We start from the raw sequence: 144,179 nt of genomic DNA on the forward strand, positions 1-144,179 counted from the left end.
TGAAGAGCCTGAAACTGTGTGAAATATATGAAGAGCTTCAAAAGGTATCAAAAATATGAGGAGCATGAAAAGTTCTAAAATATAGGAGGAGCATGAAGCGGTGTTGAAAAACATGAAGAGCCTGAAACTGTGTGAAATATATGAAGAGCTTCAAAAGGTATCAAAAATATGAGGAGCATGAAAAGTTCTAAAATATAGGAGGAGCATGAAGCGGTGTTGAAAAACATGAAGAGCCTGAAAAGGTGTGAAATATATGAAGAGCTTCAAAAGGTGTGAAAAATATGAGGAGCATTAAACGGTCTGAAAAATACGAGGAGAATGAAGCGGTGTTGAAAAACATGAAGAGCCTGAAAAGGTGTGAAAAATATGAAGAGCTTCAAAAGTTGTCACAAATAGGAGGAGCATGAAACGGTGTTCAAAAACATGAAGAGCCTGAAAAGGTGTGAAAAATATGAAGAGCTTCAAAGGGTGTGAAAAATATGAAGAGTTTCAAAAGGTGAGAAAAATATGAAGAGCTTCAAAAGGTGTCAAAAATTAGAGGAGCAAGAAACAGTCTGAAAAATAGGAGGATCATGAAGTGGTGTTGAAAAACATGAAGAGCCTGAAAAAGTGTGAAATATATGAAAATCTCCAAAAGGTGTCAAAAATATGAGGAGCTTGAAACGGTCTGAAAAATAGGAGGAGCATGAAACGATGTTGAAAAAAATGAAGAGCCTGAAAAGGTGTGAAAAATATGAAGAGCTTCAAAAGGTGTCAAAAATATGAGGATCATGAAACGGTCTGAAATATAGGAGGAGTATGAAACGGTGTTGAAAAACATAAAGAGCATGAAAAGGTGTGAAAAATATGAAGAGCTTCAAAAGGTTTCAAAATTATTAGTCGCATGAAACGGGTAAAAAAAATAGGAGGAGCATGAGACGGTGTTGAAAAACATGAAGATCCTGAAAAGGTGTGAAATATATGAAGAGCTTCAAAAGTTGTCACAAATAGGAGGAGCATGAAACGGTGTTCAAAAACATGAAGAGCCTGAAAAGGTGTGAAAAATATGAAGAGCTTCAAAGGGTGTGAAAAATATGAAGAGTTTCAAAAGGTGAGAAAAATATGAAGAGCTTCAAAAGGTGTCAAAAATTAGAGGAGCAAGAAACGGTCTGAAAAATAGGAGGATCATGAAGTGGTGTTGAAAAACATGAAGAGCCTGAAAAAGTGTGAAATATATGAAAATCTCCAAAAGGTGTCAAAAATTTGAGGAGCTTGAAACGGTCTGAAAAATAGGAGGAGCATGAAACGATGTTGAAAAAAATGAAGAGCCTGAAAAGGTGTGAAAAATATGAAGAGCTTCAAAAGGTGTCAAAAATATGAGGATCATGAAACTGTCTGAAATATAGGAGGAGTATGAAACGGTGTTGAAAAACATAAAGAGCATGAAAAGGTGTGAAAAATATGAAGAGCTTCAAAAGGTTTCAAAATTATTAGTCGCATGAAACGGGTAAAAAAAATAGGAGGAGCATGAGACGGTGTTGAAAAACATGAAGATCCTGAAAAGGTGTGAAATATATGAAGAGCTTCAAAAGTTTTCAAAAAAAGGAGGAGCATGAGACGCTGTTGAAAAACATGAAGAGCATGAAAAGGTGTGAAAAATATGAAGAGGTTCAAAAGTTATCAAAAATATGAGGAGCATGAAAGGGACTGAAAATAGGAGGAGCATGAAACTTTGTATGTATACATGAAGAGCATCAAAAGGTGTGAAAAATTTGAAGAGCTGCAAAAGGTGTCAAAAATATGAGGAGCATGTAACGGTGTTGAAAAACATGAAGAGGATTAAAAGTGTGAAAAATATGAAGAGTTTCAAAAGGTGTCAAAAATATGAGGAGCATGGAACGGTCTCAAAAATAGTACGAGCATGAGATGGTGTTGAAAAACATGAAGAACCTGAAAAGGCTGGAAATATATGAAGAGCTTTCAAGGTGTCAAAAATATGAGGAGCATGAAACGGTCTGAAAAATAGGAGGAGCATGAAACGGTGTTGAAAAACATGAAGAGCATGATAAGTGTTAAAAATATAAAGAGCTTCAAAAGGTGCCAAAATGTGAGGAGCATGAAACGTTCTGAAAAATAGGAGGAGCATGAAACGGTCTGAAAAATAGGAGGAGCATGAAACCATGTTGAAAAACATGAAGAGCCTAAAAATGTGTGAGAAATATGAATAGCTTCAAAAAGTGTCAAAAATATTAGGAGCATGAAACGGTCTGAAATATAGGAGGAGCATGAAGCGGTATTCAAATACATGAAGAGCATGAAAAGGTGTGCAAAATATTAAGAGCTTCAAAAGGAGTCAAATATACGTGGAACATGAAACGGTGTTAAAAAACATAAAAACAATTAAAAGTGTGAAAAATATAAAGAGCTTCAAAGGCTGTCAAAATTATGAGGAGCAAGAAACGGTCTGAAAAATAGAAGGAGCATGAAACGGTGTTGAAAACATGAAGAGAATGAAAAGGTGTGAAAAATATGAAGAGCTTCAAAAGGTGTCAAAAATATGAGGAGAATGAAACGGTCTGAAAAACACGAGGAGCATGAAAACGTGTTGAAAAATATGAACAGCATGAAAAGGTGTGAAAAATATGAAAAGCTTCAAAAGGTGTCAAAAAAAAGAGGAGCATGAAACTGTCTGAAAAATAGGAACAGCATGAAACGGTGGTGAAAAACATGAAGAGCATGAAAAGGTGTGAAAAATATGAAGAGCTTCAAAAGGTGTCAAAAATATGAGAAGCATGCAACTGTCTGAAAAATAGGAGGAGCATTAAACAGTGTTTAAACATGAAGAGCCTGAAAAGGTGTGAAATATATCAAGAGTTCAAAAGGTGTCAAAAATATGAAGAGCATGAAACGGTGTTCAAAATCATGAAAAGCCTGAAAAGGTGAAAAATATGAAGAGCTTCAAAAGGTGTCAAATATATGAGGAGCATGAAACGGTGTTGAAAGACATGAGGAGCATTAAAAGTGTGAAAAATATAAACAGCTTCAAAAGCTGTCAAAAATATGAGGAGCAAGAAACGGTCTGAAAAATAGGAGGAGCATGAAATGTTGTTCAAAAACATGAAGGGCTTGAAATGATGTGAAAAATATGAAGACTTTCAAAAGGTGTCAAAATTATGAGGGGCATGAAAAGGTCTGAAAAATAGGACGAGCATCAAACGGTGTTGAAAAATATGAAGAGCCTGAATAGGTGTGAAAAATATGAAGAGCTTCAAAAGTGTCACAAATAGGAGGAGCATGAAACGGTGTTCAAAAACATGAAGAGCCAGTAACGGTGTGAAAAATATGAATAGCTTCCAAATGTGACAAAAATAAGATGAGCATGAAACGGTCTGAAAAATAGGAGGAGCATGAAGCGGTGTTGAAAAACATGAAGAGCCTGAAAAGGTGTGAAATATATGAAGAGGTTCAAAAGGTGTCAAAAATGCGAGGAGCATGAAACAACTGAAATATAGGAGGAGCATGAACTGGTGTTGAAAAACATTAATAGCCTGAAAAGGTGTGAAATATATGAAGAGTTTCAAAAGGTGTGTAAAATATGAAGAGCTTCAATAGGTTGAAAAATATGAAGAGCTTAAAAAGATGTGAAACACATGAAGAGCTTCAAAAGGTGTCAAAAATGAGAGGAGCATGAAACGGTCTGAAAAAAAGGAGGAGCATGAAGTGGTGTTGAAAATCATGAAGAGCCTGAAAATGTGTAAAAAATATGAAGAGCTTGAAAAGGTGTCAAAAATATGAGGAGCATGAAACGGTCTAAAAAATAAATGGAGCATGAAACGGTGTTAAAAAACATCAAGAGCCTGAAAACGTGTGAAAAATATGAAGAGCTTCAAAAGGTGTGTAAAATATGAAGAGCTTCAATAGGTTGAAAAATATGAAGAGCTTCAAAAGATGTGAAAAACATGAAGAGCTTCAAAAGGTGTCAAAAATGAGAGGAGCATGAAAAGGTGTTAAAAAACATGAAGAGCCTGAAAAGGGGTGAAAAATATGAAGAGCTTCAAAAGGTGTCAAAAGTACGAGGAGCATGAAATGGTCAGAAAAATAAGAGGAGCATGAAGCGGTGTTGAAAAACATGAAGAGCCTGAAACTGTGTGAAATATATGAAGAGCTTCAAAAGGTATCAAAAATATGAGGAGCATGAAAAGTTCTAAAATATAGGAGGAGCATGAAGCGGTGTTGAAAAACATGAAGAGCCTGAAACTGTGTGAAATATATGAAGAGCTTCAAAAGGTATCAAAAATATGAGGAGCATGAAAAGTTCTAAAATATAGGAGGAGCATGAAGCGGAGTTGAAAAACATGAAGAGCCTGAAACTGTGTGAAATATATGAAGAGCTTCAAAAGGTATCAAAAATATGAGGAGCATGAAAAGTTCTAAAATATAGGAGGAGCATGAAGCGGTGTTGAAATATATGAAGAGCCTGAAACTGTGTGAAATATATGAAGAGCTTCAAAAGGTATCAAAAATATGAGGAGCATGAAAAGTTCTAAAATATAGGAGGAGCATGAAGCGGTGTTGAAAAACATGAAGAGCCTGAAAAGGTGTGAAATATATGAAGAGCTTCAAAAGGTGTGAAAAATATGAGGAGCATTAAACGGTCTGAAAAATACGAGGAGCATGAAGCGGTGTTGAAAAACATGAAGAGCCTGAAAAGCTGTGAAAAATATGAAGAGCTTCAAAAGTTGTCACAAATAGGAGGAGCATGAAACGGTGTTCAAAAACATGAAGAGTCTGAAAAGGTGTGAAAAATATGAAGAGCTTCAAAGGGTGTGAAAAATATGAAGAGTTTCAAAAGGTGAGAAAAATATGAAGAGCTTCAAAAGGTGTCAAAAATTAGAGGAGCAAGAAACGGTCTGAAAAATAGGAGGATCATGAAGTGGTGTTGAAAAACATGAAGAGCCTGAAAAAGTGTGAAATATATGAAAATCTCCAAAAGGTGTCAAAAATATGAGGAGCATGAAACGGTCTGAAAAATAGGAGGAGCATGAAACGATGTTGAAAAAAATGAAGAGCCTGAAAAGGTGTGAAAAATATGAAGAGCTTCAAAAGGTGTCAAAAATATGAGGATCATGAAATGGTCTGAAATATAGGAGGAGTATGAAACGGTGTTGAAAAACATAAAGTGCATGAAAAGGTGTGAAAAATATGAAGAGCTTCAAAAGGTTTCAAAATTATTAGTCGCATGAAACGGGTAAAAAAAATAGAGGGAGCATGAGACGGTGTTGAAAAACATGAAGATCCTGAAAAGGTGTGAAATATATGAAGAGCTTCAAAAGTTTTCAAAAAAAGGAAGAGCATGAGACGCTGTTGAAAAACATGAAGAGCATGAAAAGGTGTGAAAAATATGAAGAGGTTCAAAAGTTATCAAAAATTTGAGGAGCATGAAAGGGACTGAAAATAGGAGGAGCATGAAACTTTGTATGTATACATGAAGAGCATGAAAAGGTGTGAAATATTTGAAGAGCTGCAAAAGGTGTCAAAAATATGAGGAGCATGTAACGGTGTTGAAAAACATGAAGAGGATTAAAAGTGTGAAAAATATGAAGAGTTTCAAAAGGTGTCAAAAATATGAGGAGCATGGAACGGTCTCAAAAATAGTACGAGCATGAGATGGTGTTGAAAAACATGAAGAACCTGAAAAGGCTGGAAATATATGAAGAGCTTTCAAGGTGTCAAAAATATGAGGAGCATGAAACGGTCTGAAAAATAGGAGGAGCATGAAACGGTGTTGAAAAACATGAAGAGCATGATAAGTGTTAAAAATATAAAGAGCTTCAAAAGGTGCCAAAATGTGAGGAGCATGAAACGTTCTGAAAAATAGGAGGAGCATGAAACGGTCTGAAAAATAGGAGGAGCATGAAACCATGTTGAAAAACATGAAGAGCCTAAAAATGTGTGAGAAATATGAATAGCTTCAAAAAGTGTCAAAAATATTAGGAGCATGAAACGGTCTGAAATATAGGAGGAGCATGAAGCGGTATTCAAATACATGAAGAGCATGAAAAGGTGTGCAAAATATTAAGAGCTTCAAAAGGAGTCAAATATACGCGGAACATGAAACGGTGTTAAAAAACATAAAAACAATTAAAAGTGTGAAAAATATAAAGAGCTTCAAAAGCTGTCAAAATTATGAGGAGCAAGAAACGGTCTGAAAAATAGAAGGAGCATGAAACGGTGTTGAAAAACATGAAGAGAATGAAAAGGTGTGAAAAATATGAAGAGCTTCAAAAGGTGTCAAAAATATGAGGAGCATGAAACGGTCTGAAAAACACGAGGAGCATGAAAACGTGTTGAAAAATATGAACAGCATGAAAAGGTGTGAAAAATATGAAAAGCTTCAAAAGGTGTCAAAAAAAAGAGGAGCATGAAACTGTCTGAAAAATAGGAACAGCATGAAACGGTGGTGAAAAACATGAAGAGCATGAAAAGGTGTGAAAAATATGAAGAGCTTCAAAAGGTGTCAAAAATATGAGGAGCATGCAACTGTCTGAAAAATAGGAGGAGCATTAAACAGTGTTTAAACATGAAGAGCCTGAAAAGGTGTGAAATATATCAAGAGTTCAAAAGGTGTCAAAAATATGAGGAGCATGAAACGGTGTTCAAAATCATGAAAAGCCTGAAAAGGTGAAAAATATGAAGAGCTTCAAAAGGTGTCAAATATATGAGGAGCATGAAACGGTGTTGAAAAACATGAGGAGCATTAAAAGTGTGAAAAATATAAACAGCTTCAAAAGCTGTCAAAAATATGAGGAGCAAGAAACGGTCTGAAAAATAGGAAGAGCATGAAATGTTGTTCAAAAACATGAAGGGCTTGAAATGATGTGAAAAATATGAAGACTTTCAAAAGGTGTCAAAATTATGAGGGGCATGAAAAGGTCTGAAAAATAGGACGAGCATCAAACGGTGTTGAAAAATATGAAGAGCCTGAATAGGTGTGAAAAATATGAAGAGCTTCAAAAGTGTCACAAATAGGAGGAGCATGAAACGGTATTCAAAAACATGAAGAGCCAGTAAAGGTGTGAAAAATATGAATAGCTTCCAAATGTGACAAAAATAAGATGAGCATGAAACGGTCTGAAAAATAGGAGGAGCATGAAGCGGTGTTGAAAAACATGAAGAGCCTGAAAAGGTGTGAAATATATGAAGAGGTTCAAAATGTGTCAAAAATGCGAGGAGCATGAAACGACTGAAATATAGGAGGAGCATGAACTGGTGTTGAAAAACATTAATAGCCTGAAAAGGTGTGAAATATATGAAGAGTTTCAAAAGGTGTGTAAAATATGAAGAGCTTCAATAGGTTGAAAAATATGAAGAGCTTAAAAAGATGTGAAACACATGAAGAGCTTCAAAAGGTGTCAAAAATGAGAGGAGCATGAAACGGTCTGAAAAAAAGGAGGAGCATGAAGTGGTGTTGAAAATCATGAAGTGCCTGAAAATGTGTAAAAAATATGAAGAGCTTGAAAAGGTGTCAAAAATATGAGGAGCATGAAACGGTCTAAAAAATAAATGGAGCATGAAACGGTGTTAAAAAACATCAAGAGCCTGAAAACGTGTGAAAAATATGAAGAGCTTCAAAAGGTGTGTAAAATATGAAGAGCTTCAATAGGTTGAAAAATATGAAGAGCTTCAAAAGATGTGAAAAACATGAAGAGCTTCAAAAGGTGTCAAAAATGAGAGGAGCATGAAAAGGTGTTAAAAAACATGAAGAGCTTGAAAAGGGGTGAAAAATATGAAGAGCTTCAAAAGGTGTCAAAAGTACGAGGAGCATGAAATGGTCAGAAAAATAAGAGGAGCATGAAGCGGTGTTGAAAAACATGAAGAGCCTGAAACTGTGTGAAATATATGAAGAGCTTCAAAAGGTATCAAAAATATGAGGAGCATGAAAAGTTCTAAAATATAGGAGGAGCATGAAGCGGTGTTGAAAAACATGAAGAGCCTGAAACTGTGTGAAATATATGAAGAGCTTCAAAAGGTATCAAAAATATGAGGAGCATGAAAAGTTCTAAAATAGAGGAGGAGCATGAAGCGGTGTTGAAAAACATGAAGAGCCTGAAAAGGGGTGAAAAATATGAAGAGCTTCAAAAGGTGTCAAAAGTACGAGGAGCATGAAATGATCAGAAAAATAAGAGGAGCATGAAGCGGTGTTGAAAAACATGAAGAGCCTGAAACTGTGTGAAATATATGAAGAGCTTCAAAAGGTATCAAAAATATGAGGAGCATGAAAAGTTCTAAAATATAGGAGGAGCATGAAGCGGTGTTGAAAAACATGAAGAGCCTGAAACTGTGTGAAATATATGAAGAGCTTCAAAAGGTATCAAAAATATGAGGAGCATGAAAAGTTCTAAAATAGAGGAGGAGCATGAAGCGGTGTTGAAAAACATGAAGAGCCTGAAACTGTGTGAAATATATGAAGAGCTTCAAAAGGTATCAAAAATATGAGGAGCATGAAAAGTTCTAAAATATAGGAGGAGCATGAAGCGGTGTTGAAAAACATGAAGAGCCTGAAACTGTGTGAAATATATGAAGAGCTTCAAAAGGTATCAAAAATATGAGGAGCATGAAAAGTTCTAAAATATAGGAGGAGCATGAAGCGGTGTTGAAAAACATGAAGAGCCTGAAAAGGTGTGAAATATATGAAGAGCTTCAAAAGGTGTGAAAAATATGAGGAGCATTAAACGGTCTGAAAAATACGAGGAGAATGAAGCGGTGTTGAAAAACATGAAGAGCCTGAAAAGGTGTGAAAAATATGAAGAGCTTCAAAAGTTGTCACAAATAGGAGGAGCATGAAACGGTGTTCAAAAACATGAAGAGCCTGAAAAGGTGTGAAAAATATGAAGAGCTTCAAAGGGTGTGAAAAATATGAAGAGTTTCAAAAGGTGAGAAAAATATGAAGAGCTTCAAAAGGTGTCAAAAATTAGAGGAGCAAGAAACGGTCTGAAAAATAGGAGGATCATGAAGTGGTGTTGAAAAACATGAAGAGCCTGAAAAAGTGTGAAATATATGAAAATCTCCGAAAGGTGTCAAAAATATGAGGAGCATGAAACGGTCTGAAAAATAGGAGGAGCATGAAACAATGTTGAAAAAAATGAAGAGCCTGAAAAGGTGTGAAAAATATGAAGAGCTTCAAAAGGTGTCAAAAATATGAGGATCATTAAACGGTCTGAAATATAGGAGGAGTATGAAACGGTGTTGAAAAATATAAAGAGCATGAAAAGGTGTGAAAAATATGAAGAGCTTCAAAAGGTTTCAAAATTATTAGTCGCATGAAACGGGTAAAAAAAATAGAGGGAGCATGAGACGGTGTTGAAAAACATGAAGATCCTGAAAAGGTGTGAAATATATGAAGAGCTTCAAAAGTTTTCAAAAAAAGGAGGAGCATGAGACGCTGTTGAAAAACATGAAGAGCATGAAAAGGTGTGAAAAATATGAAGAGGTTCAAAAGTTATCAAAAATATGAGGAGCATGAAAGGGACTGAAAATAGGAGGAGCATGAAACTTTGTATGTATACATGAAGAGCATGAAAAGGTGTGAAAAATTTGAAGAGCGGCAAAAGGTGTCAAAAATATGAGGAGCATGGAACGGTCTCAAAAATAGTAGGAGCATGAGATGGTGTTGAAAAACATGAAGAACCTGAAAAGGCTGGAAATATATGAAGAGCTTTCAAGGTGTCAAAAATATGAGGAGCATGAAACGGTCTGAAAAATAGGAGGAGCATGAAACGGTGTTGAAAAACATGAAGAGCATGATAAGTGTTAAAAATATAAAGAGCTTCAAAAGGTGCCAAAATTTGAGGAGCATGAAACGTTCTGAAAAATAGGAGGAGCATGAAACGGTCTGAAAAATAGGAGGAGCATGAAACCATGTTGAAAAACATGAAGAGCCTAAAAATGTGTGAGAAATATGAATAGCTTCAAAAAGTGTCAAAAATATTAGGAGCATGAAACGGTCTGAAATATAGGAGGAGCATGAAGCGGTATTCAAATACATGAAGAGCATGAAAAGGTGTGCAAAATATTAAGAGCTTCAAAAGGAGTCAAATATACGCGGAACATGAAACGGTGTTAAAAAACATAAAAACAATTAAAAGTGTGAAAAATATAAAGAGCTTCCAAAGCTGTCAAAATTATGAGGAGCAAGAAACGGTCTGAAAAATAGAAGGAGCATGAAACGGTGTTGAAAAACATGAAGAGAATGAAAAGGTGTGAAAAATATGAAGAGCTTCAAAAGGTGTCAAAAATATGAGGAGCATGAAACGGTCTGAAAAACACGAGGAGCATGAAAACGTGTTGAAAAATATGAACAGCATGAAAAGGTGTGAAAAATATGAAAAGCTTCAAAAGGTGTCAAAAAAAAGAGGAGCATGAAACTGTCTGAAAAATAGGAACAGCATGAAACGGTGGTGAAAAACATGAAGAGCATGAAAAGGTGTGAAAAATATGAAGAGCTTCAAAAGGTGTCAAAAATATGAGGAGCATGCAACTGTCTGAAAAATAGGAGGAGCATTAAACAGTGTTTAAACATGAAGAGCCTGAAAAGGTGTGAAATATATCAAGAGTTCAAAAGGTGTCAAAAATATGAGGAGCATGAAACGGTGTTCAAAATCATGAAAAGCCTGAAAAGGTGAAAAATATGAAGAGCTTCAAAAGGTGTCAAATATATGAGGAGCATGAAACGGTGTTGAAAAACATGAGGAGCATTAAAAGTGTGAAAAATATAAACAGCTTCAAAAGCTGTCAAAAATATGAGGAGCAAGAAACGGTCTGAAAAATAGGAAGAGCATGAAATGTTGTTCAAAAACATGAAGGGCTTGAAATGATGTGAAAAATATGAAGACTTTCAAAAGGTGTCAAAATTATGAGGGGCATGAAAAGGTCTGAAAAATAGGACGAGCATCAAACGGTGTTGAAAAATATGAAGAGCCTGAATAGGTGTGAAAAATATGAAGAGCTTCAAAAGTGTCACAAATAGGAGGAGCATGAAACGGTGTTCAAAAACATGAAGAGCCAGTAACGGTGTGAAAAATATGAATAGCTTCCAAATGTGACAAAAATAAGATGAGCATGAAACGGTCTGAAAAATAGGAGGAGCATGAAGCGGTGTTGAAAAACATGAAGAGCCTGAAAAGGTGTGAAATATATGAAGAGGTTCAAAAGGTGTCAAAAATGCGAGGAGCATGAAACGACTGAAATATAGGAGGAGCATGAACTGGTGTTGAAAAACATTAATAGCCTGAAAAGGTGTGAAATATATGAAGAGTTTCAAAAGGTGTGTAAAATATGAAGAGCTTCAATAGGTTGAAAAATATGAAGAGCTTAAAAAGATGTGAAACACATGAAGAGCTTCAAAAGGTGTCAAAAATGAGAGGAGCATGAAACGGTCTGAAAAAAAGGAGGAGCATGAAGTGGTGTTGAAAATCATGAAGTGCCTGAAAATGTGTAAAAAATATGAAGAGCTTGAAAAGGTGTCAAAAATATGAGGAGCATGAAACGGTCTAAAAAATAAATGGAGCATGAAACGGTGTTAAAAAACATCAAGAGCCTGAAAACGTGTGAAAAATATGAAGAGCTTCAAAAGGTGTGTAAAATATGAAGAGCTTCAATAGGTTGAAAAATATGAAGAGCTTCAAAAGATGTGAAAAACATGAAGAGCTTCAAAAGGTGTCAAAAATGAGAGGAGCATGAAAAGGTGTTAAAAAACATGAAGAGCCTGAAAAGGGGTGAAAAATATGAAGAGCTTCAAAAGGTGTCAAAAGTACGAGGAGCATGAAATGGTCAGAAAAATAAGAGGAGCATGAAGCGGTGTTGAAAAACATGAAGAGCCTGAAACTGTGTGAAATATATGAAGAGCTTCAAAAGGTATCAAAAATATGAGGAGCATGAAAAGTTCTAAAATATAGGAGGAGCATGAAGCGGTGTTGAAAAACATGAAGAGCCTGAAACTGTGTGAAATATATGAAGAGCTTCAAAAGGTATCAAAAATATGAGGAGCATGAAAAGTTCTAAAATAGAGGAGGAGCATGAAGCGGTGTTGAAAAACATGAAGAGCCTGAAACTGTGTGAAATATATGAAGAGCTTCAAAAGGTATCAAAAATATGAGGAGCATGAAAAGTTCTAAAATATAGGAGGAGCATGAAGCGGTGTTGAAAAACATGAAGAGCCTGAAACTGTGTGAAATATATGAAGAGCTTCAAAAGGTATCAAAAATATGAGGAGCATGAAAAGTTCTAAAATATAGGAGGAGCATGAAGCGGTGTTGAAAAACATGAAGAGCCTGAAAAGGTGTGAAATATATGAAGAGCTTCAAAAGGTGTGAAAAATATGAGGAGCATTAAACGGTCTGAAAAATACGAGGAGCATGAAGCGGTGTTGAAAAACATGAAGAGCCTGAAAAGGTGTGAAAAATATGAAGAGCTTCAAAAGTTGTCACAAATAGGAGGAGCATGAAACGGTGTTCAAAAACATGAAGAGCCTGAAAAGGTGTGAAAAATATGAAGAGCTTCAAAGGGTGTGAAAAATATGAAGAGTTTCAAAAGGTGAGAAATATATGAAGAGCTTCAAAAGGTGTCAAAAATTAGAGGAGCAAGAATCGGTCTGAAAAATAGGAGGATCATGAAGTGGTGTTGAAAAACATGAAGAGCCTGAAAAAGTGTGAAATATATGAAAATCTCCAAAAGGTGTCAAAAATATGAGGAGCATGACACGGTCTGAAAAATAGGAGGAGCATGAAACGATGTTGAAAAAAATGAAGAGCCTGAAAAGGTGTGAAAAATATGAAGAGCTTCAAAAGGTGTCAAAAATATGAGGATCATGAAATGGTCTGAAATATAGGAGGAGTATGAAACGGTGTTGAAAAACATAAAGAGCATGAAAAGGTGTGAAAAATATGAAGAGCTTCAAAAGGTTTCAAAATTATTAGTCGCATGAAACGGGTAAAAAAAATAGGAGGAGCATGAGACGGTGTTGAAAAACATGAAGATCCTGAAAAGGTGTGAAATATATTAAGAGCTTCAAAAGTTTTCAAAAAAAGGAGGAGCATGAGACGCTGTTGAAAAACATGAAGAGCATGAAAAGGTGTGAAAAATATGAAGAGGTTCAAAAGGTATCAAAAATATGAGGAGCATGAAAGGGACTGAAAATAGGAGGAGCATGAAACTTTGTATGTATACATGAAGAGCATGAAAAGGTGTGAAAAATTTGAAGAGCGGCAAAAGGTGTCAAAAATATGAGGAGCATGTAACGGTGTTGAAAAACATGAAGAGGATTAAAAGTGTGAAAAATATGAAGAGTTTCAAAAGGTGTCAAAAATATGAGGAGCATGGAACGGTCTCAAAAATAGTAGGAGCATGAGATGGTGTTGAAAAACATGAAGAACCTGAAAAGGCTGGAAATATATGAAGAGCTTTCAAGGTGTCAAAAATATGAGGAGCATGAAACGGTCTGAAAAATAGGAGGAGCATGAAACGGTGTTGAAAAACATGAAGAGCATGATAAGTGTTAAAAATATAAAGAGCTTCAAAAGGTGCCAAAATTTGAGGAGCATGAAACGTTCTGAAAAATAGGAGGAGCATGAAACGGTCTGAAAAATAGGAGGAGCATGAAACCATGTTGAAAAACATGAAGAGCCTAAAAATGTGTGAGAAATATGAATAGCTTCAAAAAGTGTCAAAAATATTAGGAGCATGAAACGGTCTGAAATATAGGAGGAGCATGAAGCGGTATTCAAATACATGAAGAGCATGAAAAGGTGTGCAAAATATTAAGAGCTTCAAAAGGAGTCAAATATACGCGGAACATGAAACGGTGTTAAAAAACATAAAAACAATTAAAAGTGTGAAAAATATAAAGAGCTTCAAAAGCTGTCAAAATTATGAGGAGCAAGAAACGGTCTGAAAAATAGAAGGAGCATGAAAGAGTGTTGAAAAACATGAAGAGAATGAAAAGGTGTGAAAAATACGAAGAGCTTCAAAAGGTGTCAAAAATATGAGGAGCATGAAACGGTCTGAAAAACACGAGGAGCATGAAAACGTGTTGAAAAATATGAACAGCATGAAAAGGTGTGACAAATATGAAAAGCTTCAAAAGGTGTCAAAAAAAAGAGGAGCATGAAACTGTCTGAAAAATAGGAACAGCATGAAACGGTGGTGAAAAACATGAAGAGCATGAAAATGTGTGAAAAATATGAAGAGCTTCAAAAGGTGTCAAAAATATGAGGAGCATGCAACTGTCTGAAAAATAGGAGGAGCATTAAACAGTGTTTAAACATGAAGAGCCTGAAAAGGTGTGAAATATATCAAGAGTTCAAAAGGTGTCAAAAATATGAGGAGCATGAAACGGTGTTCAAAATCATGAAAAGCCTGAAAAGGTGAAAAATATGAAGAGCTTCAAAAGGTGTCAAATATATGAGGAGCATGAAACGGTGTTGAAAAACATGAGGAGCATTAAAAGTGTGAAAAATATAAACAGCTTCAAAAGCTGTCAAAAATATGAGGAGCAAGAAACGGTCCTGAAAATGGGAGGAGCATGAAACGGTGTTGAAAAACATGAAGAGAATGAAAAGGTGTGAAAAATATGAAGAGCTTCAAAAGGTGTCAAAAATATGAGGAGCATGAAACGGTCTTAAATATAGGAGAAGCATGAGACGGTGTAAAAACATGAAGAACCTGAAAACGTTGGAAAAATAAGAAGAGCTTCAAAGGTGTCAAAAATATGAGGAACATGAAACTGTCAGAAAAATATGAGGACCATGAAACGGTCTTAAAAATAGGACGAGCATGAAACAGTGTTGAAAAACATGAAGAGCTTCAAAAGGTGTCAAAAATATGAGGAGCCTGAAACCATCTGAAAAATAGGAGGAGCATGAAACGGTGTTGAAAATCATGAAGAGCCTGAAAAGCTGTGAACAATAAGAAGAGTTTCAGAAGGTGTCAATAATATGAGGAGCATGAAAGGGTCTGAAAAATAGGAGGAGCATAAAATGGTGTTGAACACATGAATTGCTTGAAGAGGTCTGAAAAATATGAAGAGCTTCAAAAGATGTTAAAAATATGAGGAGCATGAAAGGGTCATAAACATTGGAGGAGCATGAAACGGTGTGGAAAAACATGAAGAGCTTCAAAAAGTGTGAAAAATATGAAGAGCTTCAAAAGCTGTCATAAATAAGAGGAGCATGAGACGGTCTGAAAAATATGAGGAGCATGAAATGGTCTGAAAAATGGGAGGAGCATGAAACGTTGTATGAAAACATGAAGAGCATGAAAAGGTGTGAAACATATGAAGAGTTTCAAAATTTGTCAACAATATGAGGAGCATGAAACGGTCTGAAAAATAGAGGGAACATGAAGCGGTGTTGAAATACTTGAAGAGCCTGAAAAGGTGTGAAAAATATGAAGAGCCTGAAAAGAGTGAAATATATGAAGAGCTTCAAAAGCTGTCAAAAATATGAGGAGCATGAAACGATCTGAAAAATAGGTGGGTCATGAAGCGGTGTTGAAAAACTTGAAGAGCCTGAAAAGGTGTTAAAAATATTAGGAGCATGAAACGGTCTTAAAAATAGGTGGAGCATGAAGCGGTTGTGAAAAACATGAAGAGCCTGAAAAGGTGTGAAATATAGGAAGAGCTTCAAAACGTGTAAAAAAATATGAGGAGCATGAAACGGTATTCAAAAACATGAAGAGCCTGAAAAGATGTGAAAAATATGAAGAGCTACAAAATGTTTCAAAAAGATGAGGAGCATGAAACGGTCTGAAAAATAGGAGGAGCATCAAATGGTGTTGAAGAACATGAAGATCCTGAAAAGTTGTGAAAAATATGAAGAGCGTCAAAAGGTGTCAAAATTATGAGGGGCATGAAACGGTCTGAAAAATAGGAGGAGCAAGAAGCGGTGTTGAAAAACCTGAAGAGCCTGAAACGGTGTGAAATATATGAAGAGCTTCAAAAGGTGTCAAAAATATGAGAAGCATGAAACAATCTGAAAAATAGGAGGAGCATGAAGTGGTGTTCAAAAACAAGAATTGCCTGAAAAGGTGTGAAAAATATGAAGAGATTCAAAAGGTGTCTAATATTTGAGGAGCATGAAACGGTCTGAAAAATAGGAGGAGCATGAAGCGGTTTTGAAAAACATGAAGAGCCTGAAAAAGTGTGAAATATATGAAGAGCTTAAAAAGGCGTGAAATGTATAAGGAACCTGAAACGCTCTGAGAAACAGGAGGAGAATGAAGCGGTGTTGAAAAATATGAAGAGCCTGAAAAGTTGTGAAATATATGAAGAGCTTCAAAAGGTGTCAAAAATTTTAGGAGCATGAAACGGTCTGAAAAATTGGAGGAGCATGAAGCGGTGTTGAAAAATATGAAGAGCTTGAAAAGGTGTGAAATATATGAAGAGCTTAAAAAGGCGGGAAATATATGAGGAACCTGAAACGCTCTGAGAAACAGGAGGAGAATGAATCGGTGTTGAAAAATATGAAGAGCCTGAAAAGGTGTGAAATATATGACGAGCTTAAAAAGGCGTGAAATATATGAGGAACCTGAAACGCTCTGAGAAACAGTAGGAGAATGAAGCGGTGTTGAAGAATATGAAGAGCCTGAAAAGGTGTTAACAATATTAGGAGCCTGAAACGGTCTGAAAAATAGGAGGCACATGAAGCGGTGTTGAAAAACTTGAAAAGCCTGAAAACGTGTAAAAAACATGAAGAGCTTCAAAAAGTGTCAAAAATATGAGGAGCATGAAACGGTCTGAAAAATAGGAGGAGCATGAAACGGTGTTGAAAAACATGAAGAGCCTGAAAAGAGTGAAATATATGAAGAGCTTCAAAAGGTCTCAAAAATATGAGGAACATGAAACGGTCTGAAAAATAGGAGGAGCATGAGGCGGGGTTGAAAAACATGAAGAGCCTGAAAAGTTGTGTAATATATGAAGAGCTTCAAAAGGTGTCAAAAATATGAGGAGCATGAAACGGTCTGAACAATAGGAGGAGCATGAAGCAATGTTGAAAAACATGAAGAGCCTGAAAATGTGTGAAAAATATGAGGAGCATGAAACGGCCTGAAAAATAGGAGGAGCATGTATCCGTGTTGAAAACTTGAAGAGCCTGAAAAGGTATGAAAATTATGAAGTGCCTGAAAAGGTGGGAAAAATATGAGGAGCATGAAACGGTCTGAAAAACAAGAGGAGCATGAAGCAGTGTTGAAAAACATGAAGAGCCTGAAAAGGTGTGAAAAATATATAGAGCTTCAAAAAGTGTCAAAAATATGAGAAGCATGAAAAAGTCTGAAAAATAGGAGGAGCATGAAACGGTGTTGAAAAACATGAAGAGCCTGAAAAGGTGTGAAAAATATGAAGAGCTTCAAAAGGTGTCAAAAAAATGAGGAGCATGACAGTCTGAAAAATAGGAGGAGCATGAAGCGGTGTTGAAAAACATGAAGAGCCTGAAAAGGTGTGAAAATTATGAAGAGCTTCAAAAGGTGTCAAAAATTTGAAGAGAATGAAACAGTCTGATAAATAGGAGCAGCATGAAGCGGTGTTGAAAAACATGAAGAGCCTGAAAAGGTGTTAAAAATATTAGGAGCATGAAACGGTCTTAAAAATAGGTGGAGCATGAAGCGGTTGTGAAAAACATGAAGAGCCTGAAAAGGTGTGAAATATATGAAGAGCTTCAACACGTGTAAAAAATATGAGGAGCATGAAACGGTATTCAAAAACATGAAGAGCCTGAAAAAATGTGAAAAATATGAAGAGCTACAAAAGGTGTCAAAAAGATGAGGAGCATGAAACGGTCTGAAAAATAGGAGGAGCATCAAATGGTATTGAAGAACATGAAGATCCTGAAAAGTTGTGAAAAATATGAAGAGCGTCAAAAGGTGTCAAAATTATGAGGAGCATGTAACGGTCTCAAAAATAGGAGGAGCAAGAAGCGGTGTTGAAAAACCTGAAGAGCCTGAAAAGGTATGAAATATATGAAGAGCTTAAAAAGGAGTGAAATATATAAGGAACCTGAAACGCTCTGAAAAACAGGAGGAGAATGAAGCGAGGTTGAAAAATATGAAGAGCCTGAAAAGTTGTGAAATATATGAAGAGCTTCAAAAGGTGTCAAAAATTTTAGGAGCATGAAACGGTCTGAAAAATTGGAGGAGCATGAAGCGGTGTTGAAAAATATGAAGAGCCTGAAAAGGTGTGAAATATATGAAGAGCTTAAAAAGGCGGGAAATATATGAGGAACCTGAAACGCTCTGAGAAACAGGAGGAGAATGAATCGGTGTTGAAAAATATGAAGAGCCTGAAAAGGTGTGAAATATATGACGAGCTTAAAAAGGCGTGAAATATATGAGGAACCTGAAACGCTCTGAGAAACAGTAGGAGAATGAAGCGGTGTTGAAGAATATGAAGAGCCTGAAAAGGTGTTAACAATATTAGGAGCCTGAAACGGTCTGAAAAATAGGAGGCGCATAAAGCAGTGTTGAAAAACTTGAAAAGCCTGAAAAGGTGTGAAAAACATGAAGAGGTTCAAGAAGTGTCAAAAATATGAGGAGCATGAAACGGTCTGAAAAATAGGAGGAGCATGAAACGGTGTTGAAAAACATGAAGAACATGAAAAGAGTGAAATATATGAAGAGCTTCAAAAGGTGTCAAAAATATGAGGAACATGAAACGGTCTGAAAAAGAGGAGGAGCATGAAGCGGGGTTGAAAAACATGAAGAGCCTGAAAAGGTGTTAAAAATATTAGGAGCATGAAACGGTCTGAAAAATAGGTGGAGCATGAAGCGGTGCTGAAAAACATGACGAGACTGAAAAAGTGTGAAATATATGAAGAGCTTCAAAAGGTGTTAAAATTTGAGGAGCATGATACGGTCTGAAAGATAGGAGGATCATAAAGCGGTGTTGAAAAACATGAAGAGCCTGAAAAGGTGTTAAAAATATTAGGAGCATGAAACGGTTTGAAAAATAGGTGGAGCATGAAGTGGTGTTGAAAAACTTGAAGAGCCTGAAAAGGTGTTAGCAATATTAGGAGCCTGAAACGGTCTGAAAAATAGGAGGCGCATAAAGCGGTGTTGAAAAACTTGAAAAGCCTGAAAAGGTGTGAAAAACATGAAGAGCTTCAAAAAGTGTCAAAAATATGAGGAGCATGAAACGGTCTGAAAAATAGGAGAAGCATGAAACGGTGTTGAAAAACATGAAGGCCTGAAAAGAGTGAAATATATGAAGAGCTTCAAAAGGTGTCAAAAATATGAGGAACATGAAACGGTCTGAAAAATAGGAGGAGCATGAAGCGGGGTTGAAAAACATGAAGAGCCTGAAAAGTTGTGTAATATATGAAGAGCTTCAAAAGATGTGAAAAATATGAGGAGAATGATACGGGCAGAAAAGAAGGAGGAGCATGAAGCGGTGTTGAAAAACATGAACAGCCTGAAAAGTTGTGAAAAACATGAAGAGCTTCAAAAGGTGTCAAAAATATGAGGAGCATGAAACGGCAAGAAAAATAGGAGGAGCATGAAGCGGTGTTCAGAAATATGAAGCGCCTGAAAAGGTGGGAAAAATATGAGGAGCATGAAACGGTTTGAAAAATAGGTGGAGCATGAAGTGGTGTTGAAAAACTTGAAGACCTGAAAAGGTGTTAACAATATTAGGAGCCTGAAACAGTCTGAAAAATAGGAGGCGCATAAAGCGGTGTTGAAAATCTTGAAAAGCCTGAAAAGGTGTGAAAAACATGAAGAGCTTCAAGAAGTGTCAAAAATATGAGGAGCATGAAACGGTCTGAAAAATAGGAGGAGCATGAAACGGTGTTGAAAAACATGAAGAGCCTGAAAAGAGTGAAATATATGAAGAGCTTCAAAAGGTGTCAAAAATATGAGGAACATGAAACGGTCTGAAAAATAGGAGGAGCATGAAGCGGGGTTGAAAACATGAAGAGCCTGAAAAGTTGTGTAATATATGAAGACCTTCAAAAGATGTGAAAAATATGAGGAGAATGATACGGGCTGAAAAGAAGGAGGAGCATGAAGCGGTGTTGAAAAACATGAACAGCCTGAAACGGTGTGAAAAACATGAAGAGCTTCAAAAGGTGTCAAAAATATGAGGAGCATGAAACGGCCAGAAAAATAGGAGGAGCATGAAGCAGTGTTCAGAAATATGAAGCGCCTGAAAAGGTGGGAAAAATATGAGGAGCATGATACGGTCTGAAAAATAGGTGGAGCATGAAGCGGTGTTCACATGAAGAGCCTGAAAAGGTGTGAAAAATATGAAGAGCTTAAAAAAGTGTCAAAAATATGAGGAGCATTAAACGGTGTTGAAAAACATGAAGAGCCTGAAAAGAGTGAAATAAATGAAGAGCTTCAAAAGGTGTCAAAAATATGAGGAGCATGAAACGGTCTGAAAAATAGGTGGAGCATGAAGGGTGATGAAAAACATGAAGAGCCTGAAAAAGTGTGAAATACATGAAGAGCTTCAAAGGTGTTAAAATTTGAGGAGCATGATACGGTCTGAAAAATAAGAGGAGCATGAAGCGGTGTTGAAAAACATGAAGACTCTGAAAAGGTGTGAAAAATATGAAGAGCTTCAAAAAGTGTCAAAAATATGAGGAGCATGAAACGGTCTGAAAAATAGGTGGAGCATGAAGGGTGATGAAAAACATGAAGAGCCTGAAAAAGTGTGAAATACATGAAGAGCTTCAAAGGTGTTAAAATTTGAGAAGCATGAAACGGTCTGAAAAATAGGAGGAGCAAGAAGCGGTGTTGAAAAACCTGAAGAGCCTGAAAAGGTGTGAAATATATGAAGAGCTTAAAAAGGCGTGAAATGTATAAGGATCCTGAAACGCTCTGAAAAACAGGAGGAGAATGAAGCGGTGTTGAAAAATATGAAGAGCCTGAAAAGTTGTGAAATATATGAAGAGCTTCAAAAGGTGTCAAAAAATTTAGGAGCATAAAACTGCCTGAAAAATTGGAGGATCATAAAGCGGTGTTGATAAATATGAAGAGCCTGAAAAGGTGTGAAATATATGAAGAGCTTAAAAAGGCGGGAAATATATGAGGAACCTGAAACGCTCTGAGAAACAGGAGGAGAATGAATCGGTGTTGAAAAATATGAAGAGCCTGAAAAGGTGTGAAATATATGACGAGCTTAAAAAGGCGTGAAATATATGAGGAACCTGAAACGCTCTGAGAAACAGTAGGAGAATGAAGCGGTGTTGAAGAATATGAAGAGCCTGAAAAGGTGTTAACAATATTAGGAGCCTGAAAAGGTCTGAAAAATAGGAGGCGCATAAAGCAGTGTTGAAAAAATTGAAAAGCCTGAAAAGGTGTGAAAAACATGAAGAGCTTCAAGAAGTGTCAAAAATATGAGGAGCATGAAAAGGTCTGAAAAATAGGAGGAGCATGAAACGGTGTTCAAAAATATGAAGAGCATGAAAAGCTGTGAAAAATATGAAGAGCTTCAAAACGTGTCAAAAATATGAGGAGCAAGAAGCGATCTGAAAAATAGGAGGAGTATGAAACCGTGTTGAAAACATGAAGAGCCTGTAAATGTGTGAAAAATATGAACCGCTTCAGAAGGTGTGAAAAATATGAGGAGCATGAAACGGTCTGAAAAACAAGAGGAGCATGAAGCAGTGTTGAAAAACATGAAGAGCCTGAAAAGGTGTGAAAAATATGAAGAGCTTCAAAAAGTGTCAAAAATATGAGAAGCATGAAAAAGTCTGAAAAATAGAAGGAGCATGAAACGGTGTTGAAAAACATGAAGAGCCTGAAAAGGTGTGAAAAATATGAAGAGCTTCAAAAGGTGTCAAAAAAATGAGGAGCATGACAGTCTGAAAAATAGGAGGAGCATGAAGCGTTGTTGAAAAACATGAAGAGCGTGAAAAGGTGTGAAAATTATGAAGAGCTTCAAAAGATGTCAAAAATTTGAAGAGAATGAAACAGTCTGATAAATAGGAGCAGCATGAAGCGGTGTTGAAAAACATGAAGAGCCTGAAAATGTGTTAATAATATTAGGAGCATGAAACGGTCTTAAAAATAGGTGGAGCATGAAGCGGTTGTGAAAAACATGAAGAGCCTGAAAAGGTGTGAAATATATGAAGAGCTTCAAAACGTGTAAAAAATATGAGGAGCATGAAACGGTATTCAAAAACATGAAGAGCCTGAAAAGATGTGAAAAATATGAAGAGCTACAAAAGGTGTCAAAAAGATGAGGAGCATGAAACGGTCTGAAAAATAGGAGGAGCATCAAATGGTATTGAAGAACATGAAGATCCTGAAAAGTTGAGAAAAATATGAAGAGCGTCAAAAGGTGTCAAAATTATGAGGAGCATGAAACGGTCTGAAAAATAGGGGGAGCAAGAAGCGGTGTTGAAAAACCTGAAGAGCCTGAAAAGGTGTGAAATATATGAAGAGCTTAAAAAGGCGTGAAATATATAAGGATCCTGAAACGCTCTGAAAAACAGGAGGACAATGAAGCGGTGTTCAAAAATATGAAGAGCCTGAAAAGTTGTGAAATATATGAAGAGCTTCAAAAGGTGTCAAAAATTTTAGGAGCATGAAACGGTCTGAAAAATTGGAGGAGCATGAAGCGGTGTTGAAAAATATGAAGAGCCTGAAAAGGTGTGAAATATATGAAGAGCTTAAAAAGGCGGGAAATATATGAGGAACCTGAAACGCTCTGAGAAACAGGAGGAGAATGAATCGGTGTTGAAAAATATGAAGAGCCTGAAAAGGTGTGAAATATATGACGAGCTTAAAAAGGCGTGAAATATATGAGGAACCTGAAACGCTCTGAGAAACAGTAGGAGAATGAAGCGGTGTTGAAGAATATGAAGAGCCTGACAAGGTGTTAACAATATTAGGAGCCTGAAACGGTCTGAAAAATAGGAGGCACATGAAGCGGTGTTGAAAAACTTGAAAAGCCTTAAAACGTGTAAAAAACATGAAGAGATTCAAAAAGTGTCAAAAATATGAGGAGCATGAAATGGTCTGAAAAATAGGAGGAGCATGAAACGGTGTTGAAAAACATGAAAAGCCTGAAAAGAGTGAAATATATGAAGAGCTTCAAAAGGTCTCAAAAATATGAGGAACATGAAACGGTCTGAAAAATAGGAGGAGCATGAGGCGGGGTTGAAAAACATGAAGAGCCTGAAAAGTTGTGTAATATATGAAGAGCTTCAAAAGGTGTCAAAAATATGAGGAGCATGAAACGGTCTGAACTATAGGAGGAGCATGAAGCAATGTTGAAAAACATGAAGAACCTGAAAATGTGTGAAAAATATGAGGAGCATGAAACGGCCTGAAAAATAGGAGGAGCATGTATCCGTGTTGAAAACTTGAAGAGCCTGAAAAGGTATGAAAATTATGAAGTGCCTGAAAAGGAGGGAAAAATATGAGGAGCATGAAACGGTCTGAAGAATAGGACGAGCATCAAACGGTGTTCAAAAACATGAAGAGCATGAAAAGCTGTGAAAAATACGAAGAGCTTCAAAACGTGTCAAAAATATGAGGAGCATGAAGCGATCTGAAAAATAGGAGGAGTATGAAACGGTGTTGAAAACATGAAGAGCCTGTAAATGTGTGAAAAATATGAACCGCTTCAGAAGGTGTGAAAAATATGAGGAGCATGAAACGGTCTGAAAAACAAGAGGAGCATGAAGCAGTGGTGAAAAACATGAAGAGCCTGAAAAGGTGTGAAAAATATGAAGAGCTTCAAAAAGTGTCAAAAATATGAGAAGCATGAAAAAGTCTGAAAAATAGGAGGAGCATGAAACGGTGTTGAAAAACATGAAGAGCCTGAAAAGGTGTGAAAAATATGAAGAGCTTCAAAAGGTGTCAAAAAAATGAGGAGCATGACAGTCTGAAAAATAGGAGGAGCATGAAGCGTTGTTGAAAAACATGAAGAGCCTGAAAAGGTGTGAAAATTATGAAGAGCTTCAAAAGGTGTCAAAAATTTGAAGAGAATGAAACAGTCTGATAAATAGGAGCAGCATGAAGCGGTGTTGAAAAACATGAAGAGCCTGAAAAGGTGTTAAAAATATTAGGAGCATGAAACGTTCTTAAAAATAGGTGGAGCACGAAGCGGTTGTGAAAAACATGAAGAGCCTGAAAAGGTGTGAAATATAGGAAGAGCTTCAAAACGTGTAAAAAATATGAGGAGCATGAAACGGTATTCAAAAACATGAAGAGCCTGAAAAAATGTGAAAAATATGAAGAGCTACAAAAGGTGTCAAAAAGATGAGGAGCATGAAACGGTCTGAAAAATAGGAGGAGCATCAAATGGTATTGAAGAACATGAAGATCCTGAAAAGTTGTGAAAAATATGAAGAGCGTCAAAAGGTGTCAAAATTATGAGGAGCATGTAACGGTCTCAAAAATAGGAGGAGCAAGAAGCGGTGTTGAAAAACCTGAAGAGCCTGAAAAGGTATGAAATATATGAAGAGCTTAAAAAGGAGTGAAATATATAAGGAACCTGAAACGCTCTGAAAAACAGGAGGAGAATGAAGCGAGGTTGAAAAATATGAAGAGCCTGAAAAGTTGTGAAATATATGAAGAGCTTCAAAAGGTGTCAAAAATTTTAGGAGCATGAAACGGTCTGAAAAATTGGAGGAGCATGAAGCGGTGTTGAAAAATATGAAGAGCCTGAAAAGGTGTGAAATATATGAAGAGCTTAAAAAGGCGGGAAATATATGAGGAACCTGAAACGCTCTGAGAAACAGGAGGAGAATGAATCGGTGTTGAAAAATATGAAGAGCCTGAAAAGGTGTGAAATATATGACGAGCTTAAAAAGGCGTGAAATATATGAGGAACCTGAAACGCTCTGAGAAACAGTAGGAGAATGAAGCGGTGTTGAAGAATATGAAGAGCCTGAAAAGGTGTTAACAATATTAGGAGCCTGAAACGGTCTGAAAAATAGGAGGCGCATAAAGCAGTGTTGAAAAACTTGAAAAGCCTGAAAAGGTGTGAAAAACATGAAGAGCTTCAAGAAGTGTCAAAAATATGAGGAGCATGAAACGGTCTGAAAAATAGGAGGAGCATGAAACGGTGTTGAAAAACATGAAGAGCCTGAAAAGAGTGAAATATATGAAGAGCTTCAAAAGGTGTCAAAAATATGAGGAACATGAAACGGTCTGAAAAAGAGGAGGAGCATGAAGCGGGGTTGAAGAACATGAAGAGCCTGAAAAGCTGTGTAATATATGAAGAGCTTCAAAAGATGTGAAAAATATGAGGAGAATGATACGGGCTGAAAAGAAGGAGGAGCATGAAGCGGTGTTGAAAAACATGAACAGCCTGAAACGGTGTGAAATACATGAAGAGCTTCAAAAGGTGTCAAAAATATGAGGAGCTTGAAACGGCCAGAAAAATAGGAGGAGCATGAAGCGGTGTTCAGAAATATGAAGCGCCTGAAAAGGTGGGAAAAATATGAGGAGCATGATACGGTCTGAAAAATAGGTGGAGCATGACACGGTGTTCACAGGAAGAGCCTGAAATGGTGTGAAAAATATGAAGAGCTTAAAAAAGTGTCAAAAATATGAGGAGCATGAAACGGTGTTGAAAAACATGAAGAGCCTGAAAAGAGTGAAATAAATGAAGAGCTTCAAAAGGTGTCAAAAATATGAGGAGCATGAAACGGTCTGAAAAATAGGTGGAGCATGAAGGGTGATGAAAAACATGAAGAGCCTGAAAAAGTGTGAAATACATGAAGAGCTTCAAAGGTGTTAAAATTTGAGGAGCATGATACGGTCTGAAAAATAGGAGGAGCATGAAGCGGTGTTGAAAAACATGAAGAGTCTGAAAAGGTGTGAAAAATATGAAGAGCTTCAAAAAGTGTCAAAAATATGAGGAGCATGAAACGGTCTGAAAAATAGGAGGAGCATGAAGAGGTGTTCAAAAACATGAAGAGCCTGAAAAGGTGTGAAACATATGAAGAGTTTCAAAATTTGTCAAAAATATGAGGAGCATGAAACGGTCTGAAAAATAGGAGGCACATGAAGCGGTGTTGAAAAACTTGAAAAGCCTTAAAACGTGTAAAAAACATGAAGAGATTCAAAAAGTGTCAAAAATATGAGGAGCATGAAATGGTCTGAAAAATAGGAGGAGCATGAAACGGTGTTGAAAAACATGAAAAGCCTGAAAAGAGTGAAATATATGAAGAGCTTCAAAAGGTCTCAAAAATATGAGGAACATGAAACGGTCTGAAAAATAGGAGGAGCATGAGGCGGGGTTGAAAAACATGAAGAGCCTGAAAAGTTGTGTAATATATGAAGAGCTTCAAAAGGTGTCAAAAATATGAGGAGCATGAAACGGTCTGAACTATAGGAGGAGCATGAAGCAATGTTGAAAAACATGAAGAACCTGAAAATGTGTGAAAAATATGAGGAGCATGAAACGGCCTGAAAAATAGGAGGAGCATGTATCCGTGTTGAAAACTTGAAGAGCCTGAAAAGGTATGAAAATTATGAAGTGCCTGAAAAGGAGGGAAAAATATGAGGAGCATGAAACGGTCTGAAGAATAGGACGAGCATCAAACGGTGTTCAAAAACATGAAGAGCATGAAAAGCTGTGAAAAATACGAAGAGCTTCAAAACGTGTCAAAAATATGAGGAGCATGAAGCGATCTGAAAAATAGGAGGAGTATGAAACGGTGTTGAAAACATGAAGAGCCTGTAAATGTGTGAAAAATATGAACCGCTTCAGAAGGTGTGAAAAATATGAGGAGCATGAAACGGTCTGAAAAACAAGAGGAGCATGAAGCAGTGGTGAAAAACATGAAGAGCCTGAAAAGGTGTGAAAAATATGAAGAGCTTCAAAAAGTGTCAAAAATATGAGAAGCATGAAAAAGTCTGAAAAATAGGAGGAGCATGAAACGGTGTTGAAAAACATGAAGAGCCTGAAAAGGTGTGAAAAATATGAAGAGCTTCAAAAGGTGTCAAAAAAATGAGGAGCATGACAGTCTGAAAAATAGGAGGAGCATGAAGCGTTGTTGAAAAACATGAAGAGCCTGAAAAGGTGTGAAAATTATGAAGAGCTTCAAAAGGTGTCAAAAATTTGAAGAGAATGAAACAGTCTGATAAATAGGAGCAGCATGAAGCGGTGTTGAAAAACATGAAGAGCCTGAAAAGGTGTTAAAAATATTAGGAGCATGAAACGTTCTTAAAAATAGGTGGAGCACGAAGCGGTTGTGAAAAACATGAAGAGCCTGAAAAGGTGTGAAATATAGGAAGAGCTTCAAAACGTGTAAAAAATATGAGGAGCATGAAACGGTATTCAAAAACATGAAGAGCCTGAAAAAATGTGAAAAATATGAAGAGCTACAAAAGGTGTCAAAAAGATGAGGAGCATGAAACGGTCTGAAAAATAGGAGGAGCATCAAATGGTATTGAAGAACATGAAGATCCTGAAAAGTTGTGAAAAATATGAAGAGCGTCAAAAGGTGTCAAAATTATGAGGAGCATGTAATGGTCTCAAAAATAGGAGGAGCAAGAAGCGGTGTTGAAAAACCTGAAGAGCCTGAAAAGGTATGAAATATATGAAGAGCTTAAAAAGGAGTGAAATATATAAGGAACCTGAAACGCTCTGAAAAACAGGAGGAGAATGAAGCGAGGTTGAAAAATATGAAGAGCCTGAAAAGTTGTGAAATATATGAAGAGCTTCAAAAGGTGTCAAAAATTTTAGGAGCATGAAACGGTCTGAAAAATTGGAGGAGCATGAAGCGGTGTTGAAAAATATGAAGAGCCTGAAAAGGTGTGAAATATATGAAGAGCTTAAAAAGGCGGGAAATATATGAGGAACCTGAAACGCTCTGAGAAACAGGAGGAGAATGAATCGGTGTTGAAAAATATGAAGAGCCTGAAAAGGTGTGAAATATATGACGAGCTTAAAAAGGCGTGAAATATATGAGGAACCTGAAACGCTCTGAGAAACAGTAGGAGAATGAAGCGGTGTTGAAGAATATGAAGAGCCTGAAAAGGTGTTAACAATATTAGGAGCCTGAAACGGTCTGAAAAATAGGAGGCGCATAAAGCAGTGTTGAAAAACTTGAAAAGCCTGAAAAGGTGTGAAAAACATGAAGAGCTTCAAGAAGTGTCAAAAATATGAGGAGCATGAAACGGTCTGAAAAATAGGAGGAGCATGAAACGGTGTTGAAAAACATGAAGAGCCTGAAAAGAGTGAAATATATGAAGAGCTTCAAAAGGTGTCAAAAATATGAGGAACATGAAACGGTCTGAAAAAGAGGAGGAGCATGAAGCGGGGTTGAAGAACATGAAGAGCCTGAAAAGCTGTGTAATATATGAAGAGCTTCAAAAGATGTGAAAAATATGAGGAGAATGATACGGGCTGAAAAGAAGGAGGAGCATGAAGCGGTGTTGAAAAACATGAACAGCCTGAAACGGTGTGAAATACATGAAGAGCTTCAAAAGGTGTCAAAAATATGAGGAGCTTGAAACGGCCAGAAAAATAGGAGGAGCATGAAGCGGTGTTCAGAAATATGAAGCGCCTGAAAAGGTGGGAAAAATATGAGGAGCATGATACGGTCTGAAAAATAGGTGGAGCATGACACGGTGTTCACAGGAAGAGCCTGAAATGGTGTGAAAAATATGAAGAGCTTAAAAAAGTGTCAAAAATATGAGGAGCATGAAACGGTGTTGAAAAACATGAAGAGCCTGAAAAGAGTGAAATAAATGAAGAGCTTCAAAAGGTGTCAAAAATATGAGGAGCATGAAACGGTCTGAAAAATAGGTGGAGCATGAAGGGTGATGAAAAACATGAAGAGCCTGAAAAAGTGTGAAATACATGAAGAGCTTCAAAGGTGTTAAAATTTGAGGAGCATGATACGGTCTGAAAAATAGGAGGAGCATGAAGCGGTGTTGAAAAACATGAAGAGTCTGAAAAGGTGTGAAAAATATGAAGAGCTTCAAAAAGTGTCAAAAATATGAGGAGCATGAAACGGTCTGAAAAATAGGAGGAGCATGAAGAGGTGTTCAAAAACATGAAGAGCCTGAAAAGGTGTGAAACATATGAAGAGTTTCAAAATTTGTCAAAAATATGAGGAGCATGAAACGGTCTGAAAAATAGAGGGAACATGAAGAGGTGTTCAAAAACATGAAGAGCCTGAAAAGGTGTGAAACATATGAAGAGTTTCAAAATTTGTCAAAAATATGAGGAGCATGATACGGTCTGAAAAATAGGAGGCGCATAAAGCAGTGTTGAAATACTTGAAGAGCCTGAAAAGGTGTGAAAAATATGAAGAGCCTAAAAGAGTGAAATATATGAAGAGCTTCAAAAGGTGTCAAAAATATGAGGAGCATGAAACGATCTGAAAAATAGGTGGGTCATGAAGCGGTGTTGAAAAACTTGAAGAGCCTGAAAAGGTGTTAAAAATATTAGGAGCATGAAACGGTCTGAAAAATAGGTGGAGCATGAAGCGGTGCTGAAAAACATGACGAGACTGAAAAAGTGTGAAATATATGAAGAGCTTCAAAAGGTGTTAAAATTTGAGGAGCATGATACGGTCTGAAAGATAGGAGGATCATGAAGCGGTGTTGAAAAACATGAAGAGCCTGAAAAGGTGTTAAAAATATTAGGAGCATGAAACGGTTTGAAAAATAGGTGGAGCATGAAGTGGTGTTGAAAAACTTGAAGAGCCTGAAAAGGTGTTAGCAATATTAGGAGCCTGAAACGGTCTGAAAAATAGGAGGTGCATAAAGCGGTGTTGAAAAACTTGAAAAGCCTGAAAAGGTGTGAAAAACATGAAGAGCTTCAAAAAGTGTCAAAAATATGAGGAGCATGAAACGGTCTGAAAAATAGGAGGAGCATGAAACGGTGTTGAAAAACATGAAGAGCCTGAAAAGGTGTGAAAAATATGAAGAGCTTCAAAAGGTGTCAAAAAAATGAGGAGCATGACAGTCTGAAAAATAGGAGGAGCATGAAGCGTTGTTGAAAAACATGAAGAGCGTGAAAATGTGTGAAAATTATGAAGAGCTTCAAAAGGTGTCAAAAATTTGAAGAGAATGAAACAGTCTGATAAATAGGAGCAGCATGAAGCGGTGTTGAAAAACATGAAGAGCCTGAAAAGGTGTTAAAAATATTAGGAGCATGAAACGGTCTTAAAAATAGGTGGAGCATGAAGCGGTTGTGAAAAACATGAAGAGCCTGAAAAGGTGTGAAATATATGAAGAGCTTCAAAACGTGTAAAAAATATGAGGAGCATGAAACGGTATTCAAAAACATGAAGAGCCTGAAAAGATGTGAAAAATATGAAGAGCTACAAAAGGTGTCAAAAAGATGAGGAGCATGAAACGGTCTGAAAAATAGGAGGAGCATCAAATGGTATTGAAGAACATGAAGATCCTGAAAAGTTGAGAAAAATATGAAGAGCGTCAAAAGGTGTCAAAATTATGAGGAGCATGGAACGGTCTGAAAAATAGGAGGAGCAAGAAGCGGTGTTGAAAAACCTGAAGAGCCTGAAAAGGTGTGAAATATATGAAGAGCTTAAAAAGGCGTGAAATATATAAGGATCCTGAAACGCTCTGAAAAACAGGAGGAGAATGAAGCGGTGTTCAAAAATATGAAGAGCCTGAAAAGTTGTGAAATATATGAAGAGCTTCAAAAGGTGTCAAAAATTTTAGGAGCATGAAACGGTCTGAAACATTGGAGGAGCATGAAGCGGTGTTGAAAAATATGACGAGCCTGAAAAGGTGTGAAATATATGAAGAGCTTAAAAAGGCGGGAAATATATGAGGAACCTGAAACGCTCTGAGAAACAGGAGGAGAATGAATCGGTGTTGAAAAATATGAAGAGCCTGAAAAGGTGTGAAATATATGACGAGCTTAAAAAGGCGTGAAATATATGAGGAACCTGAAACGCTCTGAGAAACAGTAGGAGAATGAAGCGGTGTTGAAGGATATGAAGAGCCTGACAAGGTGTTAGCAATATTAGGAGCCTGAAACGGTCTGAAAAATAGGAGGCACATGAAGAGGTGTTGAAAAACTTGAAAAGCCTTAAAACGTGTAAAAAACATGAAGAGATTCAAAAAGTGTCAAAAATATGAGGAGCATGAAATGGTCTGAAAAATAGGAGGAGCATGAAACGGTGTTGAAAAACATGAAAAGCCTGAAAAGAGTGAAATATATGAAGAGCTTCAAAAGGTCTCAAAAATATGAGGAACATGAAACGGTCTGAAAAATAGGAGGAGCATGAGGCGGGGTTGAAAAACATGAAGAGCCTGAAAAGTTGTGTAATATATGAAGAGCTTCAAAAGGTGTCAAAAATATGAGGAGCATGAAACGGTCTGAACAATAGGAGGAGCATGAAGCAATGTTGAAAAACATGAAGAGCCTGAAAATGTGTGAAAAATATGAGGAGCATGAAACGGCCTGAAAAATAGGAGGAGCATGTATCCGTGTTGAAAACTTGAAGAGCCTGAAAAGGTATGAAAATTATGAAGTGCCTGAAAAGGTGGGAAAAATATGAGGAGCATGAAACGGTCTGAAGAATAGGAGGAGCATCAAACGGTGTTCAAAAACATGAAGAGCATGAAAAGCTGTGAAAAATATGAAGAGCTTCAAAACGTGTCAAAAATATGAGGAGCATGAAGCGATCTGAAAAATAGGAGGAGTATGAAACGGTGTTGAAAACATGAAGAGCCTGTAAATGTGTGAAAAATATGAACCGCTTCAGAAGGTGTGAAAAATATGAGGAGCATGAAACGGTCTGAAAAACAAGAGGAGCATGAAGCAGTGTTGAAAAACATGAAGAGCCTGAAAAGGTGTGAAAAATATGAAGAGCTTCAAAAAGTGTCAAAAATATGAGAAGCATGAAATGGCCAGAAAAATAGGAGGAGCATGAAGCGGTGTTCAGAAATATGAAGCACCTGAAAAGGTGGGGAAAATATGAGGAGCATGAAACGGTTTGAATATTTGGAGGAGCATGAAGCAATGTTGAAAAACATGAAGAGCCTGAAAATGTGTGAAAAATATGAGGAGCATGAAACGGTTTGAATATTTGGAGGAGCATGAAGCGGTCTTGAAAGACATGAATACCCTGACATGGTGTCAAAAATTTAAGAGCTTCAAAAGATGTCAAAAATATGAGGAGCATGAAACAGTCTGAAAAACTCGAGGACCAAGAATCGGTCTTGAAAGACATTAATTCCCTGAAAAAGTGTGAAAAACATGAAGAGCTTCAAAAGGTGTCAAAAATATGAGGAGCCTGAAACTGTCTGAAAAATAGTAGGATGATGAAGCTGTGTTGAAAAATATGAAGAGCCTGAGAAGGTGTGAAAAATATGAAGAGCTTCAAAAGGTGTCAAAATATGAGGAGCATGAAACGGTCTGAAAAAAAGGAGGAGCATGAAACGGTGTGCCAAAACATGAAGAGCCTGAAAAGGTGTGAAAAATATGAAGAGCTTCAAAAAGTGTCAAAAATATGAGAAGCATGAAAAAGTCTGAAAAATAGGAGGAGCATGAAACGGTGTTGAAAAACATGAAGAGCCTGAAAAGGTGTGAAAAATATGAAGAGCTTCAAAAGGTGTCAAAAAAATGAGGAGCATGACAGTCTGAAAAATAGGAGGAGCATGAAGCGGTGTTGAAAAACATGAAGAGCCAGAAAAGGTGTGAAAATTATGAAGAGCTTCAAAAGGTGTCAAAAATTTGAAGAGAATGAAACAGTCTGATAAATAGGAGCAGCATGAAGCGGTGTTGAAAAACATGAAGAGCCTGAAAAGGTGTTAAAAATATTAGGAGCATTAAACGGTCTTAAAAATAGGTGGAGCATGAAGCGGTTGTGAAAAACATGAAGAGCCTGAAAAGGTGTGAAATATATGAAGAGCTTCAAAACGTGTAAAAAATATGAGGAGCATGAAACGGTATTCAAAAACACTAAGAGCCTGAAAAGATGTGAAAAATATGAAGAGCTACAAAAGGTGTCAAAAAGATGAGGAGCATGAAACGGTATGAAAAATAGGAGCATCAAATGGTGTTGAAGAACATGAAGATCCTGAAAAGTTGTGAAAAATATGAAGAGCGTCAAAAGGTGTCAAAATTATGAGGAGCATGAAACGGTCTGAAAAATAGGAGGAGCAAGAAGCGGTGTTGAAAAACCTGAAGAGCCTGAAACGGTGTGAAATATATGAAGAGCTTCAAAAGGTGTCAAAAATATGAGAAGCATGAAACAATCTGAAAAATAGGAGGAGAATGAAGTGGTGTTCAAAAAAAGAATTGCCTGAAAAGGTGTGAAAAATATGAAGAGATTCAAAAGGTGTCTAATATTTGAGAAGCATGAAACGGTCTGAAAAATAGGAGGAGCATGAAGCGGTGTTGAAAAATATGAAGAGCCTTAAAAGGTGTGAAATATATGAAGAGCTTAAAAAGGCATGAAATGTATAAGGAACCTGAAACGCTCTGAAAAACAGGAGGAGAATAAAGCGGTGTTGAAAAATATGAAGAGCCTGAAAAGTTGTGAAATATATGAAGAGCTTCAAAAGGTGTCAAAAAATTTAGGAGCATGAAACGATCTGAAAAATTGGAGGAGCATGAAGCGGTATTGAAAAATATGGAGAGCCTGAAAAGGTGTGAAATATATGAAGAGGTTAAAAAGGCGGGAAATATATGAGGAACCTGAAACGCTCTGAGAAACAGGAGGAGAATGAATCCGTGTTGAAAAATATGAAGAGCCTGAAAAGGTGTGAAATACAGGACGAGCTTAAAAAGGCGTGAAATATATGAGGAACCTGAAACGCTCTGAGAAACAGTAGGAGAATGAAGCGGTGTTGAAGAATATGAAGAGCCTGAAAAGGTGTTGACAATATTAGGAGCCTGAAACGGTCTGAAAAATAGGAGGCACATGAAGCGGTGTTGAAAAACTTGAAAAGCCTGAAAAGGTGTGAAAAACATGAAGAGCTTCAAAAAGTGTCAAAAATATGAGGAGCATGAAACGGTCTGAAAAATAGGAGGAGCATGAAACGGTGTTGAAAAACATGAAGAGCCTGAAAAGAGTGAAATATATGAAGAGCTTCAAAAAGTGTCAAAAATATGAGGAACATGAAACGGTCTGAAAAATAGGAGGAGCATGAGGCGGGGTTGAAAAACATGAAGAGCCTGAAAAGTTGTGTAATATATGAAGAGCTTCAAAAGGTGTCAAAAATATGAGGAGCATGAAACGGTCTGAACAATAGGAGGAGCATGAAGCAATGTTGAAAAACATGAAGAGCCTGAAAATGTGTGAAAAATATGAGGAGCATGAAACGGCCTGAAAAATAGGAGGAGCATGTATCCGTGTTGAAAACTTGAAGAGCCTGAAAAGGTATGAAAATTATGAAGTGCCTGAAAAGGTGGGAAAAATATGAGGAGCATGAAACGGTCTGAAGAATAGGAGGAGCATCAAACGGTGTTCAAAAACATGAAGAGCATGAAAAGCTGTGAAAAATATGAAGAGCTTCAGAACGTGTCAAAAATATGAGGAGCATGAAGCGATCTGAAAAATAGGAGGAGTATGAAACGGTGTTGAAAACATGAAGAGCCTGTAAATGTGTGAAAAATATGAACCGCTTCAGAAGGTGTGAAAAATATGAGGAGCATGAAACGGTCTGAAAAACAAGAGGAGCATGAAGCAGTGTTGAAAAACATGAAGAGCCTGAAAAGGTGTGAAAAATATGAAGAGCTTCAAAAAATGTCAAAAATATGAGAAGCATGAAAAAGTCTGAAAAATAGGAGGAGCATGAAACGGTGTTGAAAAACATGAAGAGCCTGAAAAGGTGTGAAAATTATGAAGAGCTTCAAAAGGTGTCAAAAATTTGAAGAGAATGAAACAGTCTGATAAATAGGAGCAGCATGAAGCGGTGTTGAAAAACATGAAGAGCGTGAAAAGGTGTTAAAAATATTAGGAGCATGAAACGGTCTCAAAAATAGGTGGAACATGAAGCGGTTGTGAAAAACATGAAGAGCCTGAAAAGGTGTGAAATATATGAAGAGCTTCAAAACGTGTAAAAAATATGAGGAGCATGAAACGGTATTCAAAAACATGAAGAGCCTGAAAAGATGTGAAAAACATGAAGAGTCTGAAAAGGTGTCAAATATATGAAGAGCTTCAAAAGGTTTGAAAAATATGAGGAGCATGATACGGTCTGAAAAATAGAGGAGCAAGAAGCAGTGTTGAAAAACATGAAGAGCCTGAAAAGGTTTGAAAAACATGAAGAGCTTCAAAATGTATCAAAAATATGAGCAGCATGAAGCGCTGTTGAAAATCATGAAGAGCCTGAAAAGTTGTGAAATATATGAAGAGCTTCAAAAGGTGTCAAAAATATGAGGAGCATGAAACGGTCTGAAAATTTGGAGGAGCATGAAGCGGTCTTGAAAGACATGAATACCCTGAAATGGTGTCAAAAATATGAAGAGCTTCAAAAGATGTCAAAATTATGAGGAGCATGAAACAGTCTGAAAAACTGGAGGACAATGAATCAGTCTTGAAAGACATTAATTCCCTGAAAAAGTGTGAAAAATATGAAGAGCTTCAAAAGGTGTCAAAAATATGAGGAGCATGAAACGGTCTGAAAAAAAGGAGGAGAATGAAACGGTGTGCAAAAACATGAAGAGCCTGAAAAGGTGTGAAAAATATGAAGAGCTTCAAAACGTGTCAAAAATATGAGAAGCATGAAAAAGTCTGAAAAATAGGAGGAGCATGAAACGGTGTTGAAAAACATGAAGAGCCTGAAAAGGTGTGAAAAATATGAAGAGCTTCAAAAGGTGTCAAAAAAATGAGGAGCATGACACTCTGAAAAATAGGAGGAGCATGAAGCGGTGTTGAAAAACGTGAAGAGCCTGAAAAGGTGTGAAAATTATGAAGAGCTTCAAACGGTGTCAAAAATTTGAAGAGAATGAAACAGTCTGATAAATAGGAGCAGCATGAAGCGGTGTTGAAAAACATGAAGAGCCTGAAAAGGTGTTAAAAATATTAGGAGCATGAAACGGTTTTAAAAATAGGTGGAGCATGAAGCGGTTGTGAAAAACATGAAGAGCCTGAAAAGGTATGAAATATATGAAGAGCTTCAAAAGGTGTCAAAAAATGAGGAGCATGAAATGGTCTGAAAAATAGGACTAGCATGAAACGGTGTTCAAAAACATGAAGAGCCTGAAAAAGTGTGAAAAACATGAAGAGCTTCAAAAAGTGTCAAAAATATGAGGAGCATGAAACGGTCTGAAAAATAGGAGGAGCAAGAAGCGGTGTTGAAAAACCTGAAGAGACTGAAAAGGTGTGAAATATATGAAGAGCTTCAAAAGGTGTCAAAAATATGAGGAGCATGAAACGATCTGAAAAATAGGAGGAGCAGAAAGCGGTGTTCAAAAACAAGAATTGCCTGAAAAGGTGTGAAAAATATAAAGAGATTCAAAAGGTGTCTAATATTTGAGGAGCATGAAACGGTCTGAAAAATAGGAGGAGCAAGAAGCGGTGTTGAAAAACCTGAAGAGACTGAAACGGTGTGAAATATATGAAGAGCTTCAAAAGGTGTCAAAAATTTTAGGAGCATGAAACGTTCTGAAAAATTGGAGGAGCATGAAGCGGTGTTGAAAAATATGAAGAGCCTGAAAAGTGTGAAATATATGAAGAGCTTAAAAAGGCGGGAAATATATGAGGAACCTGAAACGCTCTGAGAAACAGGAGGAGAATGAATTGGTGTTGAAACATATGAAGAGCCTGAAAAGGTGTGAAATATATGACGAGCTTAAAAAGGCGTTAAATATATGAGGAACCTGAAACTCTCTGAGAAACAAGAGGAAAATGAAGCGGTGTTGCAGAATATGAAGAGCCTGAAAAGGTGTTAACAATATTAGGAGCCTGAAACGGCCTGAAAAATAGGAGGGGCATGAAGCGGTGTTGAAAAACTTGAAAAGCCTGAAAAAGTGTGAAAAATATTAAGAGCATTAAACGGTCTGAAAAAGAGGTGGAGCATGAAGCACTGTTGAAAAACATGAAGAGCCTGAAAAGGTGTGAAATATATGAAGAGCTTCAAAAGGTGTCAAAAAATTTAGGGGCATGAAACGCTCTGAAACATAGGAGGAGCATGAAGCGGTGTTGAAAAGCATGAAGAGCCTGAAACGGTGTGAAATATATGAAGAGCTGCAAAAGCTGTCAAAAATATGAGGAGCATGAAACGGTCTGAAAAATTGGAGGAGCATGAAGCGGTCTTGAAAGACATGAAGACCCTGAAAAGGTGTGAAAAATATGAATAGCTTCAAAATGTGTCAAAAATATGAGGAGCATGAAACAGTCTGAAAACAAGGAGGAGCATGAAGCAGTGTTGAAAAACATGAGACCTGAAAATGTGTGAAATATATGAAGAGCTTCAAAAGGTGTCAAAAATTTTAGGAGCATAAAACGGTCTGAAAAATTGGAGGAGCATGAAGCGGTGTTGAAAAAGATGAAGAGCCTGAAAAGGAGTGAAAAATATGAAGAGTTCAAAAGGTGTGAAAAATATGAGGAGAATGAATCGGTCTGAAAAATAGAAGTAGCATGAAGCGGTGCTGAAAAACATGACGAGACTGAAAAGGTGTTAAAAATATTAGGAGCATGAAACGGTTGGAAAAATAGGTGGAGCATGAAGCGGTGTTGAAAAACATGAAGAGCCTGAAAAGGTGTGAAATATATGAAGAGCTTCAAAACGTGTCAAAAAAGTTAGGAGTATGGAACGTTCTGAAAAATAGGAGGAGCATGAAGCGCTGTTGAAAAGCATGAAGAGCCTGAAAGGTTGTGAAATATATGAAGAGCTTCAAAAGGTGTCAAAAATATGAGGAGCATGAAACGTTCTGAAAATTTGAAGGAGCATGAAGCGGTCTTGAAAGACATGAATACCCTGACATGGTGTCAAAAATATGAAGAGCTTCAAAAGATGTCAAAAATATGAGGAGCATGAAAAAGTCTGAAAAACTGGAGGACCATGAATCGGTCTTGAAAGACATTAATTCCCTGAAAAAGTGTGAAAAACATGAAGAGCTTCAAAAGGTGTCAAAAATATGAGGAGCCTGAAACGGTCTGAAAAATAGTAGGATGATGAAGCTGTGTTGAAAAATATGAAGAGCCTGAGAAGGTGTGAAAAATATGAAGAGCTTCAAAAGGTGTCAAAATATGAGGAGCATGAAACGGTCTGAAAAAAAGGAGGAGCATGAAACGGTGTGCCAAAACATGAAGAGCCTGAAAAGGTGTGAAAAATATGAAGAGCTTCAAAAAGTGTCAAAAATATGAGAAGCATGAAAAAGTCTGAAAAATAGGAGGAGCATGAAACGGTGTTGAAAAACATGAAGAGCCTGAAAAGGTGTGAAAAATATGAAGAGCTTCAAAAGGTGTCAAAAAAATGAGGAGCATGACAGTCTGAAAAATAGGAGGAGCATGAAGCGGTGTTGAAAAACATGAAGAGCCTGAAAAGGTGTTAAAAATATTAGGAGCATGAAACGGTCTTAAAAATAGGTGGAGCATGAAGCGGTTGTGAAAAACATGAAGAGCCTGAAAAGGTGTGAAATATATGAAGAGCTTCAAAACGTGTAAAAAATATGAGGAGAATGAAACGGTATTCAAAAACATGAAGAGCCTGAAAAGATGTGAAAAATATGAAGAGCTACAAAAGGTGTCAAAAAGATGAGGAGCATGAAACGGTCTGAAAAATAGGAGGAGCATCAAATGGTGTTGAAGAACATGAAGATCCTGAAAAGTTGTGAAAAATATGAAGAGCGTCAAAAGGTGTCAAAATTATGAGGAGCATGAAACGGTCTGAAAAACAGGAGGAGCTAGAAGCGGTGTTGAAAAACCTGAAGAGCCTGAAAAGAGTGAAATATATGAAGAGCTTAAAAAGGTGTCAAAAATATGAGGAGCATGAAAGGATCTGAAAAATAGGAGGAGCATGAAGCGGTGTTCAAAAACAAGAATTGCCTGAAAAGGTGTGAAAAATATGAAGAGATTCAAAAGGTGTCTAATATTTGGGGAGCATGAAACGATCTGAAAAATAGGAGGAGCATGAAACGGTGTTGAAAAACATGAAGAGCCTGAAAAGGTGTGAAATATATGAAGAGCTTAAAAAGTTGTGAAATATATAAGGAACCTGAAACGCTCTGAAAAACAGGAGGAGAATGAAGCGGTGTTGAAAAATATGAAGAGCATGAAAAGTTGTGAAATATATGAAGAGCTTCAAAAGGTGTCAAAAATTTTAGGAGCATGAAACGTTCTGAAAAATTGGAGGAGCATGAAGCGGTGTTCAAAAATATGAAGAGCTTGAAAAGGTGTGAAATATATGACAAGCTTAAAAAGGCGTGAAATATATGAGGAACCTGAAACGCTCTGAGAAACAGGAGGAAAATGAAGCGGTGTTGCAGAATATGAAGAGCCTGAAAAGCTGTTAACAATATTAGGAGCCTGAAACGGTCTGAAAAATAGGAGGCGCATGAAGCAGTGTTGAAAAACTTGAAAAGCCTGAAAAGGTGTGAAAAACATGAAGAGCTTCAAAAAGTGTCAAAAATATGAGGAGCATGAAACGGTCTGAAAAATAGGAGGAGCATGAAACAGTGTTGAAAAACATGAACAGCCTGAAAAGTTGTGAAAAACATGAAGAGCTTCAAAAGGTGTCAAAAATATGAGGAGCATGAAACGGCCTGAAAAATAGGAGGAGCATGAAGCGGTGTTCGAAAATATGAAGAGCCTGAAAGAGTGGGAAAAATATGAGGAGCATGAAACGGTCTGAAAAATAGGTGGAGCATGAAGCGGTGTTCAAAAACATGAAGAGCCTGACAGGTGTGAAAAATATCAAGAGTTTCAAAGAGTGTGAAAAATATGAGGAGCATGAAACGGTCTGAAAAAAAGGAGAAGCATGAAGCTGTGTTCAAAAATATGAAGAGCATGAAAAGGTGTGAAAAACATGAAGAGCTTCAAAAAGTTTCAAATATATGAGGTGTATGAAACGGTCTTAAAAATAGAAGGGGCATGAAACGGTGTTCAAAAATATGAAGAGCTTGAAAAGGTGTGAAAAATATGAAGAGCTTCAAAAGGTGCCAAAAATATGAGGAGCATGAAACGGTCTGAAAAATAGGAGGAGCAAGAAGCGGTGTTGAAAAACATGAAGAGTCTGAAAAGGCGTGAATAATATAAAGAGTTTCAAAATGTTTCAAAGATATGAGGAGCATGAAACAGTCTGAAAAATAGGAGGTGCATGAAGCGGTGTTCAAAAACATGAAGAGCCTGAAAAGGTGTTAAATATATTAAGAGCTTCAAAATGTATCAAATATATTAGGAGCAGAAACGGTCTGAAAAATAGGAGGAGCATGAAGCGGTGTTGAAAAATATGAAGAGTCTGAAAAGGTGTGAAAAATATGAAGAGCTTCAAAAAGTGTCAAAAATATGAGGAGCATGAAACGGTCTGAAAAAGAGGAGAAGCATGAAGCGGTGTTGAAAAACATGAAGAGCCTGAAAAGGTGTGAAATATATGAAGAGCTTAAAAAGGCGTGAAATATATGAGGAACCTTAAACGCTCTGAAAAACAGGAGAATGAAGCGGTGTTGAAAAATATGAAGAGGCTGAAAAGGTGTGAAAAATATGAAGAGCCTGAAAAGAGTGAAATATATGAAGAGCTTCAAAAGGTGTCAAAAATATGAGGAGCATGAAACGATCTGAAAAATAGGTGGGTCATGAAACGGTGTTGAAAAACTTGAAGAGCCTGAAAAGTTGTTAAAATATTAGGAGCATGAAACGGTCTGAAAAATAGGTGGAGCATGAAGCGGTGCTGAAAAACATGACGAGACTGAAAAAGTGTGAAATATATGAAGAGCTTCAAATGGTGTTAAAATTTGAGGAGCATGATACGGTCTGAAAGATAGGAGGAGCATGAAGCGGTGTTGAAAAACATGAAGAGCCTGAAAAGGTGTTAAAAAAATTAGGAGCATGAAACGGTCTGAAAAATAGGTGGAGCATGAAGTGGTGTTGAAAAACCTGAAGAGCCTGAAAAGGTGTTAACAATATTAGGAGCCTGAAACAGTCTGAAAAATAGGAGGCGCATGAAGCATTGTTGAAAAACTTGAAAAGCCTGAAAAGGTGTGAAAAACATGAAGAGCTTCAAAAAGTATCAAACATATGAGGAGAATGAAACGGTCTGAAAAATAGGAGGAGCATGAAACGGTGTTGAAAAACATGAAGAGCCTGAAAAGAGTGAAATATATGAAGAGCTTCAAAAGGTGTCAAAAATATGAGGAACATGAAACGGTCTGAAAAATAGGAGGAGTATGAAGCGGGGTTGAAAATCATGAAGAGCCTGAAAAGTTGTGTAATATATGAAGAGCTTCAAAAGATGTGAAAAATATGAGGAGAATGATACGGGCTGAAAAGAAGGAGGAGCATGAAGCGGTGTTGAAAAATATGAACAGCCTGAAAAGGTGTGAAAAACATGAAGAGCTTCAAAAGGTGTCAAAAATATGAGGAGCATGAAACGGCCAGAAAAATAGGAGAAGCATGAAGCGGTGTTCAGAAATATGAAGCGCCTGAAAAGGTGGGAAAAATATGAGGAGCATGATACGGTCTGAAAAATAGGTGGAGCATGAAGCGGTGTTCACATGAAGAGCCTGAAAAAGTGTGAAAAATATGAAGAGCTTAAAAAAGTGTCAAAAATATGAGGAGCATGAAACGGTCTGAAAAATAGGTGGAGCATGAAGCGGTGATGAAAAACATGAAGAGCCTGAAAAAGAGTGAAATACATGAAGAGCTTCAAAGGTGTTAAAATTTGAGGAGCATGATACGGTCTGAAAAATAGGAGGAGCATGAAGCGGTATTGAAAAACATGAAGAGCCTGAAAAGGTGTGAAAAACATGAAGAGTCTGAAAAGGTGTGAAATATATGAATAGCTTCAAAAGGTGTCAAAAATGTTAGGAGCATGAAGTGGTGTTCAAAAACATGAAGAGCCTGAAAAGGTGTGAAATATATGAAGAGCTTTAAAACGTGTCAAAAATATGAGGAGCATGAAACAGTATTCAAAAACATGAAGAGCCTGAAAAGACGTGAAAAATATGAAGAGCTTCAAAAGGTGTCAAAAATATGAGCAGCATGAAACGGTCTGAAAAATAGGTGGAGCATGAAGCGGTGATGAAAAACATGAAGAGCCTGAAAAAGTGTGAAATACATGAAGAGCTTCAAAAGGTGTCAAAAATATGAGGAGCATGAAACGGTCTGAAAAATAGGTGGACCATGAAGCGGTGATGAAAAACATGAAGAGCCTGAAAAAGTGTGAAATACATGAAGAGCTTCAAAATGTGTCAAAAATATGAGGTGCATGAAACGGTCTGAAAAATAGGAGGAGAATGAAACGGTGTTGAAAAACATGAAGCCTGAAAAGGTGTGAAAAATATTAGGAGCAAGAAACAGTCTGAAAAATAGGTGGAGCATGAGGCGGTGTTGAAAAACATGAAGAGCCTGAAAAGGTGTGAAAAATATGAAGAGCATGAAACGGTCTGAAAAATAGGAGGAGCATGAAACGGTGTTCAAAAACAAGAAGAGCCTGAAAAGGTGTGAAAAATATGAAAAGCTTCAAAACGTGTCAAAATTATGAGGAGCAATAAACGATCTGAAAAAATTGTAGGAGCGTGAAGTGGTGTTGAAAAACATTAAGAGCCTGACAAGTTGTGAAAAAAATGAAGAGCTTCAAAAGGTGTGAAAATTATGTGGAGCAGGAAACGGGCTGAAAAATAGGTGGAGCATGAAGTGGTGTTGAAAAACATGAAGCACAGGAAAATATGTGAAATATATGAAGAGCTTCAAAAGGTTTCAAAAATATGAGGAGCATGAAACGGTTTGAAAAATAGGAGGAGCATGAAGCGGTGTTGCAAAGATGAAGAGCCTGAAAAGGTGTGAAAATCATGAAGAGTTTCAAAAGGTGTCAAAAATATGAGGAGAATGAAAATGTCTCAAAAATAGGAGGAGCATGAAGCGGTGTTGAAAAACATGAAGAGCATGAAAAGGTGTGCAAAATATGGAGAGCTTCAAAAAGTGTTAAAAATATGTGGAGCAGGAAACGGTCTGAAAAATAGGAGGAGCATGAAGAGGTGTTGAAAAACATGAAGCGCCTGAAAATGTGTGAAAAATATGAAAAGCTTCAAAAGGTGTCAAATATATGAAGAGCATGAAACTTTCTGAAAAATTGGAGGAGCATGAAGCTGTGTTGAAAAACATGAAGAGCCTGAAAAGGTGTGAAAAATACGAAGAGCTTCAAAAGGTGTGAAAAATATGCAGAGCATGAAACGGTCTGAAATATAGATGGAGCATGAAGCGGTGTTGGAAAATATGAAGACCCTGAAAAAGTGTGAAATATATGAAGAGCTTCAAAAGGTGTGAAAAATATGAGGAGCATGAAACGGTCTGAAAAATGGGAGGAGCATGAAGCTTTGTTGAAAAACATGAAGAGCCTGAAAAGGTGTGAAAAATATGAAGAGCTTCAGAAGGTGTGAAAAATAAGCAGAGCATGAAACGGTCTGAAATATAGATGGAGCATGAAGCGGTGTTGGAAAATATGAAGACCCTGAAAAAGTGTGTAATATATGAAGAGCTTCAAAAGGTGTGAAAAATAAGAGGAGCAAGAAACGGTCTGAAAAATAGGAGGAGCATCAAGTGGTGTTGAAAAACCTGAAGAGCCTGAAAAGGTGTGAAATATATGAAGAGCTTCAAAACGCGTGTAATATATAAGGAACATAAATCGCTCTGAAAAATAGGAGGAGCATGAAGCGGTGTTGAAAAACATGAAGAGCCTGAAAAGTTGTGAAATATATGAAGAGCTTCAAAACGCGTGAAATATATGAGGAACATAAAACGCTCTGAAAAATAGGAGGAGCATGAAGCGGTGTTGAAAAACATGAAGATCCTGAAAAGGTGTGAAATATATGAAGAGCTTCAAAACGGGTGAAATATATGAGGAACATAAAACGCTCTGAAAAATAGGAGGAGCATGAAGCTGTGTTGAAAAACATGAAGAGCCTGAAAAGGTGTGAAATATATGAAGAGCTTCAAAACGCGTGAAATATATGAGGAACATAAAACGCTCTGAAAAATAGGAGGAGCATGAAACGGTGTAGAAAAACATGAAGAGCATGAAAAGGTGTGAAAAATAGGAAGAGCTTCAAAAAGTGTCAAAAATATGAGGAGCATGAAACGGTCTGAGAAACAGAAGGAGCATGAAGTGGTATTGAAAAACATGAAGAGCCTGAAAAGGGGAGAAAAATATGAAGAGCTTCAAATGTGTCAAACATTTGAGGAGCATGATACGGTCTCAAAAATAGGAGGAGCATGAAGCATTGTTCAAAAACATGAAGAGCCTGAAAAGGTGTGAAAAATATGAAAAGCTTCAAAAGGTGTCAAAAATACGAGGAGCATGAAATGGTCTTAAAAATAGGAGGAGCAGGAAGCGGAGTTGAAAAACATGAAGAGCCTGAAAAGGTGTGAAAAATATGAAGAGCTTACAAAGGTGTCAAAAATATGAGGAGCATGAAACGGTCTGAAAAATAGGAGGAGCATGAAACGGTGTTCAAAAACAAGAAGAGCCTGAAAAGGTGTGAAAAATATGAAGAGGTTCAAAAGGTGTGAAAATATGAGAAGCATGAAACGGTCTGAAAAATGGGAGGAGCATGAAGCTTTGTTGAAAAAAATGAAGAGCCTGAAAAGATGTGAAAAATATGAAGAGCTTCAAAAGGTGTGAAAAATATGCAGAGCATGAAACGGTCTGAAAAATAGGAGGAGCATGAAGTGGTGTTCAAAACATGGAGAGCGTGAAAACATGTGAAAATTATGAAGAGCTTTAAAAGGTGTGAAATATATGAGGAGCATGATACGGTCTGAAAAATAGCAGGATCATGAAGCGGTGTTGAAAAACATGAAGAATATAAAAACGTGTGAAAATATGAAGAGCTTCAAAAATATGAAAAATATGAAGAGCTTCAAAAGGTGTGAAAAATATGAAGCACTTCAAAAGTTGTTAAAAATGAGATGAGCATGACACAGTTTGAAAAATAGGAGGAGCATGAAACCGTGTTCAAAAACATGAAGAGCCTAAATAGGTTGAAAAATATGAAGAGCTTCAAAAGGTGTGAAAAAAAGGGGAGCTTAAAAGGTCTGAAAAATAGGAGAAGCATGAAGTGGTGTTGAAAAACATGAAGAGCCTGAAAACGTGTGAAATATATGAAGAGCTTCAAAAGGTGTCAAATATATGAGGAGCATGAAACGGTCTGAAAAATAGGAGGAACACAAGTGGTGTTCAAAAACATGAAGAGCCTGAATAGGTGTGAAAAATATGAAGAGTTTCAAAAGGTGTCAAAAATATGAGGAGCATGAATCGGTGTTGAAAAACATGAAGAGCCTGAAAATGTGTGAAAAAAATGAAGAGCTTCAAAATGAGTCAAAAATATGAGGAGCATGAAAAGATCTGAAAAATAGGAGCAGCATGAAACGGTGTTCAAAGACATGAAGAGCCTGAAAAGGTGTGAAAAATATGAAGAGCTTCAAAACGTGTCAAAAATATGAGGAGCATGAAACGATCTGAAAAATAGGAGGAGCAAGAAGCGGTGTTGAAAAAAATGAAGAACCTGAAAATGTGTGAAATATATGAAGAGCTTCAAAAGTTGTCAGAAATGATAGAAACATGAAACGTCTGAAAAATAGGATGAGCAAGAAGGGGTGTTGAAAAACATGAAGAGCGTGAAAACGTTTGAGAAATATGAAGAGATTCAAAAGGTGTGAAAATTATGAAGAGCTTCAAAAGGTGTCAAAAATGAGATGAGCATGAAACAGTCCGAAAAATAGGAGGAGAATGAAATCGTGTTCAAAAACATGAAGAGCCTAAAAAGGTGTGAAAAATATAAAGAGCTTCAAAAGGTGTGAAATGCAGGAGTAGCATTAAACGGTCTGAAAATTAGGAGGAGCATGAAGTGGTGTTGAAAAACATGAAGAGCCTGAAAATGTGTGAAATATATGAAGAGCTTCAAAAGGTGTCAGAAATGAGAGGAGCATGAAACGGTCTGAAAAATAGGAGAAGCATGAAGTGGCTTTGAAAAACATGAAGAGCCTGAAAAGGTGTGAAAAATATGAAGAGCTTCAAAAGGTGTCAAAAATATGAGGAGCATGAAACGGTCAGAAAAATAGGAGGAGCATGAAACGGTGTTCAAAAACATGAAGAGCCTGAAAAGGTGTGAAAAACATGAAGAGCTTCAAAACGTGTCAAAAATATGAGGAGCATTAAACGGTCTGAAAAATAGGAGGAGCAAGAAGCGGTGTTGAAAAAGATTAAGAGCCTGAAAATGTTTGAAAAATATGAAGAGCTTTAAAAGGTGTGGAAAATATGAAGAGCTTCAAAATGTGTCAAAAGCGAGATGAGTATGAAACGGTCTGAAAAATAGGAGGAGCATGAAGTGGTGTTGAAAAACATGAAGAGCCTGAAAATGTGTGAAATATATGAAGAGCTTCAAAATGTGTCAGAAATGAGAGAAGCATGAAACGGTCTGAAAAATAGGATGAGCAAGAAGGGGTGTTGAAAAACATGAAGAGCCTGAAAACGTTTGAGAAATATGAAGAGCTTCAAAAGGTGTGAAAAATATGAAGAGCTTCAAAAGTTGTTAAAAATGAGATGAGCATGACACAGTTCGAAAAATAGGAGGAGAATGAAAACGTGTTCAAAAACATGAAGAGCCTAAAAAGGTTGAAAAACAGGAAGAGCTTCAAAAGGTGTGAAAAATACGAGGAGCATAAAACGCACTGAAAAATAGGAGAAGCAAGAAGTGGTGTTGAAAAACATGAAGAGCCTGAAAATGTGTGAAATATATGAAGAGCTGCAAAAGGTGTCAAAAATATGAGGAGCATGAAACGGTCTGAAAAATAGGAGGAACACAAGTGGTGTTCAAAAACATGAAGAGCCTGAAAAGGTGTGAAAAATATGAAGAGCTTCAAAAGGTGTCAAAAATATGAGGAGCATGAAACGGTCTGAAAAATAGGAGAAGCATGAAGCGGTGTTGAAAAACATGAAGAACATGAAAAGGTGTGAAAAATATGAAGAGCTTCAAAAGGTGTCAAAAAAATGAGGAGCATGAACCGGTCTGTAAAATAGGAGGAGCATGAAGCGTTGTTCAAAAACATGAAGAGCATGAAAAGGTGTGAAAAATATGAAGAGCTTCAAAAGGTGTCAAAAATATGAGGAGCATGAACCGGTCTGAAAAATAGGAGGAGCATGAAGCGGTGTTCAAAAACATGAAGAGCATGAAAAGGTGTGAAAAATATGAAGAGCTTCAAAAGGTGTCAAAAATATGAGGAGCATGAAACGGTCTGAAAAATAGGAAGAGAATGAAGCGGTGTTGAAAAACATGAAAAGCCTGAAAAGGTGTGAAAAATATGAAGAGCTTCAAAAGGTGTCAAAAATATGAGGAGCATGAAACGGTCTGAAAAATAAGAGGAGCATGAAACGGTCTGAAAAATGGGAGGAGCATTAAGCGGTGTTGAAAAACATGAAGAGCCTGAAAACGTGTGAAAAACATGAAGAGCTTAAAAGTTGTGAGAAATATGAAGAGCTTCAAAAGGTGTCAAAAATGAGACGAGCATGAAACGGTCTGGAAAATAGGACGAGCATGAAGCGGTGTTGAAAACATGAAGAGCCAGAAAAGGTGTGAAAAATATGAAGAGCTTCAAAAAGTGTCAAAAATATGAAGAGCATGAAACGGTCTGAAAAATAGGAGGAGCATGAAGTGATGTTGAAACACATGAAGAGCCTAAAAAGTTGTGAAAAATATGAAGAGCTTCAAAACGAGTCAAAAATATGAGGAGCATGAAACGGTCTGAAAAAGAGTATGATCATGAAGCCGTGTTGAAAAACATGGGGAGCCTGAAAATGTGTGAAAAATATGAAGAGCTTCAAAAGGTGTCAAAAATATGAGGAGCATGAAATGGTCTGAAAAATAGGAGGAGCATGAAACCGTGTTCAAAAACATGAAGAGCCTGACAAGTTGTGAAAAATATGAAGAGCTTCAAACGGTTGGAAATACATGAGGAGCATGAAACCGTCTTGAAAAACATGACGAGCCTGAAAAGGTGGGTAAAATATGAAGAGCTTCAAAAGGTGTGAAATACATGAGGAGCATGAATCGGTCTGAAAAATAGGAGGAGCATGAAGTAGTGTTTAAAAACATGAAGAGACTGAATAGGTGTGAAAAATATGAAGAGCTTCAAAAGGTGTCAAAATATGAGGAGCATGAAACGGTCTGAAACATAGGAGGAGCATGAATCGGTTTTGAAAAACATGAAGAGCCTGAAAATGTGTGAAAAATATGAAGATCTTCAAAACGTGTCAAAATATGAGGAGCATGAAACGGTCTGAAAAACAGGAGGATCATGAAGCCGTGTTGAAAAACATGGGGAGGCTGCAAAGGTGTGAAAAATATGAAGAGCTTCAAAAGGTTGGAAATACATGAGGAGCATGAAACGGTCTGGAAAATAGGAAGAGCATGAAGCGGTGTTGAAAAACATGAAGAGCCTGAAAGGTGGATAAAATATGAAGAGCTTAAAAAGGTGTCAAAAATATGAGGAGCATGAAACGATCTGAAAAATAGGAGAAGCATGAAGTGGTGTTGAAAAACATGAAGAGCCTGAAAACGTGTGAAAAATATGAAGAGCTTCAAAAGGTGTGAAAAATATGAAGAGCTTCAAAAGGTGATAAAAATGAGATGAACATGAAACGGTCTGAAAAATATGAGGAGGATGAAGCGGTGTTGGAAATCATGAAGAGTATGAAAAGGTGTGAAATATATGAAGAGCTTCAAAAGGTGTCAAAAATATGAGGAGCATGAAACGGTGTTGAAAAACATGAAGAGCCTGAAAAGGTGGGTAAAATATGAAGAGCTTCAAAAGGTGTCAAAAACATGAGGAGCATGAAACGGTCTGAAAAATAGGAGGAGCATTAAACGGTGTTCAAAAACATGAAGAGCCTGAAATGGTGTGAAATATGAAGAGGTTCAAAAGGTGTCAAAAATAGGAGGAGCATGAAACAGTCTGAAAAATAGGAGGAGCATGAAGCGGTGTAAAAAACATGAAGACCCTGAAAAGGTGTGAAAAATATGAAGAGCTTCAAAAGGTATCAAAAATATGAGGAGCATGAAACGGTCTGAAAAATAGGAGGAACATGAAGCGCTGTTCAAAAACATGAAGAGCCTCAAAAGGTGTGAAAAATATGAAGAGCTTCAAAAGGTGTCAAAAATATGAGGAGCATGAAAGGGTCTGAAAAATAGGAGGAGCATGAAACGGTGTTCAAAAACATGAAGAGCCTGAAAAGGTGTGAAAGATATGAAGACCTTCAAAAGGTGTCAAAAATATGAGGAGCATGAAACGGTCTGAAAAATAGGAGCAGCATGAAGCGGTGTAATAAACATGAAGAGCCTGAAAAGGTGTGAAAAATATGAAGAGCTTCAAAAGGTGTGAAAAAAATGAAGAGCTTCAAAATGTGTCAAAAATATGAGGAGCATGAAAAGATCTGAAAATAGGAGCAGCATGAAACGGTGTTCAAAGACATGAAGAGCCTGAAAAGGTGTGAAAAATATGGAGAGCATCAAAACGTGTCAAAAATATGAGGAGCATGAAACGATCTGAAAAATAGGAGGAGCAAGAAGCGGTGTTGAAAAAAATGAAGAGCCTGAAAACCTTTGAAAAATATGAAGAGCTTCAAAAGGTGTGGAAAATATGAAGAGCTTCAAAATGTATCAAAAGTGAGATGAGCATGAAAATGTCTGAAAAATAGGAGGAGCATGAAGTGGTGTTGAAAAACATGAAGAGCCTGAAAATGTGTGAAATATATGAAGAGCTTCAAAAGGTGTCAAAAATGAGATGAGCATGAAACAGTCCGAAAAATAGGAGGAGCCTGAAATCGTGTTCAAAAACATGAAGAGCCTAAAAAGTTGTGAATAATATAAAGAGCTTCAAAAGGTGTGAAATGCAGGAGGAGCATTAAACGGTCTGAAAATTAGGAGGAGCATGAAGTGGTGTTGAAAAACATGAAGAGCCTGAAAATGTGTGAAATATATGAAGAGCTTCAAAAGGTGTCAGAAATGAGAGGAGCATGAAACGGTCTGAAAAATAGGAGAAGCATGAAGTGGCTTTGAAAAACATGAAGAGCCTGAAAAGGTGTGAAAAATATGAAGAGTTTCAAAAGGTGTCAAAAATATGAGGAGCATGAAACGGTCTGAAAAATAGGAGGAGCATGAAACGGTGTTCAAAAACATGAAGAGCCTGAAAAGGTGTGAAAAATATGAAGAGCTTCAAAACATGTCAAAAATATGAGGAGCATGAAACGGTCTGAAAAATAGGAGGAGCAAGAAGCGGTGTTGAAAAAGATTAAGAGCCTGAAAATGTTTGAAAAATATGAAGAGCTTTAAAAGGTGTGGAAAATATGAAGAGCTTCAAAATGTGTCAAAAGCGAGATGAGTATGAAACGGTCTGAAAAATAGGAGGAGCATGAAGTGGTGTTGAAAAACATGAAGAGCCTGAAAATGTGTGAATTATATGAAGAGCTTCAAAATGTGTCAGAAATGAGAGAAGCATGAAACGGTCTGAAAAATAGGATGAGCAAGAAGGGGTGTTGAAAAACATGAAGAGCCTGAATACGTTTGAGAAATATGAAGAGCTTCAAAAGGTGTGAAAAGTATGAAGAGCTTCAAAAGTTGTTAAAAATGAGATGAGCATGACACAGTTCAAAAAATAGGAGGAGAATGAAAACGTGTTCAAAAACATGAAGAGCCTAAAAAGGTTGAAAAACATGAAGAGCTTCAAAAGGTGTGAAAAATACGAGGAGCATAAAACGCTCTGAAAAATAGCAGAAGCAGGAAGTGGTGTTGAAAAACATGAAGAGCCTGAAAACGTGTGAAATATATGAAGAGCTTCAAAAGGTGTCAAAAATATGAGGAGCATGAAACGGTCTGAAAAATAGGAGGAACACAAGTGGTGTTCAAAAACATGAAGAGCCTGAAAAGGTGTGAAAAATATGAAGAGATTCAAAAGTTGTCAAAAATATGAGGAGCATGAATCGGTGTTGAAAAACATGAAGAGCCTGAAAATGTGTGAAATATATGAAGAGCTTCAAAAGGTGTCAAAAATGAGATGAGCATGAAACAGTCCGAAAAATAGGAGGAGCCTGAAATCGTGTTCAAAAACATGAAGAGCCTAAAAAGTTGTGAAAAATATAAAGAGCTTCAAAAGGTGTGAAATGCAGGAGGAGCATTAAACGGTCTGAAAATTAGGAGGAGCATGAAGTGGTGTTGAAAAACATGAAGAGCCTGAAAATGTGTGAAATATATGAAGAGCTTCAAAAGGTGTCAGAAATGAGAGGAGCATGAAACGGTCTGAAAAATAGGAGAAGCATGAAGTGGCTTTGAAAAACATGAAGAGCCTGAAAAGGTGTGAAAAATATGAAGAGTTTCAAAAGGTGTCAAAAATATGAGGAGCATGAAACGGTCTGAAAAATAGGAGGAGCATGAAACGGTGTTCAAAAACATGAAGAGCCTGAAAAGGTGTGAAAAATATGAAGAGCTTCAAAACATGTCAAAAATATGAGGAGCATGAAACGGTCTAAAAAATAGGAGGAGCAAGAAGCGGTGTTGAAAAAGATTAAGAGCCTGAAAATGTTTGAAAAATATGAAGAGCTTTAAAAGGTGTGGAAAATATGAAGAGCTTCAAAATGTGTCAAAAGCGAGATGAGTATGAAACGGTCTGAAAAATAGGAGGAGCATGAAGTGGTGTTGAAAAACATGAAGAGCCTGAAAATGTGTGAATTATATGAAGAGCTTCAAAATGTGTCAGAAATGAGAGAAGCATGAAACGGTCTGAAAAATAGGATGAGCAAGAAGGGGTGTTGAAAAACATGAAGAGCCTGAAAACGTTTGAGAAATATGAAGAGCTTCAAAAGGTGTGAAAAATATGAAGAGCTTCAAAAGTTGTTAAAAATGAGATGAGCATGACACAGTTCAAAAAATAGGAGGAGAATGAAAACGTGTTCAAAAACATGAAGAGCCTAAAAAGGTTGAAAAACATGAAGAGCTTCAAAAGGTGTGAAAAATACGAGGAGCATAAAACGCTCTGAAAAATAGCAGAAGCAGGAAGTGGTGTTGAAAAACATGAAGAGCCTGAAAACGTGTGAAATATATGAAGAGCTTCAAAAGGTGTCAAAAATATGAGGAGCATGAAACGGTGTGAAAAATAGGAGGAACACAAGTGGTGTTCAAAAACATGAAGAGTCTGAAAAGGTGTGAAAAATATGAAGAGATTCAAAAGTTGTCAAAAATATGAGGAGCATGAATCGGTGTTGAAAAACATGAAGAGCCTGAAAATGTGTGAAAAATATGAAGAGCTTCAAAAGGTGTCAAAAATATGAGGAGCATGAAACGGTCTGAAAAATAGGAGAAGCATGAAGCGGTGTTGAAAAACATGAAGAACATGAAAAGGTGTGAAAAATATGAAGAGCTTCAAAAGGTGTCAAAAATATTAGGAGCATGAACCGGTCTAAAAAATAGGAGGAGCATGAAGCGGTTTTGAAAAACATGAAGAGCATGAAAAGGTGTGAAAAATATGAAGAGATTCAAAAGGTGTCAAAAATATGAGGATCATGAAACGGTCTGAAAAATAGGAAGAGAATGAAGCGGTGTTGAAAAACATGAAAAGCCTGAAAAGGTGTGAAAAATATGAAGAGCTTCAAAAGGTGTCAAAAATATGAGGAGCATGAAACGGTCTGAAAAATAGGAGGAGCATGAAACGGTCTGAAAAATGGGAGGAGCATGAAGCGGTGTTGAAAAACATGAAGAGACTGAAAACGTGTGAAAAACATGAAGAGCTTAAAAGTTGTGAGAAATATGAAGAGCTTCAAAAGGTGTCAAAATGAGACGAGCATGAAACGGTCTGGAAAATAGGACGAGCATGAAGCGGTGTTGAAAACATGAAGAGCCAGAAAAGGTGTGAAAAATATGAAGAGCTTCAAAAAGTGTCAAAAATATGAAGAGCATGAAACGGTCTGAAAAATAGGAGGAGCATGAAGTGATGTTGAAAAACATGAAAAGCCTAAAAAGGTGTGAAAAATATGAAGAGCTTCAAAACGTGTCAAAAATATGAGGAGCTTGAAACGGTCTGAAAAAGAGTAGGATCATGAAGCCGTGTTGAAAAACATGGGGAGCCTGAAAAGGTGTGAAAAATATGAAGAGCTTCAAAAGGTGTCAAAAATATGAAGAGCTTCAAAAGTTGTTAAAAATGAGATGAGCATGACACAGTCCGAAAAATAGGAGGAGCATGAAACCGTGTTCAAAAACATGAAGAGCCTGAAAAGGTGTGAAAAATATGAAGAGCTTCAAAAGGTGTCAAAAATATGAAGAGCTTCAAAAGTTGTTAAAAATGAGATGAGCATGACACAGTCCGAAAAATAGGAGGAGCATGAAACCGTGTTCAAAAACATGAAGAGCCTGAAAAGTTGTGAAAAATATGAAGAGCTTCAAACGGTTGGAAATACATGAGTAGCATGAAGCGGTGTTGGAAATCATGAAGAGTCTGAAAAGGTGTGAAATATATTAAGAGCTTCAAAAGGTGTCAAAAATATGAGGAGCATGAAACGTTCTGAAAAATAGGAGGAGCATGAAGCGGTGTTGAAAAACATGAAGAACCTGAAAAGGTGTGAAAAATATCAAGAGCTTCAAAAGGTGTCTAAACTATGAGGAGCATGAAACGGTCTGATAAATAGGAAGAGCATGAAAGGGTGTTCAAATGCATGAAGAGCCTGAAAAGGTGTGAAAAATATGAAGAGCTTCAAAAGGTGTAAAATACATGAGGAACAAGAAACGGTCTGGAAAATAGGATGAGCATGAAGTTGTGTTGAAAAACATGAAGAGACTGAAAAGGTGTGAAAAATATGAAGAGGTTCAAAATGTGTCAAAAGTGAGATGAGCATGAAACGGTCTGAAAAATAGGAGGAGCATGAAGTGGTGTTGAAAAACATGAAGAGCCTGAAAATGTGTGAAATATATGAAGAGCTTCAAAAGTTGTCAGAAATGATAGAAACATGAAACGGTCTGAAAAATAGGATGAGCAAGAAGGGGTGTTGAAAAACATGAAGAGCCTGAAAAGGTTTGAGAAATACGAAGAGATTCAAAAGGTGTGAAAAATATGAAGAGCTTCAAAAGGTGTCAAAAATGAGATGAGCATGAAACGGGCTGAAAAATAGGAGAAGCATGAACTGGTGTGGAAAAACATGAAGAGCCTGAAAAGGTGTGAAAAATATGAAGAGCTTCAAAAGGTGTGAAAAACATGAGGAGAATGAAACGGCCTGAAAAATAGAAGCTGCATGAAACGGTGTGGGAAAACATGAAGAGCCTGAAAAGGTGTGAAAAATATGAAGAGCTTCAAAAGGTGTCAAAAATATGAAGAGCCTGAAAAGGTGTGAAAAATATGAAGAGCTTCAAATGGTGTCAAAAATATGAGAAGCATGAAACGGTCTGAAAGATATTAGGAGCATGAAACGGTGATCAGAAACATGAAGAGCCTGAAAAGTTGTGAAAAATATGAAGAGCTTTAAAAGGTGTCAAAAATATGAGGAGCATGAAACGGTCTGAAAAATAGGGGAAGCATGAAGTGGTGTGGAAAAACATGAAGAGCCTGAAAAGGTGTGAAAAATATGAAGAGCTTCAAAAGGTGTGAAATACATGAGGAGCATGAAACGGTCTGAAAAATAGATGCGGCAAGAAATGGTGTTGACAAACATGAAGAGCCTGAAAAGGTGTGAAAAATATGAAGAGCTTAAAAAGGTGTCAAAAATATGAGGAGCATGAAACTGTCTGAAAAAAGGAAGAGCAAGAAAGGGTGTTGAAAAACATGAAGAGACTGAAAAAGTGTGAAAAATATGAAGAGCTTCCAAAGATATCAAAATATGAAGAGCTTCAAAAGGTGTCAAAAATGAGATGAGCATGAAACGGTCTGAAAAATAGGAGGAGCATGAAACGGTGATCAAAAACAAGAGGAGCCTGAAAAGGTGTGAGAAATATGAAGAACTTCAAAAGGTGTGAAATTCATGAGAGCATGAAACGTTCTGAAAAATAGGAGGAGCATGAAACGGTGATCAAAAACAAGAGGAGCCGGAAAAGGTGTGAGAAATATGAAGAACTTCAAAAGGTGTGAAATTCATGAGAGCATGAAACGTTCTGAAAAATAGGAAGAGCATGAAGTGGTGTTCAAAAACATGAAGAGTCTGAAAAGGTGTGAAAAATATGAAGAGCTTCAATAGGTGTGAAAAATATGAGGAGCAGTATACGGTGTGAAACATAGGAGAAGCATGAAGCGGTGTTCAAAAACATGAAGAGCCTGATAAGGTGTGAAAAATATGAAAAGTTTGAAAAGGTGTCAAAAATGAGATGAGCATGAAACGGTCTGAAAAATAGGAGGAGCATGAAGTGGTGTTGAAAAACATGAAGAGCCTGAAAAGGTGTGAAAAATATGAAGAGATTGTAAAGGTTTCAAAAATGAGATGAGCATGAAACGGTCTGAAAAATAGGAGGAGCATGAAGTGCTGTTGCAAAACATGAAGAGCCTGAAAATGCATGAAAAATATGAAGAGGTTCAAAAGGTGTGAAATACATGAGGTGATTGAAACTCTCTGAAAAATAGGAGGAGCATGAAGCGGTGTTCAAAAACATGAAGAGCCTGAAATGTTGTGAAAAATTTGAAAAGCTTCAAAAGGTGTCAAAAACGAGATGAGCATGAAACTGTTTGAAAAATAGGAGGACCATGAAGTGGTGTTGAAAAACATGAAGAGCCTGAAAAGGAGTGAAAAATATGAAGAGTTTCAATAAGTGTCAAAAATATGAGGAGCATGAAACGGTCTGAAAAATATGAGGAGCATGAAACGGTGATCAAAAACATGAAGAGTCTGAAAAGGTGTGAAAAATATGAAGAGCTTCAAAAGGTGTCAAAAATATGAGGAGCATGAAAGGTCTGAAAAATACGACGAGCATGAAGTGGTGCTGAAACACAAGAAGAGCCTGAAAAGTTGTGAAATAATGAAGAGCTTCTAAAGGTGTCAAAAATATGAGGAGGATGAAACGGTCTGAAAAATAGGAGGAGCATGAAGTGTTGTTGAAAAACCTGAAGAGCCTGAAAAGGTGTGAAAAATATGAAGAGTTTCAAAATGTGTCAAAAATATGAGGAGCATGAAACGGTCTGGAAAATAGGAGGAGCATGAAGCGGTGTTCAAAAACATGAAGAGTCTGAAAACGTGTGAAAAATATGAAGAGCTTCAAAAGGTGTCAAAACTATTAGGGGCATGAAACGGTCTGAAAAATACGAGGAGCATGAAGTGGTGTTGAAAAACATGAAGAGCCTGAAAAGGTGTGAAAAATATAAAGAGCTTCAAAAGGTGTGAATTACATGAGGAGCATGAAAAATTCTGAAAAAAGGAGGAGCATAAGGCGGTGTTGAAAAACATGAAGAGCCTGAAAAGGTGTGAAAAATATGAAGAGATTCAAAAGGTGTCAATAATATGAGGAGCATGAAACTGTCTGAAAAATGGGAGGAGCATGAAGCTGTGTTCAAAAACGTGAAGAGCCTGAAAAGGTGTGAAAAATATGAAGAACTTCAAAACGTGTCAAAAATATGAGGAGCATGAAACGGTCTGAAAAATAGGAGGAGCATGAAAAGGTGATCAAAAACATGAGGAGCCTGAAAAGGTGTGATAGATATGAAGAGCTTCAAGTCGAGTCAAAAATAGAAGAAGCATGAAACGGTCTGAAAGATAGGAGGAGCATGAAACGGTGATCAGAAACATGAAGAGCCTGAAAATTTGTGAAAAATATGAAGAGCTTCAAAAGGTTTGAAATTCATGAGGAGCATGAAACGGTCTGAAAAATAGGAGAAGCATGAAGTGAAGTGGAAAAACATGAAGAGCCTGAAAAGGTGTGAAAAATATGAAGAGCTTCAAAAGGTGTCAAAAATATGAAGAGCCTGAAAAGGTGTGAAAAATATGAAGAGCTTCAAATGGTGTCAAAAATATGAGAAGCATGAAACGGTCTGAAAGATATTAGGAGCATGAAACGGTGATCAGAAACATGAAGAGCCTGAAAAGTTGTGAAAAATATGAAGAGCTTTAAAAGGTGTCAAAAATATGAGGAGCATGAAACGGTCTGAAAAATAGCGGAAGCATGAAGTGGTGTGGAAAAACATGAAGAGCCTGAAAAGGTGTGAAAAATATGAAGAGCTTCAAAAGGTGTGAAATACATGAGGAGCATGAAACGGTCTGAAAAATAGATGCGGCAAGAAATGGTGTTGACAAACATGAAGAGCCTGAAAAGGTGTGAAAAATATGAAGAGCTTAAAAAGGTGTCAAAAATATGAGGAGCATGAAACTGTCTGAAAAAAGGAAGAGCAAGAAAGGGTGTTGAAAAACATGAAGAGACTGAAAAAGTGTGAAAAATATGAAGAGCTTCCAAAGATATCAAAATATGAAGAGCTTCAAAAGGTGTCAAAAATGAGATGAGCATGAAACGGTCTGAAAAATAGGAGGAGCATGAAACGGTGATCAAAAACAAGAGGAGCCTGAAAAGGTGTGAGAAATATGAAGAACTTCAAAAGGTGTGAAATTCATGAGAGCATGAAACGTTCTGAAAAATAGGAGGAGCATGAAACGGTGATCAAAAACAAGAGGAGCCGGAAAAGGTGTGAGAAATATGAAGAACTTCAAAAGGTGTGAAATTCATGAGAGCATGAAACGTTCTGAAAAATAGGAAGAGCATGAAGTGGTGTTCAAAAACATGAAGAGTCTGAAAAGGTGTCAAAAATACGAAGAGCTTCAATAGGTGTGAAAAATATGAGGAGCAGTATACGGTGTGAAACATAGGAGAAGCATGAAGCGGTGTTCAAAAACATGAAGAGCCTGATAAGTTGTGAAAAATATGAAAAGTTTGAAAAGGTGTCAAAAATGAGATGAGCATGAAACGGTCTGAAAAATAGGAGGAGCATGAAGTGGTGTTGAAAAACATGAAGAGCCTGAAAAGGTGTGAAAAATATGAAGAGATTGTAAAGGTTTCAAAAATGAGATGAGCATGAAACGGTCTGAAAAATAGGAGGAGCATGAAGTGCTGTTGCAAAACATGAAGAGCCTGAAAATGCATGAAAAATATGAAGAGGTTCAAAAGGTGTGAAATACATGAGGTGATTGAAACTCTCTGAAAAATAGGAGGAGCATGAAGCGGTGTTCAAAAACATGAAGAGCCTGAAATGTTGTGAAAAATTTGAAAAGCTTCAAAAGGTGTCAAAAACGAGATGAGCATGAAACTGTTTGAAAAATAGGAGGACCATGAAGTGGTGTTGAAAAACATGAAGAGCCTGAAAAGGAGTGAAAAATATGAAGAGTTTCAATAAGTGTCAAAAATATGAGGAGCATGAAACGGTCTGAAAAATATGAGGAGCATGAAACGGTGATCAAAAACATGAAGAGTCTGAAAAGGTGTGAAAAATATGAAGAGCTTCAAAAGGTGTCAAAAATATGAGGAGCATGAAAGGTCTGAAAAATACGACGAGCATGAAGTGGTGCTGAAACACAAGAAGAGCCTGAAAAGTTGTGAAATAATGAAGAGCTTCTAAAGGTGTCAAAAATATGAGGAGGATGAAACGGTCTGAAAAATAGGAGGAGCATGAAGTGTTGTTGAAAAACCTGAAGAGCCTGAAAAGGTGTGAAAAATATGAAGAGTTTCAAAATGTGTCAAAAATATGAGGAGCATGAAACGGTCTGGAAAATAGGAGGAGCATGAAGCGGTGTTCAAAAACATGAAGAGTCTGAAAACGTGTGAAAAATATGAAGAGCTTCAAAAGGTGTCAAAACTATTAGGGGCATGAAACGGTCTGAAAAATACGAGGAGCATGAAGTGGTGTTGAAAAACATGAAGAGCCTGAAAAGGTGTGAAAAATATAAAGAGCTTCAAAAGGTGTGAATTACATGAGGAGCATGAAAAATTCTGAAAAAAGGAGGAGCATAAGGCGGTGTTGAAAAACATGAAGAGCCTGAAAAGGTGTGAAAAATATGAAGAGATTCAAAAGGTGTCAATAATATGAGGAGCATGAAACTGTCTGAAAAATGGGAGGAGCATGAAGCTGTGTTCAAAAACGTGAAGAGCCTGAAAAGGTGTGAAAAATATGAAGAACTTCAAAACGTGTCAAAAATATGAGGAGCATGAAACGGTCTGAAAAATAGAAGCAGCATGAAGCGGTGTTCAAAAACATGAAGAGCCTGAAAACGTGTGAAAAATATGAAGACCTTCAAAAGGTGTGAAAAATATGAAGAGCTTCAAAAAGTGTCAAAAATTAGATGAGCATGAAACGGTCTGAACAATAGGAGGAGCATGAAGCGTTGTTCAAAAACATGAAGAGCCTGAAAAGGTGTGAAAAATATGAAAAGTTTGAAAAGGTGTCAAAAATGAGATGAGCATGAAACGGTCTGAAAAATAGGAGGAGCATCAAGCGGTGTTGAAAAACATAAAGAGCCTGAAAAGGTGTGAAAAATATGAAGAGATACTAAAGGTTTCAAAAATGAGATGAGCATGAAACAGTCCGAAAAATAGGAGGAGCATCAAGCGGTGTTGATAAACATGAAGAGCCTGAAAAGTTGTCAAAAATATGAAGAGCTTCAAAATGTGTCAAAAACATGAGGAGCAAGAAACGGTCTGAAATATATGAGGAGCATGATGCGGTGTTGGATAACATGAAGAGCCTGAAAACGTGTGAAAATTTTGAAGAGCTTCAAAAGGAGTGAAAAATATGAAGAGCTTCAAAAGGTGTCAAAAATGAGATGAGCATGAAACGGTCTGAAAAAAAGGAGGAGCATGAAGTGGTGTTGAAAAAAAGAAGAGCCTGAAAAGGTGTAAAATATATGAAGAGCTTCAAAAGGTGTGAAACACATGAGGAGCATTAAACGGTCTGATAATTAGGAGGAGCATGAAGCGTTGTTCAGAAACATGAAGAGCCTGAATAGGTGTGAAAAATATGAAGAGCTTCAAAAGGTGTGAAAATTATGAGGAGCATGAAACGGTATGAAAAATAGGAGGAGCATCAAGCGGTGTTCAAAAACATGAAGAGCCTGAAAAGGTGTGAAAAATATGAAGAGCTTCATAAGGTGTCAAAATTAGTTTAGCATGAAAGGATCTGAACAATAGGAGGCGCATGAAGTGATGTTGAAAACATGAAGAGCCTGAAATGGTGTGAAATATATAAAGAGCTTCAAAAGGTGTGAAAAATATGAAGAGCATCAAAAGGTGTCAAAAATATGAGGAGCATGAAACGGTCTGAAAAATAGGAGGAGCATGAAGCGCAGTTCAAAAACATGAAGAGCCTGAAAAGGTGTGAAAAATATGAAAAGCTTTAAAAGGTGTCAAAATTATGAGGAACATGAAACGTTCTGAAAAATAGGAGGATCATTAAACGTTGTTCAAAATCATGAACAGCCTGAAAAGGTGTGAAAAATATGAAGAGCCTCAAAACGTGTCAAAAATATGAGAAGTAAGAAACTGTCTGAAAAATAGGAGGAGAATGAAACGGTATTCAAAACCATGAAGAGCCTGAAAAGGTGTGAAAAATGTGAAGAGCTTCAAAAGGTGTCAAAATTATGAAGAGCTTCAAAAGTGTCAAATATTAGATGAGCATGAAACGGTCTGAAAAATAGAAGAAGCATGAAGTGGTGATGAAAAACATGAGGAGCCTGAAAAGGTGTGAAATATATGAAGAGGTTCAAAATTGTGAAAAATATGAAGAGCTTCAAAAGGTGTCAAAAATATGAGGAGCATGAAAGGGTCTGAAAAATAGGAGGAGAATGAAACGGTGTTCAAAAACATGAAGAGCCTGAAAAGGTGTGAAAAATGTGAAGAGCTTCAAAAGGTGTGAAAAATATGAAGAGCTTCAAAAGGTGTCAAAAAATAGATGAGCATGAAACGGTATGAAAAATAGGAGGAGCATGAAATGGTGTTCAAAAACATGAAGAGCCTGAAAAGGTGTGAAAATTATGAAGAGCTTCAAAATGTGTGAAATACATGAGGAGCATGAAACATTCTGAAAAATAGGAGGAGCATGATGCGGTGTTCAAAAACATAAAGAGCCTGAAAAGGTGTGAACAATATGAAGAGCTTCAAAAGTTGTGAAATACATGAGGAGCATGAAACATTCTGAAAAATAGGAAGAGCATGATGAGGTGTTCAAAAACATGAACAGCCTGAAAAGGTGTGAAAAATATGAAGAGCTTCAAAAGGTGTGAAAAATATGAGGAGATTCAAAAGGTGTGAAAAATATGAGGAGCATGAAAGGTCTGAAAAATAGGACGAGCATGAAGCGGTGCTAAAACACATGAAGAGCCTGAAAAGTTGTGAAATAATGAAGAGCTTCTAAAGGTGTCAAAAATATGAGGAGCATGAAACGGCCTGAAAAATAGGCGAAGCTTGAAGCGGTGTTGAAAAACATCAAGAGCCTGAAAAGTGTGAAAAATATGAAGAGCTTCAAAAGGTGTCAAAAATATGAGGAGATTGATACGGTTTGAAAAATAGGAGGAGCATGAAGTGGTGTTGAAAATCATGAAGAGGCTGAATAGCTGTGAGAAATATGAAGAGCTTCAAAAGTTGTCAAAAATATGAGGAGCATGAAACGGTCTGAAAAATAGGAGGAGCATCAAGCGGTGTTGATAAACATGAAGAGCCTGAAAAGTTGTCAAAAATATGAAGAGCTTCAAAATGTGTCAAAAACATGAGGAGCAAGAAACGGTCTGAAATATATGAGGAGCATGATGCGGTGTTGGATAACATGAAGAGCCTGAAAACGTGTGAAAATTTTGAAGAGCTTCAAAAGGAGTGAAAAATATGAAGAGCTTCAAAAGGTGTCAAAAATGAGATGAGCATGAAACGGTCTGAAAAAAAGGAGGAGCATGAAGTGGTGTTGAAAAAAAGAAGAGCCTGAAAAGGTGTAAAATATATGAAGAGCTTCAAAAGGTGTGAAACACATGAGGAGCATTAAACGGTCTGATAATTAGGAGGAGCATGAAGCGTTGTTCAGAAACATGAAGAGCCTGAATAGGTGTGAAAAATATGAAGAGCTTCAAAAGGTGTGAAAATTATGAGGAGCATGAAACGGTATGAAAAATAGGAGGAGCATCAAGCGGTGTTCAAAAACATGAAGAGCCTGAAAAGGTGTGAAAAATATGAAGAGCTTCATAAGGTGTCAAAATTAGTTTAGCATGAAAGGATCTGAACAATAGGAGGCGCATGAAGTGATGTTGAAAACATGAAGAGCCTGAAATGGTGTGAAATATATAAAGAGCTTCAAAAGGTGTGAAAAATATGAAGAGCATCAAAAGGTGTCAAAAATATGAGGAGCATGAAACGGTCTGAAAAATAGGAGGAGCATGAAGCGCAGTTCAAAAACATGAAGAGCCTGAAAAGGTGTGAAAAATATGAAAAGCTTTAAAAGGTGTCAAAATTATGAGGAACATGAAACGTTCTGAAAAATAGGAGGATCATTAAACGTTGTTCAAAATCATGAACAGCCTGAAAAGGTGTGAAAAATATGAAGAGCCTCAAAACGTGTCAAAAATATGAGAAGTAAGAAACTGTCTGAAAAATAGGAGGAGAATGAAACGGTATTCAAAACCATGAAGAGCCTGAAAAGGTGTGAAAAATGTGAAGAGCTTCAAAAGGTGTCAAAATTATGAAGAGCTTCAAAAGTGTCAAATATTAGATGAGCATGAAACGGTCTGAAAAATAGAAGAAGCATGAAGTGGTGATGAAAAACATGAGGAGCCTGAAAAGGTGTGAAATATATGAAGAGGTTCAAAATTGTGAAAAATATGAAGAGCTTCAAAAGGTGTCAAAAATATGAGGAGCATGAAAGGGTCTGAAAAATAGGAGGAGAATGAAACGGTGTTCAAAAACATGAAGAGCCTGAAAAGGTGTGAAAAATGTGAAGAGCTTCAAAAGGTGTGAAAAATATGAAGAGCTTCAAAAGGTGTCAAAAAATAGATGAGCATGAAACGGTATGAAAAATAGGAGGAGCATGAAATGGTGTTCAAAAACATGAAGAGCCTGAAAAGGTGTGAAAATTATGAAGAGCTTCAAAATGTGTGAAATACATGAGGAGCATGAAACATTCTGAAAAATAGGAGGAGCATGATGCGGTGTTCAAAAACATAAAGAGCCTGAAAAGGTGTGAACAATATGAAGAGCTTCAAAAGTTGTGAAATACATGAGGAGCATGAAACATTCTGAAAAATAGGAAGAGCATGATGAGGTGTTCAAAAACATGAACAGCCTGAAAAGGTGTGAAAAATATGAAGAGCTTCAAAAGGTGTGAAAAATATGAGGAGATTCAAAAGGTGTGAAAAATATGAGGAGCATGAAAGGTCTGAAAAATAGGACGAGCATGAAGCGGTGCTAAAACACATGAAGAGCCTGAAAAGTTGTGAAATAATGAAGAGCTTCTAAAGGTGTCAAAAATATGAGGAGCATGAAACGGCCTGAAAAATAGGCGAAGCTTGAAGCGGTGTTGAAAAACATCAAGAGCCTGAAAAGTGTGAAAAATATGAAGAGCTTCAAAAGGTGTCAAAAATATGAGGAGATTGATACGGTTTGAAAAATAGGAGGAGCATGAAGTGGTGTTGAAAATCATGAAGAGGCTGAATAGCTGTGAGAAATATGAAGAGCTTCAAAAGTTGTCAAAAATATGAGGAGCATGAAACGGTCTGAAAAATAGCAGGAGCATGAAGCGGTGTTGAAAAACATGAAGAGTCTGAAAACGTGTGAAAATTCGAAGAGCTTCAAAAATATGAAAAACATGAAGAGCTTCAAAAGGTGTCAAAAATATGAGGAGCATGAAACGGTCTGAAAAATAGGAGGATAATGAAGCGGTGTTGAAAAACCTCAAGAGCCTGAAAAGGTGTGAAAAATATGAAGAGCTTCAAAAAGTGTCAAAAATTAGATTAGCATGAATGGGTCTGAAAAATAGTAGGAGCCTGAAGTTTTGTTGAAAAACATGAAGAGCTTGAAAAAGTGTGAAAAATATGAAGAGCTTCAAAAATATGAAAATTATGAAGAGCTTCAAAAGGTGTGAAAAATATGAAGAGCTTCAAAAGATGTCAAAAATGAGATGAGCATGAAACGGTCTGAAAAATAGGAGGAGCATGAAGTGGTGGTGAAAATCATGAAGAGCCTGAAAAGGTGTGAAAAATATGCAGAGCTTCAAAAGGTGTCAAAAATATGAGGAGAATGAAACGGTCTGAAAAATACGAGGAGCATGAAGTGGTGTTGAAAAACATGAAGAGCCTGAAAATTGTGAAAAATATGTAGAGCTTCAAAAGGTGTCAAAAATATGAGGAGCATGAAACGGTCCGAAAAATAGGAGGAGCATGAAGCGGTGTTGAAAAACATGAAGAGCCTGAAAAGGTGTCAAAAATATGAAGCGCTTCAAAAGGTGTGAAAAATATGAAGAGCTTCAAATGGTGTGAAAAATATGAGGAGCATGAAACGGTCTGAAATATAGGAGGAGCATGAACCGGTGTTCAAAAACATGAAGAGCCTGAAAAGGTGTGAAAAATCTGAAGAGCTTCAAAAGGTGTCAAAAATATGAGGAGCATGGAATGGTCTGAAAAATAGGAGGAGCATGAAGCGGTGTTGAAAAACATGAAGAGCGTGAAAAGGTGTGAAAAACATGAAGAGCTTCAAAAGGTGTGAAATACATGAGGAGCATGAAACGGTCTGAAAAATAGGAGGAGCATGAAGCGGTGTTGAAAAACATGAAGAGCCTTAAAAGTGTGAAAAATATGAACAGCTTCAAAATGTGTGAAAAATACGAGGAGCATGAAACGGTGAAAAATAGGAGAGGCATGAAGCGGTGTTGAAAAACAAGAACAGTCTGAAAAGGTGTGGAAAATATGTATAGCTTCAAAAGGTGTTAAATACATGAGGAGCATGAAACGGTCTGAAAAATAAGAGGAGCATGAAGAGGTGTTCACAAACATGAAGAGCCTGAAAGGTGTGAAAAATATGAAGAGCTTCAAAATGTGTGAAATACATGAGGAGCATGAAAAGGTCTGAAAAATAGGAGGAGCATAAAGTGGTGTTCAAAAACATGAAGAGCCTGAATACGTGTGAAAAATATGAGGAGCTTCAAAAATGTGAAAAATATGAAGAGCTTCAAAAGGTGTTAAAATTATGAGGAGCATGATACGGTCTTAAAAAGATTAGGAGGATGAAGTGGTGTTCAAAAGCATGAAGAGCCTGAAAAGGTGTGAAAAATATGAAGAGACTCAATACGTGCCAAAAATATGAGGAGTATGAAACGGTCGGAAAAATAGCAGGAGCATGAAGCGGTGTTGAAAAACATGAAGAGTCTGAAAACCTGTGAAAATTATGAAGAGCTTCAAAAATGTGAAAAATATGAAGAGCTTCAAAAGGTGTGAAAAATATGAAGAGCTTCAAAAGGTGTCAAAAAAGAGATGAGCATGAAAAGGTCTGAAAAAAAAGAGGAGCATGAAGCGGTGTTGAAAATCATGAAGAGCCTGAAAAGGTATGAAAAATATGAAGAGCTTCATAAGGTGTGAAATATATGAAGAGCTTCAAAAGGTGTCAAAATGAGATGAGCATGAAACGATTTGAAAAATAGGAGGAGCATGAATTGGTGTTGAAAAAAAATGAAGAGCCTGAAAAGGTGTGAAATATCTGAAGAGCTTCAAAAGGTGTCAAAAATATGAGGAGAATGAAACGGTCTGAAAAATAGGCGGAGCAGAAGCAGATTTGAAAAACATGAAGATCCTGAAAAGGTGTGATAATTATGAAGCGCTTCAAAAGGTGTCAAAATTATGGGGAGCATTAAACGGTCTGAAATATAGGAGGAGCATGAAACCTTGTTGAAAAATATGAAGAGCCTGAAAAGGTGTGAAAAATATGAAGAGCTTCAAAAGGTGTCAAAATATGAGGAGCATGAAACGGTCTGAAAAATAGGAGGAGCATGAAACGGTGTTCAAAAACATGAGGACCCTGAAAAATTGTGAAAAATATGAAGAGTTTCAAAAGGTGTCAAAAATATGAGGAGCATGAAACAATCTGAAAAATATGAGGAGAATGAAACGGTGTTCAAAAACATGAAAACCCTGAAATGGTGTGAAATATATGAAGAGCTTCAAAAGGTGTCAAAATTATGAGGAGCATGAAACGGTCTGAAAAATATGAGGAGCATGAAACGGTGTTCAAAAACATGAAAACCCTGAAAAGGTGTGAAATATATGAAGAGGTTCAAAAGATGTCAAAAATAGGAGGACCATGAAGCGGTGTAGAAAAACATGAAGAGCATGAAAAGGTGTGAAAAATATGAAGAGCTTCAAAACTTGTCAAAAATATGAGGAGCATGACACGGTCAGAAATATAGGAGGAGCATGAAGTGGTGTTGAAAACATGAAGAACCTGAAAAGTTGTGAAAAATATGAAGAGCTTCAAAAGGTGTCAAATATATGAGGAGCATGAAACGGTCTGAAAATTAGGAGGAGGATGAAATGGTGTTCAAAACATGAAGAGCCTGAAAAGGTTTGAAAAATGTGAAGAGCTTGAAAAGGTGTCAAAAATATGAGGGCCATGAAACGGTCTGAAAAAGAGGATGCGCAAGAAGCGGTGTTGAAAAACATGAAGAGCCTGAAAAGGTGTGAAAAATATGAAGAGCTTCAAAAGGAGTCAAAATATGAGGAGCATGAAACGGTCTGAAAAATAGGAGGTGCAAGAAACGGTGTTCAAAAACATGAACAGCCTGAAAAGGTTTGAAAAATGTGAAGAGCTTGAAAAGGTGTCAAAAATGTGAGGGGCATGAAACTGTCTGAAAAATAGGAGGAGCATGAAACCTTGTTGAAAAATATGAAGAGCCTGAAAAGGTGTGAAAAATATGAAGAGCTTCAAAAGGTGTCAAAATATGAGGAGCAAGAAACGGTCTGAAAAATAGGAGGAGCATGAAACGGTGTTGAAAACATGAAGAGCCTGAAAAGGTGTGAAAAATATGAAGAGCTCAGAAGGTGTCAAAAATATGAGGAGCATGAAACGGTCTGAAAAATATGAGGAGCATGAAACGGTGTTCAAAAACATGAAAACCCTGAAAAGGTGTGAAATATATGAAGAGCTTCAAAAGATGTCAAAAATAGGAGGAGCATGACACGGTTCAGAAATATAGGAGGAGCATGAAGTGGTGTTGAAAACATGAAGAACCTGAAAAGTTGTGAAAAATATGAAGAGCTTCAAAAGGTGTCAAATATATGAGGAGTATGAAACGGTCTGAAAAATGGGAGGAGCATGAAGTGGTGTTCAAAAACATGAAGAACCTGAAAAGGTGTGAAAAATATGAAGAGATTCAAAAGGTGTCAAAAATATGAGAAGCATGAAACGGTCTGAAAAATAGGAGGAGCATGAAGCGGTGTTGAAAAAGATGAAGATCTTGAATACGTGTGAAAAATATGAAGAGCTTCAAAAGGTGTCAAAAATATGAGGAGCATGAAACAGTCTGAAAAATAGGAGGAGCATGAAGCGGATTTGAAAAGCATGAAGAGCCTGAAAAGGTGTGAAATATATGAAGAGCTTCAAAAGGTGTAAAAAATATGAGGAGCTTGAAACGGTCTGAAAAATAAGAGGATCTGGTTTCCTCAGTGTGTATGCCCAGAAGTGGGATTGCTGGGTCATATGGCAGTTCTATTTCCAGTTTTTTAAGAAATCTCCACACTGTTTTCCATAGGGGCTGTACTAGTGTGCATTCCCACCAACAGTGTAAGAGGGTTCCCTTTTCTCCACACCATCTCCAGCATTTATTGCTTGTAGACTTTTGGATAGCAGCCATCCTGACTGGCATGTAATGGTACCTCATTGTGGTTTTGATTTGCATTTCTCTAATAATGAGTGATGTTGAGCATCTTTTCATGTGTTTGTTATCCATCTGTATGCCTTCTTTGGAGAAATGTCTGTTTAGTTCTTTGGCTCATTTTTTATTGGGTCATTTATTTTTCTGGAATTGAGCTGCAGGATTTGCTTGTATATTTTTGAGATTAATCCTTTGTCTATTTCTTCATTTGCTATTATTTTCTCCCAATTTGAGGGCTGTTTTTCACCTTACTTATAGTTTCCTTTGTAGTGCAAAAGCTTTTAAGTTTCATTAGGTCCCATTTGTTTAGTTTTGCTTTTATTTCCAATATTCTGGGAGGTGGGTCATAGAGGATCTTGCTTTGATTTATGTCGGAGAGTGTTTTGCCTGTGTTCTCCTCTAGGAGTTTTATAGTTTCTGGTCTTAAATTTAGATCTTTAATCCATTTTGAGTTTATTTTTGTGTATGGTGTTAGAAAGTGTTCTATTTTCATTCTTTTACAAGTGGTTGACCAGTTTTCCCAGCACCACTTGTTAAAGAGGTTGTCTTTTTTACATTGTATATCCTTGCCTCCTTTGTCAAAGATAAGGTGTACATAGGTTCGTCTGAAAGAGACACGTGCACCCCAATGTTCATCGCAGCACTGTTTATAATAGCCAGGACATGGAAGCAACCTAGATGCCCGTCAGCAGATGAATGGATAAGAAAGCTGTGGTACATATACACCATGGAATATTACTCAGCCATTAAAAAGAATTCATTTGAATCAGTCCTAATGAGATGGATGAAGCTGGAGCCCATTATACAGAGTGAAGTAAGCCAGAAAGATAAAGAACATTAGAGCATGCTGACACATGTATATGGAATTTAGAAAAGTGATAACGATAACCCTATATGCAGAACAGAAAAAGAGACACAGAAATACAGAACAGACTTTTGAACTTTGTGGGAGAATGCGAGGTTGGGATATTTCAAAAGAACAGCATGTATGCTATCTATGGTGAAACAGATCACCAGCCCAGGTAGGATGCAAGAGACAAGTGCTCCGGCTTGGTGCACTGGGAAGACCGAGAGGAATCGGGTGGAGAGGGAGGTGGGAGGGGGGATTGGGATTGGGAATACATGTAAATACATGGCTGATTCATAGCAATGTATGACAAAACCGACAGGGAAAAAAAAATAAAAATAATTAAAAAAAAATTAAAAAAAAAAATAACAATAAAAAAAAAATAAGAGGAGCATGAAACGGTCTGAAAAATAGGAGGAGCATGAAGCGGTCTTGAAAAACTTGAAGAGCCTGAAAACGTGTGAAAAATTTGAAGAGCATCAAAGGTGTGAAAAATATGAAGAGCTTCAAAAGGTGTAAAAAATGAGATGAGCATGAAACGGTCTGAAAAATAGGAGGAGCATGAAGTGGTGTTGAAAAAAATGAAGAGCCTGAAAATGTGTGAAACATATGAAGAGCTTCAAAAGGTGTCAAAAATATGAAGAGCATGAAATGGTCTGAAAAATAGGAGGGTCATGAAGCGGTGTTCAAAACGTGAAGAGCCTGAAAAGGTATGAAAAATATGAAGAGCTACAAAAGGTGTGAAATACATGAGGAGCATGAAACGGTCTGAAAAATGGAAGCGGCATGAAATGGTGTTCAAAAACATGAAGAGCCTGAAAAGATGTGAAAATTATGAAGAGCTTCAAAAGGTGTGAAATACATGAGGAGCATGAAACGGTCTGAAAAATAGGAGAAGCATGAAGTGGTGTTGAAAAACATGAAGAGCCTGAAAAGGAGTGAAAAATATGAAGAGCTTCAAAAGGTGTCAAACATATGAAGAACATGAAACGGTCTGAAAAATAGGAGGATCATGAAGCAGTGTTCAAAAACATGAAGAGCCAGAAAATGTGTGAAAAATATTCAGAGCTTCAAAATGTGTCAAATATATGAGGAGCATGAAACGGTCTGAAAAATAGGAGGAGCATTAAATGGTGATTAAAAACATGAAGAGCCTGAAAAGGTGTGAAAAATATGAAGAGATTCAAAAGGTGTGAAATACATGAGGAGCATGAAACAGGCCGAAAATAGGAGAAGCATGAAGTGGTGTGGAAAAACATGAAGAGCCTAAAAAGTTGTGAGAAATATGAAGAGCTTCAAAAGATGTGAAATACATGAGGAGCATGAAACTCTCTGAAAAATAAGAGGACCATGAAGCAGTGTCAAAAACATGAAGAGCCTAAAAAGTTGTGAGAAATATGAAGAGCTTTAAAAGGTGTCAAAAATGAGATGAGCATGAAACGGTCTGAAAAATAGGAGGAACATGAAGCGGTGTTGAGAAACATGAAGAGCCTAAAAAGTTGTGAGAAATATGAAGAGTTTCACAAGGGGTCAAAAATGAGATGAGCATGAAACGGTCTGAAAAATAGGAGCATGAAACGGTGATAAAAAACATGAAGAGCCTGAAAAAGTGTGAAAAATATGAAGAGCTTCAAAAGGTATGAAATTCATGAGGAGCATGAAATGGTCTGAAAAATAGGACAAGAATGAAGTGGTGTGGAAAAACATGAAGAGCCTGAAAAGGTGTGAAAAATATGAAGAGCTTCAAGAGGTGTCAAAAATATGAAGAGCATGAAACGGTCTGAAAAATAGGAGGATCATGAAGCAGTGATCAAAAACATGAGGAGCGTGAAAAGGTGTGAAAAATATGAAGAGCTTCAAAAGGTGTGAAATTCATGAGGATCATGAAACCGTCTAAAAAATAGGAGAAGCATGAAGTGGTGTGGAAAAACATGAAGAGCCTGTAAACGTGTGAAAATTATGAAGAGCTTCAAAAGGTGTCAAAAATATGAGGAGCATGAAATGGTCCGAAAAATAGGAGGAGCATGAAGCAGTGTTCAAAAACATGAAGAGCCTGAAAAAGTGTGAAAAATATGAAGAGCTTCAAAAGGTGTGAAATACATGAGGAGCATGAAACGGTCTGAAAAATAGGAGGAGCATGAAGCGGTGTTGAAAAACATGAAGAGCCTGAAGGTGTGAAAAATATGAAGAGCTTCAAAAGGTGTCAAAAATACGAGGAGCATGAAACGGTCTGAAAAATAGGAGGAGCATGAAGCGGTGTTGAAAAACTTGAAGAGCCTGAAAACGTGTGAAAAATATGAAGAGCATCAAAAGGTGTGAAAAATATGAAGAGCTTCAAAAGGTGTAAAAAATGAGATGAGCATGAAACGGTCTGAAAAATAGGAGGAGCATGAAGTGGTGTTGAAAAAAATGAAGTGCCTGAAAATGTGTGAAACATATGAAGAGCTTCAAAAGATGTCAAAATTATGAGGAGCATGAAACGGCCTGAAAAACTGGAGGAGCATGAAGCGGTGTTCAAAAATATGAAGAGCCTGAAAAGGTGTGAAAAATATGAAGAGCTTCAAAACGTGTCAAAAATATGAGTAGCATGAAACGGTCTGAAAAATAGGAGGAGCATGAAATGGTGTTCAAAAACATGAAGAGCCTGAAAAGGTGTGAAAAACATGAAGAGCCGGAAAAGGTGTGAAAAATATGAAGAGCTTCAAAAATATGAAAATTATGAAGAGCTTCAAAAGGTGTGAAACATATGAAGAGCTTCAAAAGATGTCAAAAATGAGATGAGCATGAAACGGTCTGAAAAATAGGAGGAGCATGAAGTGGTGGTGAAAATCATGAAGAGCCTGAAAAGGTGTGAAAAATATGCAGAGCTTCAAAAGGTGTCAAAAATATGAGGAGAATGAAACGGTCTGAAAAATACGAGGAGCATGAAGTGGTGTTGAAAAACATGAAGAGCCTGAAAATTGTGAAAAATATGAAGAGCTTCATAAGGTGTGAAATATATGAAGAGCTTCAAAAGGTGTCAAAATGAGATGAGCATGAAACGATTTGAAAAATAGGAGGAGCATGAATTGGTGTTGAAAAAAAATGAAGAGCCTGAAAAGGTGTGAAATATCTGAAGAGATTCAAAAGGTGTCAAAAATATGAGGAGAATGAAACGGTCTGAAAAATAGGCGGAGCAGAAGCAGATTTGAAAAACATGAAGATCCTGAAAAGGTGTGATAATTATGAAGCGCTTCAAAAGGTGTCAAAATTATGGGGAGCATTAAACGGTCTGAAATATAGGAGGAGCATGAAACCTTGTTGAAAAATATGAAGAGCCTGAAAAGGTGTGAAAAATATGAAGAGCTTCAAAAGGTGTCAAAATATGAGGAGCATGAAACGGTCTGAAAAATAGGAGGAGCATGAAACGGTGTTCAAAAACATGAGGACCCTGAAAAATTGTGAAAAATATGAAGAGTTTCAAAAGGTGTCAAAAATATGAGGAGCATGAAACAGTCTGAAAAATATGAGGAGAATGAAACGGTGTTCAAAAACATGAAAACCCTGAAATGGTGTGAAATATATGAAGAGCTTCAAAAGGTGTCAAAATTATGAGGAGCATGAAACGGTCTGAAAAATATGAGGAGAATGAAACGGTGTTCAAAAACATGAAAACCCTGAAAAGGTGTGAAATATATGAAGAGGTTCAAAAGATGTCAAAAATAGGAGGACCATGAAGCGGTGTAGAAAAACATGAAGAGCATGAAAAGGTGTGAAAAATATGAAGAGCTTCAAAACTTGTCAAAAATATGAGGAGCATGACACGGTCAGAAATATAGGAGGAGCATGAAGTGGTGTTGAAAACATGAAGAACCTGAAAAGTTGTGAAAAATATGAAGAGCTTCAAAAGGTGTCAAATATATGAGGAGCATGAAACGGTCTGAAAATTAGGAGGAGGATGAAATGGTGTTCAAAACATGAAGAGCCTGAAAAGGTTTGAAAAATGTGAAGAGCTTGAAAAGGTGTCAAAAATATGAGGGCCATGAAACGGTCTGAAAAAGAGGATGCGCAAGAAGCGGTGTTGAAAAACATGAAGAGCCTGAAAAGGTGTGAAAAATATGAAGAGCTTCAAAAGGAGTCAAAATATGAGGAGCATGAAACGGTCTGAAAAATAGGAGGTGCAAGAAACGGTGTTCAAAAACATGAACAGCCTGAAAAGGTTTGAAAAATGTGAAGAGCTTGAAAAGGTGTCAAAAATGTGAGGGGCATGAAACTGTCTGAAAAATAGGAGGAGCATGAAACCTTGTTGAAAAATATGAAGAGCCTGAAAAGGTGTGAAAAATATGAAGAGCTTCAAAAGGTGTCAAAATATGAGGAGCAAGAAACGGTCTGAAAAATAGGAGGAGCATGAAACGGTGTTGAAAACATGAAGAGCCTGAAAAGGTGTGAAAAATATGAAGAGCTCAAAAGGTGTCAAAAATATGAGGAGCATGAAACGGTCTGAAAAATATGAGGAGCATGAAACGGTGTTCAAAAACATGAAAACCCTGAAAAGGTGTGAAATATATGAAGAGCTTCAAAAGATGTCAAAAATAGGAGGAGCATGACACGGTTCAGAAATATAGGAGGAGCATGAAGTGGTGTTGAAAACATGAAGAACCTGAAAAGTTGTGAAAAATATGAAGAGCTTCAAAAGGTGTCAAATATATGAGGAGTATGAAACGGTCTGAAAAATGGGAGGAGCATGAAGTGGTGTTCAAAAACATGAAGAACCTGAAAAGGTGTGAAAAATATGAAGAGATTCAAAAGGTGTCAAAAATATGAGAAGCATGAAATGGTCTGAAAAATAGGAGGAGCATGAAGCGGTGTTGAAAAAGATGAAGATCTTGAATACGTGTGAAAAATATGAAGAGCTTCAAAAGGTGTCAAAAATATGAGGAGCATGAAACAGTCTGAAAAATAGGAGGAGCATGAAGCGGATTTGAAAAGCATGAAGAGCCTGAAAAGGTGTGAAATATATGAAGAGCTTCAAAAGGTGTAAAAAATATGAGGAGCTTGAAACGGTCTGAAAAATAAGAGGATCTGGTTTCCTCAGTGTGTATGCCCAGAAGTGGGATTGCTGGGTCATATGGCAGTTCTATTTCCAGTTTTTTAAGAAATCTCCACACTGTTTTCCATAGGGGCTGTACTAGTGTGCATTCCCACCAACAGTGTAAGAGGGTTCCCTTTTCTCCACACCATCTCCAGCATTTATTGCTTGTAGACTTTTGGATAGCAGCCATCCTGACTGGCATGTAATGGTACCTCATTGTGGTTTTGATTTGCATTTCTCTAATAATGAGTGATGTTGAGCATCTTTTCATGTGTTTGTTATCCATCTGTATGCCTTCTTTGGAGAAATGTCTGTTTAGTTCTTTGGCTCATTTTTTATTGGGTCATTTATTTTTCTGGAATTGAGCTGCAGGATTTGCTTGTATATTTTTGAGATTAATCCTTTGTCTATTTCTTCATTTGCTATTATTTTCTCCCAATTTGAGGGCTGTTTTTCACCTTACTTATAGTTTCCTTTGTAGTGCAAAAGCTTTTAAGTTTCATTAGGTCCCATTTGTTTAGTTTTGCTTTTATTTCCAATATTCTGGGAGGTGGGTCATAGAGGATCTTGCTTTGATTTATGTCGGAGAGTGTTTTGCCTGTGTTCTCCTCTAGGAGTTTTATAGTTTCTGGTCTTAAATTTAGATCTTTAATCCATTTTGAGTTTATTTTTGTGTATGGTGTTAGAAAGTGTTCTATTTTCATTCTTTTACAAGTGGTTGACCAGTTTTCCCAGCACCACTTGTTAAAGAGGTTGTCTTTTTTACATTGTATATCCTTGCCTCCTTTGTCAAAGATAAGGTGTACATAGGTTCGTCTGAAAGAGACACGTGCACCCCAATGTTCATCGCAGCACTGTTTATAATAGCCAGGACATGGAAGCAACCTAGATGCGCGTCAGCGGATGAATGGATAAGAAAGCTGTGGTACATATACACCATGGAATATTACTCAGCCATTAAAAAGAATTCATTTGAATCAGTCCTAATGAGATGGATGAAGCTGGAGCCCATTATACAGAGTGAAGTAAGCCAGAAAGATAAAGAACATTAGAGCATGCTGACACATGTATATGGAATTTAGAAAAGTGATAACGATAACCCTATATGCAGAACAGAAAAAGAGACACAGAAATACAGAACAGACTTTTGAACTTTGTGGGAGAATGCGAGGTTGGGATATTTCAAAAGAACAGCATGTATGCTATCTATGGTGAAACAGATCACCAGCCCAGGTAGGATGCAAGAGACAAGTGCTCCGGCTTGGTGCACTGGGAAGACCGAGAGGAATCGGGTGGAGAGGGAGGTGGGAGGGGGGATTGGGATTGGGAATACATGTAAATACATGGCTGATTCATATCAATGTATGACAAAACCGACAGGGAAAAAAAAATAAAAATAATTAAAAAAAAATTAAAAAAAAAATAACAATAAAAAAAAAATAAGAGGAGCATGAAACGGTCTGAAAAATAGGAGGAGCATGAAGCGGTCTTGAAAAACTTGAAGAGCCTGAAAACGTGTGAAAAATTTGAAGAGCATCAAAGGTGTGAAAAATATGAAGAGCTTCAAAAGGTGTAAAAAATGAGATGAGCATGAAACGGTCTGAAAAATAGGAGGAGCATGAAGTGGTGTTGAAAAAAATGAAGAGCCTGAAAATGTGTGAAACATATGAAGAGCTTCAAAAGGTGTCAAAAATATGAAGAGCATGAAATGGTCTGAAAAATAGGAGGGTCATGAAGCGGTGTTCAAAACGTGAAGAGCCTGAAAAGGTATGAAAAATATGAAGAGCTACAAAAGGTGTGAAATACATGAGGAGCATGAAACGGTCTGAAAAATGGAAGCGGCATGAAATGGTGTTCAAAAACATGAAGAGCCTGAAAAGATGTGAAAATTATGAAGAGCTTCAAAAGGTGTGAAATACATGAGGAGCATGAAACGGTCTGAAAAATAGGAGAAGCATGAAGTGGTGTTGAAAAACATGAAGAGCCTGAAAAGGAGTGAAAAATATGAAGAGCTTCAAAAGGTGTCAAACATATGAAGAACATGAAACGGTCTGAAAAATAGGAGGATCATGAAGCAGTGTTCAAAAACATGAAGAGCCAGAAAATGTGTGAAAAATATTCAGAGCTTCAAAATGTGTCAAATATATGAGGAGCATGAAACGGTCTGAAAAATAGGAGGAGCATTAAATGGTGATTAAAAACATGAAGAGCCTGAAAAGGTGTGAAAAATATGAAGAGATTCAAAAGGTGTGAAATACATGAGGAGCATGAAACAGGCCGAAAATAGGAGAAGCATGAAGTGGTGTTGAAAAACATGAAGAGCCTAAAAAGTTGTGAGAAATATGAAGAGCTTCAAAAGATGTGAAATACATGAGGAGCATGAAACTCTCTGAAAAATAAGAGGACCATGAAGCAGTGTCAAAAACATGAAGAGCCTAAAAAGTTGTGAGAAATATGAAGAGCTTTAAAAGGTGTCAAAAATGAGATGAGCATGAAACGGTCTGAAAAATAGGAGGAACATGAAGCGGTGTTGAGAAACATGAAGAGCCTAAAAAGTTGTGAGAAATATGAAGAGCTTCACAAGGGGTCAAAAATGAGATGAGCATGAAACGGTCTGAAAAATAGGAGCATGAAACGGTGATAAAAAACATGAAGAGCCTGAAAAAGTGTGAAAAATATGAAGAGCTTCAAAAGGTGTGAAATTCATGAGGAGCATGAAATGGTCTGAAAAATAGGACAAGAATGAAGTGGTGTGGAAAAACATGAAGAGCCTGAAAAGGTGTGAAAAATATGAAGAACTTCAAGAGGTGTCAAAAATATGAAGAGCATGAAACGGTCTGAAAAATAGGAGGATCATGAAGCAGTGATCAAAAACATGAGGAGCGTGAAAAGGTGTGAAAAATATGAAGAGCTTCAAAAGGTGTGAAATTCATGAGGATCATGAAACCGTCTAAAAAATAGGAGAAGCATGAAGTGGTGTGGAAAAACATGAAGAGCCTGTAAACGTGTGAAAATTATGAAGAGCTTCAAAAGGTGTCAAAAATATGAGGAGCATGAAATGGTCCGAAAAATAGGAGGAGCATGAAGCAGTGTTCAAAAACATGAAGAGCCTGAAAAAGTGTGAAAAATATGAAGAGCTTCAAAAGGTGTGAAATACATGAGGAGCATGAAACGGTCTGAAAAATAGGAGGAGCATGAAGCGGTGTTGAAAAACATGAAGAGCCTGAAGGTGTGAAAAATATGAAGAGCTTCAAAAGGTGTCAAAAATACGAGGAGCATGAAACGGTCTGAAAAATAGGAGGAGCATGAAGCGGTGTTGAAAAACTTGAAGAGCCTGAAAACGTGTGAAAAATATGAAGAGCATCAAAAGGTGTGAAAAATATGAAGAGCTTCAAAAGGTGTAAAAAATGAGATGAGCATGAAACGGTCTGAAAAATAGGAGGAGCATGAAGTGGTGTTGAAAAAAATGAAGTGCCTGAAAATGTGTGAAACATATGAAGAGCTTCAAAAGGTGTCAAAATTATGAGGAGCATGAAACGGCCTGAAAAACTGGAGGAGCATGAAGCGGTGTTCAAAAATATGAAGAGCCTGAAAAGGTGTGAACAATATGAAGAGCTTCAAAACGTGTCAAAAATATGAGTAGCATGAAACGGTCTGAAAAATAGGAGGAGCATGAAATGGTGTTCAAAAACATGAAGAGCCTGAAAAGGTGTGAAAAACATGAAGAGCCGGAAAAGGTGTGAAAAATATGAAGAGCTTCAAAAGGTGTGAAATACATGAGGAGTTTGAAAAGGGCAGAAAAATAGGAGAAGCATGAAGTGGTGTGGAAAAATATGAAGAGCCTGAAAAGGTGTGGAAAATATGAAGAGCTTCAAAAGGTGTGAAATACATGAGGAGCATGAAACTCTCTGAAAAAAAGAAGGAGCATGAAGCGGTGTTCAAAACCATGAAGAGCCTGAAAAGGTGTGAAAAATATGAAGAGCTTCAAACGGTGTCAAAAATATGAGGAGCATGAAACAGCCTGAAAAATAGGAGGAGCATGAAGCGATGTTGAAAAACATGACGCAACAGAAAAGGTGTGAAAAATATGAAGTGCTTCAAAAGGTGTGCAAAATATGAAGAGATTCAAGGGGTCCAAAATATGAGGAGCATGAAACGGTCTGAAAAATAGGAGGAGCATGAAACGATGTTCAAAAACATGAAGAGCCTGAAAAGGTGTGTAAAATATGAAGAGCTTCAAAAGGTGTCAAAAATATGAGGAGATTGAAATGGTCTGAAAAATAGGAGGTGCATGAAACGATGTTCAAAAATATGAAGAGCCTGAAAAGGTGTGTAAAATATGAAGAGCTTTAAAAGGTGTCAAAAATATGAGGAGCATGAAACGGTCTGAAAAATAGGAGGAGCATGAAGTGGTGTTGAAAACATGAAGATACTGAAAAAGTGTGAAATATATGAAGAGCTTCAAAAAGTGTGAAAAATATGAGGAGCTTCAAAATGTGTCAAAAATATGAGGAGCATGAAACGGTCTTAAAAAACGGAGGAGCATGAAGCGGTGTTGAAAAATATGAAGAGCCTGAAATGGTGTGAAAAATATGAAGAGCTTCAAAAGGTGTGAAAAATATGAGGAGCATGAAACGGTCTGAAGAATAGGAGGAGGATTGCAGCGATGTTCAAAAACATGAAGAGCATGAAAAGGTGTGAAAAATATGAAGAGCTTCCAAAGGTGTGAAATACAAGAGGAGCATGAAACAGCTTGAAAAATAGGAGGAGCATGAAGCGGTGTTGAAAAACATGACGAAACAGAAAAGGTGTGAAAAATATGAAGAGCTTCAAAGGTGTCAAAAATTAGATGAGCATGAAACGGTCTGAAAAATAGGAGGAGCATGAAGTGGTGTTGAAAAACATTAAGAGCCTGAAAATGTGTGAAATATATGAAGAGCTTCAAAAGGTGTGAAAAATATGAAGAGCTTCAAAAGGTGTCAAAAAAATGAAGAGCATGAAACGGTCTGAAAAATAGGAGGAGCTTGAAGTGGTGTAGAAAAACATGAAGACCCTGAAAAGGTGTGAAAAATATGAAGAGCTTCAAATGGTGTGAAATATATGAGGAGCTTGAAACGGTCTGAAAAATTGGAGGAGCATGAAGCGGTATTCAAAAACATGAAGAGCCTGAAAAGCTGTGAAATTATGTCAAGCTTCAAAAGGTGTGAAAAATATGAGGAGCAGGAAACGGTCTGAAAAATAATAGGAGCACGAAACGGTGTTAAAGAACATGAAGAGCCTGAAAAGGTGTGAAATATATGAAGAGCTTCAAAAGGTGTCAAAAATATGAGGAGCAGGAAACGGTCTGAAAAATAGTAGAAGCATGAATCGGTGTTAAAGAACATGAAGAGCCTGAAAAGGTGTGAAATATATGAAGAGCTTCAAAAAGTGTCAAAAATATGAGGAGCAGGAAACGGTCGGAAAAATAGGAGGAGCATGAAGTGGTGTAGAAAAACATGAAGACCCTGAAAAGGTGTGAAAAATATGAAGAGCTTCAAAAGGTGTCAAAAATATGAGGAGCAGGAAATGGTCTGAAAAATAGGAGGAGCTTGAAGTGTTGTAGAAAAACATGAAAACCCTGAAAAGGTGTGAAAAATATGAAGAGCTTCAAATGGTGTGAAATATATGAGGAGCTTGAAACGGTCTGAAAAATAGGAGGAGCATGAAATCTTGTTGAAAAACATGAAGAGCCTGAAAACGTGTGAAAATTATGAAGAGCTTCAAAAGGTGTGAAATATATGAAGAGCTTCAAAAGGTATCAAAAATGAGATGAGCATGAAATGGTCTGAAAGATAGGAGGGGTATGGAGCGGTGTTGAAAAACATGAAGAGCCTGAAAAGGTGTGAGAAATATGAAGATCTTCAAAATGTGTCAAAAATATGAGGAGCATGAAACGGTCTGAAAAATAGGAGGAGCAAGAAGTGATGTTTAAAAACATGAAGAGACTGAAAAGGTGTGAAAAATATGAAGAGCATCAAAAGATGTGAAAAATATGAGGAGCATGAACCGGTCTGAAAAATAGGAGGCGCATGAAGCGGTTTTGAAAAGCATGAAGAGTCTGAAAGATATGGAAAATATGAAGAGCTTCAAAAGGTGTGAAATACATGAGGAGCATGAAATGGTCTGAAAAATAGGAGGAGCATGAAGCGGTGTTGAAAAACATGAAGAGCCTGAAAAGGTGTGAAAAAAATGAAGAGCTTCAAAAGGTGTCAAAAATACGAGGAGCATGAAACGGTCTGAAAAATAGGAGGAACATGAATCTGTGCTCAAATACATGAAGCGCCTGAGAAGGTGCGAAAAATATGAAGAGCTTCAAAAGGTGTGAAAAATATGAGGACCATGAAACGATCTCAAAAATAGGAGGAGCATGAAGCGGTGTTAAAAAACATGAAGAGCCTGAAAAGGTGTGACAAATATAAAGAGCTTCAAGATGTGTGAAAAATATGAGGAGCATGAAACGGTCTGAAAAATAGGAGGAACATGAATCTGTGCTCAAATACATGAAGCGCCTGAGAAGGTGCGAAAAATATGAAGAGCTTCAAAAGGTGTCAAAAATATGAGGAGAATGAAACGGTCTGAAAAATAGGCGGAGCATGAAACGGTGTTCAAAAACATGAAGAGCCTAAAAAGGTGTGAAAAATATGAAGAGCGTCAAAACGTGTCAAAATATGAGGAGCATGAAACGGTCTGAAAAATAGGAGGAGCAAGAAGCGGTGTTGAAAAACATGAAGAGCCTGAAAATGTGTGAAAAATATGAAGAGCCTGAAAAGGTGTGAAAAATATGAAGAGCTTCAAAAGGTGTCAAAATTATGAGGAGCATTAAACGGTCTGAAAAATAGGAAGAGCATGAAGCTGTGGTCAACAACATGAAGAGACTGAAAAGGTGCGAAAAATATGAAGAGCCTGAAAAGGTGTGAAAAATATGAAGAGCTTCAAAAGGTGTCAAAAATTAGATGAGCATGAAACGGTCTGAAAAATAGGAGGAGCATTAAACGGCGTGGAGAAACATGAAGAGCCAGAAAAGGTGTGGAAAAATAGGAGGAGCTTCAAAATGTGTCAAATATATGAGGAGAATGAAAGGGTCTGAAAAATAGGAGGAGCATGAAACGGTCTGAAAAATAAGAAGAGCATGAAACGGTCTGAAAAATAGGAGGATCATGAAGCGGTGTTGAAAATCGTGAAGAGCCTGAAATGGTGTGAAAAATGTGAAGGGCTTAAACAGGTGTCAAAAACTTGAGGAGAATGAAACGGTCTGAAAAATAGGAGGAGCATGAAGCTGTGTTGAAAAACATGAAGAGCCTGAAATGTTGTGTAAAATATGAAGAGCTTCAAAAGGTGTAAAAAATGAGATGAGCATGAAACGGTCTGAAAAATAGGAGGAGCATGAACTGGTGTTGAAAACATGAAGAGCCTGAAAAGGTGTGAAAAATACGACGAGCATGAAACGGTCTGAAAAATAGGAGGAGCATGAAGCTGTGTTCAAAAACATGAAGAGCCAGAAAAGGTGTGAAAAATATAAAGAGCTTCAAAAAGTGTCAAAAATATGAGGAGCAAGAAACGGTCGGAAAATAGGAGGAGCATGAAATGATCTGAAAAATAGGAGGAGCAGGAAGCTGTGTTCAAAAACATGAAGAGCCTGAAAAGCTGTGAAAAATATGAAGAGCTTCAAAAAGTGTCAAATATATGAGGAGAAACAAACGGTCTGAAAAAAAGGAGGAGCATGAAGTGGTGTTCAAAAACTTGAAGAGCCTGAAAAGGTGTGAAAAATATGAAGAGCTTCAAAAAGTGTCAAATATATGAGGAGAAACAAACGGTCTGAAAAAAAGGAGGAGCATGAAGTGGTGTTCAAAAACTTGAAGAGCCTGAAAAGGTGTGAAAAATATGAAGAGCTTCAAAAGGTGTGAAAAATATGAAGAGCTTCAAAACCTGTCAAAAATGAGATGAGCATGAAACGGTCTGAAAAAAAGCAGGAGCATGAATCTGTGCTCAAATACATGAAGCGCCTGAGAAGGTGCGAAAAATATGAAGAGCTTCAAAAGGTGTGAAAAATATGAGGAGCATAAAACGATCTCAAAAATAGGAGGAGCATGAAGCGGTGTTAAAAAACATGAAGAGCCTGAAAAGGTGTGACAAATATAAAGAGCTTCAAGATGTGTGAAACATAGGAGCAACATGAAACGGTCTGAAAAATAAGAGGAGCATGAAATGGTGTTGAAAAACAGGAAGAGCCTGAAAATGCGAGAAAAATATGAAGAGCTTCAAAAGGTTTCAAAAATATGAGGAGCATGAAACTTTCTGAAAAAGAGGAGGAGCATGAACCGGTGTTGAAAAACATGAAGAGCCTGAAAAGGTGTGAAAAATATGAAGAGGTTTAAAGGTGTCAAAAATATGAGGAGCATGAAACATTCTGAAAAATAGGAGGATCATGAAACCGTGTTCAAAAACATGAAGAGCCTGAAAAGGTGTGAAAAATATGAAGAGCCTTAAAAAATGTCAAAAATATGAGGAGTATGAAACGGTCTGAAAAATAGCAGGAGCATGAAGCGGTGTTGAAAAACATGAAGAGCCTGAAAAGGTGTGAAAAATATGAAGAGCGTCAAAAGGTGTGAAAAATATGAAGAGCTTCAAAAGGTGTCAAAAATATGAGGAGAATGAAACGGTCTGAAAAATAGGCGGAGCATGAAACGGTGTTCAAAAACATGAATAGCCTAAAAAGGTGTGAAAAATATGAAGAGCGTCAAAAAGTGTCAAAATATGAGGAGCATGAAACGGTCTGAAAAATAGGAGGAGCAAGAAGCGGTGTTGAAAAACATGAAGAGCCTGAAAATGTGTGAAAAATATGAAGAGCCTGAAAAGGTGTGAAAAATATGAAGAGCTTCAAAAGGTGTCAAAATTATGAGGAGCATTAAACGGTCTGAAAAATAGGAAGAGCATGAAGCTGTGTTCAACAACATGAAGAGACTGAAAAGGTGCGAAAAATATGAAGAGCCTGAAAAGGTGTGAAAAATATGAAGAGCTTCAAAAGGTGTCAAAATTATGAGGAGCATGAAACGGTCTGAAAAATACGAGGAGCATGAAATGGTGGTAAAGAACATGAAGAGCCTGAAAAGGTGTGAAGTATAGGAAGAGCTTCAAAAGGTGTCAACAATATGAGGGGCATGAAACGGTCTGAAAAATAGGAGGAGCATGAAATGGTGTTAAAAAACATGAAGAGCTTCAAAAGGTGTGAAACATATAAAGAGCTTTAAATGGTGTCAAAAATATGAGGAGCAGGAAACAGTCTGAAAAATAGGAGGAGCATGAAATGGTGTAGAAAAACATGAAGACCCTGAAAAGGTGTGAAAAATATGAAGATCTTCAAAAGGTGTCAAAATATGAGGAGCATGAAACTGTCTGAAATATAGGAGGAGCATGAAAAGGTGTTAAAAAACATGAAGAGCTTCAAAACGTGTGAAACATATGAGGAGCGGGAAACGATCAGAAAAATAGGAGGAGCATGAAACGGTGTTAAAAAACATGAAGAGCTTCAAAAGGTGGGAAACATATGAAGAGCTTCAAAAGGTGTCAAAAATATGAGGAGCATGAAACGGTATGAAAAATAGGAGGAGCATGAAGCGGTGTTGAAAAACAAGAAGAGCCTGAAAAGGTGTGAAAAATATGAAGAGCTTCCAAAGGTGGCAAAAATATGAGGAGCATGAAACGGCCTGAAAAAGAGGAGGAGCATGAAATGGTGTTGAAAAACATGAAGAGCCTGAAAAGGTGTGAAAAATATGAAGAGCTTCAAAAGGTGTCAAAAATATGAGGAGCATGAAACGGTCTGAAAAATAGGAGTAGCATGAAACGGTGTTGAAATACATTAAGAGCCTGAACAGGTGTGAAATAATGAAGAGCTTCAAAAGGTTTCAAAAATATGAGGAGCATGTAACGGTCTGAAAATTACGAGGAGCATGAAGTTGTGTTGAAAAACATGAAGAACCTGAAAAGGTGTGAAAAATAGGAAGAGCTTAAAAAGGTGTCAAAAATATGAGGAGCATGAAACGTTTTGAAAAATAGGAGGAGCATGAAGCGGTGTAGAAAAACATCAAGAGCCTGAAAATGTGTGAAAAATATGAAGAGCTTCAAAAGGTGTCAAAAATATGAGGAGAATGAAACGGTCTGAAATATCGGAGGAGCAAGAAAAGGAGTTCAAAAACATGAAGAGCCTGAAAAGGTGTGAAAAATATGAAGAGCCTCAAAATGTGTCATACATATGAGGAGCATGAAACGGTCTGAAAAATAGGAGGAGCCTGAAGCGGTATTCAAAAACATGAAGAGCCTGAAAAGCTGTGAAATTATGTCAACCTTCAAAAGGTGTGAAAAATATGAGGAGCAGGAAACGGTCTGAAAAATAGTAGGAGCATGAAGCGGTGTTAAAGAACATGAAGAGCCTGAACAGGTGTGAAGTATATGAAGAGCTTCAAAAGGTGTCAAAAATATGAGGGGCATGAAACGGTCTGAAAAATAGGAGGAGCATGAAATGGTGTTAAAAAACATGAAGAGCTACAAAAGGTGTGAAACATATAAAGAGCTTCAAAAGGTGTCAAAAATATAAGGAGCAGGAAACGGTCTGAAAAATAGGAGGAGCATGAAGTGGTGTAGAAAAACATGAAGACCGTGAAAACGTGTGAAAAATATGAAGAGCTTCAAAAGGTGTCAAAATATGAGGAGCATGAAACTGTCTGAAATATAGGAGGAGGATGAAAAGGTGTTAAAAAACATGAAGAGCTTCAAAAGGTGTGAAACATATGAGAAGCGGGAAACGATCAGAAAAATAGGAGGAGCATGAAGCCGGGTTGAAAAACATGAAGAGCCTGAAAACGTGTGAAAATTCTGAAGATCTTCAAAAGGTGTGAAATATATGAAGAGCTTCAAAAGGTGTCAAAAATGAGATGAGCATGAAATGGTCTGAAAGATAGGAGGGGCATGAAGTGGTGTCGAAAAACATGAAGAGCCTGAAAAGGTGTGAGAAATATGAAGATCTTCAAAATGTGTCAAAAATATGAGGAGCATGAAACGGTCTGAAAAATAGGAGGAGCAAGAAGTGATGTTTAAAAACATGAAGAGCCTGAAAAGGTGTGAAAAATATGAAGAGCATCAAAAGATGTGAAAAATATGAGGAGCATGAACCGGTCTGAAAAATAGGAGGAGCATGAAGCGGTTTTGAAAAGCATGAAGAGTCTGAAAAGGTGTGGAAAATATGAAGAGCTTCATAAGGTGTCAAAAATATTAGGAGCATGAAACGGTGTGAAAAATAGGAGGAGCATGAAGCGGTTTTTAAAACATGAAGAGCCTGAAAGATATGGAAAATATGAAGAGCTTTAAATGGTGTGAAATACATGAGGAGCATGAAATGGTCTGAAAAATAGGAGGAGCATGAAACGGTGTTGAAAAACATGAAGAGCCTGAAAAGGTGTGAAAAAAATGAAAAGCTTCAAAAGGTGTCAATAATAAGATGTGCATGAAAAAGTCTGAAAAATAGGAGGAGCATGAAACGGTCTGAAATATAGGAGGAGCATGAAGCGGTGTTCAAAACAAGAAGAGCCTGAAAAGGTGTGACAAATATAAAGAGCTTCAAAACGTGTGAAATATATGAGGAGCATGTAACGGTCTGAAAAATAGGAGGAGCATGAAACGGTGTGAAAAACATGAAGAGCATGAAAAGGTGTGAAAAATATGAAGAGCTTCAAAAGGTGTCAAAAATATGAGGAGCATGAAACGGTCTCAAAAATAGGAGGAGCATGAAGCGGTGTTCAAAAACATGAAGAGCCTGAAAAGGTGTGAAAAAAATGAAGAGCTTCAAAAGGTGTCAAAAATATGAGGAGCATGAAACGGTCTGAAAAATAGGAGGAGCAAGAAGTGATGTTTAAAAACATGAAGAGCCTGAAAAGGTGTGAAAAATATGAAGAGCATCAAAAGATGTGAAAAATATGAGGAGCATGAACCGGTCTGAATAATAGGAGGCGCATGAAGCGGTTTTGAAAAGCATGAAGAGTCTGAAAGATATGGAAAATATGAAGAGCTTCAAAAGGTGTGAAATACATGAGGAGCATGAAATGGTCTGAAAAATAGGAGGAGCATGAAGCGGTGTTGAAAAACATGAAGAGCCTGAAAAGGTGTGAAAAAAATGAAGAGCTTCAAAAGGTGTCAAAAATACGAGGAGCATGAAACGGTCTGAAAAATAGGAGGAACATGAATCTGTGCTCAAATACATGAAGCGCCTGAGAAGGTGCGAAAAATATGAAGAGCTTCAAAAAGTGTCAAAAATATGAGGAGCAGGAAACGGTCGGAAAAATAGGAGGAGCATGAAGTGGTGTAGAAAAACATGAAGACCCTGAAAAGGTGTGAAAAATATGAAGAGCTTCAAAAGGTGTCAAAAATATGAGGAGCAGGAAATGGTCTGAAAAATAGGAGGAGCTTGAAGTGGTGTAGAAAAACATGAAAACCCTGAAAAGGTGTGAAAAATATGAAGAGCTTCAAATGGTGTGAAATATATGAGGAGCTTGAAACGGTCTGAAAAATAGGAGGAGCATGAAATCTTGTTGAAAAACATGAAGAGCCTGAAAACGTGTGAAAATTATGAAGAGCTTCAAAAGGTGTGAAATATATGAAGAGCTTCAAAAGGTATCAAAAATGAGATGAGGATGAAATGGTCTGAAAGATAGGAGGGGTATGGAGCGGTGTTGAAAAACATGAAGAGCCTGAAAAGGTGTGAGAAATATGAAGATCTTCAAAATGTGTCAAAAATATGAGGAGCATGAAACGGTCTGAAAAATAGGAGGAGCAAGAAGTGATGTTTAAAAACATGAAGAGACTGAAAAGGTGTGAAAAATATGAAGAGCATCAAAAGATGTGAAAAATATGAGGAGCATGAACCGGTCTGAAAAATAGGAGGCGCATGAAGGGGTTTTGAAAAGCATGAAGAGTCTGAAAGATATGGAAAATATGAAGAGCTTCAAAAGGTGTGAAATACATGAGGAGCATGAAATGGTCTGAAAAATAGGAGGAGCATGAAGCGGTGTTGAAAAACATGAAGAGCCTGAAAAGGTGTGAAAAAAATGAAGAGCTTCAAAAGGTGTCAAAAATACGAGGAGCATGAAACGGTCTGAAAAATAGGAGGAACATGAATCTGTGCTCAAATACATGAAGCGTCTGAGAAGGTGCGAAAAATATGAAGAGCTTCAAAAGGTGTGAAAAATATGAGGACCATGAAACGATCTCAAAAATAGGAGGAGCATGAAGCGGTGTTAAAAAACATGAAGAGCCTGAAAAGGTGTGACAAATATAAAGAGCTTCAAGATGTGTGAAAAATATGAGGAGCATGAAACGGTCTGAAAAATAGGAGGAACATGAATCTGTGCTCAAATACATGAAGCGCCTGAGAAGGTGCGAAAAATATGAAGAGCTTCAAAAGGTGTCAAAAATATGAGGAGAATGAAACGGTCTGAAAATAGGCGGAGCATGAAACGGTGTTCAAAAACATGAAGAGCCTAAAAAGGTGTGAAAAATATGAAGAGCGTCAAAACGTGTCAAAATATGAGGAGCATGAAACGGTCTGAAAAATAGGAGGAGCAAGAAGCGGTGTTGAAAAACATGAAGAGCCTGAAAATGTGTGAAATATATGAAGAGCCTGAAAAGGTGTGAAAAATATGAAGAGCTTCAAAAGGTGTCAAAATTATGAGGAGCATTAAACGGTCTGAAAAATAGGAAGAGCATGAAGCTGTGGTCAACAACATGAAGAGACTGAAAAGGTGCGAAAAATATGAAGAGCCTGAAAAGGTGTGAAAAATATGAAGAGCTTCAAAAGGTGTCAAAAATTAGATGAGCATGAAACGGTCTGAAAAATAGGAGGAGCATTAAACGGCGTGGAGAAACATGAAGAGCCAGAAAAGGTGTGGAAAAATAGGAGGAGCTTCAAAATGTGTCAAATATATGAGGAGAATGAAAGGGTCTGAAAAATAGGAGGAGCATGAAACGGTCTGAAAAATAAGAAGAGCATGAAACGGTCTGAAAAATAGGAGGATCATGAAGCGGTGTTGAAAATCGTGAAGAGGCTGAAATGGTGTGAAAAATGTTAAGAGCTTAAACAGGTGTCAAAAACTTGAGGAGAATGAAACGGTCTGAAAAATAGGAGGAGCATGAAGCTGTGTTGAAAAACATGAAGAGCCTGAAAAGGTGTGTAAAATATGAAGAGCTTCAAAAGGTGTAAAAAATGATATGAGCATGAAACGGTCTGAAAAATAGGAGGAGCATGAACTGGCGCTGAAAACATGAAGAGCCTGAAAAGGTGTGAAAAATATGAAGAGCTTTAAAAGGTGTGAAAAATACGACGAGCATGAAACGGTCTGAAAAATAGGAGGAGCATGAAGCTGTGTTCAAAAACATGAAGAGCCAGAAAAGGTGTGAAAAATATAAAGAGTTTCAAAAAGTGTCAAAAATATGAGGAGCAAGAAACGGTCGGAAAATAGGAGGAGCATGAAATGATCTGAAAAATAGGAGGAGCAGGAAGCTGTGTTCAAAAACATGAAGAGCCTGAAAAGCTGTGAAAAATATGAAGAGCTTCAAAAGGTGTAAAAAACTTGAGCAGCATGAAACGGTCTGAAAAATAGGAGGAGCATGAAGTGGAACTGAAAAACATGAAGTGCCTGAAAAGGTGTGCAAAATATGAAGAGTTTCAAAAGGTGTAAAAATGAGATGAGCATGAAACGGTCTGAAAAATAGGAGGAGCATGAACTGGTGCTGAAAAACATGAAGAGCCTTAAAAGGTGTGAAAAATATGAAGAGCTTCAAAAGGTGTGAAAAATATGAGGAGCATGAAACGGTCTGAAAAATAGGAGGAGCATGAAGTGGTGTTCAAAAACATGAAGAGCCTGAAAAGGTGTGAAAAATATGAAGAGCTTCAAAAAGTGTCAAATATATGAGGAGAAACAAACGGTCTGAAAAAAAGGAGGAGCATGAAGTGGTGTTCAAAAACTTGAAGAGCCTGAAAAGGTGTGAAAAATATGAAGAGCTTCAAAAGGTGTGAAAAATATGAAGAGCTTCAAAACCTGTCAAAAATGAGATGAGCATGAAACGGTCTGAAAAAAAGCAGGAGCATGAATCTGTGCTCAAATACATGAAGCGCCTGAGAAGGTGCGAAAAATATGAAGAGCTTCAAAAGGTGTGAAAAATATGAGGAGCATAAAACGATCTCAAAAATAGGAGGAGCATGAAGCGGTGTTAAAAAACATGAAGAGCCTGAAAAGGTGTGACAAATATAAAGAGCTTCAAGATGTGTGAAACATAGGAGCAACATGAAACGGTCTGAAAAATAAGAGGAGCATGAAATGGTGTTGAAAAACAGGAAGAGCCTGAAAATGCGAGAAAAATATGAAGAGCTTCAAAAGGTTTCAAAAATATGAGGAGCATGAAACTTTCTGAAAAAGAGGAGGAGCATGAACCGGTGTTGAAAAACATGAAGAGCCTGAAAAGGTGTGAAAAATATGAAGAGGTTTAAAGGTGTCAAAAATATGAGGAGCATGAAACATTCTGAAAAATAGGAGGATCATGAAACCGTGTTCAAAAACATGAAGAGCCTGAAAAGGTGTGAAAAATATGAAGAGCCTTAAAAAATGTCAAAAATATGAGGAGTATGAAACGGTCTGAAAAATAGCAGGAGCATGAAGCGGTGTTGAAAAACATGAAGAGCCTGAAAAGGTGTGAAAAATATGAAGAGCGTCAAAAGGTGTGAAAAATATGAAGAGCTTCAAAAGGTGTCAAAAATATGAGGAGAATGAAACGGTCTGAAAAATAGGCGGAGCATGAAACGGTGTTCAAAAACATGAATAGCCTAAAAAGGTGTGAAAAATATGAAGAGCGTCAAAAAGTGTCAAAATATGAGGAGCATGAAACGGTCTGAAAAATAGGAGGAGCAAGAAGCGGTGTTGAAAAACATGAAGAGCCTGAAAATGTGTGAAAAATATGAAGAGCCTGAAAAGGTGTGAAAAATATGAAGAGCTTCAAAAGGTGTCAAAATTATGAGGAGCATTAAACGGTCTGAAAAATAGGAAGAGCATGAAGCTGTGTTCAACAACATGAAGAGACTGAAAAGGTGCGAAAAATATGAAGAGCCTGAAAAGGTGTGAAAAATATGAAGAGCTTCAAAAGGTGTCAAAATTATGAGGAGCATGAAACGGTCTGAAAAATAGGAGGAGCAAGAAGCGGTGTTGAAAAACATGAAGAGCCTGAAAATGTGTGAAAAATATGAAGAGCCTGAAAAGGTGTGAAAAATATGAAGAGCTTCAAAAGGTGTCAAAATTATGAGGAGCATTAAACGGTCTGAAAAATAGGAAGAGCATGAAGCTGTGTTCAACAACATGAAGAGACTGAAAAGGTGCGAAAAATATGAAGAGCCTGAAAAGGTGTGAAAAATATGAAGAGCTTCAAAAGGTGTCAAAATTATGAGGAGCATGAAACGGTCTGAAAAATAGGAGGAGCATGAAGCGATATTCAAAAACATGAAGAGCCAGAAAAGGTGTGCAAAATATGAAGAGCTTCAAAAGGTGTCAAAAATATAAGGAGCAGGAAACGGTCTGAAAAATAGGAGGAGCATGAAATGGTGGTAAAGAACATGAAGAGCCTGAAAAGGTGTGAAGTATAGGAAGAGCTTCAAAAGGTGTCAACAATATGAGGGGCATGAAACGGTCTGAAAAATAGGAGGAGCATGAAATGGTGTTAAAAAACATGAAGAGCTTCAAAAGGTGTGAAACATATAAAGAGCTTTAAATGGTGTCAAAAATATGAGGAGCAGGAAACTGTCTGAAAAATAGGAGGAGCATGAAGTGGTGTAGAAAAACATGAAGACCCTGAAAAGGTGTGAAAAATATGAAGATCTTCAAAAGGTGTCAAAATATGAGGAGCATGAAACTGTCTGAAATATAGGAGGAGCATGAAAAGGTGTTAAAAAACATGAAGAGCTTCAAAACGTGTGAAACATATGAGGAGCGGGAAACGATCAGAAAAATAGGAGGAGCATGAAACGGTGTTAAAAAACATGAAGAGCTTCAAAAGGTGGGAAACATATGAAGAGCTTCAAAAGGTGTCAAAAATATGAGGAGCATGAAACGGTATGAAAAATAGGAGGAGCATGAAGCGGTGTTGAAAAACAAGAAGAGCCTGAAAAGGTTTGAAAAATATGAAGAGCTTCCAAAGGTGGCAAAAATATGAGGAGCATGAAACGGCCTGAAAAAGAGGAGGAGCATGAAATGGTGTTGAAAAACATGAAGAGCCTGAAAAGGTGTGAAAAATATGAAGAGCTTCAAAAGGTGTCAAAAATATGAGGAGCATGAAACGGTCTGAAAAATAGGAGTAGCATGAAACGGTGTTGAAATACATGAAGAGCCTGAACAGGTGTGAAATAATGAAGAGCTTCAAAAGGTTTCAAAAATATGAGGAGCATGTAACGGTCTGAAAATTACGAGGAGCATGAAGTTGTGTTGAAAAACATGAAGAACCTGAAAAGGTGTGAAAAATAGGAAGAGCTTCAAAAGGTGTCAAAAATATGAGGAGCATGAAACGGTTTGAAAAATAGGAGGAGCATGAAGCGGTGTAGAAAAATATCAAGAGCCTGAAAATGTGTGAAAAATATGAAGAGCTTCAAAAGGTGTCAAAAATATGAGGAGAATGAAACGGTCTGAAATATCGGAGGAGCAAGAAAAGGAGTTCAAAAACATGAAGAGCCTGAAAAGGTGTGAAAAATATGAAGAGCCTCAAAATGTGTCATATATATGAGGAGCATGAAACGGTCTGAAAAATAGGAGGAGCATGAAGCGGTATTCAAAAACATGAAGAGCCTGAAAAGCTGTGAAATTATGTCAACCTTCAAAAGGTGTGAAAAATATGAGGAGCAGGAAACGGTCTGAAAAATAGTAGGAGCATGAAGCGGTGTTAAAGAACATGAAGAGCCTGAAAAGGTGTGAAGTATATGAAGAGCTTCAAAAGGTGTCAAAAATATGAGGGGCATGAAACGGTCTGAAAAATAGGAGGAGCATGAAATGGTGTTAAAAATCATGAAGAGCTACAAAAGGTGTGAAACATATAAAGAGCTTCAAAAGGTGTCAAAAATATGAGGAGCAGGAAACGGTCTGAAAAATAGGAGGAGCATGAAGTGGTGTAGAAAAACATGAAGACCGTGAAAACGTGTGAAAAATATGAAGAGCTTCAAAAGGTGTCAAAATATGAGGAGCATGAAACTGTCTGAAATATAGGAGGAGGATGAAAAGGTGTTAAAAAACATGAAGAGCTTCAAAAGGTGTGAAACATATGAGAAGCGGGAAACGATCAGAAAAATAGGAGGAGCATGAAGCCGGGTTGAAAAACATGAAGAGCCTGAAAACGTGTGAAAATTCTGAAGATCTTCAAAAGGTGTGAAATATATGAAGAGCTTCAAAAGGTGTCAAAAATGAGATGAGCATGAAATGGTCTGAAAGATAGGAGGGGCATGAAGTGGTGTGGAAAAACATGAAGAGCCTGAAAAGGTGTGAGAAATATGAAGATCTTCAAAATGTGTCAAAAATATGAGGAGCATGAAACGGTCTGAAAAATAGGAGGAGCAAGAAGTGATGTTTAAAAACATGAAGAGCCTGAAAAGGTGTGAAAAATATGAAGAGCATCAAAAGATGTGAAAAATATGAGGAGCATGAACCGGTCTGAAAAATAGGAGGAGCATGAAGCGGTTTTGAAAAGCATGAAGAGTCTGAAAAGGTGTGGAAAATATGAAGAGCTTCATAAGGTGTCAAAAATATTAGGAGCATGAAACGGTGTGAAAAATAGGAGGAGCATGAAGCGGTTTTTAAAACATGAAGAGCCTGAAAGATATGGAAAATATGAAGAGCTTCAAAAGGTGTGAAATACATGAGGAGCATGAAATGGTCTGAAAAATAGGAGGAGCATGAAGCGGTGTTGAAAAACATGAAGAGCCTGAAAAGGTGTGAAAAAAATGAAAAGCTTCAAAAGGTGTCAATAATAAGATGTGCATGAAAAAGTCTGAAAAATAGGAGGAGCATGAAACGGTCTGAAATATAGGAGGAGCATGAAGCGGTGTTCAAAACAAGAAGAGCCTGAAAAGGTGTGACAAATATAAAGAGCTTCAAAACGTGTGAAATATATGAGGAGCATGTAACGGTCTGAAAAATAGGAGGAGCATGAAACGGTGTGAAAAACATGAAGAGCATGAAAAGGTGTGAAAAATATGAAGAGTTTCAAAAGGTGTCAAAAATATGAGGAGCATGAAACGGTCTCAAAAATAGGAGGAGCATGAAGCGGTGTTCAAAAACATGAAGAGCCTGAAAAGGTGTGAAAAAAATGAAGAGCTTCAAAAGGTGTCAAAAATATGAGGAGCATGAAACGGTCTGAAAAATAGGAGGAGCAAGAAGTGATGTTTAAAAACATGAAGAGCCTGAAAAGGTGTGAAAAATATGAAGAGCATCAAAAGATGTGAAAAATATGAGGAGCATGAACCGGTCTGAATAATAGGAGGCGCATGAAGCGGTTTTGAAAAGCATGAAGAGTCTGAAAGATATGGAAAATATGAAGAGCTTCAAAAGGTGTGAAATACATGAGGAGCATGAAATGGTCTGAAAAATAGGAGGAGCATGAAGCGGTGTTGAAAAACATGAAGAGCCTGAAAAGGTGTGAAAAAAATGAAGAGCTTCAAAAGGTGTCAAAAATACGAGGAGCATGAAACGGTCTGAAAAATAGGAGGAACATGAATCTGTGCTCAAATACATGAAGCGCCTGAGAAGGTGCGAAAAATATGAAGAGCTTCAAAAAGTGTCAAAAATATGAGGAGCAGGAAACGGTCGGAAAAATAGGAGGAGCATGAAGTGGTGTAGAAAAACATGAAGACCCTGAAAAGGTGTGAAAAATATGAAGAGCTTCAAATGGTGTGAAATATATGAGGAGCTTGAAACGGTCTGAAAAATAGGAGGAGCATGAAATCTTGTTGAAAAACATGAAGAGCCTGAAAACGTGTGAAAATTATGAAGAGCTTCAAAAGGTGTGAAATATATGAAGAGCTTCAAAAGGTATCAAAAATGAGATGAGGATGAAATGGTCTGAAAGATAGGAGGGGTATGGAGCGGTGTTGAAAAACATGAAGAGCCTGAAAAGGTGTGAGAAATATGAAGATCTTCAAAATGTGTCAAAAATATGAGGAGCATGAAACGGTCTGAAAAATAGGAGGAGCAAGAAGTGATGTTTAAAAACATGAAGAGACTGAAAAGGTGTGAAAAATATGAAGAGCATCAAAAGATGTGAAAAATATGAGGAGCATGAACCGGTCTGAAAAATAGGAGGCGCATGAAGGGGTTTTGAAAAGCATGAAGAGTCTGAAAGATATGGAAAATATGAAGAGCTTCAAAAGGTGTGAAATACATGAGGAGCATGAAACGGTCTGAAAAATAGGAGGAACATGAATCTGTGCTCAAATACATGAAGCGCCTGAGAAGGTGCGAAAAATATGAAGAGCTTCAAAAGGTGTGAAAAATATGAGGACCATGAAACGATCTCAAAAATAGGAGGAGCATGAAGCGGTGTTAAAAAACATGAAGAGCCTGAAAAGGTGTGACAAATATAAAGAGCTTCAAGATGTGTGAAAAATATGAGGAGCATGAAACGGTCTGAAAAATAGGAGGAACATGAATCTGTGCTCAAATACATGAAGCGCCTGAGAAGGTGCGAAAAATATGAAGAGCTTCAAAAGGTGTCAAAAATATGAGGAGAATGAAACGGTCTGAAAATAGGCGGAGCATGAAACGGTGTTCAAAAACATGAAGAGCCTAAAAAGGTGTGAAAAATATGAAGAGCGTCAAAACGTGTCAAAATATGAGGAGCATGAAACGGTCTGAAAAATAGGAGGAGCAAGAAGCGGTGTTGAAAAACATGAAGAGCCTGAAAATGTGTGAAAAATATGAAGAGCCTGAAAAGGTGTGAAAAATATGAAGAGCTTCAAAAGGTGTCAAAATTATGAGGAGCATTAAACGGTCTGAAAAATAGGAAGAGCATGAAGCTGTGGTCAACAACATGAAGAGACTGAAAAGGTGCGAAAAATATGAAGAGCCTGAAAAGGTGTGAAAAATATGAAGAGCTTCAAAAGGTGTCAAAAATTAGATGAGCATGAAACGGTCTGAAAAATAGGAGGAGCATTAAACGGCGTGGAGAAACATGAAGAGCCAGAAAAGGTGTGGAAAAATAGGAGGAGCTTCAAAATGTGTCAAATATATGAGGAGAATGAAAGGGTCTGAAAAATAGGAGGAGCATGAAACGGTCTGAAAAATAAGAAGAGCATGAAACGGTCTGAAAAATAGGAGGATCATGAAGCGGTGTTGAAAATCGTGAAGAGCCTGAAATGGTGTGAAAAATGTGAAGAGCTTAAACAGGTGTCAAAAACTTGAGGAGAATGAAACGGTCTGAAAAATAGGAGGAGCATGAAGCTGTGTTGAAAAACATGAAGAGCCTGAAAAGGTGTGTAAAATATGAAGAGCTTCAAAAGGTGTAAAAAATGAGATGAGCATGAAACGGTCTGAAAAATAGGAGGAGCATGAACTGGTGCTGAAAACATGAAGAGCCTGAAAAGGTGTGAAAAATATGAAGAGCTTTAAAAGGTGTGAAAAATACGACGAGCATGAAACGGTCTGAAAAATAGGAGGAGCATGAAGCTGTGTTCAAAAACATGAAGAGCCAGAAAAGGTGTGAAAAATATAAAGAGCTTCAAAAAGTGTCAAAAATATGAGGAGCAAGAAACGGTCAGAAAATAGGAGGAGCATGAAATGATCTGAAAAATAGGAGGAGCAGGAAGCTGTGTTCAAAAACATGAAGAGCCTGAAAAGCTGTGAAAAATATGAAGAGCTTCAAAAGGTGTAAAAAACTTGAGCAGCATGAAACGGTCTGAAAAATAGGAGGAGCATGAAGTGGAACTGAAAAACATGAAGTGCCTGAAAAGGTGTGCAAAATATGAAGAGTTTCAAAAGGTGTAAAAATGAGATGAGCATGAAACGGTCTGAAAAATAGGAGGAGCATGAACTGGTGCTGAAAAACATGAAGAGCCTGAAAAGGTGTGAAAAATATGAAGAGCTTCAAAAGGTGTGAAAAATATGAGGAGCATGAAACGGTCTGAAAAATAGGAGGAGCATGAAGTGGTGTTCAAAAACATGAAGAGCCTGAAAAGGTGTGAAAAATATGAAGAGCTTCAAAAAGTGTCAAATATATGAGGAGAAACAAACGGTCTGAAAAAAAGGAGGAGCATGAAGTGGTGTTCAAAAACTTGAAGAGCCTGAAAAGGTGTGAAAAATATGAAGAGCTTCAAAAGGTGTGAAAAATATGAAGAGCTTCAAAACCTGTCAAAAATGAGATGAGCATGAAACGGTCTGAAAAAAAGCAGGAGCATGAATCTGTGCTCAAATACATGAAGCGCCTGAGAAGGTGCGAAAAATATGAAGAGCTTCAAAAGGTGTGAAAAATATGAGGAGCATAAAACGATCTCAAAAATAGGAGGAGCATGAAGCGGTGTTAAAAAACATGAAGAGCCTGAAAAAGTGTGACAAATATAAAGAGCTTCAAGATGTGTGAAACATAGGAGCAACATGAAACGGTCTGAAAAATAAGAGGAGCATGAAATGGTGTTGAAAAACAGGAAGAGCCTGAAAATGCGAGAAAAATATGAAGAGCTTCAAAAGGTTTCAAAAATATGAGGAGCATGAAACTTTCTGAAAAAGAGGAGGAGCATGAACCGGTGTTGAAAAACATGAAGAGCCTGAAAAGGTGTGAAAAATATGAAGAGGTTTAAAGGTGTCAAAAATATGAGGAGCATGAAACATTCTGAAAAATAGGAGGATCATGAAACCGTGTTCAAAAACATGAAGAGCCTGAAAAGGTGTGAAAAATATGAAGAGCCTTAAAAAATGTCAAAAATATGAGGAGTATGAAACGGTCTGAAAAATAGCAGGAGCATGAAGCGGTGTTGAAAAACATGAAGAGCCTGAAAAGGTGTGAAAAATATGAAGAGCATCAAAAGGTGTGAAAAATATGAAGAGCTTCAAAAGGTGTCAAAAATATGAGGAGAATGAAACGGTCTGAAAAATAGGCGGAGCATGAAACGGTGTTCAAAAACATGAATAGCCTAAAAAGGTGTGAAAAATATGAAGAGCGTCAAAAAGTGTCAAAATATGAGGAGCATGAAACGGTCTGAAAAATAGGAGGAGCAAGAAGCGGTGTTGAAAAACATGAAGAGCCTGAAAATGTGTGAAAAATATGAAGAGCCTGAAAAGGTGTGAAAAATATGAAGAGCTTCAAAAGGTGTCAAAATTATGAGGAGCATTAAACGGTCTGAAAAATAGGAAGAGCATGAAGCTGTGTTCAACAACATGAAGAGACTGAAAAGGTGCGAAAAATATGAAGAGCCTGAAAAGGTGTGAAAAACATGAAGAGCTTCAAAAGGTGTCAAAATTATGAGGAGCATGAAACGGTCTGAAAAATAGGAGGAGCATGAAGCGATATTCAAAAACATGAAGAGCCAGAAAAGGTGTGCAAAATATGAAGAGCTTCAAAAGGTGTCAAAAATATAAGGAGCAGGAAACGGTCTGAAAAATAGGAGGAGCATGAAATGGTGGTAAAGAACATGAAGAGCCTGAAAAGGTGTGAAGTATAGGAAGAGCTTCAAAAGGTGTCAACAATATGAGGGGCATGAAACGGTCTGAAAAATAGGAGGAGCATGAAATGGTGTTAAAAAACATGAAGAGCTTCAAAAGGTGTGAAACATATAAAGAGCTTTAAATGGTGTCAAAAATATGAGGAGCAGGAAACTGTCTGAAAAATAGGAGGAGCATGAAGTGGTGTAGAAAAACATGAAGACCCTGAAAAGGTGTGAAAAATATGAAGATCTTCAAAAGGTGTCAAAATATGAGGAGCATGAAACTGTCTGAAATATAGGAGGAGCATGAAAAGGTGTTAAAAAACATGAAGAGCTTCAAAACGTGTGAAACATATGAGGAGCGGGAAACGATCAGAAAAATAGGAGGAGCATGAAACGGTGTTAAAAAACATGAAGAGCTTCAAAAGGTGGGAAACATATGAAGAGCTTCAAAAGGTGTCAAAAATATGAGGAGCATGAAACGGTATGAAAAATAGGAGGAGCATGAAGCGGTGTTGAAAAACAAGAAGAGCCTGAAAAGGTGTGAAAAATATGAAGAGCTTCCAAAGGTGGCAAAAATATGAGGAGCATGAAACGGCCTGAAAAAGAGGAGGAGCATGAAATGGTGTTGAAAAACATGAAGAGCCTGAAAAGGTGTGAAAAATATGAAGAGCTTCAAAAGGTGTCAAAAATATGAGGAGCATGAAACGGTCTGAAAAATAGGAGTAGCATGAAACGGTGTTGAAATACATGAAGAGCCTGAACAGGTGTGAAATAATGAAGAGCTTCAAAAGGTTTCAAAAATATGAGGAGCATGTAACGGTCTGAAAATTACGAGGAGCATGAAGTTGTGTTGAAAAACATGAAGAACCTGAAAAGGTGTGAAAAATAGGAAGAGCTTCAAAAGGTGTCAAAAATATGAGGAGCATGAAACGGTTTGAAAAATAGGAGGAGCATGAAGCGGTGTAGAAAAACATCAAGAGCCTGAAAATGTGTGAAAAATATGAAGAGCTTCAAAAGGTGTCAAAAATATGAGGAGAATGAAACGGTCTGAAATATCGGAGGAGCAAGAAAAGGAGTTCAAAAACATGAAGAGCCTGAAAAGGTGTGAAAAATATGAAGAGCCTCAAAATGTGTCATATATATGAGGAGCATGAAACGGTCTGAAAAATAGGAGGAGCATGAAGCGGTATTCAAAAACATGAAGAGCCTGAAAAGCTGTGAAATTATGTCAACCTTCAAAAGGTGTGAAAAATATGAGGAGCAGGAAACGGTCTGAAAAATAGTAGGAGCATGAAGCGGTGTTAAAGAACATGAAGAGCCTGAAAAGGTGTGAAGTATATGAAGAGCTTCAAAAGGTGTCAAAAATATGAGGGGCATGAAACGGTCTGAAAAATAGGAGGAGCATGAAATGGTGTTAAAAAACATGAAGAGCTACAAAAGGTGTGAAACATATAAAGAGCTTCAAAAGGTGTCAAAAATATGAGGAGCAGGAAACGGTCTGAAAAATAGGAGGAGCATGAAGTGGTGTAGAAAAACATGAAGACCGTGAAAAGGTGTGAAAAATATGAAGAGCTTCAAAAGGTGTCAAAATATGAGGAGCATGAAACTGTCTGAAATATAGGAGGAGGATGAAAAGGTGTTAAAAAACATGAAGAGCTTCAAAAGGTGTGAAACATATGAGAAGCGGGAAACGATCAGAAAAATAGGAGGAGCATGAAGCCGGGTTGAAAAACATGAAGAGCCTGAAAACGTGTGAAAATTCTGAAGATCTTCAAAAGGTGTGAAATATATGAAGAGCTTCAAAAGGTGTCAAAAATGAGATGAGCATGAAATGGTCTGAAAGATAGGAGGGGCATGAAGTGGTGTCGAAAAACATGAAGAGCCTGAAAAGGTGTGAGAAATATGAAGATCTTCAAAATGTGTCAAAAATATGAGGAGCATGAAACGGTCTGAAAAATAGGAGGAGCAAGAAGTGATGTTTAAAAACATGAAGAGCCTGAAAAGGTGTGAAAAATATGAAGAGCATCAAAAGATGTGAAAAATATGAGGAGCATGAACCGGTCTGAAAAATAGGAGGAGCATGAAGCGGTTTTGAAAAGCATGAAGAGTCTGAAAAGGTGTGGAAAATATGAAGAGCTTCATAAGGTGTCAAAAATATTAGGAGCATGAAACGGTGTGAAAAATAGGAGGAGCATGAAGCGGTTTTTAAAAACATGAAGAGCCTGAAAGATATGGAAAATATGAAGAGCTTCAAAAGGTGTGAAATACATGAGGAGCATGAAATGGTCTGAAAAATAGGAGGAGCATGAAGCGGTGTTGAAAAACATGAAGAGCCTGAAAAGGTGTGAAAAAAATGAAAAGCTTCAAAAGGTGTCAATAATAAGATGTGCATGAAAAAGTCTGAAAAATAGGAGGAGCATGAAACGGTCTGAAATATAGGAGGAGCATGAAGCGGTGTTCAAAACAAGAAGAGCCTGAAAAGGTGTGACAAATATAAAGAGCTTCAAAACGTGTGAAATATATGAGGAGCATGTAACGGTCTGAAAAATAGGAGGAGCATGAAACGGTGTGAAAAACATGAAGAGCATGAAAAGGTGTGAAAAATATGAAGAGCTTCAAAAGGTGTCAAAAATATGAGGAGCATGAAACGGTCTCAAAAATAGGAGGAGCATGAAGCGGTGTTCAAAAACATGAAGAGCCTGAAAAGGTGTGACAAATATAAAGAGCTTCAAGATGTGTGAAACATAGGAGCAACATGAAACGGTCTGAAAAATAAGAGGAGCATGAAATGGTGTTGAAAAACAGGAAGAGCCTGAAAATGCGAGAAAAATATGAAGAGCTTCAAAAGGTTTCAAAAATATGAGGAGCATGAAACTTTCTGAAAAAGAGGAGGAGCATGAACCGGTGTTGAAAAACATGAAGAGCCTGAAAAGGTGTGAAAAATATGAAGAGGTTTAAAGGTGTCAAAAATATGAGGAGCATGAAACATTCTGAAAAATAGGAGGATCATGAAACCGTGTTCAAAAACATGAAGAGCCTGAAAAGGTGTGAAAAATATGAAGAGCCTTAAAAAATGTCAAAAATATGAGGAGTATGAAACGGTCTGAAAAATAGCAGGAGCATGAAGCGGTGTTGAAAAACATGAAGAGCCTGAAAAGGTGTGAAAAATATGAAGAGCATCAAAAGGTGTGAAAAATATGAAGAGCTTCAAAAGGTGTCAAAAATATGAGGAGAATGAAACGGTCTGAAAAATAGGCGGAGCATGAAACGGTGTTCAAAAACATGAATAGCCTAAAAAGGTGTGAAAAATATGAAGAGCGTCAAAAAGTGTCAAAATATGAGGAGCATGAAACGGTCTGAAAAATAGGAGGAGCAAGAAGCGGTGTTGAAAAACATGAAGAGCCTGAAAATGTGTGAAAAATATGAAGAGCCTGAAAAGGTGTGAAAAATATGAAGAGCTTCAAAAGGTGTCAAAATTATGAGGAGCATTAAACGGTCTGAAAAATAGGAAGAGCATGAAGCTGTGGTCAACAACATGAAGAGACTGAAAAGGTGCGAAAAATATGAAGAGCCTGAAAAGGTGTGAAAAATATGAAGAGCTTCAAAAGGTGTCAAAATTATGAGGAGCATGAAACGGTCTGAAAAATAGGAGGAGCATGAAGCGATATTCAAAAACATGAAGAGCCAGAAAAGGTGTGAAAAATATGAAGAGCTTCAAAAGGTGTCAAAAATATAAGGAGCAGGAAACGGTCTGAAAAATAGGAGGAGCATGAAATGGTGGTAAAGAACATGAAGAGCCTGAAAAGGTGTGAAGTATAGGAAGAGCTTCAAAAGGTGTCAACAATATGAGGGGCATGAAACGGTCTGAAAAATAGGAGGAGCATGAAAGGGTGTTAAAAAACATGAAGAGCTTCAAAAGGTGTGAAACATATAAAGAGCTTTAAATGGTGTCAAAAATATGAGGAGCAGGAAACTGTCTGAAAAATAGGAGGAGCATGAAGTGGTGTAGAAAAACATGAAGACCCTGAAAAGGTGTGAAAAATATGAAGATCTTCAAAAGGTGTCAAAATATGAGGAGCATGAAACTGTCTGAAATATAGGAGGAGCATGAAAAGGTGTTAAAAAACATGAAGAGCTTCAAAACGTGTGAAACATATGAGGAGCGGGAAACGATCAGAAAAATAGGAGCATGAAACGGTGTTAAAAAACATGAAGAGCTTCAAAAGGTGGGAAACATATGAAGAGCTTCAAAAGGTGTCAAAAATATGAGGAGCATGAAACGGTATGAAAAATAGGAGGAGCATGAAGCGGTGTTGAAAAACAAGAAGAGCCTGAAAAGGTGTGAAAAATATGAAGAGCTTCCAAAGGTGGCAAAAATATGAGGAGCATGAAACGGCCTGAAAAAGAGGAGGAGCATGAAATGGTGTTGAAAAACATGAAGAGCCTGAAAAGGTGTGAAAAATATGAAGAGCTTCAAAAGGTGTCAAAAATATGAGGAGCATGAAACGGTCTGAAAAATAGGAGTAGCATGAAACGGTGTTGAAATACATGAAGAGCCTGAACAGGTGTGAAATAATGAAGAGCTTCAAAAGGTTTCAAAAATATGAGGAGCATGTAACGGTCTGAAAATTACGAGGAGCATGAAGTTGTGTTGAAAAACATGAAGAACCTGAAAAGGTGTGAAAAATAGGAAGAGCTTCAAAAGGTGTCAAAAATATGAGGAGCATGAAACGGTTTGAAAAATAGGAGGAGCATGAAGCGGTGTAGAAAAACATCAAGAGCCTGAAAATGTGTGAAAAATATGAAGAGCTTCAAAAGGTGTCAAAAATATGAGGAGAATGAAACGGTCTGAAATATCGGAGGAGCAAGAAAAGGAGTTCAAAAACATGAAGAGCCTGAAAAGGTGTGAAAAATATGAAGAGCCTCAAAATGTGTCATATATATGAGGAGCATGAAACGGTCTGAAAAATAGGAGGAGCATGAAGCGGTATTCAAAAACATGAAGAGCCTGAAAAGCTGTGAAATTATGTCAACCTTCAAAAGGTGTGAAAAATATGAGGAGCAGGAAACGGTCTGAAAAATAGTAGGAGCATGAAGCGGTGTTAAAGAACATGAAGAGCCTGAAAAGGTGTGAAGTATATGAAGAGCTTCAAAAGGTGTCAAAAATATGAGGGGCATGAAACGGTCTGAAAAATAGGAGGAGCATGAAATGGTGTTAAAAAACATGAAGAGCTACAAAAGGTGTGAAACATATAAAGAGCTTCAAAAGGTGTCAAAAATATGAGGAGCAGGAAACGGTCTGAAAAATAGGAGGAGCATGAAGTGGTGTAGAAAAACATGAAGACCGTGAAAACGTGTGAAAAATATGAAGAGCTTCAAAAGGTGTCAAAATATGAGGAGCATGAAACTGTCTGAAATATAGGAGGAGGATGAAAAGGTGTTAAAAAACATGAAGAGCTTCAAAAGGTGTGAAACATATGAGAAGCGGGAAACGATCAGAAAAATAGGAGGAGCATGAAGCCGGGTTGAAAAACATGAAGAGCCTGAAAACGTGTGAAAATTCTGAAGATCTTCAAAAGGTGTGAAATATATGAAGAGCTTCAAAAGGTGTCAAAAATGAGATGAGCATGAAATGGTCTGAAAGATAGGAGGGGCATGAAGTGGTGTCGAAAAACATGAAGAGCCTGAAAAGGTGTGAGAAATATGAAGATCTTCAAAATGTGTCAAAAATATGAGGAGCATGAAACGGTCTGAAAAATAGGAGGAGCAAGAAGTGATGTTTAAAAACATGAAGAGCCTGAAAAGGTGTGAAAAATATGAAGAGCATCAAAAGATGTGAAAAATATGAGGAGCATGAACCGGTCTGAAAAATAGGAGGAGCATGAAGCGGTTTTGAAAAGCATGAAGAGTCTGAAAAGGTGTGGAAAATATGAAGAGCTTCATAAGGTGTCAAAAATATTAGGAGCATGAAACGGTGTGAAAAATAGGAGGAGCATGAAGCGGTTTTTAAAAACATGAAGAGCCTGAAAGATATGGAAAATATGAAGAGCTTCAAAAGGTGTGAAATACATGAGGAGCATGAAATGGTCTGAAAAATAGGAGGAGCATGAAGCGGTGTTGAAAAACATGAAGAGCCTGAAAAGGTGTGAAAAAAATGAAAAGCTTCAAAAGGTGTCAATAATAAGATGTGCATGAAAAAGTCTGAAAAATAGGAGGAGCATGAAACGGTCTGAAATATAGGAGGAGCATGAAGCGGTGTTCAAAACAAGAAGAGCCTGAAAAGGTGTGACAAATATAAAGAGCTTCAAAACGTGTGAAATATATGAGGAGCATGTAACGGTCTGAAAAATAGGAGGAGCATGAAACGGTGTGAAAAACATGAAGAGCATGAAAAGGTGTGAAAAATATGAAGAGCTTCAAAAGGTGTCAAAAATATGAGGAGCATGAAACGGTCTCAAAAATAGGAGGAGCAAGAAGTGATGTGTAAAAACATGAAGAGACTGAAAAGGTGTGAAAAATATGAAGAGCATCAAAAGATGTGAAAAATATGAGGAGCATGAACCGGTCTGAATAATAGGAGGCGCATGAAGCGGTTTTGAAAAGCATGAAGAGTCTGAAAGATATGGAAAATATGAAGAGCTTCAAAAGGTGTGAAATACATGAGGAGCATGAAATGGTCTGAAAAATAGGAGGAGCATGAAGCGGAGTTGAAAAACATGAAGAGCCTGAAAAGGTGTGAAAAAAATGAAGAGCTTCAAAAGGTGTCAAAAAAACGAGGAGCATGAAACGGTCTGAAAAATAGGAGGAACATGAATCTGTGCTCAAATACATGAAGCGCCTGAGAAGGTGCGAAAAATATGAAGAGCTTCAAAAGGTGTGAAAAATATGAGGACCATGAAACGATCTCAAAAATAGGAGGAGCATGAAGCGGTGTTAAAAAACATGAAGAGCCTGAAAAGGTGTGACAAATATAAAGAGCTTCAAGATGTGTGAAAACTATGAGGAGCATGAAACGGTCTGAAAAATAGGAGGAACATGAATCTGTGCTCAAATACATGAAGCGCCTGAGAAGGTGCGAAAAATATGAAGAGCTTCAAAAGGTGTCAAAAATATGAGGAGAATGAAACGGTCTGAAAAATAGGCGGAGCATGAAACGGTGTTCAAAAACATGAAGAGCCTAAAAAGGTGTGAAAAATATGAAGAGCGTCAAAACGTGTCAAAATATGAGGAGCATGAAACGGTCTGAAAAATAGGAGGAGCAAGAAGCGGTGTTGAAAAACATGAAGAGCCTGAAAATGTGTGAAAAATATGAAGAGCCTGAAAAGGTGTGAAAAATATGAAGAGCTTCAAAAGGTGTCAAAATTATGAGGAGCATTAAACGGTCTGAAAAATAGGAAGAGCATGAAGCTGTGGTCAACAACATGAAGAGACTGAAAAGGTGCGAAAAATATGAAGAGCCTGAAAAGGTGTGAAAAATATGAAGAGCTTCAAAAGGTGTCAAAATTATGAGGAGCATGAAACGGTCTGAAAAATAGGAGGAGCATTAAACGGCGTGGAGAAACATGAAGAGCCAGAAAAGGTGTGGAAAAATAGGAGGAGCTTCAAAATGTGTCAAATATATGAGGAGAATGAAAGGGTCTGAAAAATAGGAGGAGCATGAAACGGTCTGAAAAATAAGAAGAGCATGAAACGGTCTGAAAAATAGGAGGATCATGAAGCGGTGTTGAAAATCGTGAAGAGCCTGAAATGGTGTGAAAAATGTGAAGAGCTTAAACAGGTGTCAAAAACTTGAGGAGAATGAAACGGTCTGAAAAATAGGAGGAGCATGAAGCTGTGTTGAAAAACATGAAGAGCCTGAAAAGGTGTGTAAAATATGAAGAGCTTCAAAAGGTGTAAAAAATGAGATGAGCATGAAACGGTCTGAAAAATAGGAGGAGCATGAACTGGTGCTGAAAACATGAAGAGCCTGAAAAGGTGTGAAAAATATGAAGAGCTTTAAAAGGTGTGAAAAATACGACGAGCATGAAACGGTCTGAAAAATAGGAGGAGCATGAAGCTGTGTTCAAAAACATGAAGAGCCAGAAAAGGTGTGAAAAATATAAAGAGCTTCAAAAAGTGTCAAAAATATGAGGAGCAAGAAACGGTCAGAAAATAGGAGGAGCATGAAATGATCTGAAAAATAGGAGGAGCAGGAAGCTGTGTTCAAAAACATGAAGAGCCTGAAAAGCTGTGAAAAATATGAAGAGCTTCAAAAGGTGTAAAAAACTTGAGCAGCATGAAACGGTCTGAAAAATAGGAGGAGCATGAAGTGGAACTGAAAAACATGAAGTGCCTGAAAAGGTGTGCAAAATATGAAGAGTTTCAAAAGGTGTAAAAATGAGATGAGCATGAAACGGTCTGAAAAATAGGAGGAGCATGAACTGGTGCTGAAAAACATGAAGAGCCTGAAAAGGTGTGAAAAATATGAAGAGCTTCAAAAGGTGTGAAAAATATGAGGAGCATGAAACGGTCTGAAAAATAGGAGGAGCATGAAGTGGTGTTCAAAAACATGAAGAGCCTGAAAAGGTGTGAAAAATATGAAGAGCTTCAAAAAGTGTCAAATATATGAGGAGAAACAAACGGTCTGAAAAAAAGGAGGAGCATGAAGTGGTGTTCAAAAACTTGAAGAGCCTGAAAAGGTGTGAAAAATATGAAGAGCTTCAAAAGGTGTGAAAAATATGAAGAGCTTCAAAACCTGTCAAAAATGAGATGAGCATGAAACGGTCTGAGAAAAAGCAGGAGCATGAATCTGTGCTCAAATACATGAAGCGCCTGAGAAGGTGCGAAAAATATGAAGAGCTTCAAAAGGTGTGAAAAATATGAGGAGCATAAAACGATCTCAAAAATAGGAGGAGCATGAAGCGGTGTTAAAAAACATGAAGAGCCTGAAAAGGTGTGACAAATATAAAGAGCTTCAAGATGTGTGAAACATAGGAGCAACATGAAACGGTCTGAAAAATAAGAGGAGCATGAAATGGTGTTGAAAAACAGGAAGAGCCTGAAAATGCGAGAAAAATATGAAGAGCTTCAAAAGGTTTCAAAAATATGAGGAGCATGAAACTTTCTGAAAAAGAGGAGGAGCATGAACCGGTGTTGAAAAACATGAAGAGCCTGAAAAGGTGTGAAAAATATGAAGAGGTTTAAAGGTGTCAAAAATATGAGGAGTATGAAACGGTCTGAAAAATAGCAGGAGCATGAAGCGGTGTTGAAAAACATGAAGAGCCTGAAAAGGTGTGAAAAATATGAAGAGCGTCAAAAGGTGTGAAAAATATGAAGAGCTTCAAAAGGTGTCAAAAATATGAGGAGAATGAAACGGTCTGAAAAATAGGCGGAGCATGAAACGGTGTTCAAAAACATGAATAGCCTAAAAAGGTGTGAAAAATATGAAGAGCGTCAAAAAGTGTCAAAATATGAGGAGCATGAAACGGTCTGAAAAATAGGAGGAGCAAGAAGCAGTGTTGAAAAACATGAAGAGCCTGAAAATGTGTGAAAAATATGAAGAGCCTGAAAAGGCGTGAAAAATATGAAGAGCTTCAAAAGGTGTAAAAATTATGAGGAGCATTAAACGTTCTGAAAAATAGGAAGAGCATGAAGCTGTGTTCAACAACATGAAGAGACTGAAAAGGTGCGAAAAATATGAAGAGCCTGAAAAGGTGTGAAAAATATGAAGAGCTTCAAAAGGTGTCAAAATTATGAGGAGCATGAAACGGTCTGAAAAATAGGAGGAGCATGAAGCGATATTCAAAAACATGAAGAGCCAGAAAAGGTGTGAAAAATATGAAGAGCTTCAAAAGGTGTCAAAAATATAAGGAGCAGGAAACGGTCTGAAAAATAGGAGGAGCATGAAATGGTGGTAAAGAACATGAAGAGCCTGAAAAGGTGTGAAGTATAGGAAGAGCTTCAAAAGGTGTCAACAATATGAGGGGCATGAAACGGTCTGAAAAATAGGAGGAGCATGAAATGGTGTTAAAAAACATGAAGAGCTTCAAAAGGTGTGAAACATATAAAGAGCTTTAAATGGTGTCAAAAATATGAGGAGCAGGAAACTGTCTGAAAAATAGGAGGAGCATGAAGTGGTGTAGAAAAACATGAAGACCCTGAAAAGGTGTGAAAAATATGAAGATCTTCAAAAGGTGTCAAAATATGAGGAGCATGAAACTGTCTGAAATATAGGAGGAGCATGAAAAGGTGTTAAAAAACATGAAGAGCTTCAAAACGTGTGAAACATATGAGGAGCGGGAAACGATCAGAAAAATAGGAGGAGCATGAAACGGTGTTAAAAAACATGAAGAGCTTCAAAAGGTGTGAAACATATGAAGAGCTTCAAAAGGTGTCAAAAATATGAGGAGCATGAAACGGTATGAAAAATAGGAGGAGCATGAAGCGGTGTTGAAAAACAAGAAGAGCCTGAAAAGGTGTGAAAAATATGAAGAGCTTCCAAAGGTGGCAAAAATATGAGGAGCATGAAACGGCCTGAAAAAGAGGAGGAGCATGAAATGGTGTTGAAAAACATGAAGAGCCTGAAAAGGTGTGAAAAATATGAAGAGCTTCAAAAGGTGTCAAAAATATGAGGAGCATGAAACGGTCTGAAAAATAGGAGTAGCATGAAACGGTGTTGAAATACATGAAGAGCCTGAACAGGTGTGAAATAATGAAGAGCTTCAAAAGGTTTCAAAAATATGAGGAGCATGTAACGGTCTGAAAATTACGAGGAGCATGAAGTTGTGTTGAAAAACATGAAGAACCTGAAAAGGTGTGAAAAATAGGAAGAGCTTCAAAAGGTGTCAAAAATATGAGGAGCATGAAACGGTTTGAAAAATAGGAGGAGCATGAAGCGGTGTAGAAAAACATCAAGAGCCTGAAAATGTGTGAAAAATATGAAGAGCTTCAAAAGGTGTCAAAAATATGAGGAGAATGAAACGGTCTGAAATATCGGAGGAGCAAGAAAAGGAGTTCAAAAACATGAATAGCCTGAAAAGCTGTGAAATTATGTCAACCTTCAAAAGGTGTGAAAAATATGAGGAGCAGGAAACGGTCTGAAAAATAGTAGGAGCATGAAGCGGTGTTAAAGAACATGAAGAGCCTGAAAAGGTGTGAAGTATATGAAGAGCTTCAAAAGGTGTCAAAAATATGAGGGGCATGAAACGGTCTGAAAAATAGGAGGAGCATGAAATGGTGTTAAAAAACATGAAGAGCTACAAAAGGTGTGAAACATATAAAGAGCTTCAAAAGGTGTCAAAAATATGAGGAGCAGGAAACGGTCTGAAAAATAGGAGGAGCATGAAGTGGTGTAGAAAAACATGAAGACCGTGAAAACGTGTGAAAAATATGAAGAGCTTCAAAAGGTGTCAAAATATGAGGAGCATGAAACTGTCTGAAATATAGGAGGAGGATGAAAAGGTGTTAAAAAACATGAAGAGCTTCAAAAGGTGTGAAACATATGAGAAGCGGGAAACGATCAGAAAAATAGGAGGAGCATGAAGCCGGGTTGAAAAACATGAAGAGCCTGAAAACGTGTGAAAATTCTGAAGATCTTCAAAAGGTGTGAAATATATGAAGAGCTTCAAAAGGTGTCAAAAATGAGATGAGCATGAAATGGTCTGAAAGATAGGAGGGGCATGAAGTGGTGTCGAAAAACATGAAGAGCCTGAAAAGGTGTGAGAAATATGAAGATCTTCAAAATGTGTCAAAAATATGAGGAGCATGAAACGGTCTGAAAAATAGGAGGAGCAAGAAGTGATGTTTAAAAACATGAAGAGCCTGAAAAGGTGTGAAAAATATGAAGAGCATCAAAAGATGTGAAAAATATGAGGAGCATGAACCGGTCTGAAAAATAGGAGGAGCATGAAGCGGTTTTGAAAAGCATGAAGAGTCTGAAAAGGTGTGGAAAATATGAAGAGCTTCATAAGGTGTCAAAAATATTAGGAGCATGAAACGGTGTGAAAAATAGGAGGAGCATGAAGCGGTTTTTAAAAACATGAAGAGCCTGAAAGATATGGAAAATATGAAGAGCTTCAAAAGGTGTGAAATACATGAGGAGCATGAAATGGTCTGAAAAATAGGAGGAGCATGAAGCGGTGTTGAAAAACATGAAGAGCCTGAAAAGGTGTGAAAAAAATGAAAAGCTTCAAAAGGTGTCAATAATAAGATGTGCATGAAAAAGTCTGAAAAATAGGAGGAGCATGAAACGGTCTGAAATATAGGAGGAGCATGAAGCGGTGTTCAAAACAAGAAGAGCCTGAAAAGGTGTGACAAATATAAAGAGCTTCAAAACGTGTGAAATATATGAGGAGCATGTAACGGTCTGAAAAATAGGAGGAGCATGAAACGGTGTGAAAAACATGAAGAGCATGAAAAGGTGTGAAAAATATGAAGAGCTTCAAAAGGTGTCAAAAATATGAGGAGCATGAAACGGTCTCAAAAATAGGAGGAGCATGAAGCGGTGTTCAAAAACATGAAGGGCCTGAAAAGGTGTGACAAATATAAAGAGCTTCAAGATGTGTGAAACATAGGAGCAACATGAAACGGTCTGAAAAATAAGAGGAGAAAGAAGTGATGTGTAAAAACAGGAAGAGCCTGAAAATGCGAGAAAAATATGAAGAGCTTCAAAAGGTTTCAAAAATATGAGGAGCATGAAACTTTCTGAAAAAGAGGAGGAGCATGAACCGGTGTTGAAAAACATGAAGAGCCTGAAAAGGTGTGAAAAATATGAAGAGGTTTAAAGGTGTCAAAAATATGAGGAGCATGAAACATTCTGAAAAATAGGAGGATCATGAAACCGTGTTCAAAAACATGAAGAGCCTGAAAAGGTGTGAAAAATATGAAGAGCCTTAAAAAATGTCAAAAATATGAGGAGTATGAAACGGTCTGAAAAATAGCAGGAGCATGAAGCGGTGTTGAAAAACATGAAGAGCCTGAAAAGGTGTGAAAAATATGAAGAGCATCAAAAGGTGTGAAAAATATGAAGAGCTTCAAAAGGTGTCAAAAATATGAGGAGAATGAAACGGTCTGAAAAATAGGCGGAGCATGAAACGGTGTTCAAAAACATGAATAGCCTAAAAAGGTGTGAAAAATATGAAGAGCGTCAAAAAGTGTCAAAATATGAGGAGCATGAAACGGTCTGAAAAATAGGAGGAGCAAGAAGCGGTGTTGAAAAACATGAAGAGCCTGAAAATGTGTGAAAAATATGAAGAGCCTGAAAAGGTGTGAAAAATATGAAGAGCTTCAAAAGGTGTCAAAATTATGAGGAGCATTAAACGGTCTGAAAAATAGGAAGAGCATGAAGCTGTGGTCAACAACATGAAGAGACTGAAAAGGTGCGAAAAATATGAAGAGCCTGAAAAGGTGTGAAAAATATGAAGAGCTTCAAAAGGTGTCAAAATTATGAGGAGCATGAAACGGTCTTAAAAATAGGAGGAGCATGAAGCGATATTCAAAAACATGAAGAGCCAGAAAAGGTGTGAAAAATATGAAGAGCTTCAAAAGGTGTCAAAAATATAAGGAGCAGGAAACGGTCTGAAAAATAGGAGGAGCATGAAATGGTGGTAAAGAACATGAAGAGCCTGAAAAGGTGTGAAGTATAGGAAGAGCTTCAAAAGGTGTCAACAATATGAGGGGCATGAAACGGTCTGAAAAATAGGAGGAGCATGAAATGGTGTTAAAAAACATGAAGAGCTTCAAAAGGTGTGAAACATATAAAGAGCTTTAAATGGTGTCAAAAATATGAGGAGCAGGAAACTGTCTGAAAAATAGGAGGAGCATGAAGTGGTGTAGAAAAACATGAAGACCCTGAAAAGGTGTGGAAAATATGAAGATCTTCAAAAGGTGTCAAAATATGAGGAGCATGAAACTGTCTGAAATATAGGAGGAGCATGAAAAGGTGTTAAAAAACATGAAGAGCTTCAAAACGTGTGAAACATATGAGGAGCGGGAAACGATCAGAAAAATAGGAGCATGAAACGGTGTTAAAAAACATGAAGAGCTTCAAAAGGTCGGAAACATATGAAGAGCTTCAAAAGGTGTCAAAAATATGAGGAGCATGAAACGGTATGAAAAATAGGAGGAGCATGAAGCGGTGTTGAAAAACAAGAAGAGCCTGAAAAGGTGTGAAAAATATGAAGAGCTTCCAAAGGTGGCAAAAATATGAGGAGCATGAAACGGCCTGAAAAAGAGGAGGAGCATGAAATGGTGTTGAAAAACATGAAGAGCCTGAAAAGGTGTGAAAAATATGAAGAGCTTCAAAAGGTGTCAAAAATATGAGGAGCATGAAACGGTCTGAAAAATAGGAGTAGCATGAAACGGTGTTGAAATACATGAAGAGCCTGAACAGGTGTGAAATAATGAAGAGCTTCAAAAGGTTTCAAAAATATGAGGAGCATGTAACGGTCTGAAAATTACGAGGAGCATGAAGTTGTGTTGAAAAACATGAAGAACCTGAAAAGGTGTGAAAAATAGGAAGAGCTTCAAAAGGTGTCAAAAATATGAGGAGCATGAAACGGTTTGAAAAATAGGAGGAGCATGAAGCGGTGTAGAAAAACATCAAGAGCCTGAAAATGTGTGAAAAATATGAAGAGCTTCAAAAGGTGTCAAAAATATGAGGAGAATGAAATGGTCTGAAATATCGGAGGAGCAAGAAAAGGAGTTCAAAAACATGAAGAGCCTGAAAAGGTGTGAAAAATATGAAGAGCCTCAAAATGTGTCATATATATGAGGAGCATGAAACGGTCTGAAAAATAGGAGGAGCATGAAGCGGTATTCAAAAACATAAGGAGCCTGAAAAGCTGTGAAATTATGTCAACCTTCAAAAGGTGTGAAAAATATGAGGAGCAGGAAACGGTCTGAAAAATAGTAGGAGCATGAAGCGGTGTTAAAGAACATGAAGAGCCTGAAAAGGTGTGAAGTATATGAAGAGCTTCAAAAGGTGTCAAAAATATGAGGGGCATGAAACGGTCTGAAAAATAGGAGGAGCATGAAATGGTGTTAAAAAACATGAAGAGCTACAAAAGGTGTGAAACATATAAAGAGCTTCAAAAGTTGTCAAAAATATGAGGAGCAGGAAACGGTCTGAAAAATAGGAGGAGCATGAAGTGGTGTAGAAAAACATGAAGACCGTGAAAACGTGTGAAAAATATGAAGAGCTTCAAAAGGTGTCAAAATATGAGGAGCATGAAACTGTCTGAAATATAGGAGGAGGATGAAAAGGTGTTAAAAAACATGAAGAGCTTCAAAAGGTGTGAAACATATGAGAAGCGGGAAACGATCAGAAAAATAGGAGGAGCATGAAGCCGGGTTGAAAAACATGAAGAGCCTGAAAACGTGTGAAAATTCTGAAGATCTTCAAAAGGTGTGAAATATATGAAGAGCTTCAAAAGGTGTCAAAAATGAGATGAGCATGAAATGGTCTGAAAGATAGGAGGGGCATGAAGTGGTGTCGAAAAACATGAAGAGCCTGAAAAGGTGTGAGAAATATGAAGATCTTCAAAATGTGTCAAAAATATGAGGAGCATGAAACGGTCTGAAAAATAGGAGGAGCAAGAAGTGATGTTTAAAAACATGAAGAGCCTGAAAAGGTGTGAAAAATATGAAGAGCATCAAAAGATGTGAAAAATATGAGGAGCATGAACCGGTCTGAAAAATAGGAGGAGCATGAAGCGGTTTTGAAAAGCATGAAGAGTCTGAAAAGGTGTGGAAAATATGAAGAGCTTCATAAGGTGTCAAAAATATTAGGAGCATGAAACGGTGTGAAAAATAGGAGGAGCATGAAGCGGTTTTTAAAAAGATGAAGAGCCTGAAAGATATGGAAAATATGAAGAGCTTCAAAAGGTGTGAAATACATGAGGAGCATGAAATGGTCTGAAAAATAGGAGGAGCATGAAGCGGTGTTGAAAAACATGAAGAGCCTGAAAAGGTGTGAAAAAAATGAAAAGCTTCAAAAGGTGTCAATAATAAGATGTGCATGAAAAAGTCTGAAAAATAGGAGGAGCATGAAACGGTCTGAAATATAGGAGGAGCATGAAGCGGTGTTCAAAACAAGAAGAGCCTGAAAAGGTGTGACAAATATAAAGAGCTTCAAAACGTGTGAAATATATGAGGAGCATGTAACGGTCTGAAAAATAGGAGGAGCATGAAACGGTGTGAAAAACATGAAGAGCATGAAAAGGTGTGAAAAATATGAAGAGCTTCAAAAGGTGTCAAAAATATGAGGAGCATGAAACGGTCTCAAAAATAGGAGGAGCATGAAGCGGTGTTCAAAAACATGAAGAGCCTGAAAAGGTGTGAAAAAAATGAAGAGCTTCAAAAGGTGTCAAAAATATGAGGAGCATGAAACGGTCTGAAAAATAGGAGGAGCAAGAAGTGATGTGTAAAAACATGAAGAGACTGAAAAGGTGTGAAAAATATGAAGAGCATCAAAAGATGTGAAAAATACGAGGAGCATGAACCGGTCTGAATAATAGGAGGCGCATGAAGCGGTTTTGAAAAGCATGAAGAGTCTGAAAGATATGGAAAATATGAAGAGCTTCAAAAGGTGTGAAATACATGAGGAGCATGAAATGGTCTGAAAAATAGGAGGAGCATGAAGCGGTGTTGAAAAACATGAAGAGCCTGAAAAGGTGTGAAAAAAATGAAGAGCTTCAAAAGGTGTCAAAAATACGAGGAGCATGAAACGGTCTGAAAAATAGGAGGAACATGAATCTGTGCTCAAATACATGAAGCGCCTGAGAAGGTGCGAAAAATATGAAGAGCTTCAAAAGGTGTGAAAAATATGAGGACCATGAAACGATCTCAAAAATAGGAGGAGCATGAAGCGGTGTTAAAAAACATGAAGAGCCTGAAAAGGTGTGACAAATATAAAGAGCTTCAAGATGTGTGAAAAATATGAGGAGCATGAAACGGTCTGAAAAATAGGAGGAACATGAATCTGTGCTCAAATACATGAAGCGCCTGAGAAGGTGCGAAAAATATGAAGAGCTTCAAAAGGTGTCAAAAATATGAGGAGAATGAAACGGTCTGAAAAATAGGCGGAGCATGAAACGGTGTTCAAAAACATGAAGAGCCTAAAAAGGTGTGAAAAATATGAAGAGCGTCAAAACGTGTCAAAATATGAGGAGCATGAAACGGTCTGAAAAATAGGAGGAGCAAGAAGCGGTGTTGAAAAACATGAAGAGCCTGAAAATGTGTGAAAAATATGAAGAGCCTGAAAAGGTGTGAAAAATATGAAGAGCTTCAAAAGGTGTCAAAATTATGAGGAGCATTAAACGGTCTGAAAAATAGGAAGAGCATGAAGCTGTGGTCAACAACATGAAGAGACTGAAAAGGTGCGAAAAATATGAAGAGCCTGAAAAGGTGTGAAAAATATGAAGAGCTTCAAAAGGTGTCAAAAATTAGATGAGCATGAAACGGTCTGAAAAATAGGAGGAGCATTAAACGGCGTGGAGAAACATGAAGAGCCAGAAAAGGTGTGGAAAAATAGGAGGAGCTTCAAAATGTGTCAAATATATGAGGAGAATGAAAGGGTCTGAAAAATAGGAGGAGCATGAAACGGTCTGAAAAATAAGAAGAGCATGAAACGGTCTGAAAAATAGGAGGATCATGAAGTGGTGTTGAAAATCGTGAAGAGCCTGAAATGGTGTGAAAAATGTGAAGAGCTTAAACAGGTGTCAAAAACTTGAGGAGAATGAAACGGTCTGAAAAATAGGAGGAGCATGAAGCTGTGTTGAAAAACATGAAGAGCCTGAAAAGGTGTGTAAAATATGAAGAGCTTCAAAAGGTGTAAAAAATGAGATGAGCATGAAACGGTCTGAAAAATAGGAGGAGCATGAACTGGTGCTGAAAACATGAAGAGCCTGAAAAGGTGTGAAAAATATGAAGAGCTTTAAAAGGTGTGAAAAATACGACGAGCATGAAACGGTCTGAAAAATAGGAGGAGCATGAAGCTGTGTTCAAAAACATGAAGAGCCAGAAAAGGTGTGAAAAATATAAAGAGCTTCAAAAAGTGTCAAAAATATGAGGAGCAAGAAACGGTCGGAAAATAGGAGGAGCATGAAATGATCTGAAAAATAGGAGGAGCAGGAAGCTGTGTTCAAAAACATGAAGAGCCTGAAAAGCTGTGAAAAATATGAAGAGCTTCAAAAGGTGTAAAAAACTTGAGCAGCATGAAACGGTCTGAAAAATAGGAGGAGCATGAAGTGGAACTGAAAAACATGAAGTGCCTGAAAAGGTGTGCAAAATATGAAGAGTTTCAAAAGGTGTAAAAATGAGATGAGCATGAAACGGTCTGAAAAATAGGAGGAGCATGAACTGGTGCTGAAAAACATGAAGAGCCTGAAAAGGTGTGAAAAATATGAAGAGCTTCAAAAGGTGTGAAAAATATGAGGAGCATGAAACGGTCTGAAAAATAGGAGGAGCATGAAGTGGTGTTCAAAAACATGAAGAGCCTGAAAAGGTGTGAAAAATATGAAGAGCTTCAAAAAGTGTCAAATATATGAGGAGAAACAAACGGTCTGAAAAAAAGGAGGAGCATGAAGTGGTGTTCAAAAACTTGAAGAGCCTGAAAAGGTGTGAAAAATATGAAGAGCTTCAAAAGGTGTGAAAAATATGAAGAGCTTCAAAACCTGTCAAAAATGAGATGAGCATGAAACGGTCTGAAAAAAAGCAGGAGCATGAATCTGTGCTCAAATACATGAAGCGCCTGAGAAGGTGCGAAAAATATGAAGAGCTTCAAAAGGTGTGAAAAATATGAGGAGCATAAAACGATCTCAAAAATAGGAGGAGCATGAAGCGGTGTTAAAAAACATGAAGAGCCTGAAAAGGTGTGACAAATATAAAGAGCTTCAAGATGTGTGAAACATAGGAGCAACATGAAACGGTCTGAAAAATAAGAGGAGCATGAAATGGTGTTGAAAAACAGGAAGAGCCTGAAAATGCGAGAAAAATATGAAGAGCTTCAAAAGGTTTCAAAAATATGAGGAGCATGAAACTTTCTGAAAAAGAGGAGGATCATGAACCGGTGTTGAAAAACATGAAGAGCCTGAAAAGGTGTGAAAAATATGAAGAGGTTTAAAGGTGTCAAAAATATGAGGAGCATGAAACATTCTGAAAAATAGGAGGATCATGAAACCGTGTTCAAAAACATGAAGAGCCTGAAAAGGTGTGAAAAATATGAAGAGCCTTAAAAAATGTCAAAAATATGAGGAGTATGAAACGGTCTGAAAAATAGCAGGAGCATGAAGCGGTGTTGAAAAACATGAAGAGCCTGAAAAGGTGTGAAAAATATGAAGAGCGTCAAAAGGTGTGAAAAATATGAAGAGCTTCAAAAGGTGTCAAAAATATGAGGAGAATGAAACGGTCTGAAAAATAGGCGGAGCATGAAACGGTGTTCAAAAACATGAATAGCCTAAAAAGGTGTGAAAAATATGAAGAGCGTCAAAAAGTGTCAAAATATGAGGAGCATGAAACGGTCTGAAAAATAGGAGGAGCAAGAAGCGGTGTTGAAAAACATGAAGAGCCTGAAAATGTGTGAAAAATATGAAGAGCCTGAAAAGGCGTGAAAAATATGAAGAGCTTCAAAAGGTGTCAAAATTATGAGGAGCATTAAACGTTCTGAAAAATAGGAAGAGCATGAAGCTGTGTTCAACAACATGAAGAGACTGAAAAGGTGCGAAAAATATGAAGAGCCTGAAAAGGTGTGAAAAATATGAAGAGCTTCAAAAGGTGTCAAAATTATGAGGAGCATGAAACGGTCTGAAAAATAGGAGGAGCATGAAGCGATATTCAAAAACATGAAGAGCCAGAAAAGATGTGAAAAATATGAAGAGCTTCAAAAGGTGTCAAAAATATAAGGAGCAGGAAACGGTCTGAAAAATAGGAGGAGCATGAAATGGTGGTAAAGAACATGAAGAGCCTGAAAAGGTGTGAAGTATAGGAAGAGCTTCAAAAGGTGTCAACAATATGAGGGGCATGAAACGGTCTGAAAAATAGGAGGAGCATGAAATGGTGTTAAAAAACATGAAGAGCTTCAAAAGCTGTGAAACATATAAAGAGCTTTAAATGGTGTCAAAAATATGAGGAGCAGGAAACTGTCTGAAAAATAGGAGGAGCATGAAGTGGTGTAGAAAAACATGAAGACCCTGAAAAGGTGTGAAAAATATGAAGATCTTCAAAAGGTGTCAAAATATGAGGAGCATGAAACTGTCTGAAATATAGGAGGAGCATGAAAAGGTGTTAAAAAACATGAAGAGCTTCAAAACGTGTGAAACATATGAGGAGCGGGAAACGATCAGAAAAATAGGAGGAGCATGAAACGGTGTTAAAAAACATGAAGAGCTTCAAAAGGTGGGAAACATATGAAGAGCTTCAAAAGGTGTCAAAAATATGAGGAGCATGAAACGGTATGAAAAATAGGAGGAGCATGAAGCGGTGTTGAAAAACAAGAAGAGCCTGAAAAGGTGTGAAAAATATGAAGAGCTTCCAAAGGTGGCAAAAATATGAGGAGCATGAAACGGCCTGAAAAAGAGGAGGAGCATGAAATGGTGTTGAAAAACATGAAGAGCCTGAAAAGGTGTGAAAAATATGAAGAGCTTCAAAAGGTGTCAAAAATATGAGGAGCATGAAACGGTCTGAAAAATAGGAGTAGCATGAAACGGTGTTGAAATACATGAAGAGCCTGAACAGGTGTGAAATAATGAAGAGCTTCAAAAGGTTTCAAAAATATGAGGAGCATGTAACGGTCTGAAAATTACGAGGAGCATGAAGTTGTGTTGAAAAACATGAAGAACCTGAAAAGGTGTGAAAAATAGGAAGAGCTTCAAAAGGTGTCAAAAATATGAGGAGCATGAAACGGTTAGAAATATAGGAGGAGCATGAAGCGGTGTAGAAAAACATCAAGAGCCTGAAAATGTGTGAAAAATATGAAGAGCTTCAAAAGGTGTCAAAAATATGAGGAGAATGAAACGGTCTGAAATATCGGAGGAGCAAGAAAAGGAGTTCAAAAACATGAATAGCCTGAAAAGCTGTGAAATTATGTCAACCTTCAAAAGGTGTGAAAAATATGAGGAGCAGGAAACGGTCTGAAAAATAGTAGGAGCATGAAGCGGTGTTAAAAACATGAAGAGCCTGAAAAGGTGTGAAGTATATGAAGAGCTTCAAAAGGTGTCAAAAATATGAGGGGCATGAAACGGTCTGAAAAATAGGAGGAGCATGAAATGGTGTTAAAAATCATGAAGAGCTACAAAAGGTGTGAAACATATAAAGAGCTTCAAAAGTTGTCAAAAATATGAGGAGCAGGAAACGGTCTGAAAAATAGGAGGAGCATGAAGTGGTGTAGAAAAACATGAAGACCGTGAAAAGGTGTGAAAAATATGAAGAGCTTCAAAAGGTGTCAAAATATGAGGAGCATGAAACTGTCTGAAATATAGGAGGAGGATGAAAAGGTGTTAAAAAACATGAAGAGCTTCAAAAGGTGTGAAACATATGAGAAGCGGGAAACGATCAGAAAAATAGGAGGAGCATGAAGCCGGGTTGAAAAACATGAAGAGCCTGAAAACGTGTGAAAATTCTGAAGATCTTCAAAAGGTGTGAAATATATGAAGAGCTTCAAAAGGTGTCAAAAATGAGATGAGCATGAAATGGTCTGAAAGATAGGAGGGGCATGAAGTGGTGTCGAAAAACATGAAGAGCCTGAAAAGGTGTGAGAAATATGAAGATCTTCAAAATGTGTCAAAAATATGAGGAGCATGAAACGGTCTGAAAAATAGGAGGAGCAAGAAGTGATGTTTAAAAACATGAAGAGCCTGAAAAGGTGTGAAAAATATGAAGAGCATCAAAAGATGTGAAAAATATGAGGAGCATGAACCGGTCTGAAAAATAGGAGGAGAATGAAGCGGTTTTGAAAAGCATGAAGAGTCTGAAAAGGTGTGGAAAATATGAAGAGCTTCATAAGGTGTCAAAAATATTAGGAGCATGAAACGGTGTGAAAAATAGGAGGAGCATGAAGCGGTTTTTAAAAACATGAAGAGCCTGAAAGATATGGAAAATATGAAGAGCTTCAAAAGGTGTGAAATACATGAGGAGCATGAAATGGTCTGAAAAATAGGAGGAGCATGAAGCGGTGTTGAAAAACATGAAGAGCCTGAAAAGGTGTGAAAAAAATGAAAAGCTTCAAAAGGTGTCAATAATAAGATGTGCATGAAAAAGTCTGAAAAATAGGAGGAGCATGAAACGGTCTGAAATATAGGAGGAGCATGAAGCGGTGTTCAAAACAAGAAGAGCCTGAAAAGGTGTGACAAATATAAAGAGCTTCAAAACGTGTGAAATATATGAGGAGCATGTAACGGTCTGAAAAATAGGAGGAGCATGAAACGGTGTGAAAAACATGAAGAGCATGAAAAGGTGTGAAAAATATGAAGAGCTTCAAAAGGTGTCAAAAATATGAGGAGCATGAAACGGTCTCAAAAATAGGAGGAGCATGAAGCGGTGTTCAAAAACATGAAGAGCCTGAAAAGGTGTGAAAAAAATGAAGAGCTTCAAAAGGTGTCAAAAATATGAGGAGCATGAAACGGTCTGAAAAATAGGAGGAGCAAGAAGTGATGTGTAAAAACATGAAGAGACTGAAAAGGTGTGAAAAATATGAAGAGCATCAAAAGATGTGAAAAATATGAGGAGCATGAACCGGTCTGAATAATAGGAGGCGCATGAAGCGGTTTTGAAAAGCATGAAGAGTCTGAAAGATATGGAAAATATGAAGAGCTTCAAAAGGTGTGAAATACATGAGGAGCATGAAATGGTCTGAAAAATAGGAGGAGCATGAAGCGGTGTTGAAAAACATGAAGAGCCTGAAAAGGTGTGAAAAAAATGAAGAGCTTCAAAAGGTGTCAAAAATACGAGGAGCATGAAACGGTCTGAAAAATAGGAGGAACATGAATCTGTGCTCAAATACATGAAGCGCCTGAGAAGGTGCGAAAAATATGAAGAGCTTCAAAAGGTGTGAAAAATATGAGGACCATGAAACGATCTCAAAAATAGGAGGAGCATGAAGCGGTGTTAAAAAACATGAAGAGCCTGAAAAGGTGTGACAAATATAAAGAGCTTCAAGATGTGTGAAAAATATGAGGAGCATGAAACGGTCTGAAAAATAGGAGGAACATGAATCTGTGCTCAAATACATGAAGCGCCTGAGAAGGTGCGAAAAATATGAAGAGCTTCAAAAGGTGTCAAAAATATGAGGAGAATGAAACGGTCTGAAAAATAGGCGGAGCATGAAACGGTGTTCAAAAACATGAAGAGCCTAAAAAGGTGTGAAAAATATGAAGAGCGTCAAAACGTGTCAAAATATGAGGAGCATGAAACGGTCTGAAAAATAGGAGGAGCAAGAAGCGGTGTTGAAAAACATGAAGAGCCTGAAAATGTGTGAAAAATATGAAGAGCCTGAAAAGGTGTGAAAAATATGAAGAGCTTCAAAAGGTGTCAAAATTATGAGGAGCATTAAACGGTCTGAAAAATAGGAAGAGCATGAAGCTGTGGTCAACAACATGAAGAGACTGAAAAGGTGCGAAAAATATGAAGAGCCTGAAAAGGTGTGAAAAATATGAAGAGCTTCAAAAGGTGTCAAAAATTAGATGAGCATGAAACGGTCTGAAAAATAGGAGGAGCATTAAACGGCGTGGAGAAACATGAAGAGCCAGAAAAGGTGTGGAAAAATAGGAGGAGCTTCAAAATGTGTCAAATATATGAGGAGAATGAAAGGGTCTGAAAAATAGGAGGAGCATGAAACGGTCTGAAAAATAAGAAGAGCATGAAACGGTCTGAAAAATAGGAGGATCATGAAGCGGTGTTGAAAATCGTGAAGAGCCTGAAATGGTGTGAAAAATGTGAAGAGCTTAAACAGGTGTCAAAAACTTGAGGAGAATGAAACGGTCTGAAAAATAGGAGGAGCATGAAGCTGTGTTGAAAAACATGAAGAGCCTGAAAAGGTGTGTAAAATATGAAGAGCTTCAAAAGGTGTAAAAAATGAGATGAGCATGAAACGGTCTGAAAAATAGGAGGAGCATGAACTGGTGCTGAAAACATGAAGAGCCTGAAAAGGTGTGAAAAATATGAAGAGCTTTAAAAGGTGTGAAAAATACGACGAGCATGAAACGGTCTGAAAAATAGGAGGAGCATGAAGCTGTGTTCAAAAACATGAAGAGCCAGAAAAGGTGTGAAAAATATAAAGAGCTTCAAAAAGTGTCAAAAATATGAGGAGCAAGAAACGGTCGGAAAATAGGAGGAGCATGAAATGATCTGAAAAATAGGAGGAGCAGGAAGCTGTGTTCAAAAACATGAAGAGCCTGAAAAGCTGTGAAAAATATGAAGAGCTTCAAAAGGTGTAAAAAACTTGAGCAGCATGAAACGGTCTGAAAAATAGGAGGAGCATGAAGTGGAACTGAAAAACATGAAGTGCCTGAAAAGGTGTGCAAAATATGAAGAGTTTCAAAAGGTGTAAAAATGAGATGAGCATGAAACGGTCTGAAAAATAGGAGGAGCATGAACTGGTGCTGAAAAACATGAAGAGCCTGAAAAGGTGTGAAAAATATGAAGAGCTTCAAAAGGTGTGAAAAATATGAGGAGCATGAAACGGTCTGAAAAATAGGAGGAGCATGAAGTGGTGTTCAAAAACATGAAGAGCCTGAAAAGGTGTGAAAAATATGAAGAGCTTCAAAAAGTGTCAAATATATGAGGAGAAACAAACGGTCTGAAAAAAAGGAGGAGCATGAAGTGGTGTTCAAAAACTTGAAGAGCCTGAAAAGGTGTGAAAAATATGAAGAGCTTCAAAAGGTGTGAAAAATATGAAGAGCTTCAAAACCTGTCAAAAATGAGATGAGCATGAAACGGTCTGAAAAAAAGCAGGAGCATGAATCTGTGCTCAAATACATGAAGCGCCTGAGAAGGTGCGAAAAATATGAAGAGCTTCAAAAGGTGTGAAAAATATGAGGAGCATAAAACGATCTCAAAAATAGGAGGAGCATGAAGCGGTGTTAAAAAACATGAAGAGCCTGAAAAGGTGTGACAAATATAAAGAGCTTCAAGATGTGTGAAACATAGGAGCAACATGAAACGGTCTGAAAAATAAGAGGAGCATGAAATGGGGTTGAAAAACAGGAAGAGCCTGAAAATGCGAGAAAAATATGAAGAGCTTCAAAAGGTTTCAAAAATATGAGGAGCATGAAACTTTCTGAAAAAGAGGAGGAGCATGAACCGGTGTTGAAAAACATGAAGAGCCTGAAAAGGTGTGAAAAATATGAAGAGGTTTAAAGGTGTCAAAAATATGAGGAGCATGAAACATTCTGAAAAATAGGAGGATCATGAAACCGTGTTCAAAAACATGAAGAGCCTGAAAAGGTGTGAAAAATATGAAGAGCCTTAAAAAATGTCAAAAATATGAGGAGTATGAAACGGTCTGAAAAATAGCAGGAGCATGAAGCGGTGTTGAAAAACATGAAGAGCCTGAAAAGGTGTGAAAAATATGAAGAGCGTCAAAAGGTGTGAAAAATATGAAGAGCTTCAAAAGGTGTCAAAAATATGAGGAGAATGAAACGGTCTGAAAAATAGGCGGAGCATGAAACGGTGTTCAAAAACATGAATAGCCTAAAAAGGTGTGAAAAATATGAAGAGCATCAAAAAGTGTCAAAATATGAGGAGCATGAAACGGTCTGAAAAATAGGAGGAGCAAGAAGCGGTGTTGAAAAACATGAAGAGCCTGAAAATGTGTGAAAAATATGAAGAGCCTGAAAAGGCGTGAAAAATATGAAGAGCTTCAAAAGGTGTCAAAATTATGAGGAGCATTAAACGGTCTGAAAAATAGGAAGAGCATGAAGCTGTGTTCAACAACATGAAGAGACTGAAAAGGTGCGAAAAATATGAAGAGCCTGAAAAGGTGTGAAAAATATGAAGAGCTTCAAAAGGTGTCAAAATTATGAGGAGCATGAAACGGTCTGAAAAATAGGAGGAGCATGAAGCGATGTTCAAAAACATGAAGAGCCAGAAAAGGTGTGAAAAATATGAAGAGCTTCAAAAGGTGTCAAAAATATAAGGAGCAGGAAACGGTCTGAAAAATAGGAGGAGCATGAAATGGTGGTAAAAAACATGAACAGCCTGAAAAGGTGTGAAGTATAGGAAGAGCTTCAAAAGGTGTCAACAATATGAGGGGCATGAAACGGTCTGAAAAATAGGAGGAGCATGAAATGGTGTTAAAAAACATGAAGAGCTTCAAAAGGTGTGAAACATATAAAGAGCTTTAAATGGTGTCAAAAATATGAGGAGCAGGAAACTGTCTGAAAAATAGGAGGAGCATGAAGTGGTGTAGAAAAACATGAAGACCTTGAAAAGGTGTGAAAAATATGAAGATCTTCAAAAGGTGTCAAAATATGAGGAGCATGAAACTGTCTGAAATATAGGAGGAGCATGAAAAGGTGTTAAAAAACATGAAGAGCTTCAAAACGTGTGAAACATATGAGGAGCGGGAAACGATCAGAAAAATAGGAGGAGCATGAAACGGTGTTAAAAAACATGAAGAGCTTCAAAAGGTGTGAAACATATGAAGAGCTTCAAAAGGTGTCAAAAATATGAGGAGCATGAAACGGTATGAAAAATAGGAGGAGCATGAAGCGGTGTTGAAAAACAAGAAGAGCCTGAAAAGGTGTGAAAAATATGAAGAGCTTCCAAAGGTGGCAAAAATATGAGGAGCATGAAACGGCCTGAAAAAGAGGAGGAGCATGAAATGGTGTTGAAAAACATGAAGAGCCTGAAAAGGTGTGAAAAATATGAAGAGCTTCAAAAGGTGTCAAAAATATGAGGAGCATGAAACGGTCTGAAAAATAGGAGTAGCATGAAACGGTGTTGAAATACATGAAGAGCCTGAACAGGTGTGAAATAATGAAGAGCTTCAAAAGGTTTCAAAAATATGAGGAGCATGTAACGGTCTGAAAATTACGAGGAGCATGAAGTTGTGTTGAAAAACATGAAGAACCTGAAAAGGTGTGAAAAATAGGAAGAGCTTCAAAAGGTGTCAAAAATATGAGGAGCATGAAACGGTTTGAAAAATAGGAGGAGCATGAAGCGGTGTAGAAAAATATCAAGAGCCTGAAAATGTGTGAAAAATATGAAGAGCTTCAAAAGGTGTCAAAAATATGAGGAGAATGAAACGGTCTGAAATATCGGAGGAGCAAGAAAAGGAGTTCAAAAACATGAATAGCCTGAAAAGCTGTGAAATTATGTCAACCTTCAAAAGGTGTGAAAAATATGAGGAGCAGGAAACGGTCTGAAAAATAGTAGGAGCATGAAGCGGTGTTAAAGAACATGAAGAGCCTGAAAAGGTGTGAAGTATATGAAGAGCTTCAAAAGGTGTCAAAAATATGAGGGGCATGAAACGGTCTGAAAAATAGGAGGAGCATGAAATGGTGTTAAAAAACATGAAGAGCTACAAAAGGTGTGAAACATATATAGAGCTTCAAAAGGTGTCAAAAATATGAGGAGCAGGAAACGGTCTGAAAAATAGGAGGAGCATGAAGTGGTGTAGAAAAACATGAAGACCGTGAAAAGGTGTGAAAAATATGAAGAGCTTCAAAAGGTGTCAAAATATGAGGAGCATGAAACTGTCTGAAATATAGGAGGAGGATGAAAAGGTGTTAAAAAACATGAAGAGCTTCAAAAGGTGTGAAACATATGAGAAGCGGGAAACGATCAGAAAAATAGGAGGAGCATGAAGCCGGGTTGAAAAACATGAAGAGCCTGAAAACGTGTGAAAATTCTGAAGATCTTCAAAAGGTGTGAAATATATGAAGAGCTTCAAAAGGTGTCAAAAATGAGATGAGCATGAAATGGTCTGAAAGATAGGAGGGGCATGAAGTGGTGTCGAAAAACATGAAGAGCCTGAAAAGGTGTGAGAAATATGAAGATCTTCAAAATGTGTCAAAAATATGAGGAGCATGAAACGGTCTGAAAAATAGGAGGAGCAAGAAGTGATGTTTAAAAACATGAAGAGCCTGAAAAGGTGTGAAAAATATGAAGAGCATCAAAAGATGTGAAAAATATGAGGAGCATGAACCGGTCTGAAAAATAGGAGGAGCATGAAGCGGTTTTGAAAAGCATGAAGAGTCTGAAAAGGTGTGGAAAATATGAAGAGCTTCATAAGGTGTCAAAAATATTAGGAGCATGAAACGGTGTGAAAAATAGGAGGAGCATGAAGCGGTTTTTAAAAACATGAAGAGCCTGAAAGATATGGAAAATATGAAGAGCTTCAAAAGGTGTGAAATACATGAGGAGCATGAAATGGTCTGAAAAATAGGAGGAGCATGAAGCGGTGTTGAAAAACATGAAGAGCCTGAAAAGGTGTGAAAAAAATGAAAAGCTTCAAAAGGTGTCAATAATAAGATGTGCATGAAAAAGTCTGAAAAATAGGAGGAGCATGAAACGGTCTGAAATATAGGAGGAGCATGAAGCGTTGTTCAAAACAAGAAGAGCCTGAAAAGGTGTGACAAATATAAAGAGCTTCAAAACGTGTGAAATATATGAGGAGCATGTAACGGTCTGAAAAATAGGAGGAGCATGAAACGGTGTGAAAAACATGAAGAGCATGAAAAGGTGTGAAAAATATGAAGAGCTTCAAAAGGTGTCAAAAATATGAGGAGCATGAAACGGTCTCAAAAATAGGAGGAGCATGAAGCGGTGTTCAAAAACATGAAGAGCCTGAAAAGGTGTGAAAAAAATGAAGAGCTTCAAAAGGTGTCAAAAATATGAGGAGCATGAAACGGTCTGAAAAATAGGAGGAGCAAGAAGTGATGTTTAAAAACATGAAGAGCCTGAAAAGGTGTGAAAAATATGAAGAGCATCAAAAGATGTGAAAAATATGAGGAGCATGAACCGGTCTGAATAATAGGAGGCGCATGAAGCGGTTTTGAAAAGCATGAAGAGTCTGAAAGATATGGAAAATATGAAGAGCTTCAAAAGGTGTGAAATACATGAGGAGCATGAAATGGTCTGAAAAATAGGAGGAGCATGAAGCGGTGTTGAAAAACATGAAGAGCCTGAAAAGGTGTGAAAAAAATGAAGAGCTTCAAAAGGTGTCAAAAATACGAGGAGCATGAAACGGTCTGAAAAATAGGAGGAACATGAATCTGTGCTCAAATACATGAAGCGCCTGAGAAGGTGCGAAAAATATGAAGAGCTTCAAAAGGTGTGAAAAATATGAGGACCATGAAACGATCTCAAAAATAGGAGGAGCATGAATCGGTGTTAAAAAACATGAAGAGCCTGAAAAGGTGTGACAAATATAAAGAGCTTCAAGATGTGTGAAAAATATGAGGAGCATGAAACGGTCTGAAAAATAGGAGGAACATGAATCTGTGCTCAAATACATGAAGCGCCTGAGAAGGTGCGAAAAATATGAAGAGCTTCAAAAGGTGTCAAAAATATGAGGAGAATGAAACGGTCTGAAAAATAGGCGGAGCATGAAACGGTGTTCAAAAACATGAAGAGCCTAAAAAGGTGTGAAAAATATGAAGAGCGTCAAAACGTGTCAAAATATGAGGAGCATGAAACGGTCTGAAAAATAGGAGGAGCAAGAAGCGGTGTTGAAAAACATGAAGAGCCTGAAAATGTGTGAAAAATATGAAGAGCCTGAAAAGGTGTGAAAAATATGAAGAGTTTCAAAAGGTGTCAAAATTATGAGGAGCATTAAACGGTCTGAAAAATAGGAAGAGCATGAAGCTGTGGTCAACAACATGAAGAGCCTGAAAAGGTGTGAAAAATATGAAGAGCTTCAAAAGGTGTCAAAAATTAGATGAGCATGAAACGGTCTGAAAAATAGGAGGAGCATTAAATGGCGTGGAGAAACATGAAGAGCCAGAAAAGGTGTGGAAAAATAGGAGGAGCTTCAAAATGTGTCAAATATATGAGGAGAATGAAAGGGTCTGAAAAATAGGAGGAGCATGAAACGGTCTGAAAAATAAGAAGAGCATGAAACGGTCTGAAAAATAGGTGGATCATGAAGCGGTGTTGAAAATCGTGAAGAGCCTGAAATGGTGTGAAAAATGTGAAGAGCTTAAACAGGTGTCAAAAACTTGAGGAGAATGAAACGGTCTGAAAAATAGGAGGAGCATGAAGCTGTGTTGAAAAACATGAAGAGCCTGAAAAGGTGTGTAAAATATGAAGAGCTTCAAAAGGTGTAAAAAATGAGATGAGCATGAAACGGTCTGAAAAATAGGAGGAGCATGAACTGGTGCTGAAAACATGAAGAGCCTGAAAAGGTGTGAAAAATATGAAGAGCTTTAAAAGGTGTGAAAAATACGACGAGCATGAAACGGTCTGAAAAATAGGAGGAGCATGAAGCTGTGTTCAAAAACATGAAGAGCCAGAAAAGGTGTGAAAAATATAAAGAGCTTCAAAAAGTGTCAAAAATATGAGGAGCAAGAAACGGTCGGAAAATAGGAGGAGCATGAAATGATCTGAAAAATAGGAGGAGCAGGAAGCTGTGTTCAAAAACATGAAGAGCCTGAAAAGCTGTGAAAAATATGAAGAGCTTCAAAAGGTGTAAAAAACTTGAGCAGCATGAAACGGTCTGAAAAATAGGAGGAGCATGAAGTGGAACTGAAAAACATGAAGTGCCTGAAAAGGTGTGCAAAATATGAAGAGTTTCAAAAGGTGTAAAAATGAGATGAGCATGAAACGGTCTGAAAAATAGGAGGAGCATGAACTGGTGCTGAAAAACATGAAGAGCCTGAAAAGGTGTGAAAAATATGAAGAGCTTCAAAAGGTGTGAAAAATATGAGGAGCATGAAACGGTCTGAAAAATAGGAGGAGCATGAAGTGGTGTTCAAAAACATGAAGAGCCTGAAAAGGTGTGAAAAATATGAAGAGCTTCAAAAAGTGTCAAATATATGAGGAGAAACAAACGGTCTGAAAAAAAGAAGGAGCATGAAGTGGTGTTCAAAAACTTGAAGAGCCTGAAAAGGTGTGAAAAATATGAAGAGCTTCAAAAGGTGTGAAAAATATGAAGAGCTTCAAAACCTGTCAAAAATGAGATGAGCATGAAACGGTCTGAAAAAAAGCAGGAGCATGAATCTGTGCTCAAATACATGAAGCGCCTGAGAAGGTGCGAAAAATATGAAGAGCTTCAAAAGGTGTGAAAAATATGAGGAGCATAAAACGATCTCAAAAATAGGAGGAGCATGAAGCGGTGTTAAAAAACATGAAGAGCCTGAAAAGGTGTGACAAATATAAAGAGCTTCAAGATGTGTGAAACATAGGAGCAACATGAAACGGTCTGAAAAATAAGAGGAGCATGAAATGGTGTTGAAAAACAGGAAGAGCCTGAAAATGCGAGAAAAATATGAAGAGCTTCAAAAGGTTTCAAAAATATGAGGAGCATGAAACTTTCTGAAAAAGAGGAGGAGCATGAACCGGTGTTGAAAAACATGAAGAGCCTGAAAAGGTGTGAAAAATATGAAGAGGTTTAAAGGTGTCAAAAATATGAGGAGCATGAAACATTCTGAAAAATAGGAGGATCATGAAACCGTGTTCAAAAACATGAAGAGCCTGAAAAGGTGTGAAAAATATGAAGAGCCTTAAAAAATGTCAAAAATATGAGGAGTATGAAACGGTCTGAAAAATAGCAGGAGCATGAAGCGGTGTTGAAAAACATGAAGAGCCTGAAAAGGTGTGAAAAATATGAAGAGCGTCAAAAGGTGTGAAAAATATGAAGAGCTTCAAAAGGTGTCAAAAATATGAGGAGAATGAAACGGTCTGAAAAATAGGCGGAGCATGAAACGGTGTTCAAAAACATGAATAGCCTAAAAAGGTGTGAAAAATATGAAGAGCGTCAAAAAGTGTCAAAATATGAGGAGCATGAAACGGTCTGAAAAATAGGAGGAGCAAGAAGCGGTGTTGAAAAACATGAAGAGCCTGAAAATGTGTGAAAAATATGAAGAGCCTGAAAAGGTGTGAAAAATATGAAGAGCTTCAAAAGGTGTCAAAATTATGAGGAGCATTAAACGGTCTGAAAAATAGGAAGAGCATGAAGCTGTGGTCAACAACATGAAGAGACTGAAAAGGTGCGAAAAATATGAAGAGCCTGAAAAGGTGTGAAAAATATGAAGAGCTTCAAAAGGTGTCAAAATTATGAGGAGCATGAAACGGTCTGAAAAATAGGAGGAGCATGAAGCGATATTCAAAAACATGAAGAGCCAGAAAAGGTGTGAAAAATATGAAGAGCTTCAAAAGGTGTCAAAAATATAAGGAGCAGGAAACGGTCTGAAAAATAGGAGGAGCATGAAATGGTGGTAAAGAACATGAAGAGCCTGAAAAGGTGTGAAGTATAGGAAGAGCTTCAAAAGGTGTCAACAATATGAGGGGCATGAAACGGTCTGAAAAATAGGAGGAGCATGAAATGGTGTTAAAAAACATGAAGAGCTTCAAAAGGTGTGAAACATATAAAGAGCTTTAAATGGTGTCAAAAATATGAGGAGCAGGAAACTGTCTGAAAAATAGGAGGAGCATGAAGTGGTGTAGAAAAACATGAAGACCCTGAAAAGGTGTGAAAAATATGAAGATCTTCAAAAGGTGTCAAAATATGAGGAGCATGAAACTGTCTGAAATATAGGAGGAGCATGAAAAGGTGTTAAAAAACATGAAGAGCTTCAAAACGTGTGAAACATATGAGGAGCGGGAAACGATCAGAAAAATAGGAGGAGCATGAAACGGTGTTAAAAAACATGAAGAGCTTCAAAAGGTGTGAAACATATGAAGAGCTTCAAAAGGTGTCAAAAATATGAGGAGCATGAAACGGTATGAAAAATAGGAGGAGCATGAAGCGGTGTTGAAAAACAAGAAGAGCCTGAAAAGGTGTGAAAAATATGAAGAGCTTCCAAAGGTGGCAAAAATATGAGGAGCATGAAACGGCCTGAAAAAGAGGAGGAGCATGAAATGGTGTTGAAAAACATGAAGAGCCTGAAAAGGTGTGAAAAATATGAAGAGCTTCAAAAGGTGTCAAAAATATGAGGAGCATGAAACGGTCTGAAAAATAGGAGTAGCATGAAACGGTGTTGAAATACATGAAGAGCCTGAACAGGTGTGAAATAATGAAGAGCTTCAAAAGGTTTCAAAAATATGAGGAGCATGTAACGGTCTGAAAATTACGAGGAGCATGAAGTTGTGTTGAAAAACATGAAGAACCTGAAAAGGTGTGAAAAATAGGAAGAGCTTCAAAAGGTGTCAAAAATATGAGGAGCATGAAACGGTTTGAAAAATAGGAGGAGCATGAAGCGGTGTAGAAAAACATGAAGAGCCTGAAAATGTGTGAAAAATATGAAGAGCTTCAAAAGGTGTCAAAAATATGAGGAGCATGAAACGGTTTGAAAAATAGGAGGAGCATGAAGCGGTGTAGAAAAACATCAAGAGCCTGAAAATGTGTGAAAAATATGAAGAGCTTCAAAAGGTGTCAAAAATATGAGGAGAATGAAACGGTCTGAAATATCGGAGGAGCAAGAAAAGGAGTTCAAAAACATGAATAGCCTGAAAAGCTGTGAAATTATGTCAACCTTCAAAAGGTGTGAAAAATATGAGGAGCAGGAAACGGTCTGAAAAATAGTAGGAGCATGAAGCGGTGTTAAAGAACATGAAGAGCCTGAAAAGGTGTGAAGTATATGAAGAGCTTCAAAAGGTGTCAAAAATATGAGGGGCATGAAACGGTCTGAAAAATAGGAGGAGCATGAAATGGTGTTAAAAAACATGAAGAGCTACAAAAGGTGTGAAACATATAAAGAGCTTCAAAAGGTGTCAAAAATATGAGGAGCAGGAAACGGTCTGAAAAATAGGAGGAGCATGAAGTGGTGTAGAAAAACATGAAGACCGTGAAAAGGTGTGAAAAATATGAAGAGCTTCAAAAGGTGTCAAAATATGAGGAGCATGAAACTGTCTGAAATATAGGAGGAGGATGAAAAGGTGTTAAAAAACATGAAGAGCTTCAAAAGGTGTGAAACATATGAGAAGCGGGAAACGATCAGAAAAATAGGAGGAGCATGAAGCCGGGTTGAAAAACATGAAGAGCCTGAAAACGTGTGAAAATTCTGAAGAGCTTCAAAAGGTGTGAAATATATGAAGAGCTTCAAAAGGTGTCAAAAATGAGATGAGCATGAAATGGTCTGAAAGATAGGAGGGGCATGAAGTGGTGTCGAAAAACATGAAGAGCCTGAAAAGGTGTGAGAAATATGAAGATCTTCAAAATGTGTCAAAAATATGAGGAGCATGAAACGGTCTGAAAAATAGGAGGAGCAAGAAGTGATGTTTAAAAACATGAAGAGCCTGAAAAGGTGTGAAAAATATGAAGAGCATCAAAAGATGTGAAAAATATGAGGAGCATGAACCGGTCTGAAAAATAAAAGGAGCATGAAGCGGTATTGAAAAGCATGAAGAGTCTGAAAAGGTGTGGAAAATATGAAGAGCTTCATAAGGTGTCAAAAATATTAGGAGCATGAAACGGTGTGAAAAATAGGAGGAGCATGAAGCGGTTTTTAAAAACATGAAGAGCCTGAAAGATATGGAAAATATGAAGAGCTTCAAAAGGTGTGAAATACATGAGGAGCATGAAATGGTCTGAAAAATAGGAGGAGCATGAAGCGGTGTTGAAAAACATGAAGAGCCTGAAAAGGTGTGAAGAAAATGAAAAGGTTCAAAAGGTGTCAATAATAAGATGTGCATGAAAAAGTCTGAAAAATAGGAGGAGCATGAAACGGTCTGAAATATAGGAGGAGCATGAAGCGGTGTTCAAAACAAGAAGAGCCTGAAAAGGTGTGACAAATATAAAGAGCTTCAAAACGTGTGAAATATATGAGGAGCATGTAACGGTCTGAAAAATAGGAGGAGCATGAAACGGTGTGAAAAACATGAAGAACATGAAAAGGTGTGAAAAATATGAAGAGCTTCAAAAGGTGTCAAAAATATGAGGAGCATGAAACGGTCTCAAAAATAGGAGGAGCATGAAGCGGTGTTCAAAAACATGAAGAGCCTGAAAAGGTGTGAAAAAAATGAAGAGCTTCAAAAGGTGTCAAAAATATGAGGAGCATGAAACGGTCTGAAAAATAGGAGGAACATGAATCTGTGCTCAAATACATGAAGAGCCTGAAAAGGTGTGAAAAACATGAAGAGCTTCAAAACGTGTCAAAATATGAGGAACATGAAACGGTCTGAAAAATAGGAGGAGCATGAAGCGGTGTTAAAAAACATGAAGAGCCTGAAAAGGTGTGAAGTATATGAAGAGCTTCAAAAGGTGTCAAAAATATGAGGGGCATGAAACGGTCTGAAAAATAGGAGGAGCATGAAATGATGTTAAAAAACATGAAGAGCTACAAAAGGTGTGAAACATATAAAGAGCTTCAAAAGGTGTCAAAAATATGAGGAGCAGGAAACGGTCTGAAAAATAGGAGGAGCATGAAGTGGTGTAGAAAAACATGAAGACCGTGAAAAGGTGTGAAAAATATGAAGAGCTTCAAAAGGTGTCAAAATATGAGGAGCATGAAACTGTCTGAAATATAGGAGGAGGATGAAAAGGTGTTAAAAAACATGAAGAGCTTCAAAAGGTGTGAAACATATGAGAAGCGGGAAACGATCAGAAAAATAGGAGGAGCATGAAGCCGGGTTGAAAAACATGAAGAGCCTGAAAATGTGTGAAAAATATGAAGAGCTTCAAAAGGTGTCAAAAATATGAGGAGAATGAAACGGTCTGAAATATCGGAGGAGCAAGAAAAGGAGTTCAAAAACATGAATAGCCTGAAAAGCTGTGAAATTATGTCAACCTTCAAAAGGTGTGAAAAATATGAGGAGCAGGAAACGGTCTGAAAAATAGTAGGAGCATGAAGCGGTGTTAAAGAACATGAAGAGCCTGAAAAGGTGTGAAGTATATGAAGAGCTTCAAAAGGTGTCAAAAATATGAGGGGCATGAAACGGTCTGAAAAATAGGAGGAGCATGAAATGGTGTTAAAAAACATGAAGAGCTACAAAAGGTGTGAAACATATAAAGAGCTTCAAAAGGTGTCAAAAATATGAGGAGCAGGAAACGGTCTGAAAAATAGGAGGAGCATGAAGTGGTGTAGAAAAACATGAAGACCGTGAAAAGGTGTGAAAAATATGAAGAGCTTCAAAAGGTGTCAAAATATGAGGAGCATGAAACTGTCTGAAATATAGGAGGAGGATGAAAAGGTGTTAAAAAACATGAAGAGCTTCAAAAGGTGTGAAACATATGAGAAGCGGGAAACGATCAGAAAAATAGGAGGAGCATGAAGCCGGGTTGAAAAACATGAAGAGCCTGAAAACGTGTGAAAATTCTGAAGAGCTTCAAAAGGTGTGAAATATATGAAGAGCTTCAAAAGGTGTCAAAAATGATATGAGCATGAAATGGTCTGAAAGATAGGAGGGGCATGAAGTGGTGTCGAAAAACATGAAGAGCCTGAAAAGGTGTGAGAAATATGAAGATCTTCAAAATGTGTCAAAAATATGAGGAGCATGAAACGGTCTGAAAAATAGGAGGAGCAAGAAGTGATGTTTAAAAACATGAAGAGCCTGAAAAGGTGTGAAAAATATGAAGAGCATCAAAAGATGTGAAAAATATGAGGAGCATGAACCGGTCTGAAAAATAAAAGGAGCATGAAGCGGTATTGAAAAGCATGAAGAGTCTGAAAAGGTGTGGAAAATATGAAGAGCTTCATAAGGTGTCAAAAATATTAGGAGCATGAAACGGTGTGAAAAATAGGAGGAGCATGAAGCGGTTTTTAAAAACATGAAGAGCCTGAAAGATATGGAAAATATGAAGAGCTTCAAAAGGTGTGAAATACATGAGGAGCATGAAATGGTCTGAAAAATAGGAGGAGCATGAAGCGGTGTTGAAAAACATGAAGAGCCTGAAAAGGTGTGAAGAAAATGAAAAGGTTCAAAAGGTGTCAATAATAAGATGTGCATGAAAAAGTCTGAAAAATAGGAGGAGCATGAAACGGTCTGAAATATAGGAGGAGCATGAAGCGGTGTTCAAAACAAGAAGAGCCTGAAAAGGTGTGACAAATATAAAGAGCTTCAAAACGTGTGAAATATATGAGGAGCATGTAACGGTCTGAAAAATAGGAGGAGCATGAAACGGTGTGAAAAACATGAAGAACATGAAAAGGTGTGAAAAATATGAAGAGCTTCAAAAGGTGTCAAAAATATGAGGAGCATGAAACGGTCTCAAAAATAGGAGGAGCATGAAGCGGTGTTCAAAAACATGAAGAGCCTGAAAAGGTGTGAAAAAAATGAAGAGCTTCAAAAGGTGTCAAAAATATGAGGAGCATGAAACGGTCTGAAAAATAGGAGGAACATGAATCTGTGCTCAAATACATGAAGAGCCTGAAAAGGTGTGAAAAACATGAAGAGCTTCAAAACGTGTCAAAATATGAGGAACATGAAACGGTCTGAAAAATAGGAGGAGCATGAAGCGGTGTTAAAAAACATGAAGAGCCTGAAAAGGTGTGAAGTATATGAAGAGCTTCAAAAGGTGTCAAAAATATGAGGGGCATGAAACGGTCTGAAAAATAGGAGGAGCATGAAATGATGTTAAAAAACATGAAGAGCTACAAAAGGTGTGAAACATATAAAGAGCTTCAAAAGGTGTCAAAAATATGAGGAGCAGGAAACGGTCTGAAAAATAGGAGGAGCATGAAGTGGTGTAGAAAAACATGAAGACCGTGAAAAGGTGTGAAAAATATGAAGAGCTTCAAAAGGTGTCAAAATATGAGGAGCATGAAACTGTCTGAAATATAGGAGGAGGATGAAAAGGTGTTAAAAAACATGAAGAGCTTCAAAAGGTGTGAAACATATGAGAAGCGGGAAACGATCAGAAAAATAGGAGGAGCATGAAGCCGGGTTGAAAAACATGAAGAGCCTGAAAACGTGTGAAAATTCTGAAGAGCTTCAAAAGGTGTGAAATATATGAAGAGCTTCAAAAGGTGTCAAAAATGAGATGAGCAAGAAATGGTCTGAAAGATAGGAGGGGCATGAAGCGGTGTCGAAAAACATGAAGAGCCTGAAAAGGTGTGAGAAATATGAAGATCTTCAAAATGTGTCAAAAATATGAGGAGCATGAAACGGTCTGAAAAATAGGAGGAGCAAGAAGTGATGTTTAAAAACATGAAGAGCCTGAAAAGGTGTGAAAAATATGAAGAGCATCAAAAGATGTGAAAAATATGAGGAGCATGAATCGGTCTGAAAAATAGGAGGAGCATGAAGCGGTTTTGAAAAGCATGAAGAGTCTGAAAAGGTGTGGAAAATATGAAGAGCTTCATAAGGTGTCAAAAATATTAGGAGCATGAAACGGTGTGAAAAATAGGAGGAGCATGAAGCGGTTTTTAAAAACATGAAGAGCCTGAAAGATATGGAAAATATGAAGAGCTTCAAAAGGTGTGAAATACATGAGGAGCATGAAATGGTCTGAAAAATAGGAGGAGCATGAAGCGGTGTTGAAAAACAAGAAGAGCCTGAAAAGGTGTGAAAAAAATGAAAAGCTTCAAAAGGTGTCAATAATAAGATGTGCATGAAACAGTCTGAAAAATAGGTGGAGCATGAAACAGTGTTCAAAAACATGAAGAGCCTGAAAATGTGTGAAAAACATGAAGAGCTTCAAAACGTGTCAAAATATGAGGAACATGAAACGGTCTGAAAAATAGGAGGAGCAAGAAGCGGTGTTGAAAAACATGAAGAGCCTGAAAATGTGTGAAGAATATGAAGAGCTTCAAAAGGTGTGAAAAATATGAAGAGCTTCAAAAGCTGTCAAATGAGATGAGCATGAAACGGTCTGAAAAATAGCAGTAGCATGAAGCGGTGTTCAAAAACATGAAGAGCCTGAAAAGGGGTGAAAAATATGAAGAGCTTCAAAAGGTGTCAATAATAAGACGTGCATGAAACAGTCTGAAAAATAGGAGGAGGATGAAACGGTCTGAAATATAGGAGGAGCATGAATCTTGCTCAAATACATGAAGCGCCTGAGAAGGTGCGAAAAATATGAAGAGCTTCAAAAGGTGTGAAAAATATGAGGAGCATAAAACGATCTCAAAAATAGGAGGAGCATGAAGCGGTGTTAAAAAACATGAAGAGCCTGAAAAGGTGTGACAAATATAAAGAGCTTCAAGATGTGTGAAACATAGGAGCAACATGAAACGGTCTGAAAAATAAGAGGAGCATGAAATGGTGTTGAAAAACAGGAAGAGCCTGAAAATGCGAGAAAAATATGAAGGGCTTCAAAAGGTTTCAAAAATATGAGGAGCATGAAACTTTCTGAAAAAGAGGAGGATCATGAACCGGGGTTGAAAAACATGAAGAGCCTGAAAAGGTGTGAAAAATATGAAGAGGTTGAAAAGGTGTCAAAAATATGAGGAGCATGAAACATTCTGAAAAATAGGAGGATCATGAAACCGTGTTCAAAAACATGAAGAGCCTGAAAAGGTGTGAAAAATATGAAGAGCCTTAAAAAATGTCAAAAATATGAGGAGTATGAAACGGTCTGAAAAATAGCAGGAGCATGAAGCGGTGTTGAAAAACATGAAGAGCATGAAAAGGTGTGAAAAATATGAAGAGCGTCAAAAGGTGTGAAAAATATGAAGAGCTTCAAAAGGTGTCAAAAATATGAGGAGAATGAAACGGTCTGAAAAATAGGCGGAGCATGAAACGGTGTTCAAAAACATGAATAGCCTAAAAAGGTGTGAAAAATATGAAGAGCGTCAAAACGTGTCAAAATATGAGGAGCATGAAACGGTCTGAAAAATAGGAGGAGCAAGAAGCGGTGTTGAAGAACATGAAGTGCCTGAAAAGGTGTGCAAAATATGAAGAGTTTCAAAAGGTGTGAAAAAATGAGGAGCATGAAACGGTCTGAAAAATAGGCGGAGCATGAAACGGTGTTCAAAAACATGAATAGCCTAAAAAGGTGTGAAACATATAAAGAGCTTCAAAAGGTGTCAAAAATATGAGCAGCATGAAACGGTCTGAAAAATAGGAGGAGCATGAAGTGGAACTGAAAAACATGAAGTGCCTGAAAAGGTGTGCAAAATATGAAGAGTTTCAAAAGGTGTAAAAATGAGATGAGCATGAAACGGTCTGAAAAATAGGAGGAGCATGAAACGGTCTGAAATATAGGAGGAGCATGAATCTGTGCTAAAATACATGAAGCGCCTGAGAAGGTGCGAAAAATATGAAGAGCTTCAAAAGGTGTGAAAAAATGAGGAGCATGAAACGTTCTGAAAAATAGGAGGAGCATGAAACGGTGTTCAAAAATATGAAGAGCCTGGAAATGGTGTGAAAAATATGAGAGCCCCAAAAGGTGTTAAAAATATGAGGAGCATGAAATGGTCTGAAACATACGAGGAGCATGAAGTGGCGTTCAAAAACATAAAGAGCCTGAAAAGGTGTGAAATATATGAAGAGCTTCAAAAGGTGTAAAATATTTGAGCAGCATGAAACGGTCTGAAAAATAGGAGGAGCATGAAGTGGAGCTGAAAATCATGAAGTGCCTGAAAAGGTGTGCAAAATATGAAGAGCTTCAAAAGGTGTAAAAAACGAGATGAGCATGAAACGGTCTGAAAATAGGAGGAGCATGAACTGGTGCTGAAAAACATGAAGAGCCTGAAAAGGTGTGAAAAATATGAAGAGCTTCAAAAAGTGTCAAATATATGAGGAGAAAGAAACGGTCTGAAAAAAAGGAGGAGCATGAAGTGGTGTTCAAAAACATGAAGAGCCTGAAAAGGTGTGAAAAATATGAAGAGCTTCAAAGGCTATCAAAAATGAGATGAGCATGAAACGGTCTGAAAAAAAGCAGGAGCATGAAGCGTTGTTGAAAATCTGGAAGAGCTTGAAAAGTTATGAAAAAAATGAAGAGCTTCAAAAGGTTTCAAAAATATGAGGATCATGAAACAGTCTGAAAAATAGGAGCAACATGAAATGGTCTTAAAAATAAGAGGAGCATGAAATGGTTTTGAAAAACATGAAGAGCCTGAAAAGGTGTGAAAAATATGAAGACGTTTAAAAGGTGTCAAAAATATGAGGAGCATGAAACTTTCTGAAAAATAAGAGGATCATGAAGCGGTGTTGAAAAACATGAAGAGCCTGAAAAGGTGTGAAAAATATGAAGAGCTTGAAAAGTTGTGAAATATATTAGGAGCATGAAACGATCTGAAAAATAGGACGAGCATGAAACGGTGTTCAAAAACATGAAGAGCCTGAAAAGGTGTGAAAAATATGAAGAGCTTCAAAAGGTGTCAAAAATATGAGGTGCATGAAACGGCCTCAAAAATAGGAGGAGTATGAATCGCTGATGAAAAACATGGAGAGCCTGAAAAGGTGTGAAAAATATGAAGAGCTTCAAAACGTCTCAAAAATATGAGGAGCATGAAACGGTCTCAAGAAAAGGAGGAGCATGAAAAGGTCTGAAAAATATGAGGGCATGAAACTGTGTTGAAAAACATGAACAGCCTGAAATGGTGTGAAATATATGAAGAGCTTCAAAAGGTTTCAAAAATATGAGGAGCATGAAACGGTCTGAAAAATAGGAGGAGCATGAAGCGGTTTTGAAAAACATGAAGAGACTGAAAAGGTATGGGAAATATGAAGAGCTTCAAAAGGTGTGAAATACATGAGGAGCATGAAACGGTCTGAAAAATAGGAGGAGCATGAAGCTGTGTTCAAAAACATGAAGAGACTGAAAAGGTGCGAAAAATATGAAGAGCCTGAAAAGGTGTGAAAATTATGAAGAGCTTCAAAAAGTGTCAAATATAAGAGGATCATGAAACGGTCTGAAAAATAGGAGCAACATGAAACGGTCTGAAAAATAAGAGGAGCATGAAATGGTGTTGAAAAACAGGAAGAGCCTGAAAATGTGAGAAAAATATGAACAGCTTCAAAAGGTTTCAAAAATATGAGGAGCATGAAACTTTCTGAAAAAGAGGAGGAGCATGAACCGGTGTTGAAAAACATGAAGAGCCTGAAAAGGTGTGAAAAATATGAAGAGGTTTAAAAGGTGTCAAAAATATGAGGAGCATGAAACTTTCTGAAAAATAGGAGCATCATGAAACCGTGTTCAAAAACATGAAGAGCCTGAAAAGGTGTGAAAAATATGAAGAGCCTTAAAAAATGTCAAAAATATGAGGAGTATGAAATGGTCTGTAAAATAGCAGGAGCATGAAGCGGTGTTGAAAAACATGAAGAGCCTGAAAAAGTGTGAAAAATATGAAGAGCTTCAAAAGGTGTGAAAAATATGAAGAGCTTCAAAAGGTGTCAAAAACATGAGGAGAATGAACGGTCTGAAAAATAGGCGGAGCATGAAACGGTGTTCAAAAACATGAAGAGCCTGAAAAGGTGTGAAAAATATGAAGAGCTTCAAAACGTGTCAAATTATGAGGAGCATGAAACGGTCTGAAAAATAGGAGGAGCAAGAAGCGGTGTTGAAAAACATGAAGAGCCTGAAAATGTGTGAACAATATGAAGAGCTTCAAAAGGTGTGAAAAATATGAAGAGCTTCAAAAGCTGTCAAATTAGATGAGCATGAAACGGTCTGAAAAACAGCAGGAGCAAGAACCGGTGTTCAAAAACATGAACAGCCTGAAAAGGGGTGAAAAATGTGAGGAGCTTAAAAAGGTGTCAAAATTATGAGGAGCATTAAACGGTCTGAAAAATAGGAGGAGCATGAAGCTGTGTTCAACAACATGAAGAGCCAGACAAGGTGTGAAAAATATGAAGAGCTTCAAAAGTGTCAAAAATATGAGGAGCAAGAAACGGTCTGAAAAACAGGAGTAGCATGAAACGGTCTGAAAAATAGGAGGAGCATGAAGCTGTGTTGAAAAACATGAAGAGCCTGAAAAGGTGTGAAAAATATGAAGAGCTTCAAAAGGTGTAAAAAATGAGAGCAGCATGAAACGGTCTGAAAAATAGGAGGAGCATGAAGTGGAGCTGAAAAACATGAAGTGCCTGAAAAGGTGTGCAAAATATGAAGAGCTTCAAAAGGTGTAAAAAATGAGATGAGCATGAAACGGTCTGAAAAATAGGAGGAGCATGAACTGGTGCTGAAAAATATGAAGAGCCTGAAAAGGTGAGAAAAATATGAAGAGCTTTAAAAGGTGTGAAAAATATGACGAGCATGAAATGGTCTGAAAAATTGGAGGAGCATGAAGCGTTGTTGAAAATCTTGAAGAGCTTGAAAAGGTGTGAAAAATATGAAGAGCTTCAAAAGGTTTCAAAAATATGAGGATCATGAAACGGTCTGAAAAATAGGAGCAACATGAAACGGTCTGAAAAATAAGAGGAGCATGGAATGGTGTTGAAAAACAGGAAGAGCCTGAAAATGTGAGAAAAATATGAAGAGCTTCAAAAGGTTTCAAAAATATGAGGAGCATGAAACTTTCTGAAAAAGAGGAGGAGCATGAACCGGTGTTGAAAAACATGCAGAGCCTGAAAAGGTGTGAAAAATATGAAGAGGTTTAAAAGGTGTCAAAAATATGAGGAGCATGAAACTTTCTGAAAAATAGGAGGATCATGAAACCGTGTTCAAAAACATGAAGAGCCTGAAAAGGTGTGAAAAATATGAAGAGCCTTAAAAAATGTCAAAAATATGAGGAGTATGAAACGGTCTGAAAAATAGCAGGAGCATGAAGCGGTGTTGAGAAACATGAAGAGCCTGAAAAGGTGTGAAAAATATGAAGAGCTTCAAAAGGTGTAAAAAATGAGAGCAGCATGAAACGGTCTGAAAAATAGCAGGAGCATGAAGTGGAGCTGAAAACCATGAAGTGCCTGAAAAGGTGTGCAAAATATGAAGAGCTTCAAAAGGTGTAAAAAATGAGATGAGCATGAAACGGTCTGAAAAATAGGAGGAGCATGAACTGGTGCTGAAAAACATGAAGAGCCTGAAAAGGTGTGAAAAATATGAAGAGCTATAAAAGGTGTGAAAAATATGACGAGCATGAAACGGTCTGAAAAATAGGAGGAGCATGAAGCTGTGTTCAAAAACATGAGGAGCCAGAAAAGGTGTGAAAAATATGAAGAGCTTCAAAAAGTGTCAAAAATATGAGGAGCAAAAAACGGTCGGAAAAAAAGGAGGAGAATGAAGCGGTGTTCAATAACATGAAGAGCCTGAAAAGGTGTGAAAAATATGAAGAGCTTCAAAAGCTGTCAAAAATGAGATGAGCATGAAACGGTCTGAAAAAAAGGAGGAGAATGAAGCGTTGTTGAAAATATTGAAGAGCTTGAAAAGGTGTGAAAAAAATGAAGAGGTTTAAAAGGTGTCAAAAATATGAGGAGCATGAAACTTTCTGAAAAATAGGAGTATCATGAAACCGTGTTCAAAAACATGAAGAGCCTGAAAAGGTGTGAAAAATATGAAGAGCCTTAAAAAATGTCAAATTATGAGGAGTATGAAACGGTCTGAAAAATAGCAGGAACATGAAGCGGTGTTGAAAAACATGAAGAGCCTGAAAATGTGTGAAAAATATGAAGAGTTTCAAAAGATGTCAAAAATATGAGGAGAATGAAACGGTCTGAAAAATAGGCGGAGCATGAAATGGTGTTCAAAAACATGAAGAGCCTGAAAAGGTGTGAAAAATATGAAGAGCTTCAAAACGTGTCAAAATATGAGGAGCATGAAACGGTCTGAAAAATAGGAGGAGCAAGAAGCGGTGTTGAAAAACATGAAGAGCCTGAAAATGTGTGAAAAATATGAAGAGCTTCAAAAGGTGTGAAAAATATGAAGAGCTTCAAAAGCTGTCAAATGAGATGAGCATGAAACGGTCTGAAAAATAGCAGGAGCATGAAGAGGTGTTCAAAAACATGAAGATCCTGAAAAGGGGTGAAAAATATGAAGAGCTTCAAAAGGTGTCAAAATTATGAGGAGCATTAAACGGTCTGAAAAATGGGAGGAGCATGAAGCTGTGTTCAACAACATGAAGAGCCTGAAAAGGTGCGAAAATTATGAAGAGCCTGAAAAGGTATGAAAAACATGAAGAGCTTCAAAAGGTGTCAAAAATGAAATGAGCATGAAACGGTCTGAAAAATAGGAGGAGCATTAAGCGGTGTTGAAAATCATGAAGAGCCTGAAAAGTTGTGGAAAAATAGGAAGAGCTTTAAAATGTGTCAAATATATGAGGAGAATGAAACGGTCTGAAAAATAGGAGGAGCATTAAACGGTGTGGAAAAACATGAAGAGCCTGAAAAGGTGTGGAAAAATAGGAAGAGCTTCAAAATATGTCAAATATATGAGGAGAATGAAACGGTCTGAAAAATAGGAGGAGCAAGAAATGGTTTGAAAAATAGGAATAGCATGAAGCGGTGTTGAAAATCGTGAAGAGCCTGAAAATGTGTGAAAAATGTGAAGAGTTTCAACAGGTGTCAAAAACTTGAGGAGAATGAAACGGTCTGAAAAATAGGAGGAGCATGAAGCTGTTTTGAAAAACATGAAGAGCCTGAAAAGGTGTGAAAAATATGAAGAGCTTCAAAAGCTGTCAAATATATGAGGAGCACGAAACGGTCTGAAAAAAAGGAGGAGCATGAAGCGTTGTTGAAAATCTTGAAGAGCTTGAAAAGGTGTGAAAAATATGAAGAGCTTCAAAGGGTTTCAAAAATATGAGGATCATGAAACGGTCTGAAAAATAGGAGCAGCATGAAACGGTCTGAAAAATAAGAGGAGCATGAAATGGTGTTGAAAAACACGAAGAGCCTGAAAAGGTGTGAAAAATATGAAGAGTTTTAAAAGGTGTCAAAAATATGAGGAGCATGAAACTTTCGGAAAAATAGGAGGATCATGAAACCGTGTTCAAAAACATGAAGAGCCTGAAAAGGTGTGAAAAATATGAAGAGCCTTAAAAAATGTCAAAAATATGAGGAGTATGAAACGGTCTGAAAAATAGCAGGAGCATGAAGCGGTGTTGAAAAACATGAACAGCCTGAAAAGGTGTGAACAATATGAAGAGCTTCAAAAGGTGTGAAAAATATGAAGAGCTTCAAAAGGTGTCAAAAATATGAGGAGAATGAAACGGTCTGAAAAATAGGCGGAGCATGAAATGGTGTTCAAAAACATGAAGAGCCTGAAAAGGTGTGAAAAATATGAAGAGCTTCAAAACGTGTCAAAAATATGAGGAGCATGAAACGGTCTGAAAAATAGGAGGAGCAAGAAGCGATGTTGAAAAACATGAAGAGCCTGAAAATGTGTGAAAAATATGAAGAGCTTAAAAAGGTGTGAAAAATATGAAGAGCTTCAAAAGTTGTCACAAATGAGATGAGCAAGAAACGGTCTGAAAAATAGGAGGAGCATTAAGCTGTGTTGAAAATCATAACGAGCCTGAAAAGGTGTGAAAAATATGAAGAGCTTCAAAAATGTGAAAAATATGAAGAACTTCAAAAGGTGTCAAAAATTAGATGAGCATGAAACGGTCTGAAATAGGAGGAGCATCAAGCAGTGTTCAAAAATATGAAGAGCCTGAAAAGTGTGAAAAATATGAAGCTTCAAAAGGTGTCAAAAATATGAGGAGAATGAAACGGTCTGAAAAAAAGGAG

This window comes from Dama dama, unplaced genomic scaffold (assembly GCF_033118175.1).
Source record: "Dama dama isolate Ldn47 unplaced genomic scaffold, ASM3311817v1 ptg000051l, whole genome shotgun sequence".
Taxonomy (NCBI): Eukaryota; Metazoa; Chordata; class Mammalia; order Artiodactyla; family Cervidae; genus Dama; species Dama dama.